Source organism: Balaenoptera physalus (assembly GCF_965194825.1).
Source record: "Balaenoptera physalus genome assembly, chromosome: 15".
Taxonomy (NCBI): Eukaryota; Metazoa; Chordata; class Mammalia; order Artiodactyla; family Balaenopteridae; genus Balaenoptera; species Balaenoptera physalus.
In genome coordinates, this window is record NC_138894.1 from 37,304,336 (window position 1) to 37,437,854 (window position 133,519).

The 133,519-nt window shown below is 50.2% G+C and overlaps 5 protein-coding genes across 5 annotated transcripts in view; 1 reads left to right on the forward strand and 4 right to left on the reverse strand.

Annotated features, from left to right (window-relative positions):
- The window catches only part of NAGK (N-acetylglucosamine kinase), an 8,547-nt gene extending 1,396 nt beyond the window's left edge, over window positions 1-7,151 (reverse strand). Inside the window, exons 1-7 of the mRNA XM_082426131.1 lie at window positions 7,001-7,151; window positions 5,142-5,226; window positions 4,888-4,986; window positions 3,919-4,060; window positions 2,995-3,105; window positions 2,180-2,292; window positions 731-885 (exon numbers count right to left, since the gene is read on the reverse strand). Coding sequence (XP_082282257.1) covers window positions 731-885; window positions 2,180-2,292; window positions 2,995-3,105; window positions 3,919-4,060; window positions 4,888-4,986; window positions 5,142-5,226; window positions 7,001-7,029 — 734 coding nt within the window. The 5' untranslated portion in view covers window positions 7,030-7,151. The remainder of the gene's footprint in view (window positions 1-730; window positions 886-2,179; window positions 2,293-2,994; window positions 3,106-3,918; window positions 4,061-4,887; window positions 4,987-5,141; window positions 5,227-7,000) is intronic.
- A 24,169-nt stretch (window positions 7,152-31,320) lies between these two features.
- TEX261 (testis expressed 261) lies at window positions 31,321-39,401 on the forward strand. Its single transcript, XM_082426111.1, has 6 exons — window positions 31,321-31,504; window positions 32,390-32,469; window positions 33,601-33,754; window positions 35,561-35,628; window positions 36,310-36,412; window positions 36,673-39,401. Exons 1-6 carry the CDS (start codon window positions 31,435-31,437, stop codon window positions 36,786-36,788), a joined length of 591 nt encoding a protein of 196 aa, XP_082282237.1. The 5' UTR covers window positions 31,321-31,434; the 3' UTR covers window positions 36,789-39,401.
- A 100-nt stretch (window positions 39,402-39,501) lies between these two features.
- On the reverse strand, window positions 39,502-49,372 carry ANKRD53 (ankyrin repeat domain 53). Its single transcript, XM_082426130.1, has 5 exons — window positions 44,889-49,372; window positions 44,353-44,552; window positions 42,909-43,130; window positions 42,404-42,524; window positions 39,502-40,784 (listed from the first exon to the last, which is right to left on the reverse strand). Exons 1-5 carry the CDS (start codon window positions 45,567-45,569, stop codon window positions 40,065-40,067), a joined length of 1,944 nt encoding a protein of 647 aa, XP_082282256.1. The 5' UTR covers window positions 45,570-49,372; the 3' UTR covers window positions 39,502-40,064.
- Window positions 49,373-59,048: 9,676 nt separating this feature from the next.
- Window positions 59,049-85,455, reverse strand: ATP6V1B1 (ATPase H+ transporting V1 subunit B1). Its single transcript, XM_082426044.1, has 14 exons — window positions 85,212-85,455; window positions 78,302-78,357; window positions 67,232-67,330; window positions 66,929-67,022; window positions 66,263-66,340; window positions 65,270-65,409; window positions 64,268-64,369; window positions 63,611-63,708; window positions 62,500-62,623; window positions 62,203-62,353; window positions 61,881-61,963; window positions 60,926-61,030; window positions 60,600-60,729; window positions 59,049-60,509 (listed from the first exon to the last, which is right to left on the reverse strand). The coding sequence occupies exons 1-14, from the start codon at window positions 85,327-85,329 to the stop codon at window positions 60,346-60,348; spliced, it is 1,542 nt and encodes a 513-aa protein (XP_082282170.1). The 5' UTR covers window positions 85,330-85,455; the 3' UTR covers window positions 59,049-60,345.
- A 1,949-nt stretch (window positions 85,456-87,404) lies between these two features.
- On the reverse strand, window positions 87,405-112,682 carry VAX2 (ventral anterior homeobox 2). The gene is made up of 3 exons (XM_082426081.1): window positions 112,420-112,682; window positions 94,098-94,285; window positions 87,405-88,063 (listed from the first exon to the last, which is right to left on the reverse strand). Exons 1-3 carry the CDS (start codon window positions 112,655-112,657, stop codon window positions 87,626-87,628), a joined length of 864 nt encoding a protein of 287 aa, XP_082282207.1. The 5' UTR covers window positions 112,658-112,682; the 3' UTR covers window positions 87,405-87,625.
- Window positions 112,683-133,519: the final 20,837 nt, after the last annotated feature.

The following is a 133,519-nucleotide window of genomic DNA, read 5'->3' on the forward strand; positions in this document are numbered from 1 at the left end:
ACCCACCGGCCCCCACCAGCTACTTCCACCCTAGGAAGGGTGTCCTGGACTGAGGTGGCTCACTCCAGGCACTCAGGAAGGGCAGCCCTGCTGGGGAAAACACTGGCACCTGGTCTGTACTCCAACTTACACTGAGTTATTCAGTCTGTCCCCGAAGGTCTCTCTGCTCCGGGGACCCAGGACCCTACTTGAACAGCTGGCTGGTACTCCTCTCGGGGCCGCCCACCCCCCTCCAACACCCTGCTGTTAGTCAGCCCAGCCCCTTCCTAGCTCTGCTCTGAAAGGGCCTCAGACCAGCAGGATCTAAGAGGGCCCTACAATGCCCTGAGGCTTCAGGAATCCAAATTAAGGGAGCATGGACCGTACACTGGGGCAAGAGCAACGTGCAGACAAACAAGCCCTATGGTCCAGCTTCTCCTGATACCCAACCAAATATGCCTAACCTCTCCGTGATTCCCTAGTCCTCTGGGTATCACTCGTTAAAAAAGAAAGTTATAGATCTGCCCAAAGGATAACTGCTTCATAAATTTCTCAGAAACAGACATACAGCCTGCACAAACCGTGACAGCTGTCAAGAGGAGAAACAGGTAATATAAAACGACTGTCAGTACAACCCGCGTGTCCTTCTGTCTCCACCTCAAGGCCCACCAGGACCAAGGCCCACAGTGGCAGAAAACTGACGGCACTTGGTCAAAGGGAAATTGGCTTCCAATCCTCATCTGAACCCTACTCCACCCTCCAATTAGGGAGGTCTTTGCAGAACAAAGTCAGATAAAACCCTACCCCACCTCCAGTACCTTCTGCAACTTTCCGGCAAAACCCAGCAAACCTGCATTTATCAAAGTCCCTATACAGGTGGGTGAGGATTCCTAGCCGATCTGGCACCTGAGAGACAGAGAAAGGGCACAAGATAGTCATCAGAAGCAAAGGAAAATTCCCAGTCTGCCCACCCAGTCGGCCTTCCTGATGTCTCTACTGTTTGAAAAGCTGGAATAATATTTGTTTAAGCTCTAGACTGCAAGGATTTGAGACTTCTCATTTGAGAAAAGTTATCTGTTTTCGCCAGCGTGGCCTCTGCTGCTCTTTAGAGGTCAGCCTGGACGCAGCACAGAGCACAGACCTGCGCTCACCAAAGAGTCCTCTGCAGTTCCTGGAGGTGCTCTTGAAAAGATTTCTTTGGTCGAAGGAATCTAACCACTACTGCTCATTGCCCCTCTCCCCTAAGAGTCACAATGCAGACCACAGGCTCTGAGAAGTCAAAATTGATTTGTTTCTCCCACACTTATTTCACCACATAAAGTGCATCTTCTACCTCAACTACCTTACACACCTGTAACGCCTTTGAAGGTCCCGAGGAACCAGATTCCCTGGAATACGTTACTAAAATGGAAGAGGGGGTGGGGGGCTAAAATCTGAGCATCTGTGGCAACGTATTAAGCATGTCATACATACTTTTAATCTTTAAAGCATGTCATTTAATCTTGCTAATGTCTTAATAATAATGACTAAACAATGAGAGGGAGCAGTAGACATATTAGTGGTGTTCAGAACCAATCTGCTGAGTCAGCTCGCCCAAGTGGCCCTCAGCCAGAGAGATGTCTCTCAAAGAAACTTACTTGCCTTCTCCTCTCTCAGCCTCCACCTCTGGTGCAGCTAAAGGCAGCTGTTTCCTAACCCACTTCAAATGAGCACAGCCCCAGACAAGGAGGGCAGTCAATCCCTGATGCCCTGGGTGGGAAGCTGTACCCTCCCGAGAACTCTCCCTGCCCCTCTTTAACAGGCTCTCCTCCCTGACCCATACCGCCAGAGGCAGCGCACTGTCCAACATACCTGTTCAGACTTCACCTGCTGTCCCTGTGTCCGTGTGCACTGTCTCCTGATCTCACCCTGCACCTCTCACTTCAGCCTAAATGGCATCTGCCTTCACCTCGCCGCAGAGTCTAGCTGCCCAAGGATGAAGTCTAGCCTGTCCCCAACCTACCCTCTCCTCACGCGGGGAATGCATGCCCACCTCATTCTGAATCCGGTCCTCACAGACGACGTCTCCATCCTCCAGCTCTGACAAACAATTCACCCCGACATCCCCGGGCCCACCCAGTCCCTCTCCTGAATTCACTCCTGCTCGGTCTCCCACTGCCCTATCCCAGGTGTGCATGTGTACCAGGGGCAGGGGAAGTACCTGGAAATAGTTGAACATGGCCTGTTTGACATAGCCAATGTCATGAGGAGCCGCCTCTAGGTTGTCGATGGAGTCAAACACTATTTTCACTGCTTGGTGTGCAATCCAGTAGGCTGCAGAGAGCAGAAAGGGCTAAGAAGATGGGGCAATCTCCCCGAGTTCACAGGGAAGGAAACTCAGACCTAGACAGGGTTGAGTATTACAGAGAATTAGGTGCCCCAATTCCCAGCCTGGGGTCCTCTAATTAAACCATATCTGACTGATCCACGTAAGGGCAAGCTGGAGGGGTAAGACTGAACAGGTGAAGCTGTGTCACATCAGCTCCCATCCCCACATAAAGACCAGGTCAGTCAGCTGCCACCCAAACCACCAGAGTCACTGCCAGGAGCTGGACCCTAAGGGCCCTTATGAAAATGTCCACCTGCTACCTATAAAGAGGTGATGGCGGGAGGAGCTTCTATACCCCCTTCCCACTAGTAGACTGGTACGGCATTTCCCGACATCTATGGCCTTAACCTTCACAGTGTCAATTCCCTCCTAAGGACTCCGAAAGTCAACACCGGTAGGCAACGGCTATTATGCTGAGGCATGAATCTGAGTCCCGGGTGCAAATCACTGCTGAAGAGCACAGCCAGCCACTAGTCCAGCATTTGCATCTCTAGATCTCTTAGTCGTTATCTTGGACTCAGATTCAGGCGCTCTCCCCAGAGAGCCCCAGGGGGTCAGCAGGCGGAGGGGAGGGGAGAGGAAGGTGGGGAGCTGCAGGAAGTGAACGGTCCAGGACCCTGAGCCAGGCCCAGTCGGCGTGAGCTCACCTGAGCCCTCGTCTCCCATCATGTGTCCCCAGCCACCGCAGCCACTCTCAGAGCCATCGGGGTTGATAAGCCTGCAGTTGGAACCTGTCCCAGAGATGAGCACGATCCCACCTGGGGAAAGGGCACAGGAGGCTCAGTGCGGCCGAGGCCCTGCACAGAGCACACAGCTTCTGACTGAGGAAAGAAAGGACAGAAACCAGCCCCAAGCAAAGGGATCACCACCCCGTTTTGTAGAGAAAACCGAGCCCAGCTAGTTTCCTGCCTGAAGGTGGAGGGCCTGGGTCTCAGAGAAACTCCAATCACATAGTGCCCTTCTCTAGGGAACAGAGAGGCACACGAGTCTGTGTCTCCTTGCCCAGCCAGCCTTCAAGTGACTACCTGCTCTACTGAGTCCCTACCATGTGCCAGGGATTGTGTCAGACCCTATTCACACAGTGATCCTCATTCAGCACCCTAAACCACCTTATGAATACAATTACCCCCATTGTATAGATAAGGAAATTCAAACTCAGAGCGTTCCATAACTTCTCCAAGATGGTATAGCTGGCAAAACAGGAGCTGAGATTCAAATGCCAATCTCACGATACCATCACTTTTTGTACTCCCGTCACAGAGTTCCTCCCATTGTCTTTTCAGCACTTGCTGCTTTCTCCAGCCAGCTTCATCACTGCACCGCCCAGGGGCTCCCTCCTCTGCAACGGAGTCTTACGTTTGACTCCTTTCTTGCTTCCCATCAAGACACCCTTCCTGCCCTCCCTCCTTCTGTCCAGTCCCTGCTCTGGCAAACTTCAGCTAATGAAGGGAGTAGGGGCCGTGATGAAGGCTGCCTCCCAGGTATTTACTAGTCAAGTTCTGCCAGCTAAATCTAAGGGGCTTCCCCAAGAAAACCGGTTCTCAACCTCACCCCTCCCTCCACCTCCTCACCATCCGGCGTAGCTGTGGCGATGGAGCCGGCGGCGTCAGTGGTGATGAAGTAGCTTTCACTCAGGTGGGGAAATCGGTCCCTCAGCTCCTCCATCAGGATCCTCACCGCGTCCTCCTGATCCCCACCGCTCAGGGATAGGCCCTAGGCCACGCGGGAGGTGAACGAGCAAGCAGGGCCCCAGACCCAGCTCCTTTCTCAACCCCCTCCCCTCCTAACAGCTGCTCCCTGCTTTCTACCGCTGGGCATACCCTGCTCATGCAGCCCCAGTCCGCCTTCCGCCACACACACTGCCTCATCGAAGGCTGCGGCTGCAAGAAGAACCTGGACTGAGCCCTGACAAGACGAGGGATTCAACAATGCCAGGTCAGGAGCTGGGGAGGACAACAGTGCCCTTAACAGAAAAATCAGGCAGAGGAGCAAGTCGAGGAGAGATAAGCTTGGCTCGGAATGCATGGGGTTTGGCTGTGTCTGCAGGACGTCTCACTGAGGATACGTCCGGGAAGTAGCCGGAGCTACGGCAACTTGGGAGAAAGCTCTGAGCCAGGAATAACAGGTAACATTTAATCAGCCCTTATGCGTCAGGCTCTGTGCAAACCACTTTGGGATGTGTCATGCCATTTTACCATCCCAGCAACTCTGAGGTAGCTACTGTTATCCGCATTTTCCAAACGAGGAAACTGAGGCTTTGAGCAGATAAGTAACCTGCTTAGGGTCACACAGCACAGATGCTGAGTGACAAAGCTGGGATTCAAACCGAGGTCCCATGGCTCTCCAAAGCCCTGTGCTCTTCCAATCCTTGTGGCTTGTAGGTGACAGTGCAGCCACAAGAGTGGATGTGATCAGGTGAGTTTCTAGACCAGATACTAAGCCCTCAAGGCCTTTCCCTTTGCAGTCATCGGACTCATCTAGTTCAAACTCGCTGTCTCAGTGTTGCTGTGACCTAATTCCCAAACTCTACCCAGACTCACCAGGCTTCGTAGAGGAACAAGAGGATCCACCCCTGCTTTCCGTTTGGCCCTGTTCACCATCTCGTTGATCCTCTCCACACACTTGTCTGTCCCGATCAGCTGGCCCCAGTCAAGGGAAGGAGGAGTTACAAAGGCCTGCCTGACCTCTGTCGCCCCTACAGGCTGCCAAGTGAGCCCCCAGCCCCCACCTTAACAGGAGTTACACAGAATAAAACCACAGTCAAGCCCACTGGTCCCCTCAGTGTGGCCTTTACCCAGTGGTTTGTGCTGAGTCCATCCGCTTCTGCCAGGATCTGCCCATCCTCTGAGAGTAAAAGGACCTTGGATCGTGTGCCTCCCCTACAGAACACAAGGGGGCACTCAGTCTTGCTCAGAAAAACCTGCAGATACAGCTAAACTTGTGCAGTCCTTGTCATAGGCAGAGCCCAGAGTGAGGGGGACAGCTTCAGCAAGCCCAGTCACCATTCCCAAACCCTCCTCTGTGGCTGGGTGTTTGCTGGGCTCTTGGACTTCCAAAACATAGTTCCTGCTCAGCTTCCCTTGGGGGTATCCTACTGATCCTGCAAGACCCTACTCATATTTCACCTCGTCCTTGAAACCTCCGATGTGTGGCCCACCACTATAGCTCCATTAGTTCAGCCATGTCAGTGCCCCCATGGACTCCTCTGTATTAGACGTGCGTTAAGCTGTTTTCCTGTCTGCCTCTCACTAGACTACAAGTTCCACTGGGTCAAGCTCTGGATCATTTATTTACTCTCATGCCTGGCACAGGTAACACTCAGTAAACGTGACTAAAAAGAATGGCACGTCTCTCTGCTTCTCTCACAATAGCTAAAGGCTGCCTTTAGCAGCTCCAGCTGCCAAGATTTTCAAGACACCCTTGTGAGAAATGCTGGCCAGATGACAGTAAGAGTTAATACCTGCTTAAGCAACTAAATGGTCAAATGCTTATTACTGGGAGAAATGGTAGTTTGGAGGGAGGTCTGTGGTGGTGCGATGTATGTTTCTTTATTGATCAGTACTTTTAGGAATATCAGAAAAGGACACTGAAGACCTGCTGATCAAACTCAAAGATGACAAAAAGTTTCAAGGGGTAGTTAATGCATGAGGTGGCAGATTATCGTCCCAAAGAACCTCTTGACAAACCGGAAAAATGGGTCATATGTTACACGTGAATATAACAGGGATGAACGCAAATTTCTGTAGTTTTTTTTTAAAAAACAGTGCAATAAGTACAGGGCAGGGGAGACCAATCATAACAATGCATGTGAAAAAAAAGACTTTGGGGTCCATTAGTCAGCAGTGAAATGTGACTGCCATTGAAGTAATGCAATCTCAGATTCAAAAGTAAGTGCCCTAGCCCACACCCTCCATTGTGCCCTGATTTGACACATCCAGATTCACAGAATGTTGACTGGCAGGGGACTTGGCGATCATTCAGTTCATCCCTCTTATCACTTCACACACGTTGTAACTGAAGCCCAGACAGGGCAAAACTCTTGCCCATAGTCACACCGAGGGGAAGAGCTATTACAAAAAGACCTGCAGACAAGCTTCCGAACAGGAAATAAGCAAGAATAACAGAGGGTTGGCTCTAGAGTGAGTAGCCTGGAGTGCCGACAAGAATGGAGGGGTTTCAACCTCCCCCAGCTTTAGGTCCCAGATACCTTCCGGCAAAGATCACTGTCCCGGATTCCACCACACTCCCGCTCCCCACCCGCAGTCCAGCAACTTCACACCTGACACCTGTTCTGCAAAACTCTCTCCGGAGTGGGAATGGAAAAAAGAAGCTTCTCCAGCGGAGCACTGCGGAGTGGGTCTTTCGTGGGAGAAAGGGCTGTGGTTCCGCCGCTAAACACAAAGGAACCCCCCCCTGGGGTGTGGCCGTGGCACACAGTGCCTACAAAGCACACGACCGCGCGCGCAAGGGCACCGTCGCGCGGGCACACACTCCTCCACAAGACCCCACAGGCCAAAAAAGTGGCCGGACCCTGACTGAGGTGGGAGGTCACCAGCCTGCCGACCTGGCCACGGCCTTCCTTCCGCCCCGCCCTCGGGCCAGAGAGTGGCCCAGGCCGCCCCTTCCGGACTCCCTCCTCCGGACCGCACTCACCCCTCTACACCCCCATAGAGCGCGGCCATGCTGCTGCTACCGCCACCGCGGATCCCGCCGTTTGCTTCCCTCCTGTCGGCGATCCCTGCCCTCCAGCCCGCTGGGCACCGCCCCGCGTCACGTGAACGTCCGTGCGGGCCAGCCGACTCCCAGTGCGCGTGCGCGGGGCGTGGCACCGTGGCCCGCCCCCAGCCTCAGGGCTGCTGGTCTGGCTATGGCACCGGGCTGGGTGAGTGCGGTCCTCAGCGGCTCCTCCAGATCGCCTCCCCGCCTCCTGAGCCCTGCTTCTGGAGATGGATACGGGATCCCAAGCGGAGGAGCCAGGAAGGGGTGTTTGGGCCGGACCCCCTAGACCCGTTGCCCTGCTCTCCCCTCAGTGCCCGGAAGTTGCTGGCAGCTACGCCTCGCGCGTGCGCAGTGCGTGTGAGCCACGTAGACTGGGGGTGAAATAGGACAGTGAGGTACACCTGGCCAGACCCCCACTGGGGTGTGGGATCAGGGAGCTGCACGAAGCCAGGGGACCACTGGGAGTCTTAAAAAATTGCATTGTTCAACCCAACACCTGCCTGGCAATGGCAGAGTCACACCGTGGGCACACGATTACCCACGCAGACTTTACACTGGACTTGTGTGAATATGTGTAAGCAGGAGTAACCAGAAGCAGGCTGGGAAAGGAGAAAGCTCCCCAGGCTGTCCTTGTAAGCCTAGAGATGAAAGAGTTCAGATTTCACTACTTTCCAAAGAAAGGTGGGTTCTTTGCGGAGGGTATTTGGGGGCTGTAGACTGCCAGGCAAACTAGCAGATACAGTTTGTGAAATAAAATTCATATTTTATGGCAAGACAAAAATTTAAACATAAAAAGTTTTATCTGCCCTTTGGCCTCCTCTCTCCCCCCTAGTGTGCATTGTGTATCTGCATTATGGATCGACCAAGCCTCCCCAAACTATTGCAGGAAGGGGGACCCCTTCCGGGGCCCGAGAGTGGGCTCTTGTCTAACGCTCAGAAATGAATTGTTCAAGGAGACACACGTGCTGACAAAGCAAGAGACTTTATTGGGAAGGGGCACCCAGGTGGAGAGCAGGAGGGTAAGGGAACCCAGGAGGGCTGCTCTGCCACGTGGCTTGTGGTCTCAGGTTTTATGGTGATGGGATTGGCTTCCAGGTTTTCTCTGGCCCATCATTCTGACTCAGGGTCCTTCGTGGTGGTGGACGCGTCGCTCCTCCAAGATGGATTCCAGTGAGGAGGATTCTGGGAGGTTGGTAGGACATATGGACTGGAGTCTCTTTTTGACCTTTACCAAATTCTTTGGTTTGGTGGTGGCTTGTTAGTTCCATGTTCCTTACCAGGACCTCCTGCCATAAAACTACTTGTGCAAATGGTTACTGTGGAGCCTGGCCAGGGTGGGTGGTTTCGGTCAGTGGTTCCCCTAACAAAACCTCCATCGGCAGAATTACCTGCTTAATCATAAAGAGCAACGTTCTCCTAACATCGGTAAGACAACTCCTTAAAGATAACATTCCTTCTTGATAAGGGGTCACATGGCACTTAGATCTGGATTATGTAAACTGTCAATAATACATCATTTAATGTACAGCCATCTTTCTCAAAAAACTTGTATTACTGTGCTTTGACTTCTAACAGGTGGAACAGTGCTGAGAGCTTTCTGAGATGCTCTTCTTGGGTTATAGTCCTCAAATTTGGCTGGAATAAAACTTTCCATTTCTTTCTTAGATCAACTTTTACTTTTTTGTTGACAGGTTTTACAAGCCTTTTGTTGCCCTCCAGCCACCACTGCACTCTCCTTCCTTACACGGGGTCGTGACAGGGAAAGGGAGGACGAAGGGGGAAGATGCCAGGTCTGGGAGTCAAGCTGGGGCTCCTGCGTGCCTCTGTGGGCTCCTCTAGGCGATTCTGGGCCCATAAAGGGCAGCAACTCGTGCTAGAAGGACAGTCAGCTGCCCTTGGTGTCTCTTTGGGAACATCAATCTAGGGAGGGGTCCTTCGAAGGGCCATTCTCAAGCTGGCTTGTCCCCACTCCCCACCCCCATCTCCTTAAAGAGAAACCCTGCACTAGGAGCCTCTTTCCCTGATAGCCAGCTGGGCCTGGTTATGCTTTGGTGTGAACATTTGGTGTATATGTACTTTTTAAACTAGAAGAGAGGAGTCTTTTCATTTCTTACATATTTGGGACACTGAAACACTTCAGTTTAACCCCCAAGAATAATTAAAAAGTAAAGCACTGCATCATAGGGAATATTGGAGAGAGGAGTAGGATTTTTTTTTTTTTAATGCCCATGTATATCATTTACATCCATAGCACATCAGACCTGGAAGGTGCTTAATCCAACAAACACATATTTTTAGAATAATGGAAGTAATAGATTCTGGTGAAATTAAACTGGCAGGATTTTTTAAAAAATATTTATTTATTTATTTATTTATTTTTATTTATTTGGTTGCACCGGGTCTTAGTTGCGGCAGGTGGGCTCCTTAGTTGCAGCTCACCGGCTTGTTAGTTGAGGCACGTGGGCTCCCTAGCTGCGGCTCGCAGGCTCCTTAGTTGTGGCATGTGAACTCTCAGCCGCTGCAGCATGTGGGATCTAGTTCCCTGACCAGGGATCGAACCTGGGGCCCCTGCACTGGGAGCGCAGAGTCCCATCCACTGCGCCACCAGGGAAGTCCCAAAACTGGCAGGATTTTTGAAGGAAAGGAGACGTAGGTGGATTTTGAAAAGACTGTACCTTTCCATGCACTAGTGCAATGAGTCTTGGGATCTATGTGTATGATAATATTAAAGTTTCCCTTTGTATCTCTTGTTAGAAAAGGAAGCAAAAGAGAAAGGTGTGAAGATAAGAATTTTCACCATTTACTAGTGGATGACCTTGGGTGAATTACACATAATTGCTGCTTCTCCTCTACAAAATGGAGAAGATAAGCAGCCACCTACTCAGGCTAACGCAGGATTTAACTATCAAGAGTTTTGAAAACCGTAAAGTACTACATAGATCTTAACTAATTTTTATTGGCATTACTAATCAGTGTCTGCTGTCCAACACAGTAGCCACATGTGACTATCAAGCACTTGAAATGTGGTTGGTCCAAAATGAGATGCACTGAGTGTAAAATACAGGATGGCAAAGATTTTGTACCAAGACAGAATGTAAAATATCTCCAATAACTTTTATACAAGTTACATGTTGAAATGATATTATTTTGGAGATAGTGGGTTAAAATTATGTATTATTAAGATCAACTTTGCCAGTCTGTTTTATCTTTTTTAATATAGTTACTAGAAATTTTAAAATTATACATGTGGCTCACACATTTCTATTGCACAGTGCTATTTTATATCCTGTCTCCTAGACATCTGGGCCAGAATATTTCAGTCATTAAGTGCCTGTTTATGAACTATGATTGATTTAAAGAAGAAAACTGCATTGAATAAATGACTGTACATTTGTGTTGTACATTAAAGTTCTATATAAAGCTCTTTTAGGAACATTTATCTCATTTGATCATTCTAACAACCCCATGAAAATATCAGATTTCTAACCACATATTACAAGTGAGGAAACTCTGAAATCAATGTTATTAGCCTAGGTTCACACAAATAAGAGACGTTGCTTAAAATGGGTGTGGGTAGTTCCCGTAATGGGAAGGAAATAAAGATGTTGCAAGGCAGACAAGTGTTAACCACTGTATAGCTTGTAAAAGTTTAATGCCCCTTTGTACTGGACTTGCAGCATCCTGACGGCTGCTCCTCTGAAGCTCACGAGGTTGGTAAAGTCCTCTAAGTATCTGCAAGCCACAGTTTCATTTTCTGTCTTCTCTAGTTTGTCCCCATGACTCCAGAGAGGCCCTATTTCCTGGGGGGTGGAGGGGTCAGGTAAGAGGGACAGGAGGGAAAAATATCTCCCCTCCTAAATCCACTTAACGATTTTGGGACAGAGGATTTGGTGACCCAAGATCCTCAACAGGTTGTGTTGACTTGGTTCATGAAAGCACAACCACATCTGTTTTTACTCAGCACTGTATTTCCAGGGCTAACCTCACTATCGGGCACAAGATAGGAGGTCCGTGAATGGTTTTGAGAGTACTTATAAACTATAAAGCACTGTACCACAAACATGAGAGCTAGTAAATGCTACTGTGAACTAAAGAAGGAAGCAAGCAGATTCTACGGCAGAGACAATTTGCAGAACAGACTGGGGAAGAGAAAGACGTTTGGAGAAAATAGAAATGAAACTGTGAATTGGGGAAGTGGGAGCTGGACAAGTGGTCAGGGGGCCTCAAAGGGATCTAGCCCTCATCTGTCCTGCATTGGGAGATTGCCAGTACATGTGTGACCTCAGCACTGTACTTTAGGATAATTAATCTGGCAGGATCCTTGTAGCAGGACAAATGGGAGGGAAGAGCCTGGAGCAGGGAGACATTTAGAAGGCCGGGGCAATGGCCCAGGCAAGAGATGAACAAGGAAGTGATAAGGGACAGGGCAGAGGTCATGGGAAGGGATTGAAGTTGGGGTGCGGATCATACGGACCTCGTCCTCTGTTGATCTAGGATGAGGGCAGGGACAGAGGCTGGAGTTGGCTTTCTTACAGTGAAAGAGAGAGGGGTGAGGGGTTGCCTTGCTAAGGGTGGAGGTGGGACTCTGAGGCTGGTTGATGTAAGGCAAGAGCTCTTCCAGACCTGCAGGTCGCCCAGGAACAATCCAGAAGGGGCAGGGTGTACACAGAAGCAGGTGTGGATGACTGGCTATACACAGTCTGCCCTTCAAGTCTCCTCTGCCTTGATCTGAAGTGGTTCTGAAAGGGGGGCTTTGGGCCAAGGCAGCTACCCCAGAAAATCATGTTGGTTTTCTCACTCTTACTGGGCATGTGGGTGTTTATGTATGTGTTTATATGCATGTTTTGGCTTGTGTCATCTATATGTAGATGTGTATACATTTATTTATATATTTGAACTTGTCTTTGTGTACGTTTCTAAGTGACTAAATGTGTCTACAAGTGCATGATTTGAGATAATATCTTTTTTTTTTTTTTGGCCACCCCTAGAGGCATGTGTGATCTTAGTTCCCCAACCAGGGATGGAACCTGTGCCCCTGCAGTGGAAGCGTGGAGTCTTAACAACTGGATCGCCAGGGAGGACCCTGAGATAATATCTTTATGCACTTTTGTACTAGTATATGTACAGAATTAGAATTAGCATTTCAATTCTTTTTTTTATAAATTTATGTATTTATTTTTGGCTGCATTGGGTCTTCGTTGCTGTTCGCGGGTTCTCTCTAGTCGCGGTGAGCGGGGGCCACTTGACTACTCTTCGTTGTGGTGCTCCGACTTCTCACTGCTGTGGTTTCTCTCGTAGCAAAGCACAGGCTCTAGGCGCACTGGCTTCAGTAGTTGTGGTGCACGGGCTTAGTTGCTCTGTGGCAGGTGGGATCCTCCCGGACCGGGGCTCAAACCCGTGTCCCCTGCATTGGGAGGCGGATTCCCAACCACTGAGCCACCAGGGAAGTACCAGCATTTCAATTCTTAAAGGAACCTAAGCAACCTGCATATCTAGGCACCTTTGAGCAGATGCACAGATGTACAAGCGTAACTTTGCAGGTTGTGCTGGAGCTGGCCTGCACTAGCTCACAGAGAGCTAATTGTGCACATCTTTCTAACTTCTGTTCAGTGGTATGGTATTGGTAGCTCTAAATTACCACGGTGTGAGTATTTATACCACAGAAATCAGCAACTGGTACCAATCACATCGTTGTTATTTTTGCTTCCCAGAAAGCTGGCTGTTAAACATTTACAAGCACACACTGGATAGATGTTTGTCATGTGTGAGAATGTCGGTGGTCTGTGTGTATCAGTGCAGAAGTACATATACGAAAGCGTGTCTTGTGTAATGGGTCCAATTTTTTTATAGACCACAGACTCAGGGGTGCAAAAATGCAACTAAGTATTTTCCCACAACTAAAAGCAATTTCTGTCTCAACCCTCCACTCTTAATCTAGTCACTTACAGGGGAACTCGGGCATTTCAGATTCAATTTAGATTGAACACTCGTCCCCCTCTTGGTTCCCCATGTTTGTGTCTGAGGGCCAGGTGTAAAGGGCACTGCAGCAGCAGTGAGGAGGGGCGGCTCCAGGCATCTGCTGAGATGGTGCAGTTTTCCCATCCGGGCCTTTGCTTATTCGCATCCAGGCCCCTGACATCTCCTGAGATTCCCTCGGCCCTGTGAAGCATCCAGTTTCCCAGTGCACACTGCCATTTTTGAAACCTGTAGCCTTGGCAGGTGTCAGGGCAGATTATGTTTCCCTCTTCCTGGATTCCCTCCAGTCTGCCGCCTCCGGGAATCACGAAAGAAGAGAAGCAGTGTCACATCCCCTCACAGCACAGTACCCTATAAGATAAATCTTACAGAGGCTGAAATTCCCAGAGGTCAGGGGCCAAGCTGGGATTTCAACTCTGTTCTCTCTGACTCCAAAGCTTTTTCCACTCTACCAGACTTCCCCAGTTCTCCATGGATTAGGGGCACTTGGTACAAGCTTTTGATCATGATGCGTTAGGCCACTGGTACTTAAATAATCATAGAATTCCCAATTCCATCGTTTGACCCTGTAGCAGCTGGTACCGCTCCCGACACTGCGGTACAACGGGAACGCCAGAAATAAGTGTGTGTGTGGAGGGAGGGCTGTGAGCTGAACCTCCTCTAGGAAGTCTGTCACATGTAAAGCCAGTGGCGTAAGTTTCACCAACTTCTGCTCCCCAGCCTGTCCCGCTCCTTTATCAGGATTTATTTTTGGTGCCTAGCTGGAGCCCTGGACACAGAACTTTCTGAGCTACTAACAGTCTATGTCCTAAGAAAGAGGGGCCAGAGACTCAAGGTGGGGTGGGTTATGTGGACCAGAACGGAGGCCGGATTCTCCCAGAATCCTCCTCTGGAAGAGGTCCCCCTGCAAAGGAGGATGGACAGACATGTAGAAGAGGAGCCTCATCTCTCCCAGGCTCCTGTCTTGCCCCTTAGCAAGTGTGAGGAAACCAGAGCTCCCCTTTTATAAAATTTATTCTTTTTTAAAAAATAAATAATTGTTTTTATTGAGATAATTGTAGATTCACATGAAGTTGTAAGGAATACTGCAGAGAGGTCCCATTTTCCCCCAAAGGTAACATCTGGCACAACTATAGTGCAATATCACAACCCACATGTTGACAGATGCCATCCATCAGTCTTTCCAATTTCTCCTATTTCACCGTTTTCACAAGTATTTGTGTGTGTGTTTAGTTCTGCAGTTTTATCACATGTATAGGTTCGTGTATCTACCACCTCAGTCATGAGACAGAACAGTTCCATCTGCAAAGGATGCCTCAAGTCACCCTTTGATACCTGCCCTCCCTCCCCCAACCCCCGCCCCTGACTCCTGGCAACCAATAATTTGTTCTCCATTTTCAAAAGGTTGTCATTTCAAGAAGGGGATGTAAATGGAACCAGACAGTGTGCAACCTTTTCTCACGCAGCATAATTCCCTGGAGGTTCATCCAAGCTGTGGCATGTCCCAGAGTTCCTTTTCATTGCTGAGTAGTATTCCATGGTGTGGATATTGTATATTTCCTTTTTGTTGTTGTTGTTATATATATATATTTTTTAATTTATTTATTATTTTACTCATTGATTTTTGGCTGCATTGGGTCTTCATTGCTGCACACGGGCTTTCCCTATTTGTGGTGAGCAGGGGCTACTCTTCGTTTCAGCGCGCAGGCTTCTCATTGTGGTGGCTTCTCTTGTTGCGGAGCACAGGCTCTAGGCACGCAGGCTTCAGTAGTTGTGGCATGTGGGCTCAGTGGTTGTGGCTCACAGGCTGTAGAGCGCAGGCTCAGTAGTTGTGGTGCATGGACTTGGTTGCTTCGCATCATGTGGGATCTTCCCGGACCAGGGCTCGAACCCGTGTCCCCTGAATTGCTGGGTGGATTCTTAAGCACTGCACCACCAGGGAAGCCCTGTTATATATTTTTTAATTGAAGTATAGTTGATTTACAATGTCGTGTTGGTTTCAGGTGATTCTACAGCAAAGTGATTCAGTTATATATTTATATATATATATATATACACACACACACACACACACACATATATATATATATTTTCAGATTCTTTTCCATTATAGGTTATTACAAGATATTAAATATAGTTCCTTGTGCTATACAGTAGGTCCTTGCTGTTTATCTATTTTATATATGGTGGTGTGTATCTGTTGATCCCAAACTCCTAATTGATCCCCCCTCCTTTCCCTTTTGGTAACCATAAATTTGTTTTCAAAGTCTGTGAGTCAATTTCTGTTGTGTAAATAAGTGCATTTGTATCATTTTTTAAGATTCCACATATAAGTGATATCATATGATATTTGTCTTTCTCTGTCTGACTTACTTCACTTAGTATGATAGTATCTGTGTCCATTCATGTTGCTGCAAATGGCATTATTTCTTTTTTATGGTTGAGTAATATTCCATTGTATATATATACACCACATCTTCTTTATCCATTCATCTGTTGATGGACACTTAGGTTGCTTCCATGTCTTGGCTATTGTAAATAGTGCTGCTGTATTTCCTTTCAGTTAAATATTTCACTCATACAAAAATCTATGCAATGTACATAAAGGTTATAAAGTCATGGATCCTTATCTGCAAACTCTTGAGCCTCACAGAAGAACCTGGGAAATGAGGAGAAACTCTGTTTTGGTACCAACCCTCGAGCCCTTGCATGTGAGAATCCCTCCTTGGGTCTGGAGGGACTGTCTGCCGGGAGAGGGGGCTGATGAGAGCCTCAGGATGAAAAGAGGAGGCAAACTGGGCCTGGGGCCAGACTAGTGCCTATCTAGAGTAGGGCCTCCCTTTATGCTCAGACCTGTGGTGGGAATAGGCTGGAGCAGACAGCTGCTGGTGGGGGCTGGGCAGAGACTCTTCTCAGTGCAAGTCACCACCTGTTCCAGCACCATCTGTTACCAGGGACAAGATGAGCACAGAGTCAGTGCCAGGATCAGACAGACCTCTGCCAGGAGGGTTCCCTGGAGGAGGTGGGAAATCAGGAGAGACACCTCTGAAGCTTTATCCTCAGCTCCTGGAGCTGATCCTGGCTAGGACTTCCTTAGTAAGCACTAAGTCTCTGCTTTGGGTATATGCAGGCAGCTGGAGTCTTGGACTGGTCAGGGCCCCAGGGAGATCCCAGCTGAGAGAAGGGACCTGGAGCCTGTGGGAGACAAAGTGTGTGAGGAAAGCAGAGGCTGGGAGACTTGCTCAGGGCACCACTGTCCCGACTGGCTTGGCCACTCCCTACCACATGCCCCAAAGACTCTCTTTCCAGGCTGAGTGCCTTCCTCCCAGAATCCTGAGGGCTTGCAAACCACTTCCCAACTTATCCATCCCAGTGGCACAATTCCATCTTTGTGTGCTCCCCTCCAACCTGACTCTCCCTGGACCCTCCTAAGGGTGGACCCTCACTGAAACTCAGGAGTGGGGAGGTGAGAGGGAGGGGCTGGGAGGGGCAACCAGGGCACTGGCTTCTGAGCCTTTCCAGGTGCCTTGTTCAGGGTTTGGCCAGGCCTGGGGGAGGGCAGACATGGGTCTCCCAGACGGGCTGGGGAGGCAAGGAGTCAACCCCTGGAGAGTTCAATAAGCCAGTGATACCGAAAATCGGCCTCTGTACACCAGCATGGAATTGAATCTTGGAGACAGAGCTTGGGTGAAGTAGAAAAGAACAGCTTTATTGCTTTGTCAGGCAAAGGGGGCCACAGTGGGCTAATGCCCACAAAACTGTGTGTCCTGAGACTTCCCTGGTGGTCCAGTGGTTAAGATTCCATGCTCCCAATGCAGGGGGCCCGGATTTGATCCCTGGTCAGGGAACTAAATCCCCCATGCTGCAACTAAGGGCTCGCATGCCTCAACTGAAGATCCTGCATGCCTCAGCGAAGACCTGGTGCAGCCAAATAAATAAATAAATATTAACAAAACAAAACTGTGTCCTGACGGGGGGATGGGGAGGTGTTGTGAGGAGTTTTGTTTTGCTTTTTGGCCATGCTGCGCGGGCATGGGAGATCTTAGTTCCCCCACCAGGGATTGAACCCTCACCCCCTACAGTGGAAGGGCAAAGTCCTAACCACTGGACCACCAGGGAATTCCTGGTGTTGTGAGGAGTTTTATAGTCAAGGCGATGGGTTGCTGATAAGGATCAGGGTACCTGCAGGGCCTGCATTTCTTCAATTCAGAGATCATCCAGAGTCAGGTGGTTTTAAAGATACTGTTATATATATCCCTTGAGGGGGAACCAGGACCCTGCCCCAAGGCTGCACTATTGTTTGTTTACTGCCCCTCCCTTGTCTCTGCATCCCCTCCCTTCCCTGATTAGCAAACATTTAAAATTGCCCTTTGGAACTCAGGGAAGGTCATGGAGGCCGAAGGAAGCCTATTTCCTACAAACAAGAAACGGGGGACACAGAAAGACTTTTGTGCCCTGGAGCCCCACATGGTCCTGCTCGGTTTCACCAGGAAGTCACACAGAGGTGGTCAAGGAGTCCAGTGAGTATCGTGGACTCCGGGTGCAAACAGGAGGCCAGAGAAGACAGGGGTTAGAATGGGCTGGAGCACCCAGGAAGGCTTCCTGGAGGAGGGATGTTAAGTAGGTCTTGAAAGCCTGGGCAGAGAGAAGGGGCAGGAAGAGCACTGTGAGTGGGGGTAGGAGCTTCTGTGCAGGGCAGGGGGCCAGGAGGAGCAGGGTCCTTTAGGGTTCCAGAGCCATGACTCAGGGTGTCACGTGCGGGGGCAAGGGGTAGACCCAGGCAGCTTTCCTTTTCCTCTCCACCTGCCCAGGAGACCCGGCCAGTGTGACCGGCAGGGTGGGAGACTGGATAGATGGAAGAGGAAGGGCCGGCTGGTAGCTTTGAGACAGGAAGAGGGCAGGGGACAACCTTTAAAAGAATGACATAGCTGTTGAGGACACGACATAAACGGGTTAGAACCAACTAGGTCCAAGATGGTGGATAAGTCGACTTCCGCTAGATCTTGAAACTTAGTATACGCTCATTGTAATACATTAGCACGCTAAATGACATATCCACAGGCGCTATGACAGTTCCGAGGCCGACCATAAAAGGCCAAAAAGTGGGCGGTGACCCAATTCCTGGAAATCTCCACCCCTTCCCCAAAATAGCTGGAATAATCCTCCCACTCATTAGCCCATGAAATTACCCAGCCTATAAAAACTAACCACTTCAGATTCCGGGGGCCTCTCTCGCCTTCTGAGATGGCTCACACTCGGTCTGTGGAGTGTGTATCTCCCTGAATAAAACTTCTTGTACTTTATGGCTCACTCTTGAATTCTTTCCTGCAAGAAGCCAAGAACTCACACGTGGCGGCCGTCCCAGGGACACGCCTGAGACCTGGGACACCACCGTCTTCTCTCCCAAGACACTCTTTCCTGCAACAGCTTAATCAGTTAAAACAGTCCCTTTCATGGTGCCCTGCAGGTCTCAAAGGGCTCCTTGGAGCCAATCCCCCCTATTTCAATACCTGCTAAGAAATAGGGAGACCAATGGTCTGGTTTGCTCAGGACTGACGGAGTTCCTGTGACATGGGACTTTCAGCTTTAAAAATGGGATGAATTGGTTGCTCTATCAAAAAATCGCTTCTGGAGAGGAGTCCTAGGGCAACTCTGTCAGTCGCCCCAATGACCCATGACAGGTTATATGGCTCAAGTGTCTTTAGAAGGAGAAGTGTTTGGTTTTCAGTTCTATAAAATTGTCTTCCAATAATTTAGGAGCAGGATTTACCTGTCTCTGCCGATAACAGAATGAGCTATTGTTCCACAGATCAATTCTGCATTGTTTCCCAAATGGTGTTTCCTGGAGAGATGTTAATTGGTGCTTCCAGAACAAAGGGTTCCTGTGGTCCCTGGCCTGAGTCCTCTTCAATCTTCCTGCGCCACCCTTCTTGGAGAGTCCGTCTGCCCATCAGTACATTAAGGCTCAGAAAAGCCCCAAAGGAGAGAAACCCGTTTTGTCCTGTTTAATGGCTCAATAAACAAGGTTGCACCAAGGGAGTCTTGTCTCACAAGAGGTATTAAGCCCCTAATACATCTGCCCCCGCCAACACACACACACACACACACACACACAGATTTTCTCTCTCTTTTTTAAAAAAAATTTATTTATTTAATTTATTTTTGGCTGCATTGGGTCTTCGTTGCTGCGCATGGGCTTTCTCTAGTTACGGCGAGCGGGGGCTACCCTTCCTTGCTGTAGGGGCTCTCACTGCAGTGGCTTCTCTTGTTGCAGAGCACGGGCTCTAGATGTACGGGCTTCAGTAGTTATGGCTCGCGGGTCTAGAGTGCAGGCTCAGTAGTTGTGGCGCTTGGGCTTATTTTCTCTGAGGCATGTGGGGTCTTCCTGGACCAGGGCTCGAACCCGTGTCCCCTGCATTGGCAGGCAGATTCTTAACCACTGAGCCACCAGGGAAGTCCCCAGATTTTCTCTGAATTCCAGCTTGAAAAACTCTGGAAGAGGGACTTCCCTGGAAGTCCTGTAACAGGTCACTGTTAACAGGTCATCCTACATAGATATTTGGGCTCGGGGCCTTCCTCATACCCTTGTCATCACACCTCACCCCTTGGGCAAATGCCCCCCTCCCCAGGGCAGTCCTGTGTGCTGAGCCATCTCTGCTCTCTCCCAAGAGTGAGAGGGGCAGGGGCCACCATCAGAGGGGCTCGCTGGCCCAGCCGGTCCCACGTGGCCAGGCATGTGCGGTTCAGTGACTGTCTGAGGCCTAAGCAGAGGGGACAGCAGCGCCTTTCCTGAGACAAGTGGGAAGAAGGTATCAGCCATGGCTGACCGAGCGGTGACCCAGGGCCCAACACAGAGCCAATTAGCAGCCACCACAGTGGTAGTGGGCTTGCCTCGGCCTCCACGAGAAGCCCCACGTGCAACTGGCATGTCAGGCCGAGTCAGCACCAGGAGGGCTGAGTGGAATCTGGCTGGAGGCTGCCTGCATGGGGGAACGTGGGTGATAACACTTCTCTTGGGCTCGGAGGAGCTGGGCCAAGTGAGATGCATGAGCACGTGTGCCTCTGCCTGAGAGCTCACGTGTGTGTGTGTACACGTGCATGGTGCGTGTGACACATTCGTCATCCAGGACTCGTGTGTCAGTGTGCATGTGTACACCTGCTCATGTTCCTTCAGCATGTTTAGTGCGTGCTTTGTGTGCCTACCTGGCAAAAGCTGGGAATTCTAGGACTGAGCTGGCCAAAGTCCCTGCCCTCACGGGGCTTACATTGTAGTGGGAGAGACAGAAAAGAACCAAGTAAACATCTACTGTATTGATGTGTAGTGGAAAGTGCTACGAGGAAAGGCAAAACAGGAAATGGGATGGGGGTTCCTATTTTACACTGCGATCAGGGAGGGCCCCTCTGTGAAGGCGACCTTGACCTACATGAGGAGGAGGCATCTTGTGACTATCTGGAGGAGTACCTTAGACAGAGGGCAGAGAGCAGGGCCAGAGTGAGGGAGCTGGAATTCCACCACGTGGCCAGTGGGCGTGGTGTGGATGGGAGGAAAAGGCAGACCGCACAGCTGGGATGACATCTGCTGGACCAGGCCTGGGGACCACCCTCAGTGAGAACCTACCTGCCTGACTCGGCTCTGAGGGGCAGCTCTGACCCCCTCCCTAAGCCCGATCCCACTGTCCAGCACAGCGAGGCACCGTCCCCAGGTAGGCCCCTCAGCTCTGCCGATGCGTCTGCATGGTGACCAGCAACAAGAGAAGCCACTGCCCGGGGAAAGAGGACAGGACTCTCACAGCCAGGCTCGAAGCTGGCCTTGAAGCTGCATCCTAGTGACCAGAGGCGAGGCTGCTGGTGGGTGCCCTAATGTGTGGAAGCCACTGGCAGGTGGCGTGATGGGACTGCTAAGAGGCTGCTGGGGACACTGGAGACCCTGGGCCAGGCTCTCTCAGCCCAGACTTTCCCTTGGGAGGCCTGGCAGGGTGCAGCGACCAGGGCTGGGCCTTGGGAAAGCTGGAGGCCTCACTGCCCCTCGCACCGCCTCTCCGTGGGGAGGGCAGGCTCTAAACCCCAGCAAAGGTGCCAGAAGCTGCTTTCAAACCTTGTCCTCCATTTCCCAAACCCCGCAGCCCTGGCCAGAGAGCCTCGCAGGCCTGGGAGAGGAAGCTTAGCGGGCCGCACTGCAGATGGCCTCCGGGAGAGGTTGGGTGGATGAAAGGAAAGGGACGTGCTTGGGTGGGAAAACTGTTGTCACCACATCAAACCAGCCAAAGGCTTCCTTCCAGGGGGGCAGATCAATTGGGGTGTCTCGGGATGACGGCAGGCCTGGGGCCTGTGCCCGTGTGTCTTGCTGGGAAGCTGCGTCTGCGGGTCTGTTTGTATGTGTGTGTACGTGTGCGTATCGGGTGTCTGGGGCAGTCTGGGTCCCTCCTGGTTGTTTGTGTGTCTGTGGGCGAGTCCCCTTGCCTCTGTGCCTGTAAGCACCTCCGTGGCCCCCGCACGTGCCAGCTGCGTGGGGGCCTCTCTGGGTACGTACCTTTCTGGGTGTGAGTGTGTGAGGTGTCTTGCGGCGTGTCGTCTGTCAGCCTCTGAAGCTGTAACACCCTGCTCCCTAGCATATGACCCCGAAGCTCTTGGGGAGAAGCCGCCTCCTCCGTTCTCCTCAAGGCGGTGGCCTGGGCGGTGGGAGACGAGCAGCTCTTGGGGGATGCGGGAGTGCTGGGCCGGTGGGCACAGACCCGCACCTGGCTCTGCCTTTGCTGTCGCTGTCACTGTCACCCGCTGCTGCATGGCTGGCCAGACCGGCAGCCCCCAAACCAGTCCCGCACTGATCGTGGCCTCTTACTGACCTCTGGCTTGTGGTTTCAGACTCTCGTCACTGCCGCTGCCGACCCTGAGGGGGCACGGAGTGTGGCGGCGAGGAGAGGAGGTGGGTTGGTTGGACGACAGCTGGTGGGCGGGGCTCAGAGATTTCAGATTTGGGAGGCAATTCAGAGGGAATCTAACCCCCCGCCCCAGTGTATCCACGCAGCGGCACAGTTCCATCTTTGTGTGCTCCCCTCCAACCTGACTCTCTCTGGACCCTCCTAAGGGTGGACCCTCACTGAAATTCAGGAGAGAGGAGGTGAGAGGGAGGGGCTGGGGGCGGCAACCAGGGCCCTGGCTTCTGAGCCTGTCCACGTGCCTTGCCCGGGGTTTGGCCAGACTGGGGGAGGGCGGGCGTGGGTCTCACACGCTGGCTGGGGAGGCAAAATGTCAGCTCCTGGAAAAGTCACCAGGAGGCAGTAAATGAGCCCGGTGAGGACCGTGGACTCTGGATGCAAACAGGAGGCCAGAGAAGATGGGGGCTAGAATGGGCTGGAGCACTCAGGAAGACTTCCTGGAGGAGGAATATTAAGTGGGTCTTGAAAAACTGGTAGGGACTGGATGGGCAGAGAGAAGGGGCAGGAAGAGCACTGTGAGTGGGGGGAGGAGGGTCTGTGCAGGGCAGGCAGCCAGGAGGAGCAGGGTCCTTTAGGGTTCCAGGGCCATGACTCAGTGTCGTGTAGGGTTGGGGGACAGGGCCGGGAAAGCTTCAGGGATTGCCCTTTGCTGAGTAGGGGCTGGAAGGAAGGGGAGGGAGAAGAAGGGCAGGCTGGGCACGGCTGGCCACACAGGCAGGCCCCTCCACAGCCAACATCACTGCTGTTTTACCTGAGGGGGGTGGATACTCCAGACTCTAGTGCCCTGTGTACTTCTCTCCCCTAGGGCAGTGGTTCCCATCCTGGCTGCCGTGTGGAAGCCCTGAGCAAACAGTGGGGTGGCCGGTGCAAAGGGGGCATTTGAAAAACTGCCGCAGCCGGGGCCCCAGCCCAGAGTCCGATTCCACTTGGTCTGAAGTCATTACGCTGTGCAGCAGGACCAAGAACCCCCTGACCCAGGGTTAAACAACGAGGGAGGAGTTGATGCAGCTGACATCGGAGAAGGCGGGGGCCCAAATTTCGCATCAGCGTCTTTTGAGCCCTGGTAACCTCTTCCCCTGGGGCAGTTAGGACTCTTGAGTTGCAAGAAACAGAAACTTCGATAAGAGGAAGCTGGGATGGGAAGGGCTTGGAACTGGGATCCAGAAAGACTAAGGCACACCCCACTGACCATATATTCTCACACATCAGCCCGGGGCCTTCTCACCACAGCCTAGCTTCCTCTGTTGTCACCCACATGGTGGGCTCTCAGGTTGACATCTTACTGGCTAAGTGCCACGTGCTACACACAGGCTGGCCCAGCTTTCTCTCAGGCCGCCTTTCCACTTCTGGGAAAGAGAATCTGGCTGTCCTTAAGGATCCGCCCCTAGTGTGATCTGTAGTGTGGTCTGGCTAAACATTGCTGCAAGGGCCAGCCCTGTAGGCAGGATGGTTCTTGCGTGCCAGGCCCTGTGCTGGGCACTGGGGACAAGGAAATGAGCCCACGCTCATCGCCGTCTCAGGAAACATTTGAGCTGGGTCTTGAAGAATGAGTAGGAGTTTGCCAGGTGGAAAGGTGGGACAGGGTGTAACGGGTGAGGTTGGGGAGTCTGCGTCTCAGGCAAGAGCACCACAGAAAGAGAAGGAACCTCCAACTCTCTTAACTCTGTGTGAACAGAGAGAGAGAACGGCTGCGCAAGGAGGGACCCTTAATGGGGCACCACGCTAAGGTGCAGTTTGGGTTTGATATTCATCGTATTTCCCCTGCCTACTGCTACCACCAAATCCCCCAATGGTTGGGCTGAAGTTGAGAACAGAGAGCTTTGTTTTGTTTTGTTTGAAAAGCAGGACACATCGCTGCCCTAAGCAAAATAGATGTTCTGTTAGGAAGGAAAAAGGAAAAGAGGGCGACCCGGCAGCAGCCCTTCAGCCTACACATCCTCGTTCCCTTGTATGGTAAGCACCTGACTCTGCCCATCACAGGAGGTGATACGAAAAGCCTGCAGAAGCGGAGGAGGCTGGCATAGGAGGCGAAAGTGTTCCATATGAGAACGACTGTAAGGAGAGGGCTGGGGGGAGTGTGTGTGTGTGTGTGTGTGTTTGTGTGTGTGAAATATCTGAAGAGTGGATATTCGGAGGCAGTGTATCTGTTGGGAAAGGCATTCTCCTGTGTGCAGTCTTTCTACCCTAACTGGGCCTAAGGACAGGCCTTGGGCCTGGAACATTTCCTCCCCAAGAGATAATGAGCCCACACAGCCCGTGCCGGGCTTATCACCTCGTGTGGGAATATCTTTCCCTGTTTCAAGCTCAGCGTGTGCTCCTTTGTCCCGCTTATACCTGTACATCAGTGCCCCTCCGGCACGCCCCCAGCTTTCAGTATTCCAAACTCCAGGAAGGAGGGGTTGGGATGCTTCTGCTTCAGCACAAGAGGGGTGCACAGAGGCCAGCTGCCCTGCGACGGCTGCACCTGCCGTCAGGGCCACCTGCTGGCCATGAGGAACCAAGGCCCATGGCTGAAGCGGCTCTTGCTCTGTCTTCACATGAGTAAAGAAAGCATTGGGCCGTTCAATGCCTGACTGCACTGTGTTTTCCTTGGCGACTCAACACCAAGATGCAGTGAGCAGAAGAGTTTGGACTTCTGTTCCAGTGGCTGACGCTGTGATGATCTTTGCGATGATCCACAAAGTTGGAGTCCCCCTCTGGCACTGGCTACTGGTACAAGATGTTCTGTGGTTAAGCATGTGGGTACCGGTGCCAGGAAGACGGGGGGCTGGGGGTGACCAACTCAGCCCAGTTAGCCCGTGACTTTCCTGGTTGTGGCCCAGAAAGTCCTGTATCCTGGGCAGAGCAGCATGGTTGGCCACCCAATCTGGGGCTCCCTAGCTTTGTGAACTTGATCAAGTTACCTAACCTCTCTGTGCCCCGGGTTCCTCCTCCGTAAAATGGGTATAAAAATAATACCTACTTTAAAGACTTTTTGTGAGAGAGTTTGTATAAAGGACCTAGCTCGATGCCTGGCACGAAGACGTGTTCAACAAATCTTAACCATTAATAGCAGTATCGTATCAGGTGTATAGACTTTTTTGGGGTAGTCCCAAAGGGGAAAACTGGACCACTCTCTCCAGTACAAAGAAATATTTCCTCACAGATCATGGGGTAGTGCATTTTCAAGGTGTTCAAATAAAGGCAGATGTTGGGCCTGCTTTGTGAAGTGGGAGGTAGAACTTCCTCCTGGCCCTGACCCTTCTTAGTCCTTTGATATATTCATCTCAGCCTCCTCTTCTTTCCCCCCAGGAGGGGAGTTAGCTCGTCAGAGAGAGCTGTCCCTTTTCTTCTAAGCAGGATTTCCTGTCACGGGGGACCACTCAGAGCTGCTTGAATGAAGACAGGGAGACACTGCAGCGATCTGTGTCGGTAAAGGCGGAGTGAATGTGAATGGCTGGCTGCTGTCCCGGGTCGTGGGGCCACCTCCTCTCCTTGGAGAGGCTGGGCCTCCATCAGAGGAGGTACCACAACCCTGCTCAGGGGCTCTTCTGTGTGTGTGTATGTGTGTGTGTTTGTATGAGAGAGAGAGGGGGAGAGGGAGAGGGAGACATCTGCAAGGGTCTCAGTTGATATGTGCCGAATCCCAGAGTGCTTGCCTTCCCCTGCCTTGTTCTTTCCTGTCATTCTCCAGCCTCACACCCTCTCTCACACACACACACACACACACACACACACCCTTCCCCACCCCCAACGGGGTCCGCTCAGCTCGCAGACCCGGCAGCTTAGCTGAAGACAATGCTGAGGCAATTAATAGAGCCTTTTGAGGACTTGTCACTAGAAAGCTCTTTAACTCAGCCACCTGAATTGGGGCCCCAGGCATGTGACAGGGATGGGGGAGGGGTGCCAGGAACACCAGAGCAGCTGCCTGGGTGGGGGCAGAGGCATAGCAGAGAAACAGGGTCAGGAGGCCTGTGGATTATGGGCACATAGGAGTGGCCATTGTTTTTCACTGTTTCTGGTTCGTCTCTTCCTAGAATTTTCCTCTGGCTGACCTGCTGCAGAACCAAGGCCTGAGAGGTGAGCTGCCAAACGAGAAACCTGCTGACTACATGGACCGTCACAGGAAAGGTGTTCCGCTACGGTGTGGGCACCTTAGAGAGGGGACATTGTACGTGTTAGGGATAGAGTGGGAGGGGGGCGGCAGGTACCTACCCCAACACTGTGCTTCTGTTGGCGCCGGGGCGCTGGCCAGGAAAGGGGCAAGAGCTACACAGCGGGACAGGAGGAGGCAAGAGGGGCCTGGATCTCCAGGCCTGTCCCTGCCTGTCTCTGACTCCATGATGTCTCTCACACAACCATCCTTGTCTGTAGCCAATCTAGGCAGGGGCAGCAGAGGCCCGGATGCTGACGGAGACCCTGTCTCCAACTGTGTGCAGTGTAAGTGTGCACGTGTGCGCTCGCTCTCTCTTGAACCGGCCCTGGCTTTGGTCCTCTTCAGGTCCTCTGGCCGCCACTAGAGGGCGGCAGCGAACATAGCCAGGTCAGGGGCACTTGAGCTGCAGGGTCCCGCACCGCCCAGCCTCTTCATTCCCCGCTTCCGCGCCCTTCTGAGCACCTAGGGATGCTCAGGCCCCAGCCAGTAACCACTGGGACCACAGAACCAACTAAAGCCAGTCCCCAGCCTTGGGTGCAGTGAAGGTGTAAGTGTGTGAGAATGTGAGAAGGTTAGCTAGTGAAGATGCTGAAGGGGACCGGAGGTGAACAGAGGTGGCCAAAGCCAGAACCCTGATGTCTATTCATTAGCTCCTATAAGGCTAAAGGCAGAGGGATACAAGGAAGAGCCAGGGGACCAGGCAGCCTGCAGGGAGATAAAGCAGGGCCCAGCCCACGACCAGGCAGGCAGAATCACCCTGACAGCAGGTTAGTTAAAGAGACCAGAGAAAACCACGTGGGTCTGGAGCCAGACTGTCCAGATTCAAACCCCAGCTCCTCCAAGTACTAGCTGTGCGACCTTAGATAAGGTGTTGAACCTCTTTGAGCTTTGGTTTCTCATCTGTGAAATGGAGACAATAATAGCATTATGTCCTATGCTAGACATGAGTGTTAAATGGGTTAAGACATACAAATCACTCAGAACAGTGTCTGGCGCAGAGTAAGAACACTATACGTGCACTAGAGTGCACTTATAGAAACTATAAAAAGAAACAAAAGGCAATGATTGTTTTATGAGGAAGCGATCCACATGATGTTGAAAGAGCTAGTTTCCCTAGAACATCGTCATGAGATGTATGGGAACTGATCCCCACACATGCGGAAATCAAATGGTAACATATGAGCTTGTGAATCAGTAAAAGTTAAAGGAGTATGTGTAACATTGGTATAAGTGTATGTAGTTACTGAGGTCTGTCAATATGTAAATCAACAAACCTGTGAACCTACAAATCTTTTCACTCTTGAGTTCCTTGAAATGAGCATGGGAGCCCTTCTGCTTCACCCCATCCCTCCTTCAAGAGAGGTTGTTTTTTTCATCCTGGTGACCTCCTGCCTAAGCACAGGTCCCAAAGAGCCTTCATGAACCCTGCCCCACCTTCTTGGGAAATCATGGTTTCTTCCTGCTGTCCAGAGGAAACATGAATCCTCAGCCTTGGTCCCCGGGGCCAGTTTTGGCTCTGAGACTGTGGGGAAGTAAAAATGCCCAGCTCTGGAATAACAGTCCTGGGTCAGCCATCTGAATGCCCTTAACATTTTCCAGCCTCAAGTTTCCCTTATCTACAATTCTGGGGAGGAGTGGGAGAATACTTTTATATTTTCCTCCCTCCTTGGGAGGATAACGTTTAGGAAAAACGAAGACGAATTGAGATTTTATTGTGCTTCTACTCACTGATGCTTCTGTGTCTCAAATACAAACTCCCCAACAGAAAAGACCTAACCATGAAGCTCCCCTATTGGGCCAATCAGGGGTGGCCAGGTCATGTGATCCAAGGTTAGCTGACTTACCTGTAAGGCTCCACATGCTTTTTTCACAAAGGGACTGATTAACACGACAGACAATTTGAGACATCCTAGCAGGTCCAACATACTACAAACATTTAAATTTTAAACTTAATTCATGAATAGGTAATACATTTACATATATTTACATAGTTCAATGCTTTAAGGATATAAAAAGGAATATGGAGGAAATGCCCTCTCTTACTCTTGAACCCCACTCTTTCTCTTCCTAGGAGGCAAGCAAAGTTACCATTTTTTAATGGACTCTTCCAGAGATATTCCATATAAAGAAATACTTATGCAGATTCTTTTGCTTTTTTCAAAAGAGGATCCTCCTCTATGGGTACATAAAGAGCATCCTTGATTGTTTTTATGGCTCTGCTTTATAATGTACCAAAACGTACTTGTCCAGTTTCCTAATAATGAACATTTAGGTTGTTTTCAGTCTCTCCCGGTGCTGTAATGAAGAGCCTTGTAAATAAGCACACAGTCTTTTTTTTTTTTTTGGCCGCATCACATGGCGGCACAAGGAACTTCCCCTTCTCTGACCAGGGATTGAACCCGCACCCACTGCACCCCCTGCACTGCAAGTGTGGAGTCTTAACCACTGGACCACTAGGGAAGTCCAAGCACACAGTCATTTAAGGTCCCACTTCTCCTTATACACAGCCCTCAGAAATTCTTAACCAGGGGTGTGGGGACCCCTAAGAAGTCAGCAGATATAAAATTCAGGGAGACAAACTGAAGGACTCTAGAAAGTTGGAAGGGAAAAAGTTTCCCTCTTTATTTACACTAAGGTCTAACTGAAATTTAACATTTCCTTCCATTATGAATGCAGGCAACAAACTCACAGTAGCTGGCAGTATCTGTGACTTTCTCTTCTTATATGATTGAAGATATTTTGAAAATATTTACATTCATCCCTCCTTTGTCATTGTGGTAGTAAAGGAAAACTGTTTCTTTACTCACCACACTTCTGACACCAAATGTGTAGGTTTTTTCCCCACATCAATCAATTTTCCGACTCTCAGGGCACCAACTGGGTGTCCTATAATTTTATTCAATTCTGAGACTATCTACCTGGAGTTATCGTCAGACTCCACAGCTTTAAGACCCTAGTCCCACAACACTGCCTTCAATTCAGATTCCAGCCACAGTCATGGGTCCCTGTGGTACCACACTTCTGTCTGACTTGGCTACAAAATTGGGGATTCTCACATACCTCCCCTCAGGTTCGATAATTTGCTACAATGGCTCACCAAACTCGGAAACATTTACTTAGTTTACCAGTTTATCATAAAGGATATTATAAAGGCCTTAGATGAACAGCCAGAGAAGAGGTGAGGTCTGGAAGGGTTGAGCTCAGGAACTTCTGTCCTCGTGGAGTTGGGGTGCACCACCCTCCCAGCATGTGGATGTATTCACCATTCCGAACCCTATGGTTTCGAGATTTTCATGGAGGCTTCCTCATGATTATTAACTCAATCTCCAGTCCCTCTCCCCTACCTGGAGGATGGAGGGTAGGATTGAAAGTTCCAAGTGTCTAGGGCATTCCCTGGCGGTCCAGTGATTAGGACTCCTTGCTCTCACTGCTGATGGCCCGGGTTCAATCCCTGGTCGGGGAACTAAAATCCCACAAGTCACGCAGTGTGGCCAAAAAAGAAACAGTTCCAAGCTTCCAATCTGGTGACCAGCCCCCTTACTGAAGCTAACCAGGAGCCCACCAAGAGTCACCTCATTAGAACAGAAGATGTTCCTATCACCCAGGAAATTCCGAGGAATTTAGGAGTTCTGTGTCAGGAACTGGGGGCAGAGACCAAATATATGTTTCTCATTATGTCACTGGGAGGTAGTTATTAGACTTTCTGTTAGATTGGGTTATGTTATGCATTAATAAAGAAGCATATATATTATTATATTACATAGTTTTCTAAAAAATTTTTTGATATCTGTATTTCAGTGTAATTTCTTTGCTTTGTAATCTTATGTATTTTTTAATCGTGGTAAACTATACATAACATAAAATTTACCATTTGAACCATTTAAAATGTACAGATCAGTGGCATTAGGTACATTCACAATGTCGTGCAATCATCACTACCAGCCATCTCCAGAACTTTTCCATCTTCCCAAACTGAAACTGTGTACCCATCAAACAGTAACTCCCTATTGCCCTCTGTCCCACCCTCCCCCAACCAACCACCATTCTACTTTCTGTCTCTATGCATTTGACTATTCTAGATACCTCAGATGAGTGGACTCGTACAATATTTGTCCTTTTGCGTCTGGCTTCTTTCACTTAGCATAATGTCCTCAAGGTTCACCCACGTTGTAGCATGCGTCAGAATTTCATGTCTTTCAAGGCTGAATAATATTCCATTGCATGCACATACCATTTTGTTTATGCATTCATCTGTTGTTTTGAGTTGTTTCCGCCTTTTGACTATTGTGAATAATGCTGCTATGAACATGCGTGTGCAAATATTTCTTTGAATCCCTCCTTTCAGTACTTTTGGGTATACACCCAGGAGTGGAATTTCTTGATAGCATGGTAATTCTATGTTTAATTTTTTTGAGGAATATGTATTTATTTTTATACATGAAAAATATTCTGAGATAAGAAACATACCAGGGGCCCGTTATATGTTATTTTGGCATGCCTGTCTCAGCCACCAGATGGGGGACTTCTTGACAAGGGCTGCCCTGCTCCTTGGGGCCCCTCAGTTAGCTCTTCCAGAGGTGTAGTAAATGCATTCAGCGCCTAATGGGCGAAGTCAACAGAGAGGGAGAGTTAGGCTTGAGGATGACTAATCAAAGGTGCCCCAATTCCTACCTGTGCCTCTTCCTAGATGTACAATAACCTGAGGCAAAGTAACCTTCCTAGGCCCTGGCTTCCCATCCATAAAATGATCTACATCATCGGATTAATTTCCACCATGAACCTACAGCCTAGCTTTTAGCACAGTGCCTGGCACACGTTAGGCACTCAACAGTTTTGTTCCTGTTACCTGCGGGAGCAAAAGAAAGGCCTGGGCAACCTGCCTGGAGGCTTCTGGCCCGAGGTTGCTGGGGAGGGGTCGGGAGGCCCTCCCCTTCCCTGGACCACCCTCCAGGTTGGCGCAGGAGTGCACAGGGAGGGGCCGGAGGCTACGGTCCAAGCTCCGGTACTAGCGCCGCGAACCCGCGCCTCAGGACCGTCCCGCCTCCCCGGGGGTGCATCGTCTACCGTCCCCTCCTTGCAGCCTCGGGAGCCCAGCGGTCCGCGGGCGCGCGCCGATCTGGGCAGCAGCGGTTGGCCCTCCGCGCCGGCGGGCGGCGCTAGTCCGGACCCGGCTGGGGCGGTGCTCGGGCCGGGCTGCTCTCGGCGGCGGCGCACGACCGTCCGAGGGGCGGGGACGCGGCGGCGGTAGTGGTGGCTCCGTGTTGCCGGAGCCCGAGCGCGCAGGCCCGTCCCGGCGGGCGGGCGGCCGGGGCGGGGGCGCCATGTGGTTCATGTATGTGCTGAGCTGGCTGTCGCTCTTCATCCAGGTGGCCTTCATCACGCTGGCCGTCGGTGAGAGTGCGCGACCCCGGCCCGCGCGGGCTCCAGCTCCGGCATCTGTGCTCGCCGGGGGTCGCATCACGAGGGCGCCGGAGAGAGCCGGGAGACCCCCGCCCGGTCCTTCCGGCCTTCGCATCCCCCTTCCTGCCCCGCCTGGTCCTGCTCCTCCTCCTGACCCCAGTAGCCTAGCCTGACCTCGGGTCCTTCCAGGAGTCACAGAGTCCGCCCCAGCGGTGCCCGGGAGTGGCTGACTCAAGTGCCCCTTGCCCGCGCACGGCCAACCGCTGCCGCGCCCTCCGTCGCGGGGCCGGCCGCACCGAACTTTTCCCAGACACCTACCCCCGCCCTTTCGCCTCGGGCCCTTGGTGCTTCGCACTCTGACTTTGACGGGCTTTCCCTTTTTGGCTAGTTCCTACTCTTGATGTCAGCTGAGACTTCACCTCCTCCGGGAAGCCCTCCTTATGGGGTTTGACTTGTCCTACTGGGATAGTCTGACTCCCCTTCCCACTCAACACCCCCCACTCCCGCAAAGCTGGTCAGGGAAGGCACCTCGTCTGTCTCGTACTGTACTCAGCTCTCAGCCCAGCACCTGGCGCATACTAAATGCCAACGGATATTTATTGAATGAGTGAAAGAAATTCCCTTTTATGGGCCAGAGGTTAGGTTTGTGCTGAGGCATCAAATACAGGTTTCCATTCACTTTTATGAAATCTCTCCTTAGTTGCCCTGACAAAGTTTTACTTCCGACTTGGGAGGGTAACACACGGATTGTTTGGTATGTTCCTTACCTAATGGAGTCATGAAAGGTTGAGTGGAATCCAGCTGCAGAGAGAGGGGTGATCAGGATGGTGGGAGTGACCCTAGCTAATGTTCTCCCTGCTTGCTTCCCCCCGCCAGCGGCCGGACTCTATTACCTGGCAGAATTGATAGAAGAATACACAGTGGCCACCAGCAGGATCATAAAATACATGATCTGGGTAAGTGGCAGTTTTCCCCAGGATCCCCCTCACTCTTGCCCTGCCTCAGAAGGAGGAAGTGGGGAAAGTTTGGCCTGGGTGATGAGACCTCTGTCCTTGCTGTTTCCTGAGGGTACCACCCCCTACCTCCTTGCCCTGTGCCTTGTCCCCTGGGTCTGCTCTCCTGGGCCTAGGTCTTCCCTGCCTCCTTCCCCAAGTGGCATCGCTTCACTGTGGGCCTCGTTCTTGGTTCCTTAAGGCGAGAGCTGAGTGCCCATTCTCTGTTGACAGGACTGTGGCTTTGCCTTTGACCGCCTTCAGTGGTCTTAGCCCCTTGCTCTGCTTACAGCATTTAGAACTGAGAGGAACCTTAAGGACAGTTTTGAGTACTTGTTCGTTGCCCTCTTTCTAACTGGATCAAGTGACTTGTTCTAAGAGGGAGACACCTTCCCTGCCCCAGGCCCTGGCCTGCTCAGGGCTTGTGGAAGGCTTCTCTTCCTGAAGACACAATCCTTGCCATTGATGTCCAAGCCACAGGAGTGACTGATGGTGGATAGATTTCTGCAGCTGCAGGAAAGGCTGGGGAGGGGCTGGGGGCAGCCACTTCCACTTTGGGCATGGCCTGGGGTAGGGAGTTAGTGGTGGAGACAAGACCATAGCTCTCAGCTCTGGGTTCAGAGGCCCAGCTCATGGGTGTTGGTACAGGAATTAGACCTTCATTCAACCGACTGCCTGCCTTTTGTTGAGCACTGACAGCTATAAGTCCTTCAGAACAATGTTTTTCAAACTGCAGGAAGGATTCATTATTGGGTTGTGCAGTCAATTCAGTAGATCATTATCAGCATTAAAAAAAAAAGGAATGGGAAAGACTAGAATTGAAATCTGAACTTTGATCATGTATATGTACATGTGTTGGGGTCACAGTGTAAACTATTTTTCTTACTGTGGGTTGCTGTCAAACAAACTTTGAGATTAAAAAGTGCTGCCCTTTGGGAGCTGAGAGACTAGCTAGGGAGGTCAGAACTGTGGCTGTGAAACAAGGAGAGACTGAAACATGAGCAGAGTGTTGCCCTGAGTAGGCTGGGGGTTAGTGAGTCCAGAAAGGCTGCCTGGAAGAAGCTCCCCGCACTGTGTGCCTCTGGTTGTTTTCAGTTCTCCACAGCTGTGCTGATTGGCCTCTACGTTTTTGAGCGCTTCCCCACCTACATGATTGGTGTGGGCCTCTTCACCAACCTTGTCTACTTTGGCCTCCTCCAGACCTTCCCCTTCATCATGCTGACCTCGCCTAACTTCATCCTGTCGTGCGGTGAGAGGGGACATAGTTGGGGAGGCAGCTGAGGTGGTTGGATGTGCCCAGCTCAGTGTAGGGCACTGAAGGGGATATAAAGAAAAGAGGCAAACCACTGAGGTCCTCCAGGAGGCCAGGCTGATTGGAGGCTGGGGTCCTCACACATGAGCAGCCTAGAGCCCACGTTGGCTCTAGTGACTAGAATTTGGGGGGCTGGGATACTCAGAAAGGGAGGGCTTTCCTAGAGAGGTAAGTTTGACAAAGGGTTTGAGAAGGGAAAAGAGGTGGGTTGGCTGAGCAGTTATAGCCCCTAAGAAACCACTTGGCCAGGAAAAGCCCAAAGCCTTTCCCTGGCCTGCAGGCAGCTCCCCATCCAGTCCTCTGGCCCAAAGTCATGATTAAGACGAGCCTCCTGGGGCTCTGGGGCTCCCTGCAGACAGCTGCCTTGGGGTTGACAGACCCCAGTGTTCGGAGGACCCTGGCCTTCCTGCCTTTGCTCTGCCACCAGTTTCTGACCCCGGGGAGTCATTTCCCCTCTCTGGCCTTAGCTTCTCCATCTGTTCAGTGATGTTTAGGAGACTCATTTGGCACATAGATGCTATAGTTATTCTCGGAAAAGGTTCTAGACAGTATCTGGTTACCGGGATTGCCTTTTCTCCCTTTAATCATTACTGGTCATCATAGCCTTTGGTCAAGATATCAGATTGATTGGGGTTTCTTAGAGCTGCTTTTCTATTTCTGTGAGAGAATCTGGAAAGAGACTGTTATTCACAGGAGGGCACAGTGTTAAAGCCAGGACTGAGTGCCTTGGTGTGATTCCACCAAAGGATTTGTTCTGCGGGGATTGGTGTGAGGAGTCCTTCCCTGGAGACCAGGCTCCTCTTGCATCTTCCCGGGGGGGAAGGCGCTCCCCAATCCCCCCACCCGTTGGGGAGCTCCCTTGGCTTCCCTTTGTCACTCCCCTGACTTGCCCTCTAGATGCCTGGGAGAGTTTTTCTGAAGATCTGTGGGTGTCAGGTACCATCCTATCTTCCAGTATGCCCTCGCCCTAGAGCGTGGCTAGGAACGGCAGAGCTGTGGTTCTCTGCCTTAGAAGGGGAGAGGCAAGAGAGGAGAAAAGAGGAAAGATTCGTGGCAGTGGGCTGTGAGGTGTATGTGAGGGGTGTTGGGTGTGAGGGGATGCCTTGTTCTGGTGCCTGCCCTTCACCTCACCGTGGGAACCGGCAGGAATGCCTGTCTCTGAGCAGCGAGTCCCCAGGATCTCTCTCTGAATTTGGCTGCATGCTAAGGAGGTGGTGGGATCCAGAACATACCAGTTCACACCAGTGAAGCTTATCCTGAGGACGGACCCCTCCCCCAGAATTTTGAGGAACCCTAAGATTGCGCTGCAAACTGTCTAGCAAACACCCCGTCTGGAGTGGACTCCTTGGGAGCGTGTGCTCTGCACGCCCGTGACATCCTCCCACACAGCCCTGCAGAGCTCTCTTCAGGACTCACGGCCGCTAAAGACCAGGTCAATTGGCACCGTGCTTTGGAGTGTGTAGCACTGGAGTCTCATTTTTATAATATTCAAAGAGTGTTTTACCTACTTCTAATTGGATTCATGAGTGCCCTCTGCAGCGGGCAGGTGGGGGCTAGTTCTTCCATTCTAGCAGACGGGAAACTGGCTTCTGGAGAGTAGTGCGCTTGGCACGGAGCCATACTCTGAGCTGGGTGTGAAGTCAGGACTAAGACTCGGCTTCCAACCTCCAGGGCCTTGTGAAGGTTGAAAGTCTGCTTTATGTTATCCGCCCCACAATAAATGACTCTTCATTCCCTCAACAGGGCTAGTGGTGGTGAATCATTACCTAGCGTTCCAGTTTTTTGCAGAGGAATATTATCCCTTCTCAGAGGTAAGAAGTATTCAGTACGTCATCAAACTACTAACCGGGACAGAGCGAGTAAAAGGGACTTGCATGATTTCTTTGTGAACTTGGCTATGATTTGAAACTGAGTTTATTCAGGGATGACACATCTTTTTAAAAAATGGTATAGATGATTTTAGAAAGCAGCGAGGATGAGGAGCAGGACCCCTTTGGCTGAGGTGGGGAGGACACTGCTGTCTCCCAGTGAGTCCTCTGGGGCTCCCAGCATCCCAGCCTAACATCCTAAGGTCAGGAGGGGGTGGTGGGGTGGCCTGGTCTGACGCAGACCTCACAGGGCAGGGGGGTGCTGCAACCCCGAGCCTTGCTACTCCAGCTTGAACCCCTGGGGAAGAACAAGGTCACTTCTCTAGGGAACATGGGTCATTCATGGTTTTGCCCCCCATCTGCCTCCTTCGGTTCAGAGGAGTTGCTTGTCCTAGTGACCACGATTTGGGGATTGTGGCCACGCGGTCATCTTTGGTCTCTACCTTTCCCCACTGAATTTTCTCCATATCTGGGGGTGTCCTGTCTCTGCTTCCCGGGCCCTGGTCCCCTTCAGAGATCAAGTGTGGGGCACGCTTGACCGCCTCTCTAAGATACATGGTGAGCACACCTGGCCCAGCCTTGGCATCTCCAGGGGCACCCTCATCTCAGTGTCTCTGTTGCCAGGTCCTGGCCTATTTCACTTTCTGTCTGTGGATAATCCCGTTTGCGTTCTTTGTGTCACTGTCGGCTGGGGAGAACGTCCTGCCCTCCACCATGCAGCCCGGAGGTGAGAAGGGGTTTGTAAGGTGGGAGGCATGGTGGGAGGACGCCAGCAAGGCCTGAGTTGCTGGGGGAGCTGGAGCCCGCCCTGTGATGGAGACACTTGGACTCTGGGTGGGCAGAGCTGTGTTCTCTCTCTCTCTCTCTCTCTCTCTCACACACACCCACACACACACACCCACACACACACACCCACACACACACCACACACACACACCCACACACACAAACACACACACACTCATCTCCCTGCCTGTGTCTCCACAGATGACGTGGTCTCCAATTACTTCACCAAAGGCAAGCGGGGCAAACGCTTAGGGATCCTGGTTGTCTTCTCCTTCATCAAAGAGGCCATTCTACCCAGTCGGCAGAAGATGTACTGAACTTCTGCGGAGGGGATGCTGGGGTGAGATCAGGAGAGTCAGGCCCCTGGGCCTCTGCACTAGGTGGGGGCCGGGAGCTGGAAGGCACCTTCCCCCAGCCCTGGCCCTCCTTCCCTCGACTCCCCCGGAAGTCCCCATCCCCACCGTCCTCAGGAGGCTCAGCTTGGCTCAGATCTGATGCTGCCAGAGGCTGAGACCTCAGAGGGCGCCAGGGAGGATGCGGTGCCTGCTTAGCCAGGAGGCCGTGGTCCACCTGGGTGTGTAGAAGCGGAGCTCCTGTGGCCCTCCCGCCCCCTCCTGTGATGGGTCCGGAGTTCTGGCTCAGCCAGGGCAGGCAGGGCAGGGGCCGTGAAGCTGGAGAGCAGACAGTGGTAACTGCTGTGAGCAGATGGCCATGGGGAGGGGCCGTGGCTTAGCACTTGCAAGAGAAAGTTTTTGCTGTTGAACTGTGATTTCTGTCCAAGTGCTGATTCCCGTTTGAATAAAGATTCTAGGTGGCCCTGTTTGCCTTAATACCCTGAAAGTTCATCTTCCTTTCTTCTTGCTGACCTTCCGCCTGGACTGGCTTTTCTGCGCCAGGGGCTCCTTTTCTGGGTTTGGGTCTTGCCTTTCCGAAGGGACTGTTCTTGTGGCCCTTAGTGGGAAGGGGACAGAGATGAGGAGCCGAGCCTGGAGTGGGAGGTGGGGGGGGAGGGGAGTGGGGATGGATGTAGCCTTTCTTAATCCCCTTCTCTCTCCTTCCATCTCTTCTTTCCCCAAGGCTCCGTGACTGTCACACTGAGGGCAGAGAGGGGATGGTGTGGGACTGGGTTAGATTTTTCAGGAGAACATGTACAGTATCCTATTTATAAGTCTTCCCCTAGGGAAGAGGAGTGGTTTCTGGCTGAATTCTATCTCAGGCTCGAGGAGAAACATTAAAAATCAGCTTCCTGGCAGCCTGGGCTACAGCCTGTTTTGTAAGAAACAGGGCTGGTGAGAGAAGCTGTTTGTCATCTAAGAGCACACAAGGGCTGGCCCTCTCTTCTGAGTGGTCTTGACTTCTGGGGAGGTGATCAGTCTTCTAAAAAGGCAGGCCAGGTCCTGGGCACAGGCCAGCATTTGTTGACCTTGCATTCCAACTACAGTGCCTTGCAAGTACTCAGCAGTACATATGCGAATGAAGTCCCCACGAGAGCCATTACCGGACGTGTCCTATACCTCAGAGCAAAGCAGACAGGTGCAGAGATGGACTGCACACATGTGGTACCTTTCAGCCACAGGGAAGACCTCTGTGCTTGAAAATCTTACCTCTACATCCAGCCTCAAGTCCCACCACAGCCCTTCATTTCCTTGGGTTTAGCATTCCCCTTTCCTGGGGAGGAGCCGCACACTTTGGCCTTCTCTCAGTGGCACGGAGATTGCCAGGCCCTTTTGTCCTATGCAGACAAGGGAGGACAAGCTGGAGGACACTGGAGGCCAGTGTCCTGACTGCAGGCCAGCAGCTGGCCTTGCTCTCCCTTGCTGTCCATTTCTTTGTTTCTCACCCCAATGGTGTGGCTTTGCCCTCCATTCACTCCACTGCCAGTGTTCTGGGGGTTGCCAGCGTCCTTGTGCGAAGTCCAGCGGACCCTCTTCACATCTCCTCTTTCTGGGTCTGTGCAGCATCAGGCAGGGCCCGTCACCCGCAGCGTCCCGAGCACTTCCGTGGCTGGTTCTCCCTCTCTGGCTGCTCCTTTCCGGGTCCTGTGCAGGCCCCTCCACTCACCCCCTGCGCAGTGGGGTTTCTCAGGGTTCGGTCGTGGGTTCCCTGGAGGAGCCCATCCGTGCTGATGGCTTCAAGGAATTGAGAGCTGACAGCCAGCCGCAGCATCCCTCCCGGTCCTCTGAACCACAGTTCTGCTGCCTTTGGGCACACAGACAACTCTCATGGCCCAGATAGCACTTGGTGCCGTCCTTTGCAACCTGCCTTTTTTGGGTACCTGCCTTGGCCCCAAGATCACTCAGGAGCCCGACCAGAAACCTGCTTTCTCTTTCTGCCCTGACATCCAGTCTCTAACAACTGTCAAGTTTACCTCCTTAACATCTCTTGATTTGAGCCACTCCCGCTGTCAGCAGCTTTCACCTGGATTATTGTGACAGCCTCCTTCTGCTTCTCTATCCCGCAGCCAGAGTTGTCTTCTAATGCATGGTTGATCCGGTCACTCCCTGGCTTACAACCTTCCATGGCTCCCCTCTGTCCTCAGGATAAAGTCCAGACCCCTTAGCATGGCTTGTGAGGCTCGTGGTGTCCCGGTTCTTGCTCGCCTGTCTGGCCTCATCACTTGCCACCTTGCATTCTGATTTTCAGCCTCCTGTATCCAGAGATGCCACTTTAATTCCCTTCTGCTCACCTGAGTACCTTCTCTGTCAGTTCTCAACTTAGATTTCACTTCCTCCAAGGAACTTTGAATGTCCCCTCTCCCTCCAGCACACCACAACAGATGACTCTGGGCTTACTTGCCTGCTTACTGGTTTATCTCCCCATTAGACTGTAAGCTCCTTGAGGGCAAGGATTGTCCTTTAATTTTTGTATCAACCGTGCCTAGCTTGGCACCTGGCACATAGAAAGTACTCAATAAATGTTTGTTTAATGAATGATTTGTAGTGGTGTGTACAGGGGATAGCAGGGGACCCAGGATAGCTTCCTGAAGAAAGTACACGTGCTTTCAGTCTCAAACTGAAGCCATACGTCCTCCCTCCCTTCTCCAGAAAGGCTGCCTGTGCCTCCCTGTACTGCAGAAACCCCAGTGGCAGCTGGGAATGAAGGATGGCAGCCCATGGTGGCAGGGAAGCCAATGGCAGGGTGACACATTAGCTCTCTTCCTCCCTGTTCGGGATCTGCAGATGCAGAGTGAGGCTTAGAACCTGCAGCAGGAAGGACTTAATGTGAACAAGAGGCAGAATTTCCCAGTGGTCCCTCATCCTGGAATCCTTGTCCCTGGTGAGCTGTTGGGTGTGAGGAGGGGAAATGGGGACAGCAAGGTGTCACTTTTACAATGGTAGGGCCCAGGATAGAGAAGGATCCCCACTCTGAGCCTTGGGCTACTGCCCTAACTTGGATCTCCTGGGGGGTCCAAGAGATTCCTTTGTGGAGAGAAGGGAGACCTGGGAGCTGGGTTTTGTCGGGGAAGGGGCTCCGATCCTTGAGCTTGGGGGTGGGCAGCCTGTGGGCACTCCCCCTTCCTCCCCATCCATACAGAATCACCACACCTCAGCCTTCACTGGGCAGCCTCCAGTCGGGAGGCTACCAAAATAAGTTTAAGTGTGGGGTGGTTTGGGGGAGGGCGGAGTGGGGAGCCCTTGATGGGCTCGCACAGCTGCCAGGAAGCCTTCGTCAAATGTCTCTCGCAGGTTCATGCTCAGAGTGTCGGTCCAGAAGGTGCCATCACCCAGGCGCCGCTTCCGGGGCACCTCTCTCATGGTGACAGAACAGAAGCCCTGGGGCACCTTCATCCTGCATGGCTGCACTGACGGGTACAGCTCGCGGATTATCACCTCTAAAGGCAGCCGGGGCACAGGCGCCACCTGGTTGCCGGCCACCGTGCGCAGGAGCGCACCACCGTGCCCGTCGGACCTCACCTCGAGGAAGCAGCGGAAGTCGTGCTCCGGCCTGGGGTCGGGATGCGTGCCCAGGCGGATGCCCTGCGGGTAGCCGATCTGGGCGGTGGGGGACCTGACAGGGTTGTTGCTGAGATTCCACACCTTGGGCCGCCTGACCATGGGCTGCTTGCAGGTGGGTATAGGCATCACGGAGGGCTGACTGGGCTGCAGCGTCTGTCGCAGGCGCGCCTCTCGGGAGGGGTAGACGCTCTTGGGAGGCCACAGTGCCCCGTGCTTGGGGGTCTTGGAGAGCACAGTGGCCTGGGGTGGAGGACGGGGCTCTCCCTGAGTGTTGCGGATCAGGGATTGGCCTTGGGGCAGCAGCTTGCGATGGAGCCACTTCTTGAAGTCAGCTTCTCTCAGAATTTGCTGCTCTTTCTGCAATATCAGAAGGCACAAGATAGTTCTGGAGGGCTACTCCCCCTGTGCTTCTGTGGGAGGAGGCCCTGTGGCTGCAGCCCTGGAAACCTCAGGTTTCTGACTGAGTAGATACCTTCTTGCCTCCGGGGAGCCCGGAGTCTGATGAGAGAAACCCCTGCCTGTGGGAGCCCTTGTTCTGATGGGGAGATAGCCACTGCCTGGAGGGGGCCCCTGGGCTCATGGGACAGACAGAGCCTTTCCCATAGGAGAGACCTCCAATCTGATGGAGATACAGCCTCTGCCCTAGGTGAGGTCTCCAACTTGAGGGGGGAGACACAGTCCCTGCCCTATGGAAAAACTTGAGTCTTAATGGGGGAGACCAGCCTCCACCCCCACTGAAGGAGTTCCCAGTCTGATGGTGGAGACATGTCCTGCCCTAAGAGTCTCTGGGTTGATGGGGAAAAAGGCAAATGAGTGATGCAGACTTATCCTTGACCCTGGAAGGAGAAAGCAGAAAAGTTTGGAAGGCTAGGAACTGGATGGAGCTAATCTGGGCAGGCTTCTTGGAAGTGGTGGGCCTTGAGTGGTCAGTGTAGGGAGAGAGACAGTTTTGGCTGGCTCTCCAGGCTGGGTGGTGATGCTCTCTGTCCTTGCCTCCACTAGAGCTGAACCTTCAACTCGTTGTCACAGAACCGACCCCTTTCCCCCTCCCCGTCTCAGTGTCTCACTTCCCAGACTGTTGCTAAGCAGTCAGGTGGTTTGGAGATTGACCCAGCTTCAGATTTAGGCTCCGATTAGGCTAAGCCAATCATAATAATTCCATCAGCCTCGCCCCAGACCTAAGTCAGTCAACACATGGCTTTCTTTTAGCTCTAGGGATTGGAACAAGAATGGACACATGATCCAGTTGAGGCCAATAAGAGATAAGGGGAGATCTTCAAGGGGCTTCTGGGAAATCTTAGAGCCACAGGAACAGATGGGCTTTGCCTCCTCTGGATACATACATGACTATGAAGGCTGGGTGACACTGACAACAGAGGGTAGGACAGGGAAATTTGGTGAGGAATGCAGCTGGGACAGAGCTGGAGTACCGGATTTTGCCAGCCCTGAAGCCCTCCCAACTCCTGGATCCACTTAGGATTCCCAGCATCTTCTTTTGGGGTTTTCTGGTTCTTACATCCTATGTAGTTATACCTGCTTAAAATCCTTTATTCTCCTTTTCTGTCCCAGCTGAGGTCTGACATTGATCTGGGCCCCTGCCGGGTCTCTAGCTTGTCAGTCTCCAGCTCACATCTGATTCCCTGGCTGTACTGAATTTGCATTTCTTGACAAACTCCATGCTCTCATGTGCCCCTATGACTCTCCACAGGGCTCTCTGTTCCTTCTACCAGGTTAGTCCTTTCCTGATTCTTCATATGGCCAACTGCCGCCCACCTTTAAAGAGTCCCCTTGAGCATTATCCCTTCGGCACCCTCCTGGAGCCCTCCTCCTCAGAGGAGCGGGCGAGGGAGGCTCTTTCTGGGTGGGACCACTTCTAGCCACTCTTCTAACTAACTGCGCCTGTGGGTCCCTGCCTCCTCTGCTCACACGCCTGGACGGCCGGTGCCCCTGCCCGTCCTACTGGCCCTACCCCTTACCTGATACTCAGTCAGGTAGTCCTCCTCCGTGAGCGCCAGCCGCTTCTTGAGCCTCTTCAGTTTCCGCATCTCATGGGCAAAGTCCTTCTTGTCCTGTTGCCACATGGCATCCTTCAAGAACCTGGTGCCGAGGCGGGGGTGGGGGGTGTCATTCCCCAGTGACTGAGCTTCGCCCTGGGCAGGGAGGACTGGCTGCTGCTGAGGGCCTGGGTGGGAGTGGGCAGAGCTGAGCTGCCAGAGGTGAGATGAGCGAGATGACCCATCCGCACTGCCCGAGGCCCCGCTGGCTGAAGCGTCTGCGGGATCACCACCCTCCTGCTGATGAGCTGTGGCCTCACGGCAGAGCTAAGCCCCAGGGGTGAGGCCCTGTGGACAGCCCTGGGAAGAGCATCTTGGGGAGAGGCCCGCTCTGCAGACTCACCCCCAGACCCTCCTCTTACATGCTCAGCTCTGGGTGAGGGCCCTGGGGAAGGGTGACAGGCAGGGGTGGTTCTCACAGCCTCACCGGGCACAGATGCGGTGGTTCCATATTTTGCAGTAGTCGATGGGCTTGCAGCCCATGGCATCTTGGGCATGAACATTGGCACCTTTCTGCACCAGGACCTTCACACAGCTCAGCAGGCCCTCGCGGGCTGCCAGGTGCAGGGGTGTGGAGCCGTTGCATGTCTGACTGTGGAGGGCCCCGCCGTGGGGAGGAGGGCAGAAAGGAAGGACCAAGGGCATCTGCCTGTCAGGTGAGCCAACCAGCTTCCAGGCTGCTCTGCCACCCGTCCACTGGGTGACCCTGGCATGTCCCTTCTCCTCTCTGTACCTCAGTTTCTTCAACTGTAGAAGGAGGGTTTGGACTAAGTGAACAGCAGAAGTCTGATTATGGGGTATGTGACCGTGAGGAAATGCCAGAAGGAGAGCTGGTTGGCTGGAGCTCAGAGACCACTAACCTCATCTCTCCTTAAACCACTCAGCCCTCCTGCCCCTTCCCCACACCTAACCATGGCCCACAAGGCCTGCGTGGCCGGGGCCCTGCTTCCTCCCCAACTTTGTCCTCTGACCTTGCCCCACTCTCTCCCAGCATGGCCTTTACACCTCTGCCTGGAACACTTTTCCTTGGCTTTGCTAGGCTGGCTCACCTCTCCATTCTCTCCTTAGAGGTAACTGCTCTTCCCAAATAGATCTCCTCCCTGCCCGCCTTACTCACCACCCCACCACCCTGTTTATACCCTTCATAACCACTTACCACATTCTGTCATTTTGTTCATTTATTAGTTTGCTAATTGGCTGTCTGCTCCTGCACTAGTATATCAGCTTTACGAGGGCAGGGACCATTGCTGTATGTTCACCATTGTATTCCTCAACTCTGGCCCAGCACTTAGCACATTACATGCTGGATAAGTGTTTTGAATGAATGCAGTCTCCTATACGCCATCCATGCACTTTCCATGCATTCTCAACTATCACAATAGTCTCACGTGATAGGCACTGTCATCCCCCCAAATTTCAGTGGAAGACACTGAGGCAGTAGTTCCCAAACTCTGCTGCAAATGAGAAATAGCTGGGGACCTTTTGAGCCTTCCAGAGTCCAGGCCACACCTCAGACCAATTAAATGACAACCTTTGGATTGGAACACAGGCATTGGTATTTTTGAAGCTCCCCAGGTGATTCCAGTGTACAGACAGGTTTGGGACCCAGAGCACTGAGGCTTAGGGTTGAGTGACTTGCCTGAGGTTTTTCTGTCTGGTAGCAGGCAGCAAAGCTGGGACACGAACTAGGTCTGTCCTCTCCCCAAATCTCTTAACCACGACACCATGTGGGCTCTCTGACTGTTCATGTGGGAACCAATCCTTGTCACCCCACAGCCCCTCTGCCTGTCCTGCTTGGATCTGCCTGCCTGGAAGTGGGGTTCTTATCTGCCCAGCCTCCAAGCCACTCTCCCCTCATAGGCTGGACTCACGTGTTGAGGGCCGCCCCTTGCTTAATCAGATAGTGAATGCAGGGGAGGGCCATGGTCTTGTTGTCACTGTGGATGACAAGGTGTAGAGGTGTCTGGCCATCGTTGGTGGGCAGGTCCGCGGGAAACTTGTACTCCTCTACCAAGACCTGTAGGCATGCAAGCCTGCCGCTCTGGGCTGCAAAGTGGATGGCAGTGAAACCCTGTCGGGGCCAGAGGAGGCAGGAAGAGGCTGAGCAGGACTGGCACCCCAGGGCCCACAGCCTAACCCAGAGAGCAACTTCTTGGGGTTACCCTCCCCCTCTTCTCTGTGCCCCCGGGGAATCGCACGTACCCCTTTCCCACTCCCGTATCGCTCACCCTTCCCCGCTCCCCCAAATGGCCTTCCAGACGGTCGGAAGGTGAATTAGGACCATCTCCCCAGAAAAGGACATTTCCGGATGCTCCACTGTCACTCTTCGCCAGGTAACTACTACGTACGGAGCTCTCTGTGGGGTGGAGACGATTTCTGTCCCCGCCCCTGAGCTCCGAGGCCTTACCTTGTCATCGGCCGGGATTTCCCCACGGTGCCGATTTAGACAGAACCGCAACCATTCCAGGTTGCCCAGCGAGGCCGCGAACAGCTCGTGGTAGTGCCCGATCGCCCTCTGGTCCCACACCTCGGCTAGACTCACGGAGCTAGAGCAGGCGCGGGGAGGAAGGCGGGAGTGAGCCGGGCAGCGGCGGCCTTTGGGGCCCGCGCGGGCCAGGCCCCCACGTGCACGAAGGCCTTTCTGGAGCCCGGGCCAGGGCGCGCTGCGCGGCATGGCAATGGGGACGCGACCGTCGTCGAGGGCCCCGGGCACCTTGCAGGAGGCGAGCCTGACCCGGCCGACCCCCGCCGCCCCACGGCCGGCCGCTCCGGGAGGCCCGAGCGGTTTCCCGCGCCCCGACGCCCGCACACCCGCTCCCAGGCCCACCTGGGCCGCCGGGCCGCCGGGCCGCCGAGTCGCCGCAGCTGGCCGACACCTTCTCCGCCAGCCGCATGGGGACGACCCCTGAGAGGCGCTGCCGCCCGCGGGGTGCCGCCCGCCCGCCGAGGTTCCAGCTCGCGTTCCGGGGGGCGGGCGGGCGCTCTCGGGCGAGGGTCGCGGTGTCGGCCCCGCTCGTCCCCTCGGCCCCGGCGCCGCCCAGTCTGCCCACCCCACCCCCGCGGCCCAGTCGTCCTGGAGACTCGACATCGCACACACCCCACACTGAAAGACACGTAGCTTTTGTTTATGATTATAAAATTGGTTAAGTGCTGATTGTAAAAAACAGAAAGGACAATGAGGATATTAAAAATCAATCCCACCACCCACAGAAATCACGGTCTATTACTCTATGTGTATGCATATTGTATACGTTTTTGTGCCTCTTTTCATTCAGCGCTAAATTATGAGCTAGCTTCCATTGTCAGTCCACTTACTAAACGTGTATTATGACGCAACCAGAGCCCAACATCGTGATGGATGCGCTGTCAATTTCACATGTGCTGCAGAAAACTAAATGGCTCATTTCTGGTTGTCTTCTTAGGATGGATTCCTGGGAGTAGAATTACTAAGTGAAAGGGAATGAACATTTTTTAGCTGTTGATATATGTTTCCAAACTGCCCTCCAGCAAGGTTTTCTATTCCCTTACACTTCCACCTGAAGTAAAACAGGTACACTGTAAATCAGCCACGTGACTTTGGTCAAGTAGCCAAACAATAAATGTTGCTTGAATCAGTGTTGAGTGTTACTGAACCATCCACATTCTCACCCCTTCTCAGGGGAAACAGACCGCAAACTTATCAGAGGGCTACTGAGGCCCCAGGGTCGACTCTAGGCTTATCTGGCCACACCACCTGCTTCTAACGACCTTCTTCCCTCTGCACCGGACTTCCCAGTGTTTCCCCTGGGAAGGTCTATGATGGAGGGAGGAGGGTCTATTATGACCACAGTGACCTGCAAGGAGAGACAAAAATGCAGATTCTCCAACCAGAAGGACCTGTCCCCCTTTCCAGGGAAACCTCCTTTTGTAGCCCAGTTGCCTTCCAATCCCAGTGGTCAGAAGGAGTCAGCACCTCTCCTGAGCACCTTGAAAACCAGCAACTCCTACTGGATATTTGCCCCAGGTGGGGCCTTAGCAACTGGCTTCCAAGTAAGATAAAGTGACAGTGCTTTGCAGGGACGGATTTTGAGGATTTCCTGGAAGCTGAGGGATTCTTTGGGCTGTTGCTCTTGGAATATGAGGGTCCAAACAATGGCAGCAAGACCTTATGGCTGTGTTGGGGTCGGAGGGTGTATCTCAGGACCTCTTCAAGTAAACGCTCTCTATCTTCACCTGGGGTATCTTGCGGTCTCTATAGCGGTGGTTGCAACCCTGGCTGTACATTGGAATCACCTGGTGGGGGCGGGACTATCAGTGCAGGGGACTTGTGCCTAGCGATTCAAATTACAAGTTGACCCTCGAACAACGAGGATTTGAACTGTGCAACGGGGGTTCATTCATACACACATATTTTTCAATAGTAAATGCTACATGGTCCCTGGTTGGTTGAATCTGCGGATAAGGAGGAACCGCGTTTATGCAAGGCCAACTCAACGTTATGTGAGGATTGACCCCCACGTTGTTCAAGGGTCAACTAATTGATCTGGTTTAGAGCCTGAGCAGTTGGTGTTTTGTAAATTTCTCTAGGTGACTGTCACATGCTGCCAGGGTTGAGAAGGACTTTGAGGCATTCCTGCCTCCGTCCTCCTCCTGAGGAGGCCAGAGGCTGCAGGTGATCCTGAGGAAAGAAGGTCACAGAGTGAGGCAGGGGCAGATGGGAGGAGAGGATGGCTTTCACCCTAAAGACCCCTTGGCCAGAGCTAGAGCCATGCAGCTGGGCAGACAGTGCCTGATGGAACAACAGAAGACAGACCACGGGGAGGGCAGATGGCAGAAAATGCCCAGAGGGGGTGGATTTCCTCTCTGGAAAGGGATGGTAAGGGTATATCTCCTGAACAACTGGTTTGACAGCCTCCAGGCAAGGGTGATGGAAGGCGGAGGGAAGAGGCAAACCCGGAGAGAAACCGAGGCAGGACCTCAGAGCCTGCTGTCTCCACATCCTGGTCCCATGCCCAAGGCCCGCTCCTCATTGCTCCCTAAGCCACTCCAAGATCCTTTTGAAGCTTAAGCTATTTTGGATTGTTTCTATCACTTTTAACTGAAGCCTGACTAGTAAAATCTTCCTGAGGTTAAATTCTCCATAGGAACAAATAATTGGGACCAGTGGGGTGGTCCCTGGAAGATGCTATGTGGGCCAGGGCACTGTGGAACCCCAGAGGACATTGGGACCAGTTCCTAAGGGGTGGGTGTGCTTTGAACGCCAGGACTGGTTGGTTTGAGCGGGGGCACACTCACTTGGGCCAGGGCAGGAGGAGGCTGGCACTTTCACTGTGGCCCGGCCGGTGCTAGCACATTGTCTGAGGATGGTAGTAGGACAGGGGATCTTGGCTGCAAGCAGTTGAAGTCCTCGAGTGATGGGTCTGGTTTCTGGCTGTGGTGGTAATGGCATAGAAAACAGGGCTGATTGACTTTGAGGTATCCAGCTGTAGTTGTGGGAGGGAGGAATAATGCTACCTTGATGGGGTAAACACTCCCATCTGCGGTAGAAAGGAAGCTTGAAAGACAGGCCCTAAGAGGTAGGAGAGGGAATGCCTGCCTCTTGAGACCAGATTTGGAGAAAGACAGGAATCTGGGTGCCTATCACACTGTGAGCGTGGAGATCGAGTCTGTTCAGGACAGGAACCCCAGAGAGCAAGTCATATCTCTTAACCAGATTTCCAAGTTGTGTGCCCACTTTCTTATCTGTTCTCCCTAGTACTCTCAATGAAGGTGTCAAATCGGAATGAATCCTTTGCTTCAGCCTCAGAGCAATTCCAAAGGATCCTCAGAACCATAGCTGGGCTGGTGTTTTCACCCCACCACCAAGTGTCTCAGAGATTGGAGGTTATCATGAAGCTTTCAGTAACAGGGAGATGATTTAATCAGGCTAGCACCTGAGTATCATGCTTAATTCTAACCATCCCAGAAGGGATCTAAAATGTAATTCTAATGCCTCTTGAACTGCTGAGAGCTAGAGTGAGTTTGTCTCAAATCCCTATGCCCAGCGTCCACTTCTGGAATGGTAACATGAGGCGCTCTGTTGACCCACTGTCCTACCATAACTGGTAAAGATTATTTTACAGACCAATTGTAAAAGTCTCTGGAAATTTTCCTAAGGGCATACAGCAAATGAAGAAACTTATTCAAGAAAATCTACTAAATCTCAGCAAGAACAGTGAGAGTCTGTGGCACTTAAGCTACAACCTTCTCCCTTCCTTCCTCTCTCCCCATCTCAGAGCAATGACTGAAGCTCTGATCCAGGTGAGTGTGGCCAAGAAAATGGGGCTCCTTTTCCCCTCAGCTCCCAGTCAAGAGATATGGTATCTCACTGAGAGGAGCAGGCCGCCAGCATCTCACCAATGCCTCCTTTCTCTGCTCCAAGTTGTAGAGGCTAAATTCCTGGTGAGTGTAGCCAAAAGATTGGGGCTCTCTTCCTTCACCCAGCCCTCACCAATAGGGCAGAGGCTTCATTTCAGGCATGGCAGTCTGAGAATACTGATCACCCTTTTCCCAGCTTACATGCTCATGGGGCAGGGGTTCTGTGTTGGGAGAGGCTTACTGGCAACCTAAATGTCCATCGACAGGATCAGAGGCTACCACCAGTGCCCAGAACCCTGCTCACAAAGCTGGATGTCATTCTGAGAGATATAAGCCACTGTCCTTGCCCTAAGCTCCTCAACAGAGACTCAGAGATTATGCCCAGTCAATTCATAAAAACTAAGAGCTCTGAAGCTCTTCCCTAAATCACTGACTTTAGGGAATTCCTTGGCAGTCCAGTGGTTAGGGCTCCATGCTTCCACTGCAGAGGGCACATGTTCGATCCCTGCTCTGGGAACTAAGATCCCACAAGCCACAAACCCACACACACACACACACACACACACACACACACACACACACACACACAAATCACTGACTTTATTTGGAACAGAGCATGGGGACATTCAAACTTAAGAGTGCTCTGAAAACAATGGAGATTTTGGTGGTAAGCAATTAAAAACAACAAACTGTAGGCCAGCTAGTTTACCAGAGAGAACCAGGGAAAAAGAAAGCTTAGAAGAGCCCTCCTGGGGTCAGAACAAACCTCAAAGAATGGCTTTAAAAACTACCTTCACAAAGGGACCCAATTTAATTGAATTGGACCCTAGAGCAATTTATGCCCTAGGGCATTGTTGACAATAGAGCAATAAGCTGACAATTAGTGGAGCCTAAAAGTTGGGTATGATACCAGCAGAGACAGCCAGTTTAATAGAGTACTCAGGGAAAGAGACAGTCTGAGAGAGTCCTGCTAAAACTACTGCCATCCCAGAGTTACCTGCATACATCCAGGGCTGCATCCTCTTAGCAGTCATTTCAGAGGCTTCACATTGAGGGGGAAAAATACTTCACTAAAATATTCCATCCAAGTCACTAAATGAATAAACAAGAAAACAACAACAAACAAACCTTGGAGAAGGGGGTGGGAAAATCAGTATCCACAGTTGCTACAATATATTACTTAAAAAGTCCAGTTCTCAACAAAAAATTATGGGACATACAAAGAAACAGAAAAAATATGACCCATAAGCAGGGGAAAAAAAAAAGCATACAACAGAAATTGTCTCTGAAAGGGCACAGATATCAGACTTAACAAACCAAGATTTCAAAGCAGTTATTATAAGTATTTTCAAAGAACTAAAGGAAACCATACTAAAAAGAATTAAAAGAAAGTATGACAGTGTCTCATCAAATAAGGAATATCAATAGAGAAAAATTATTTTTTTTAAAAAGAACCAAATGAAAATTCTGAAATTGAAAAATACAATAACTGAAAAGTTTACTAGGAATTCTCAAGAGTAGATTTGAACTTGCAGAAAAAAGAATCAGCAAACCTGAAGATAAGTGGATAGAGATTATGCAATTCAAAGAAAAGAGCTTTTAAAAAAAGAGTGAAAAAAAATGAGCAGATCCTCAAAAAAAAAAAAAAAAACATATGGGACATCATTAGGCACACCAACATACACATAGTGGGAGTACCAGGATGAGAAGTGAGAGAAAGGAGCAGAAAAAAATACTTGAAGAAGTAATGGTTGAAAAAGAGTAATCTACACATTTAAGAAGCTCAACAAACTTAAAGTACAAAAACACAAAGAGATTCACACCTGGGCAATCATACTAAAAATGCTGAAGACAAGGAGAAAATTTTGAAAACAACAAGAGAAAAGTGATTCACCACATACAAGGGGATCCAAAAAAGATAAGCAATTGACTTCCCATCAGAAACAATAAGGTCATAAGGCAATGAGATGACATATGCAAATGCTGAAAGAGAAAAACTGTCAACCAAGAATCTTATATCCAGCAAAACTATCTTTAAAAAATGAGGATGCGGGCTTCCCTGGTGGTGCAGTGATTGAGAGTCTGCCTGCCAATGCAGGGGACACGGGTTCGAGCCCTGGTCTGGGAAGATCCCACATGCCGCAGAACGGTTGGGCCCGTGAGCCACAATTACTGAGCCTGCGCATCTGGAGCCTGTGCTCCGCAACAAGAGAGGCCACGATAGTGAGAGGCCCGTGCACCATGATGAAGAGTGGCCCCCGCTTGCCACAACTAGAGAAAGCCCTCGCACAGAAACGAAGACCCAACACAGCCATAAATAAATAAATAAATTAATTAATTAATTAATTAAAAAAAATGAGGATGAAATAAAAACATTACCTACACCCCCCAAAAACAGAAAACGAAAACTGAAAATTTTTTGCTAGCAGCCCTGCCTCACAAGAATTACTAACTGAGATTCTTCAGTCTACTAGCAAGTGACCCCATGCCATAATTTGGATCCTTGTAAAACAAAAACAAAGCAAACAAAAAACCCAAAGAGCACTGGTAAAGGTAGTTATGTACTTATAAAAAACAATATAAATGTGTATTTCTTCTCCTTTTTCTCTTAACTGATTTTAAAAGAAATTGTATAAAACAATATACATATAATTGTATTGTTGGGCCTATAACATATAGAAACATATTTCACAATAACAACACAAAGGAGGTAGATGGGAGCAAAGCTGTATGGAGTAAGAAAATAAGTAAGATTTTAAATATTTATTTATTTATTTATTTTATTTTGGCTGCGCCAGGTCTTCGTTGCGGCATGCGGGATCTTTTTTAGTTGCGGCATGCAGACTTCTTAGTTGCAGCATGCGAACTCTTAGTTGCGCATGCATGCGGGGTCTAGTTCCCCAACAAGGGATCAAACCCGGGCCTGCTGCATTGGGAGTGCGAAGTCTTACCCACTGGACCACCAGGGAAGTCCCAGAAAGTACGATTTTAACTTGAATCCACAGGAACAAATGAAGAGAACCAGAAATTGTAAATTAGAAAATTGGTATAACAAAATCTATAAACATATACTGTTCTCAGCTTCTTTAAAGGATGTAAAATTACATAAAGCAATAGTAACAATGCATATGTAATATATACAGATTGTAATATGTATAATAATATTACAAAAAAGTGGAAGAGAAAATAGAGATATACAGGACATATAGGATATTCAGTATCTCCTTGGAATTAAGTTAATGTAAGTCTAAAATAGATTCTGCTAAGGTGAGATTGTATATGGTAAGCCCTAGAGGAAACACTAAGAAAATAAATAAAAAACAAGAGTTTAACTCATCATTAACAGAATTAAAACGTTACACTACAAAAGATTCACTTAATGTAAAAGAAAGCATTAAAGGAAGAATAGGGGAACAATAACAACAAAAAAGACACATATAGAAAATAAAAAGTAAAATGGCAGATGTACATCCTACCGTATCAGAAATAATAGTCAATGTGAATGGATTTAACAATCCAATCAAAAGACAGAAATGGTCAAGCTGAATAAAAATCAAGATCTGACTATATGCTGTCTACAGGAAATACACTTTGGGTTCAAAGATACAAATAGGTTGAAAGTAAAAGGATAAAAGGAAAGAAAAAGTTATATTTTGCAAACAGCAACCATAAGAAAGCTGGAGTGGTTATACTAGTATCAGACAAAATAGACCTTAACACAAAAAACTGTTACTAGAGCTAAAGAGGGACAATTCGTAATGATAACAGGATTAATCCATCAGAAAGATATAGCAATAATACAGATATGCAATTAACAACACAGCCCCCAAAATATGAAGCAACAACTGACAGAATTGAAAGAAGAAATATACAACTTAACAATAATAGTTGGAAACTTCAACACCCCACTTTCAACAATGGATAGAACAGGGAGACAGTACAACAAGGAAATAGGAGACTTGACAAAACTATAAATAAATGACTTAACAGACATCTATAGCACTCTCCACCCAAAAATAGCAGAATACACATTCTTCTCAAGTGTACATGGAACATTCTGCAAAATAGACAACATATTAGACCATAAAAAAAGCCTCAATAAACTTAAATAAATGCAAATTATACAATTGTGTGTTCTCTGACCACACTGGAATGAAATTAGAAATCAATAACAGAAAGAAACTTGGGAAATTCACAAATCTGTGAAAATTAAGAAACACACTTCCAAATAACAAATGAGTCAGAGAGTAAATCACAAGGGAAATTACTTTGAGATGAATAAAAACAAAAGCACAGCATACCAAAACTTATTGGATGAGCTAAAGCAGTGCTAAGCAGACTATTTATAACTGTCAATACCTATGTTAAAAAAGAAGAAAGATCGCAAATGAATAATCTAAAATTCCACCTTAACAATGTAAAAAGAAGAGCGAAGTAACCCAAAGCAAGTAGAAGGAAAGAAAAATTGGAGTAGAAATTAATGAAATAGAGAATAGAAAACAATAGATAAAATCAACAAAACTAAAAGATGATTCTTTGAAAAGATCAACAAGACTGGCAAATCTTTAGCTAGACTGACCAAGAGGAAAAGAAGAAATAAATTACTAAAACAGGAATTAAAGAGGGGACATTACTACAGACCTAACAGAAACAAAAAGGATTACAAGGGAATACTATGATCAATCATTTTCCAACAATTTATATAGCTTAGATGAAATGGACAAATTCTTCTTTTTAAAAAAATTTGTTTTAATTAAAAAAATTTTTTTTGGCCGCACTGTGCAGCTTGTGGGATCTTAGTTCCCCGACCAGGGATTGAATCCAGGCCTTGGCAGTGAGAGCACGGAGTCCTCATCACTGGACCCCCAGGGAATTCCCTGAAGTGGACAAATTCTTAGGACAAAAAGTACCAAAGTGGACTCAGTACGAAATACAAAATATGAATAGAAATATAACAAGTAAAGAGATTGTTAGTAATAATAAACTTTAAAAAACCTACCCACAAAGAAAATCCCAGGTTTAGACATTTGATGAATCTACCAAACACTTAAAGAAGAATTATTACCAATTACTTACAAACTCTTCCAAAAGTAAAAAATAAAAGATCAAACAATTTCAACTCATTCTGTGAGGCTAGTATTATCCTTATACCAAAATCAGACCAAACATCACAAGAAAAAAAAAAAATCCTACAGGCCAATAGCTCTTGTGAATAAAAAATGCAAAAATTCTCAACAAAACACTACCAAACAGAATCTAGTAACATATAAAAAAGATGGGGGCTTCCCTGGTGGCGCAGTGGTTGAGAATCTGCCTGCCAATGCAGGGGACGCGGGTTCGAGCCCTGGTCTGGGAAGATCCCACATGCCGCGGAGCGGCTGGGCCCGTGAGCCACAACTACTGAGCCTGCGTGTCTGGAGTCTGTGCTCCGCAACAAGAGAGGCCGCGATAGTGAGAGGCCCGCGCACCGCGATGAAGAGTGGCCCCCACTTGCCACAACTAGAGAAAGCCCTTGCACAGAAACGAAGACCCAACACAGCCATAAATAAATAAATAAAAACAAATACTTTAAAAAAAAAAAAAAAAAAAAAAGATGGTACACCATGACAAAGTGGAATTTATCCCAGGAATGCAATATTGGCTTAACATCTGAAAATCAATTAATGTAATATACCATATCAATAGAATAAAAGACAAAACCCATGATCATCTCAACAGACACAGAAAGAGTGTTTAAGAAAATTCCACACCTATTCTAGATAAAGCACTCAACAAACTTGGAATAGAAAGAAATTTCTCAACTTGATGAAGAGTATCTGTGTAAAATCCACAGCTAACATCATACTTAATAGTGAAAGATTGATTTCTCTTTAAGATCAGGAACAAAACAATGATGTCCACTCTTGCCACTTCTCTTCAACATTGTATTGAAGGTTATAGCCAGGGAAATGAGGCAAGGAAATGAAATAAAAGGCATCCACATTCAAAAGAAAGAAGTAGAACTATCTCTACAGATGATACGATCTTGTATATTGAAAATCTTAAGGAACCTGGTACTGGCAAAAGGATAGACATACAGATCCATGGGATAGATCTGGAATCCAGGGGAAAAAAAACCCTCACATTAATGGTCAATCGAGTTTTTTTTTAATTAATTAATTTTATTTTTTTATTTTTGGCTGTGTTAGGTCTTCGTTGCTGCGCGCGGGCTTTTCTCTGCGAAAGGGGGCTACTCTTCGTTGCCGTGTGCGGGCTTCTCATTGTGGTGGCTTCTCTTGTTGCAGAGCATGGGCTCTAGGCGCACGGGCTTCAGTAGTTGTGGCACACGGGCTTAGTAGTTGTGGCTCGCGGGCTCTAGAGCGCGGGCTCTAGAGCGCATGCTCAGTAGTTGTGGCGCATGGGCTTAGTTGCTCCGTGGCATGTGGGATCTTCCTGGACCAGGGATCGAACCCGTGTCCCCTGCACTGGCAGGCAGATTCTTTTTTTTTTTTTTTAAACATCTTTATTGAAGTATAATTGCTTTACAATGGTGTGTTAGTTTCTGCTTTATAACAGAGTGAATCAGTTATACATATACATATGTTCCCATATCTCTTCCCTCTTGCATCTCCCTCCCTCCCACCCTCTCCATCCCACCCCTCTAGGTGCTCACAAAACACTGAGCTGATCTCCCTGTGCTATGCGGCTGCTTCCCACTAGCTATCTATTTTACATTTGGTAGTGTATATATGTCCATGACACTCTCTCACCCTGTCACATCTCACCCCTCCCCCTCCCCATATCCTCAAGTCCATTCTCTAGTAGGTCTGTGTCTTTATTCCCGTCTTGCCACTAGGTTCTTCATGGCCTTTTTTTTTTTTTTTCCTTAGATTCCATATATATGTGTTAGCATACTGTATTTGTTTTTCTCTTTCTGACTTACTTCACTCTGTATGACAGACTCTAACTCCATCCACCTCATTACAAATACCTCCATTTCATTTCTTTTTATGGCTAATATTCCATTGTATATATGTGCCACATCTTCTTTATCCATTCATCTGTCGATGGACACTTAGGTTGCTTCCATGTCCTGGCTATTGTAAATAGAGCTGCAATGAACATTTTGGTACATGACTCTTTTTGAACTATGGTTTTCTCAGGGTATATGCCCAGTAGTGGGATTGCTGGGTCGTATGGTAGTTCTATTTGTAGTTTTTTAAGGAACCTCCATACTGTTCTCCATAGTGGCTGTATCAATTTACATTCCCACCAACAGTGCAAGAGTGTTCCCTTTCCTCCACACCCTCTCCAGCATTTATTGTTTCTAGATTTTTTGATGATGGCCATTCTGACCGGTGTGAGATGATACCTCATTGTAGTTTTGATTTGCATTTCTCTAATGATTAATGATGTTGAGCATTCTTTCATGTGTCTGTTGGCAATCTGTATATCTTCTTTGGAGAAATGTCTATTTAGGTCTTCTGCCCATTTTTGGATTGGGTTGTTCGTTTTTTTGTTATTGAGCTGCATGAGCTGCTTGTAAATCTTGGAGATTAATCCTTTGTCAGTTGCTTCATTTGCAAATATTTTCTCCCATTCTGATGGTTGTCTTTTGGTCTTGTTTATGGTTTCCTTTGCTGTGACAGGCAGATTCTTAACCACTGTGCCACCAGGGAAGCCCCTGGTCAATTGAGTTTTTATGAAAGTGCCAAGATAATTCAATGGGGGCAAGAATAGTCTTTTCAACAAATGGTGCTGGGACAACTGAATATCCACACGCAAAAGAGTGAAGCTCACTTCATATCATAACAAAAATTAACTCAAAATGAAGGAAGATCTAAATGTAAGAGCTAAAACCATAGAACTCTTAGAAAAAAAATCATAAGTGTAAAGCTTTGTGACCTTGGATTAGGCAATGGGTTCTTAGATACGACATCGAAAGAAGCAAACAGACTGGACATTATTGAAATTAAAATCCTTTGTGCTTCAAAAGATACCGTCAAAAAAGTGAAAGGACAACCTACAGAATGAGAGAAAATATTTACAAATTACTGATTAAGGACTTGTGTCTAGAAAATATAAAAAACTCTTACATTCAACAATAAAAAGGACAACCTAATTTTAAAATGGGCAAAGGATCTGAACAGACATTTCTCCAAAGAAAATATACAAATGGCCAATAAGCACATGAAAAGATAATATGCTCAATATCATTTGTCATCAGGGAAATGCAAATCAAAACCAAAAATGAGATATCATTTCACACCCCCTAGGATGGCTATTAATCAAAAAGACACAATAACTGTACAGCTACATGCAAAAGAATCAAACTGGACTCATACCATATAAAAAAATAAACTCAAAATGGGTTAAAGACTTAAATGTAAGACCTGAAACCATGAAACTCCTAGAGAAAACAGGCAGCATGCTCTCTGCCGTCGGTTTTAGCAATATTCTACTCAGGCAAGGGACACAAAAGCAAAAATAAACAAATTGGGTCTACATCAAACTAAAAAGATTAACACAGCGAAGGAAACTATTAACAAAATGAAAAGACTGCCTTGAATGGGAGAAGATATTTGCAAATGATAAATCTAAGGAGTTAATATCCAAAATACACAAAGAGGGACTTCCCTGGTGGTCCAGTGGTTAAGAATCCGCCTTCCAATGCAGGGGACGCGGGTTCGATCCCTGGTCGGGGAACTAAGATCCCACATGACACAACTAGAGGGCCTGCGTGGCACAATGAAGACCCAGTGCAGCCAAAAAAAACCAAAAACCAAAACAAAATACACAAAGAACTCATACAACTCAACATCAGAAAAACAAACAACCCAATTGAAAAATGGGCAGAATAGCTGAACAGACATTTTCCCCTGATTAAAAAATGGTAGAGGACCTGAACAGATATTTTTCCAAAGAGTACAGATGGCCAAGAGACACATGAAAAGATGTTCACATCACTAATTATCAGGGAAATGCAAATCAAAACCACAATGAGATATCACCTCACACCTGCCAGAATGGCTAATTTCAAAAAGACAACAAATAACAAGAATTGGCAAGGATGAGGAGAAAAAGGAACCCTCGTGTGCTGTTGGTGGGAATGTAAATTGGTGCAGTCATTATGGAAAACAGTACAGAGATTCCTCAGGACATTAAAAATAGAACTACCATACGATCCAACAATTCCGCATCTGGGTATTTCTCTGAAGAAAACAATAACACTAATTCAAAAAGATACATGCACCCTTATGGTCACTGCAGGATTATTTACAGTTGCCAAGGTATGGAAGCAAACTAAGTGTCCACTGATGGATGAATGGATCAAGATGATGTGGTATATACATATATACACACAATGGAATATTACTCAGCTATAAAAAGAAAGAAATCTTGCCATTTGCAACAACATGGCTCGATCTAGAAGGTATTATGCTAAGTGAAATATCAGACAGAGAAAGACAAACACTGTATGATCTCACTTATATATGAAATCTAAAAAAAAAAACCCACAAGAAAACAGAAACAGACTCATAGATACAGAACGCAAACTGGTGGTTGCCGGAGGGGAGTAGGGGAAGATGAGTGAAATAGGTGAGGGAGATAAAAAGGTACAAACTTCCAGATAAAATAAGTAAGTCACGGGAATGTAATGTACAGCATAGGAAATATAGTCAATAATATTGTAACAACTTTGTATGGTGACAGACAGTAATCAGACTTTTGTGATGATCATTTTGTAATGTATAAAAATATCGAGTCACTAGGTTGTACACTTGAAACTAATATAATATTGGAAGTTAATCATACTTCAATTTTAAAAAGGGGGAAAAAAGATAAGTGTGCTTGAGGATGTAGAGAAATTGGAACCCTCTTGCATTGTTGGGGAACGTAACATGGTGCAGCCACTTTTGGAAGTAGCTTTGCAGTCTGGCAGTTCCACAAATGGTTAAACAGGGAGTCACCATCTGACACCCAGTTATTTCACTCCTAGGTATGTACGCAATAGAAATAAAAACATACATCCACACAAAAACTTGTACATGATTGTTCATAGCAGCATTATTTATGACTGAAAAGTTGCTTCAACCACATGTCCCTATACTGATGAATAGATAAAAGGTGTATCCACACTGTGAAATATTATTTAGCAATAAAAAGGAATGAAGTACTGACACAGGCTACAACATGGATGAACCTTTAAAATATTACACTAAGTGAAAGAAGCCAGACACAAAAGACCACATATTGTATGATTCCATTTATATGAGTTGACCAGCATAGGCAAAGTTACAGAGATAGAAAGATTAATGATTGTCTTGGGCTGGGGAGGGGGCAGAAGAGTGGTTTGAGAAGTGATAACTTGGGGTACAGGGTTTCTTTTTAAGGTAATGAAAATGTTCTAAAATTGATTGTGGTGATGATTGCACAACTCTGTGAATATACTAAAAGTTGTTGAATTGTACAATTATAAATAGGTAAACTGTATGGTACGTGAATCACATCTCAATAAAGCTGTTATTAAGTAAAAACAACCCTATGTCCTGTGGACACCCAAAAGCTTTCCCTAAAATGGCTGTAAATTGTCTTGGGGATGGGAATTTTATTCTCAAGGCCTCCTTTGGTGTCAGCTCTTGATCCAAGAATTCTGGCCTGGTCCCATAACACATTGACCCAGAAATGGAACTCAGCCTTTTGCTGAAGTTCTATCTTCCCAACCTGCCCTACCTCTTAGGAAGCATTCATGACTTCATCGTAGGTGGGGCAGAGGAGACAGGAAGGGATGGCATTACAGAAGAGCAGGCAGCTTTCAAAGGAACATCAGGTATCCTGGTTTTTAGGATGCTCTTTGCCCATTTCTTAACTGGGGGGCCTTTCCTCAGCCTTTGCACACTGCCCCCACTGTTCCTCAGGCCATCTCCCCAGCAACTCCCCTCCCCGTCTGGAGCAAACCAAAATCCTTCCTAGCATCTCTTAGGCAGAGCTGTTTAGAATCAGACACATCTTTTGTGGGCTTGAGATGGTCCTTTCTATGGCCCATGAGCTCACATTCCACCCAAGAAATTTATCAAGATATTTTTTAACAAAGATAAATACCTCCCTAAGAAGAATTCTGTTGTCACCTGTTAAGACACTAATGTAGCCTTTTCTTTTTTTTCTTTCTTTTTTTTTTTTTTAGGTGGAGAGAATAGTTTAATGAACCTCATGTACCCCCCGCAGCTCCAACAATTATCAGTGTTTTGCCAATCTTGTATTTACATGAGATAAATTCTTGGGAGAGGACGGTGGTACTTTTAAAATACAAATGCTCCTATCAGAACAAGACAGAGAATATAGGCTTGACCACCTTCTGTTTCCCATGTCGGGGAATCCAGGGAGAGGACTGGAGCGTAGGAGCCCCCCATAACCTGTGGGGGGCTGAGGGTGGGCACGGAGCGATGGGTTAAGGTGTGAGGACCAAGACGATGGGGCGGGGCGTGTAGATCGGGCGCCCGGCGAGGGCGGTGCCAGGACCTGGCTCCGGGGCCAGGCTTCCCTCGGGGCTAAAGCGCCGTGTCGGGCTCGGGGTCCGGCGGCGCCCCCTCGCGGGAGTAGAACTCATCGATAATGTTCTGCGGGATGCGCTTCAGCATCTCCTTGGGGAAGATGCGCAACAGCTTCCACCCCAGGTCCAAAGACTCGAACACCGAGCGTTTCTCGTAGGGACCTAGGGACAGAGCAGGAGTGTTAAGGGTGTGTGCGCGTGTGGGTGTCGGACTAAGGGGGTTGCTGCCTGAGCGCCCCCAACGCGCCTCACCCTGGTTGATGAAGTTCTTCTCAAATTTCTGCAGGAATTCCAGGTAGAGCAGGTCCTCGGAAGCGAGCGCCTCCTCCCCCACCACTGCCTTCATGGCCTGCACGTCCTTCCCGACGGCGTAGCAGGCATACTGGTGAAGGGGTGAGGGGGTCAGCGGTCACGGCAGGCTTACCGCAGGAGTCCCATGTTCCCCCATGTGACTGTGCGGCGACCCCGAAAGGGGAGGAAGTTTTTTCTTCCAGGAGAAAAGTTCGTGGTCCAGCTAGGGCTCCAAGCTCCAGCTTCTGAAACTAGCTTCCCCACCAGCCCTTGGGCTCTCTCCTTACCAGCTGGTTGGAGACATCTCCATGGTCCTTTCTCGTCATGCCCTCCCCAATGGCGGACTTCATCAGCCGCGACAGGGAAGGGAGGACATTGATGGGGGGGTAGATCTGGGCGGGGAGAAGAAGGCGTGTCAGAAGGCAGGGTCCAAACTTTCTCTTCTTTCCCACCTCTACTTGTCTTCCCTCCCCCTGTGGTTCTCAGGAGACTGGTCCTTATTCATCCCACAGAGAGGTCGGCTGGTCACACCCCGCCCTCCTCTATCGCCCACAAATTCTAGGGCTTGGGTATACAGGTGTCTACATGTGCGCACCTAGACAGGAGAGTGGAGGGGGGAGATGACATGACATTAGTTCATGAAAGTCTCGCTATTTCAAAACTTCTGATTATTTGGACAAAAGCCAGGTAGAAACTTAACAGTTCATAGTTGCAAAGAAAAGCTGCCAAACAAAGAGGAAAGAGTAAGGGGGTGGCCTAAGATGGGACAGACACATTTACTAACCCTTTGGTACATTATTCACCACCTACTTGTGTCAGTTACCTATTGTTTTTGTTCACCAAAGCAAATTACTAGAAAGGAAAGAGAAATGATATTTATTTTGTATCTATGAGCTGCTAGATGCTTTCTGTGGGCCAACTTATTTTATTTTATTCTCCACAATGCAACTGTGTGATATATATTATCATTCCCATTTTATAGATGAGGAAACCTAGGATCAGAGAGATGCAATGATTTTCTCAAGGTCCCACATCCAGGTAGGCTGGATTCCACCCAGACTTGTCTTCTGTCTGGGAACCAAACAGTCTTCCTGGGGATTATCTCCTGTTAGGGGTTAGCCTTGTCTGGCCCCTCCTCATTCACTGGGAGATGAAGTACAGGGGGCGGTGGGACACTGGTTATTAGTCAGTGTCCTTGGAGACGGTGGAGAGAGCAGGAAGTGGGTAAGGAGGGGACAGTACCTGTCTGTTATGAAGCTGTCTGTCCACGTAGATCTGTCCCTCTGTGATGAAGCCCGTCAGGTCTGGAATCGGGTGGGTGATGTCTGCAAGGAAAGGCACTGGTGTCAGTGTAGATCCTGGTCTCCACCCACTCAGGGCCATGTAGGTTCTATTCCCTCACGGGAGTGGGTGATCGGGGGAGGCAAGGAAGGGACAGTGTCTACCCTGATGGAGGAACAGAGCTACTGCACATCTGTATAAAGAAGCATGGGTCCTTTAAGTGTCTGGGTAGGATGGGAGGGCAGGAGGGCTGCAGAGGGTAGTGGGCAGGGAGGCGGCTCACCGTCATTGGGCATGGTGAGGATGGGGATCTGAGTGATGGATCCGCCCCGGCCCTCCACGCGGCCTGCCCGCTCGTAGATGGTGGCCAGGTCTGTGTACATGTACCCGGGGAAGCCTCGGCGCCCGGGCACCTCCTCTCTGGCAGCTGAGACCTGCAATATTCGTGGGCCTCGGGGTAAGAAAGGGGGCAAGAGGCTGACACAAGGAAGGGGAGTGGGGGGCTCATTGACCATGAGGAAAGGGGTGGGGACAGGCCTGTGTGGGCCAGCTCTGGGCGCAGTGACTACAGCCCCCTCACCTCCCGCAAAGCCTCTGCGTAGGAACTCATGTCCGTCAGTATGACCAGCACGTGCTTCTCACACTGGTAGGCAAGGAATTCAGCCGTGGTCAGTGCCAGGCGCGGGGTGATGATCCTCTCGATCCTGCAGGTACGGCCAATGTTTAGAGAGCCTGGAGGCCCAGGCCTGTGCTCCATTTGGCCCCAGTGCTGAGTGGGTGGTGAACTGGGAAGCTGGTACAGTGCACAGCAGCAGAGGACTGGGTAAGATGAGCCCCAGGCCCCAGCCCCCAGATCCAGGCCATGGTTCCTGGGAGTGGGCCCTCAATCACGTCCTGCTATTCAAGGTAGGAATGAGCACAGAGGCTGGGACGGGCAGGGAGCCGGGTGAGAGAGGGACAGGCAGGGCCAGGAGTGACTGATGAGGAGGACAGTGTCCCTCGCCCCCCAGGGCACCCGAGCTTGGGTCAGCTGGAGCGCTCACACACTCGGTGTTCTCGGGGTTCTTTCCTTACTGTTCCCCTCACTATTCCTTGCTGGGCATGGGTCAGAGGCTGGCCTGCCCTGGCAGCCCCTTCCACTGGGGGCACTCCAGGCACCCTCAGTCCCCGGGCTCTGTGCCTGTGGCACTTTTCTCTGGTGACGTTATCTGGGCCCCCTGAACTCTGCTACCTGCTTTGAGTTCCTTCTGAGTACCTTCAGTTCCCAGGACAGTTTATTAGATTTTTTTTTTTCATCACCTAACCTACAGATTTAAACTCACATTTTCTCAACTTTTAAAATAGCAGTTTTTCTAAGCGCATGCTTTAGGGAAATATCTCTTTAGTGGTGACCTTGTGGAAGTGAGCCTCGGAGGAGGAGCCCTGACTTGGGATGGCGGCTGGATGCAGGTTGTGGGCAGGGCGGAGGGGCGGCAGGTGGCAGGCGGGCTGTGGCCCAGCTCCCTGTCTCTCCGTGTGCTGTCCCTACCTCTTCCCCAGCCTCGGTGGCCCCATCTCCACAATGAGGGGTTGTTCTCCCAGCTCTGGCCCATGGCTGTAGTTCTGGGATGCCTGAGACCTGGTACTCTGGGTCTTGGAAGGGGACAGGGCCTGCTGCCTAAGGGCAGTATGGGTGCCAGGGGACGGCTCACGTGGGGTCGTTGGCCAAGTTCAGGAAGAGGCAGACATTGCCCATGGTACCATTCTGCTCGAAGTCGGACTTGAAGAACCTGGCTGTCTCCATGTTCACCTGGACACACAGCAAGGAGGGCTGGAGGCGGGGCCCAGGCTCCTCCCATCTCTTCTCAGTAAAGCCTATTGACTGACCTGCTAACGGTCACTGGGGTGAACCTGGGGCTTGAGAGGGCAGGGGCTGGGTTTGCTGCCCAGTCCGGGATAGGGTCTCATCAGATCCCCAGAGAGAGGTTCAGACTTCAGACTCAGCTCTGCTCAGTGCCACCCCTGCCCCTCACCCTACCCGCTGCTTCCCTGCTAAACTCCCCGTCCCTGCCTTGGGCCCTCTAAGGGCTCCCGGGATCCCCTTTCTGAAGCTGTCTTGTCTCCCTAATTTCCCTCCTCCCCCAGCTGTCCTGGGCTCATCTCATAGCTGCCGTGGCCTCTGGGCTTCTGTGGGGCACACACTGCCCGCTCCTCCAGTCGTGCTCTTGCCTCTCTCACCAGAGAGGCTCCGACTTTGACGGCTTCTCAAGAAGAAGGATAATGCCTCCCCCATAAGACTGGGTGTGCCAGGGGCCAAGGCTGCCTGCCCGTAGCTTCCAGAACTTGCCAATCGGCCCAGCCCGTCTTACCCCCATGGCTGCAAAGACGATGGCAAAGTTGTCATCGTGATAGTCCAGCACGGCCTTGGACTTCTTCACCAGCCCAGCCTGGCGGCAGATCTGGGCAGCGATCTGGGGATGGGAGGAAGGACATCAGAACCAGAGCTCGAGCCAGCCCACTGAGGAGCATGGACAGGGTAATTCCCAGCCCATCCTCCCGCCAAGGCCTTCGGTGGGAGGGACCCAAGGTCAGCAAGGTGGAAGGGCTGCCCCGGGTCCTACAGCTGCTCTCAGGGGAGGGCTGCCTAATTCTGTGGCACCTGAGGACCCAGGGTGCCTGTCATGAGGAGGAGGGCGGAAAAACAGTTCCAGAGAGCAACTGCCTACCACGGGTTAGGGGGAACTTGGCCCTTCAGAGTCCCCTCTGCCCCCCAGCCTCCTAGGGGTATCTCTGGGGTTTGCCCCAGCCCTGCAGCGTGTGAAGATCCAGGATAAGCATGTGTGTATGGGGAAGGCAGGGACACTAATCGCTCTGAGCGTTTCGAGGGTGAGCCAGGGCGCATCTGGGAGTAGAGGAGTGGGGGTGGTCGGGGGGGGAGCATCTAGAAACCTTGTCACACCAGCTGCTCTGGGAAGAAATGGGCTGTCCACTCTGGGTAGAGGGGGTAGGGCAGGAAACCTGCACAGGGAGGCTTCAGATGGCAGTGGGGCTGGCCCGAGGTGGGGTTCGCTCAGTGCAGGCAAGTAAAGACCATTGCAAGGACCAGTGGTAGAGCCGTGGGCTCAGCTGCTCAGGACATTCAACACTGAGGCTACCCGTGGGCTCTCTCGTGAGCCAGTGAGAGCCCCACTCACTCAGGATGGAGGCTTGGAGATCTGTCTGGGGGCCCTAAGTCCCTGAGCTGCCAGGAGACAGCTGCTGGTGACCCCAGCCTGCTCGGCCCAGGAGGCCTTCCTTGCTGGCCCACCAGCCCCTGCCTCTGCTCCGTCCCTTCCCCTTGGTCGTGCCCACAGGCCCCTCGACGTCCTCACCTCATTGTGGGGGAGCCCAGCTGCTGAGAAGATGGGGATCTTCTGGCCACGGGCAATGCTGTTCATGACGTCGATGGGCGAGATGCCCGTCTGAATCATCTCCTCCGGGTAGATGCGGTCGTGGGGGTTGATGGGCTGGCCTGGGAGACGGTGACCATGGACCCTGCTCAAGGGTCCAGGCCTTGCCCGCCCTCCCCCACCCCTGCCCCAGACTCCGGAGCACCACTGTTTAACAGAATTTTCTTCCGTGATGGAAATGTGCTCCAACTGCGCTGCCCAAAACGTAGCCCTGGCCACGTGTGGCTATTGAGCATGCACAATGTGGGATTTTTTTAAAAATTAATTTATTTTATTTTTGGCTGTGTTGGGTCTTCCTTGCTGCGAGCGGGCTTCTCCTTGCGGTGGCTTCTCTTGTCGCAGAGCACTGGCTCTAGGCGTGCGGGCTCAGTAGTTGTGGCTCGCGGGCTTAGTTGCTCCGCGGCATGTGGGATCTTCCCGGACCAGGGCTCGAACCTGTGTCCCCTGCATTGGCAGGCTGGTTCTTAACCACTGCGCCACGAGGGAAGCCCCACGATGTGGTTTTGAAATGAGCTTTTATTTCATTTGAATTAGTTTGTATTTAAATAGCCACAGTCCAGTGCTCCCTTGGACGGTGCCACCCAGGCACATTAGAAGTGGCAGGCAGGTGGATGCCAGAAGGCAGGAGAGTGAGGGTCTTGGGCACCTGGGGAACTTTGCACAATGATGATAGCATTTTATAGGAATGGGACATGAAATGCAGCTGGCCCCAGACAGAGCGGCCTTTGCTGCTCTCGTATCTCACCTGATCTGCCTGTTAGTATGACCAGTCCTGGGGGTGAGCCCTGGGCAATGGCCCTGGCCTTTATCTGGGGCAGAATTTCCAAGGGGCGAGGTGACAGAGGCAGTGACTGGGGTGGGGAAGGTAGTTGGGGGCTGGGTCCCGAGAGCCGTCCCGAGCCTTCGGTCACTTACCATTGATATCCAGGAAGTCCTCTGCCATGACCACTGGCCCCTTGTCGATGGGTTTGCCAGAGCCATTGAAAACCCGACCTGGGAGTGGGTGAGAGGGGATGGGTGATGATCAGGAACGGCTCTGGGTCTCACGGCTGCTCACCCTCCACACCACAAGCTCTCACCCAGCCCTCGCGTCCCAATTGCCCCATGTCCCCCTCCCCTCAGCCCTTGGTTACCCCCAGGGAGCTGGCTACAGTGACTGCCTCCTTGGCGGTCTTCCCTCCTCTCCTGGAAACCTTTACAGGCAAGGCCTTGGCCCAGGAAAATGACTCTAATGGGGAGTTTTAGGGCTGGAAGGAGGAGGGCCAGGTATGGCAGACCTTGGGAGAAAATTAGGGGATGTGCAGTTCGTTTCAGCTTGACCCCAAATAGATGGTTACCTCCTCTGCCTCTAATTTATTGAAGCTGCCTGCCTCATGTATTGAACACCTGCTCTATGTCAGGCCCTGAGCTGGGGTTGGGGGTCAAAGACAAGGCACAACCTCTGACCTTAAAGGGCTCCCAGGGGAGGCAGACTAGGTAAAGAGGCAATGACAGTGCGGTGTGCTAGGTAAGCACTTGGTCAGGGAAGCTGGGCTGGCTGGACAGAGGGACGCCCTCACCCTGCCCATCCCTACCCCTCACCCAGCATGTCCTCCGACACTGGAGTCCGTAGGATGTCCCCTGTGAATTCGCAGGTGGTCTTCTGGGCATCGATTCCAGAGGTCCCTTCAAACACCTACAGAGTAAGAGGTTAGTCAGTCTAATAAGCAGTTTGCTGGAGAGAACGGGGCCTTCCATTCTAGGCTCCCTTTGTGTCCAGCTCCGGGCAAAGCTCTCTCAGGGGAAATAGAACATTTTCTGTCTTTGGAGTTTATAAGATAGTGTGGAAACTTTGTGGATTCATTCATTTATTCAACCAGCCAACATCTTATTGACACCACTTACCTGAACAATTGCCTTGGTCCCAGCCACCTCAAGCACTTGCCCGCTCCTCTGAGTCCCATTGGGGAGGGTGAAGTTGACGATCTCAGCATACTGGGCAAACTGGCAGGAGGGGAGAGCAGCCCAGAGTGTCAGTGAGACCAGAGGTGAAGTCCCTGTCTCCTCCCCAGACTTCCTTGACCCAGTCTCAAGCTCCTTTCTCCCATCTTGTGCCCAGATACTCTTGGAAATGAACTTCAGGGACTGGTAAGTGGAAAGTTTGAATTCTGTTTGGGAGGCAGTATACCTGGGTGGGTAGGAGCACCGACTTTAGAGTTGGAAGACCAGGGTTAGAATTGAAGCTCTGACACTTAGAAGCTGTGTGACCTTGTGGAAGTTACTTAATGTCTCTGAGCCTTACTTTCCTCATCTTTAAAATGAGAATAATACTAACACCTATTTCATAAGGCTGCTGTGGGGAGGAAATATATGGAAAGTCATTAGCTGGTGCCGGGACCTTACAACAGCTCAATAAAATGTAGTAGCTATTATGGCTGTTTAGGTCTCCTGACAGCAGCGTTGCTTCTGCCCCTGTGGACTAATGGTGAACACACTGGCAAAGTTCTCTCCTCGGCTCCCAGGTGTCCCCATCTACCAGTGGCAATCTTTCCCTAGCCGTGGGGCTGGGATCAATTCACATGTAGTCCTCACAGGCTTCAGGAATAAAAAGAATCAGGCAATCGCTTTGCTTTTGGCTAAGATCAAGTGAAGTATTCATTCTGATCAGTGTAGAAAGCATCAGGCTGCCATGTGGAATATATAAAGAAATCTTACAACTCAACAATAAAAAGACAAATACCCTATTTTAAAAATGGCAAAGGATCTAAATGAAGATAGACACGTGCGCAATAAGCACATAGATGCTCAACTAATTAGTCACTAAAGAAACGCAAAATCACACAATGAGACAGCACTTCACACTCATTAATATGGCTGTAATAAAAAAGACAGATAATAACAAGTGTTAAGGTTGTGGAGAAACTGGAACGTTCAGACACTGATGGTGTGAATGTAAAATTGTGTGGTCACTTTGGAAAATAGTCTGGTGGTTTCTCAAAAGGTTAAATATAGAGTTACAATATGACCCAGCAATTCCACTCCCAGGTGTATACCCAAGAGAAATGGAAACACATGTCCACATAAAAACTTGCATATGAAGGCTGATAGCAGCATTATTCATTATAGGCAAAAAGTGAAAATAACCCAAATGTCCACAAACTGACAAATGGATAAACAAAAGGTGGGATATCCAGGCAGTGGAATATGTCAGCTTTAAAAAGGGATGAAGGGGACTTCCCTGGTGGCGCAGTGGTTAAGAATCCGCCTGCCAATGCAGGGGACACGGGTTTGAGCCCTGGTCCAGGAAGATCCCACATGCCGCAGAGCAACTAAGCCTGAGCACCACAACTACTGAGCCTGTGTGCTGCAACTACTGAAGCCTGCGCGCCTAGAGCCCATGCTCCGTGACAAGAGAAGCCACCGCAATGAGAAATGAGAAGCCCGAGCACCGCAAGGAAGAGTAGCCCCCACTTGCCATGACTAGAGAAAGCCCGCGTGCAACGCAGCCAAAAATAAACAAATTAAAAAAAAAAAAAGGGACGAAGTACTGATCCATAATACAACATGGATGAACCTTGAAAACATCATGCTAAGTGAAAGAAGCCAGACACAACAGGCCACAAAGTATATAATTCCACTGATATGAAATGTCCAGACTGGTCAAATCCACAAAACAAAATGATTAGTGGTTGCTGGGGACGGGAGGAGGGAGGATTGGGGGTGACAACTAACGGGTTCAGGGTTTCTTTCTGAGGTGATGAAAATGTTCTGGAATCAAGTAGTGGTGATGGTTGCACAACTCTGTGTATAGACGAAAACCCACTGAACTATACACTTGAAAAGAGTGAAGTTTATGGTATACACATTATAACTCAATTTTAAAAACCAATCAGGGGCTTCCCTGGTGGCGCAGTGGTTGAGAATCTGCCTGCCAATGCAGGGGACACGGGTTTGAGCCCTGGTCTGGGAGGATCCCACATGCCGCGGAGCAACTGGGCCTGTGAGCCGCAATTACTGAGCCTGCGCTTCTGGAGCCTGTGCTCCACAACGAGAGAGGCCGCGATAGTGAGAGGCCCACGCACCGCGATGAAGAGTGGCCCCCGCTTGCCACAACTAAAGAAAGCCCTCGCACAGAAACGAAGACCCAACACAGCCATAAATAAATAAAAAATAAATTAAAAAAAAAAACCAATCAGGCTGTCCCTCCAGGACCACAGGCAGCAAGTGGGTAGGTGGATGTCTGCCTCAAGGGAATCCCCGAGCTCCGCTGTCTGTGTGTGCTTCAGGAACCAAGGTCTAGATGAGGCTATGAGCCAAGCCAAAGAAGCTGGGCTGGGAGAGCAGACGCTCCCAGCTGACACTGGTCCTCAGCTCTGGTCAGCACCAGGAGAGCTAAGTCCTCTACCTGCACCTCCTTCCCAGGGGAGGTCCTGGAGAGAAAGCATAGCATCGCCCAGGCTCCCTCACCTTGCTGCCCATCCACCTGGCTTCCTTGATTCACTTCAGGGGTAAGTCATAATCTTAATCCAATAAGAATAAATGGTAAAAAAGACTGCACCTCTCCCTGCAATGTTTCTAATATTCTGGGAAATTAAAGTACTCCTCTAAGTTACTCCTTGGACATTAGAGGAAATCAAAACTAAAATCACAGAAGAAATAGAAAATAATGAAAAGGATATCACTTCGAACACATCAAGCTGTACCATGTTTTCTGATCTTAATCAAAGTCAGTCAGAAATCAATAACAAAAGGATAGTTAGAAAAACTTCATACATTTGGAAATTTTGAAACGTTCTAAATATAGAAAAACTGGGACTTCCCTAGTGGTGCAGTGGTTAAGAATCCGCCTGCCAATGCAGGGGACATGGGTTCGAGCCCTGGTCTGGAAAGATCCCACATGCCGTGGAGCAACTAAGCCAGTGTGCCACAACTTCTGAGCCTGCGCTCTAGAGCCCATGGGCCACAACTACTGAGCCTGCGCTCTAGAGCCAGTGAGCCACAGCTAGTGAGCCTGCGTGCCTAGAGCCTGTGCTCCACAACAAGAGGAGCCACTGCAATGAGAAGCCCGTGCACCGCAACGAAGAGTAGCCCCTGCTCACCACAATGAAGACCAAAGCAGCCAAAAATAAAATAAATAAATTTATCAAAAAAAAAAAAATGGTTTCCCTGGTGGCGCAGTGGTTGAGAATCTGCCTGCCAATGCAGGGGACACGGGTTCGAGCCCTGGTCCAGGAAGATCCCAAATGCTGCGGAGCAACTTGGCCCGTGAGCCACAATTACTGAGCCTGCGCGTCTGGAGCCTGTGCTCCGCAACAAGAGAGGCCACGATAGTGAGAGGCCCGTGCACCGCGATGAAGAGTGGTCCCCGCTTGCCGCAACTAGAGAAAGCCCTTGCACAGAAATGAAGACCCAACACAGCCATAAAAATAAATTAAAAAAAAAAAAACTTAAAAAAAAAAGAAAGGCTGTGGAAATATTCCAGGCTAAACAGACATGATGATTAAATGTGATACCAGGCCCTAGACTGGATCCTATACTGGAGGGAGAAACATGCTATAAAAGACTTTATTAGGTCAGCTTACAAATTGGAATATAGATTGTAGATTAAAGTATCAGTGTAAATTTCTAAAGTTGATAACTACTGTGGTTGTGTAAGAGAATATCCTTATTCTTCGGAAATACACACTAGAGTTTTGGGCATAACTTACCCTCAAAATATCTAAAAAAAAAAAAAAAAAATTAAGCACACACACACACACACACACACACACACATGCATATACACTCAGAGCAATGATAGAACAAATGGGTAGATGGATATTCCTTGTACTATTTTTATTTTTGCAACTTTTTATAAATTTGAAATTGTTTCAATAAAAAGTCAAATTAAAGTATGCCAGTGGAAAAAGAGACATGATTCCCTTTATTTGCAGATGATATTGTATATCTAAAAAACCCTAAGAGGATCTAGTTAAAAACAAAAACAACCCCACCCAGGATTAATAAGAGAATTTGGCTGTATACAAGATAAATATATAAAAATCAATCTCAGATTATTTTCCATTATGTTATTTTATGATATTGAGTATAGTTTCCTGTGTTATAGAGTAAATCTTTGTTGCTTATCTATTTTATTTAAGTAGCTTGTACCTGTTAATCCCACACTCCTAATTTATCTCATAATCTGAAAATATATATATATATAGGGCTTCCCTGGTGGTGCAGCAGTTAAGAATCCCCCTGCCAGTGCAGGGGACACTGGTTCAAACCCTGGTCCAGGAAGATCCCACGTGCCGCGGAGCAACTAAGCCCGTGCGCCACAACTACTGAGCCTGCACTCTAGAGCCCATGCGCCACAACTACTAAGCCCACGAGCCACAACTACTGAAGCCCGCGCTCCTAGAGCCCGTGCTCCGCAACAAGAGAAGCCACCACAATGAGAAGACCGCGCACCACCACAAAGAGTAGCCCCCGCTTACCGCAACTAAAGAAAGCCCGCGTGCAGCAATGAAGACCCAATGCAGCCAAAAATAAATAAATTTATTTTTAAAAAAAGCTTCTCATTAAAAAAAAAAATATATATATATATAAAACTGAATCACTTTGCTGTATACCTGAAACTAACAATATTGTAAATCAACTATACTTCAATTAAGAAGAGTGTTCCCCCCAAAAGAATCACAGAATATTAAAACGTATCATTAAACAAAATTTATGCAAAAAGTGAAAAAGAAACAATCTCTTTTTTTTTTTCTATTCCAGCAGTAAACGGAAGAGGAAATGGAGAAAAATATTTCATCCACAATAGGGCCAAAACCCATAAAATATCTGGAAATAAATTTAACAAGAAAGGTACAAGAAAATAATAAAATCTTACTAATGGAAAGAAAACAAGCCCTGAACAAATGGAGAGCAATAGTGTTTTCCAAGACAGAATGACTTACTATCATAAAAATATAAATCCTTTTCAAAAGTATATAAATTCAATGCTTTCCCAATGGATTGTTTCTCCTGGAACTTGATAAAATGATCTTAAAATTCATGTAAATGTCTGAGAATATCCAAAAACAGTTATGGAAAAGATCAGGGGTGGAGGGCTTGCCTTGTCAGATATTAAAACGTGCTCTAAAGCTGCTGAGGTCAAATGGTCAGTGTTGGCGTGAGGCAGATGAATGGAGATGTTGAAAGGCTAGAGTCCAGAAACAGATCCCAGATTTTAGGAGACTATTAGAGAACAAATGTGGCATATAAGTTCATAGGGAAAAAGAATTTATTGTACAAATGGTGCTAATGCACTGGGTATCTATCCCTATCATAAACACAAACGCATTCCAGGCATATAAAAATTTAAATATAAAACTAAAACAAACAAAATACCAGAAGAGCTTTTCTTCTTTCCTTTTTTATGGAATAATCCAGTTAAAAGCTGGATAAGAGAGACATCTTTAAGCAAGATAAGAAATCCAGAAGCCATAAACAAAGAAATAGAAATCTTTGATAATATAAATATTTGAAATTTCTGTATGGCATACCATAAACAAAGGTGAACAATAAACAAAGCAAAACGTACAACTCAATGTGTAGGAAACGGTCACAGAGGAGGAAGTGAGATCTCAACAGATAAAAAGATACTCAACTCCACTAGTCATCAGGGAAATGCAAATAAAAGCAAGATAGGACTAATCTTAACCATTAGGCAAAATTACTGGAGAGCACATATTCAGTGCTGGCAAGGATGCTGGGAAGTGGGTCCTCTCATGCATGGCTGGTTGGAATATGAATTACCACAACCTTGCTGGGCAAGCAATTTTGCTCCAAATTGTCAGTATCTATTAAAAAATAAATATACACTTTGAACCAGCAATTTCATTTTGGGGGAATCTATCCTATAGCAATAAGGGCACCAGTATAAAAGGGATATATATTGCTATACTATTTGTAATAGCAAAACCTGGAAACATGCTGATTGTCTATCAAAAATGGAATACATCACGGTACATCCACACCACGGTTATGTGCAAACCATAGTCGCTATCAAAAAGAATGAGTAAAATGTGGATCTACTGACATGGAAGAAATACTCGATACATTTTAAGAGACTAACACCAACGTAAACATCTAACTTGCTTATATTTGCCCATATACAGCAGGATATTTACATTGGTTATCACAAGAGGTTGGGAATAAAGAGGTTAGGGGCAAATAGTTAACTTTGTGTCTTTTATTTCACTAGTTACAAAAAGCGTGTTTTGTATGTGCGTGTAATTAAAATGTTAAAAAAAAAAAAATGGTGGGGGGTAATTCCCTGGCGGTCCAGGGGCTAAGACTCCGCGCTTTCTCTGCAGGGGGCCGGGGTTCCATGCCTGGCGGGGAACTAAGATCCGGCAAGCAGCGCAGTGCGGCCAAAAAACAAAGGCGGGGTAGGGGAACATGTTCAAGTACAGTGACGTCGTTGTCACCATCATTATATCCCCTGCTGTCCACAAACCAGTAACCTTCAGGGCCAGGGAAGAGGGGTGGATGGCTCAATTCCCCAAAGGGGTGTGAGCAAGGTGGGGTCCTCCCCCCAGGGCTCCCTGAGACCGGAGGTTGAACCTGAGACAGGAGGATTCCCAGCTCTGATAGTCACTGAGAGAAGCTCTGGCTTGGGCCCCTCCTTGTCCTGTGAAGAGGATGCCAGGAAGGCCATCTTGTTCCCTCCTAAACCACTGTCAGGCCCCGCTGAATGGGGTCACTGGGGGAAGGGGCTCGCCCCAAGAGGAGTGCTGAGGTCTGCGGAGGGACTGATGCCGGACAGCCTTTGGTTTTACAACCACAAGAGGGAGCCCAAGAGCAAGGGCTGCGAGGCCCCGGGAAACAAGTTAAATACAAGTCCTGGCTCCAACCCCTCTTCCGCTCTCTGTGGGCCTGTGTCTCTCTCTCTCTGAAATGGCCACTGGCCTCATTGTCTGGGACGCAGATGGGGGGCTGCTAACCTCAGGAGGAAAAATGCTGGACGGAACACCGGCCTGAGCGGGCCCCAAAGCAATTAGGCAGTGGGCCCAATGAAAAACAGGCAGCAGGCTGATAAAAATCTATCCTTTGGGAACTTCCCTGGTGGTCCAGTGGGTAAGACTCCACGCTCTGGGAACTAGATCCCACATGCGTGCCGCAACTAAAGATCCCGCATGCCGTAACTAAGACCCGGCACAGTCAAAATAAATATATTTTTAAAATTCTCTATTACCTTAAAAAAAAAAAGCGATCGTTGGTATGTGGGTTTGTGTGGGTGATGGAGAGGGGAGAAGAGGTGGCACACTGTGTGTCCCTGAAAGATGAAACATCACAGAAAATCAACTTTAAACAGCAGAGAGGTTACAGCCAGATAGGAGGAAGAACTCTCAGAACCATGGCGCCCAAGCATGGAGGGTGTTGTCTGGAATCCTTTAGGAAGAGAAAGCCAGTTATTTTTCTGGTGGAAAGGGTGGGTTTAGCCACTTAGAGCAGTGTGAGCAGCGGGAGAATTCCAATGTGCAGCAGTGAGCTTTTATTTATACCCCGTTTCCCAGCCGCAGACCTGATTCTCTCAGCTCTCATTGTTGGTTACTAAGAGAATTGCAGGGAGTGTGGATTGTTCAGTGTAGCCCACCTCCTCTGCTGGAGAGTCAACCGAGTTCCCAACGAGCCAGGGGTCAGGCACAGGGGTGCTGTCGCATCCACTCAGGAGCCTGGGAAGTCCTTAGCAAGCCTGGCAGGACTGGGACAGGGTGTGCTGCTTCCAAGGCTTCTCCCCCTGACAATGTCCAGGGCAGTTTGGGAACTCCTCTTTGGAAATTGTTTTTGGAGCTGATGCACACAATTTTGAAAGCTTTTTCCCTGAAGAGTTTGGGAGCAGCCACAGACATTTGGAACCAAGACTGGTGGGTAATGTGAATCTCCAACAAGGGCCGGTTTGAATCACAGAATATAGCAGGCGGAAGATCCTCTAGAACAGCGGTACCAAGGGTGATCCAACCCTCCTGGCCGCACTGGCCACCGGGAGCTTGTCAGGAATGCACATTATTGGGCCTCAACCCAGGCTGCTACCTTAAGAGGTTTTCATACAATTTCAAGGCCCTGATTACCTGTCTAAGAACTTTGGATCTACGCAAAATTCTTCCCCCCAATATTTTTCCATTTGAGAAGGATGGAAGCAGAAAGCGTTGTTGCCTGTGTGATTCAATTTGGGCAGAAGGTGGCGCTATAGGGACAGAATTGTGGCATTTTTGCCCAAGCAACTCTGGAACAAGGAGTGTGGGAGAGTGGAGAAGGGTGCATAAAGGTGCCTTCGTCTCCTGCACTTATGAGACTGTCAACTTCTGATTCCTTTCCTTCCCTCTGCAAGCCCAGGATTTTCTGGGTGTCTCCATCACCCAGTTACTCTGTTCTACACGAGTTACCGATGTGTCCAATAATCACAGAACCATAGCCTGGGAATCTATCTCCAGTTTCGTAGTCCAGCCCCACCTTACAGCTGGAAAATGGATGTCTGCATAGGTACTGACTCTCTATACAGAGTCCTATATAGACTGACAGGGAGTGTGGCAGAGGTGGGCAAAGGGGCATGAGATTCACCAGCTGTTTATTTAATCAGGCATATTAGCGTTTCCGCATTCCAGGCAGGGCTCTCGCTAGCTGTTCTCAAGGAGGAATAATAACAACACATTTGGGCTTCCCTGGTGGCACAGTGGTTGAGAATCTGCCTGCCAATGCAAGGGACACGGGTTCGAGCCCTGGTCTGGGAAGATCCCACATGCCGTGGAGCAACTGGGCCCGTGAGCCCCAACTACTGAGCCTGCGCGTCTGGAGCCTGTGCTCCTCAACAAGAGAGGCCGCGATAGTGAGAGGCCCGCGCACCGCGATGAGGAGTGGCCCCCGCTTGCCGCAACTAGAGAAAGCCCTCGCACAGAAACGAAGACCCAACACAGCCAAAAAATATAAATAAATAAATTCCCTCCGAAATACCTGGTGGTTTCTGTTTAAAAAACAAAAAACAAAAAAACAATACATTTGTCTGATTTGATCCTCACAACAATCCTATTGTCATTTTTTTTTTTTTTTTGGCCTTGCTGCAGGGCATACGGGATCTTAGTTCCCCAACCAGGGATCAAACCCATGCCCCCTGCAGTGGACATGCAGAGTCTTAACCACTGGACCACCAAGGAAGTCCCCTATTGTCATTTCATGGATGAGGAAACCGGGATTTACAGTCCTAGACAGATGGTTCTCAGACTTCAGGGAGCATCAGATCACCCGGAGGGCTGTGAAAACAAACTTCTGGGCCCTCAGAGTTTCTGATTCTGTCAGCCTGGTGTAGAGCCCAAGAATCTGTATTTCTAACAAGTTCCCAGGTGGTGCTGATGCTGCTGATCTAGAATTGACGGGTAGTTAATAGAAAGGGTGGGATGGATCTGGGATTAAAGTTCAAGAAGCCTGAATCACACGGTCTGGTTCCGGTGCGCACGTGCAGACCAGCTCCGCCACACTTCTTCCCAGGGCGTCCCTGACACTAATGGGCCCAACTGTGAGGTCTCCATGAACTTGGAATCTGTTTTCCAGAAATGAGTGGGTCTGATCTCTTTAATATAGTTGGCTCAGATTTTGACAGGCCCATACTTATTCATGCTCTCATTCATTCATTCATTCACTCACCCTTCCTTTGAACAAACTGAGCCCCCATGATGGGCTAGGTGTTCAGTAAAACTGCAACGTGGGGCTCTGGGAGCTTGGGATTTATAGACACCATCCAAGTCCAATAGGAGGGCACATTGTGGTGGGCGGGGAGGGGCAGGGAGAAGACATGCGGCCAGGTGATGACCAAATGCCTCGATGGATGTTGCCAGCAAGACAGTACACAAAGCCGAGAGCAGGGTCAGGCTCACTGCTTCCAGGAGAAGGTGAGTCAGAGGAAGAGACGGGGGTGGGGGGGTGGGGGTGGGGGGAGAGGTAGTGGAGAAGGCAGAGTACGCGCAAAGGCCCAGAGACATCAAATGGCAGCTTCACACAGAGACAGTGTGGGTTTCTAAGTGCGGAAGGGAGAGTGATGAGATGTGGAGAGGTATGCAGGACCCTTATAGGACAGAGGGCCTGTAAGGTGAAGCCATGGGGAGACCTAGTGAGTTTGGAGCAGCAGAGGGAAGGGGTCAGGGCTGCATGGCTGCAGGGTAGAGGATGGGAGGGCGCCAGGCTGGGGCCCTAGAGGCCATGGCCATGATAAGGGTGTGGTGGGTGGGAGACTGCCGACAGAACATGGGCCAGGAAGGGAGGAATCAATGTGGCACCCAGATTTCCAGTTTGGGGTTGGGTGGCGTGGGGCGGGAGACAGGGGCGGAACTGGTTGGGGGGGAAGCAGAGTGATCGGGTAGCTCTGCAGAGCTCTTTACGCCTCGAGAATCCCCAACCCGGGACTCAGAATACTGCCAGTGTCTGCCATGGTCCTACGGTACCCCGAGGACACCAAGTCGCCCGCACTCCACCTCCTCCGTGAGACCCGCCTCACTTCCCGCTCAAGCTGCCGGCTCCCAGGCTGAGACAGTCCAAAGACCTTTGAAAACCTCAAGCTCTGGAGAGTTAGCTGGTATCCATCTGCCTGCCGCCTCCTCCTCTTCCTTTTAAAAGAAGACCCGTGAAAGGCAGGTGGGAGAGTCCTGCCTTCCGGGGAAGTTAGACACAGCCATTCTACTGATGAAGAAAGAGGCACAATAGCTGCAGTGCCCCTGTTCATTGCTGGTAGCAGCAGGTCTCTTAAGGCCCACAGCAGGACCCACAGAAAAGGCGGGAAAAGAAAACCTCGGGTGGCCAGGGAGGGAGAATGTGGAGGTGGGTGTCTGGGGGTCAGGAAGAAGGGGGTGGGAGCATGGGGGCCACCGAGGGGCAGGGCAATTTAGAAGAGATCAGTATAGGGGCTGGGAGCTCTGGGATTTGGCCGTGGTGCCTGGGAAGAGACAGAGGTCTTACCTTGACCTGGTCCAGCACCACCAGGGGCCCATTGACGCTGCACACGGTCCTGTAGGCTGGGGGAGGGGTGGGGGTGGGTGAGGGTCTCACACCGACACCCGGACAGACAGAGAGACACACACACACACACACACACACACACACACACACAAGCATCCTCCACCTTCCCTCCCTCTAAGCACCACCCCCTCCCCTCTCTGGAGCCCGGGCCGTCAGGGTCATTAGCTGTGACAGGGCCAGTCACCATTGCTGTAAGGGTCATGCCCCTGCCGGCAGGGCCCCCGCTGCCTCGGACACCTGCAGGAGGCTGGGGGAGGGCCAGGGCAAGGGCAGAGGCCCCTTGAATCCTCCCCTCCCACCCCCCAGCCATCAGAGGCCTTTCTCATCTCTGAGGCTACTTCCCGTCTGGCCTCAGCCCCCACTTACCCACTACACCCTCCTCTCTGACCCACAGCATTTTCCAAAAGCTAGAGATGTGATGAGAGCTGCCCTCCCTGCCCCTCAGCAGGACCACACTTCTCTCCATCACCCCACACTGACTGGGCACTCTGTGTGTGTGTGTGTGTGTGTGTGTGTGTGTTGGGGGGGCAGGCATCAGTGAGAAAAGTCAGCCAGGGCCCTGCTCTGCCACGAGGCCGGCCTCACTGGGCGCCTGTGGGAGCGGGGAGAGAGCAGAGCCACAAAGGAGGGTGAAGCAGATTGCCCCCGTCCTGATGGCTGGAGTGAGCCACAGATGGGGATGTGAGCTCAGCTTACAGGGAGGGACTGGGTTAGACGTCAGGAAATACTTCCCAGCTCCAGTGCCAGGGACCCCAGTAGGAGAAGCACAGACTGGCAGACAGGAAGCTTACTTTGGTTCTGTGAGGCGCTAGCTGAGGGACCCTGGGTCCTTCCATCACCCATGACCCCGGGACATGGTAGCCCTTCCCCAGGGTCCTCTTGAAGTGCCAAAGGGACAACTGGGGTGAAGGAACCTGGCAGGGCAGGATGGTCAGGGGTGTCTGTGAGGTCCCTGGGTCACTCCCAGGCTGGAAGGGCCTCCGACAGGAGAGCGGTCCAGCCCTCCTCTCAACAGGCCAGGAGAATGGGGCTCAGAGGGCTGGAAAGCCCGCCCAGGGACACAGACCCTTGTGGCAGAGCAGGGGCGGGGCCCCCCTCGTGCTTCCTATCAGACCACATGGGCTCCCACCCGCTCTCATGGTTTCAGCAGGCCTGCCGCCCAGCTGCTCCCGCCAGGTGAAGCTAAGCGAGGCTCAGTGGTCAACCCCTTATTTTTGTCAGATCGAAGTTCCTTTCCTGGGGACTTAGTCTAGGAAGACCGACTGGGCAAGGTGATCCTTGCACAGATGTTTTCTATGTTCTCCGGAGCTTAAGGACTATTAGGAAAACTCAAGAAAGCTGAGTTCTTCTCGGACTTGGGCCCAGAGCTGGGGCACTTCCCCCGCCTTCCTGCCCTCATACTACCAGCCCCCATGTGCACCTGAGCCACTCTCTTGTCCTTTTCCCACGGAGGTGGTGTCCCACCTTCCATCTAAGCCAGCCCCTCCCCGGCACTGGGAACCAGGCCCTAGAGAAGGCTGAGCACTGGGGTGACGGGCCAGCACTCCTTCTCTCTGTGGCCGTCTCATCAAGCAAGTTCTGGTATTTTCCATCTTAAAATCACGCCCTCCACCCCAATCCTTGTCCAGCGACGATCACAGCCTGGCTCCACTGCCCTCTCCCTCCACCTGCCACCCACACCTCACCTTCCAGTCTGGCTTTGCCCCTGGAAGGGACCAGGGCCTGGATGCACTCTCTCCTGCAGGTCCCTGGAAGCCCTGCCCTGCCCCTCCCCCCCACCTCTCTGGCTACTCCTCAGCCTATTTTCATACCTTTGGATGCTGAGACCTCCAGGCTGGGACCTGGCTCTTGACATCTCACTCCTGCCCTCCAAGCTCTGTTTCCCTCCTCCCTCCTCCCGTCCTATCTTCAAGCCTGCCTCTCAGATGCCTTCGCAATACTGGGCTAGGCAAATAAAGGAGGCAAATAAAACATGGAGCCTACAATTTAAAAGGGGATAAAGATGAAATAATTGCCAACTGCTCTGAAGGGAAAGAGCAGGATGGGCGGGAATGGGCTTGAACACCAGGCTTGGAGCTCATGGAGGAGGCGCCTTGCAGGAAGGGCCGTCTGAGCTGAGGCTCCAAGGTCAAGTGGAGTCATCCAGGTCGCCCCCAGACAGCTGGACAAAGGGCACATCTGGCAGAGATAAGGAGGCCCAGGGGCCCAGAGAAAGAACTCGGGGCCTTTGGGGAACAGAAAGAAGGGCAGCGTGTCTGGCGTGCACAGGCTCACTTCCCTTGTGCAAGAGGACACATCAGTTCCAAGACACGTGAGGGCGGGAGTGTCTGTAGTGTTCACTGCTGGATTCCACCTCTTAGAAGAGTGTGGGCCTATGATAGACAGTAAATATTTGTTGGATGAATTATGGAAGGCGTCACCTTGTCCCACCAGCCCATTCCCGTATTTCCCACATCAGGAACTATGTGTTCCCCCTACATATACACACACACCTTCCCATCCCCAAACCAAATAAGGATGCTGTCACCTCCTCTGGCTCCTGCCACCCCTGTGAAGGTAGAATGGAAGGGATGAGAAAGCGAATACACAGGCTAAAGGGGTTGTAGGCACAGGAAGACCCCAGCCTCCGGAGGGTGAGGGCAGAGGCCAGGGCATCAACCTGCCCACCGAGAAAATCACCAAACAGCCCTTCCTGCCCAGGGGGCATTTTGATCAAACCCTCTGGGTTACTAGGACTGTGTGAAGTAGAGAGGAGCCAGGGAGCCCGGCAGAGGGAGGGTGGAGGGTTGTGAGAACAGGGGAAGGAGCACGGGGCAGGGAGACCCGCGTTTTCAATAGCCCTGGGGAAGAGCTGGCATCTTCCTGGCCCCGTGGAGAAAATACCAAGACCAGCCAGAGGAAAGACGCAGAGTGGGTGGGCCGGGTAAGGAAATGGGGGTGCTGGAGGGGAAGGGCTCTTCACAGCTGGCTCCCCCCATTTCACAGCTTCTGCCAAGTGAAATGCATTAACCTTGACACCCAACAACTCTACCTGCCAAGGGGAGGAGCGGTGAAGGTCACGGGCACGAAGAGGGGAGCGATCTGGATGTGGGGGGCCCCTCCAGCTCCCAAGGAGGGGCTGGTCTGCGTGCGGGGAGCCCAGGCAAAGTGCTTGCCTGCAGCAGAGCTGGGTGCTCTGGCACTTCTCAGTTCTACGCAGCACGAGGTCTCTAAGTCCCCATCTCATCACACCAGCCTCATCCATAAGCTGCCTTCCCAGGATTCCCGCGGACACGGTTCTTGGCTCTAGTTGCTGGGTGAATACATCGCTCCATAGCCTGGACCTTTCATCGCAGATAATCCACTTACGTGGCCATTTCGGTTCAGTCTCTGGCTATTGCCATCCTTTGTCCGAGGCCTTGCCCTTGACTAACTACGGCAGCTCGCTGGGTCCTTTCCCCTCCGAAGTCCCACAGCGGGCACCCAAGTGGGTGCCCTGCTCTCCAGCTTGTCCGTTACTGGAGACAGATTGTGTCTCTCCCTTCAGACCAGGGTGTCTCCTCTGCAGGACTAGACAATATCTTTTCTGAGAGGCTGTCTGGTTTGGACACAGCCAAGACGGTGGCTGAGCAACAAAGGTGCCCTTGACTGGAAGCCAGGCCTTTTGTCTGCACCCACCCCCAACTCTGATGGTGTCCATCGCACGGAGTGGCAAACTGAGGCCCAGGACGTTGGCGGATTTCTCCTAGGGCCCACCGCAAGTCAGGACAGTAGCCTGTGGCACTCGAGGCTATGGCCCTACCCCAGCCAGGGGCACGTCCCTGACCCCGGAGGTGGTGCTGGAGGCAAGGGCTGGACGAGAAGACCCCTGAGGGGCACGGACACGTTGCAGACACTCCCTCCAGCTGCTCTGCCCACCCCCTCTCCATTGTCCTAGCTGACACTTCGGGTTGCTCTTCGGGCTGCGGGCCCCTCCTGCTCCCACCTCCCCACCGCCTTCCCCGGCAAAAGCTCAGCGGGGCTCCGCTAATTAGGGCCGGCCCAGCCACACCTGCAGCGTCCTGGGAGCCGGCTGAGGCGGGCGTCCATGCGTGAGGCCGGGGGGTGGGCAGGCCCGGGGCAGCAGGCTCTGCACCTCCTCCCAGATCCCCGCTGGAGGGATTAGGGGAGGGAGGGCAGGGGCGGAGGGTTCTTAGAATCGGCCGGAGACCCTGACGGTGGAACGCTCTCCGTGTAACCTCCCTTGCCTTTCGGTTGAGGAAACCAAGGCAGCCAGCGGTTTGGCACTCAGGGCCCTGGGCCATCGGACCGGGCTCCGGCCCTCCAGCCAGAATGCCAGCCCGTCCGTCCTAACCTCTGCTCCTGCGGGGCGCCCCGACCCCTCACCCCACCCCTTCTGCCCCACACAACCAGATAGAGCTCCTGCCGCCTCCTCTCCGTGGAGATCAACTCCAGCTCTGAGGAAGGCAGAGGGGGCCCTTCCTTCCCAGGGGGGATACTGCTGGGGTCCCTCCCCATCCTGATTCTACCCGGCCCCCCTTCTGCCTTAGTCCCTCCTTCAGCCACTGCAGAGAAATCACCTTTAATGCCTCAGGCCTGTTTAGTCCACCTCCTCCTCCAGGAAGTCTTCCCCTGGACCCATGCCCATGGCCAAGCGAGCTCTGGGGCTGGGAGTCAGCTGCCCCGTCCCCTGTCCCTCTGGTCCCCCAGCTCTCCTCCTAGGCTCCTTCTGCCTCTACACAAAGGTCTCCTGCCTGGAAGTAGTTAGAGTCCCCTGGTGGGGGAGGAGGGCAGAGCGGGCCACAGGAGTCCACCTGCCCAGGCCCCCGAGGAGGAAGGGGGGTGTTGGAGAAAGCCGCAGGTGCAGAAGCACGCTGAGGAATCCAGCCTCCCTCGGGCGGGGGGTGCCGGCCGGCCCCGCCCCTGGTGGACCTGTGAGGACACTGGGTGCAGCGAAAGCACAGGAGTGGCCTCTGTCTTCACAATAACATCTTTAACGCGGGCACTGGGCGAGGGGCTCACCTCGCGCTGACCCGTGACTCTGGGTGGGCTGTTGGGTGTGAACACAGTTGCCTGGCTAGGGGCCGCATGGTGCCAACGGGGGGACACTGCTGTTGCTGCTTCCAGCCGGGATCAAACCTCCTGGGCATTGGCCCCGGTGCCAGGGCTTGTGGACTATAAATAAGAGGCCGGCTGGGAGGGGATCCCGGGTAAGGTTGCACCCTGGGAGGGCACATTCCAGGGAGGAGGAAAGCCGAGCCGTAGGTCCGGACCTCAGACCCCACCCCCCACTCAGCACCCAGGCGGCTCTCCCTTTCTCACAGGGGGCGGGGAAGATGGGGGAGGAGCCTGCGGGGGTGGCCGTCACCGGGCCTGGACAAAGGTCAGCCGACTCTACTCAGGTCTCCGGGCCCGGGATCTGGACCCTGGGGGGGGCACGGTCACTGTATATTTCTGGGCCTTGGTGACCCCGGCTTTGCAGTCGGGGAGGATCTGGACCTTCGTCCTCCCCGGGCCCGCGGGGCCTTCTTGATAAATCCGACCCCACTCGCTCTCAGTTCCTCCTTAGCTGGAGTGTTCCACACCCCTCGGTGCCTGCCTCAGGCCTCAGGTGGTGGCCCGCCCAGCCGGGGCGCTGCTCCCCCGAGCCCTGGGCCTGGCTGTTCTGCTCCCGCTCTGCTCTCCGTGGTGTGGGCCCCGCCGCACACCCAGCTCTCAGCTGCCTCTCCGGACACTCCCCCTGCCCCGGTGGCGCTGGCTGGTTGCAGAGGGAGGGGCGGCCGTACTAGGCCAGCTTCTCCCCATACACACCCTCTTAGGAGCCTCTGGCTCTGCTTAGCTGGTGCCGGCCAGGCCGGTTTACTCCAGTGAACGGGGCTGTCTGAGAATTCAAGAATTCGCCACACCAGGGAATGTGACCTTGGACAAGGAAAGATGGCCGAAGCAGGGTGCTTGGTCCTGGGGACTTTGGTCCTGGGGACTTCCCGGGTTTTCTGCCCCAGACACCCAGACTCGGCCCACCCCTGCAGGACGGGCACTCGAGCCACACCCACAGACGCCCCCGATGCCCCCTCAGAAGCCCACAAGGGTCCACTCCAGCGCCCGTGGTCCCCACACCCCTACCCCTGGATGCCAGGCATAAGCCCTTCTCCTAGCTGCTCACACGGACATGTGACATCATCTGACCACATACTCATCCATGTTCTCCCCGTGAGCACACATGCTTGCACACACACACCCCCACCCTGAGTGTACAAGCATGCACACACAGTCTCACACATTTCCTTTCTGATCACACACACGCTCAAGCTGTCACATACATATTCACACACATATGTCATCACCCAAGTGAAGGTGGGAGCACACGCCCACCCAGGCACACGCCTTCCCCTGGTTCCACACCCAGGCACCCTCCCCCAGAATGCACACATGACATGACACACACGGTGTCACGTGTTCCCCATCCTGAGAATGCACACGCACTCTGCGTTGCCACATACATCCCCCAGGGAAACTTGATTATACTGACACTGAGTATTCTGGTGTACACATGCACACACCCCAAACACACATATTCACACAAGAGTGCACACACACACACACTCTTGGGGGCAGTTGGGAGCTCTCTGTGGACTTGGGGTCTCAGTGCAAGATCACTGTTGACAGGAAGGTTCCTGCAGCTACTCCCCTGCCCTTTCTTCTGGGGTACCCTGGGCTGGGGACCCCCATCCCCCCACCCGCATCACTCCGCAGGACCGAAAGCCCCTTAGGTCTCGCCAGGTCTCGGGTCCTCCGCTTTCCCTGAGGCTAAGAAGGAGGACCTGGAGACCCAGCAGCCCACCCGACCTCACCCACTGGGGGTCATACTCACTGACGCGGGGATGGGTGACGTAGTTTCGGGTGACCGCCTGCATGTGCTCTCGGGTGGCGCCCAGGTTGGAGCCACTGCTGGGGACCCCCCCGGGGCTACTGTCTACCTTTGCGGCCATGGTGAGGTGGAGGGCTGGGAGCTGAGTGCCTGAGCCTCCAATACTTCTGGCCCAGCTGGAGCTGGAGAGAGCCGGCTGGCCTCCCCATGCGGCCACCCCTCCCTTCCACCCTCGTCTCCTCCCCCGGGGTTGACTGTAAACACGGAAACCTGGCGCTTTGGCTCTGAGCTCTTCCAGATCTGGGAGGTGTCCTAGGCCACCTGGGAGTGGGAGGCTGGGGGAGGGGCAGAGGGGTAAGACAGGCTTTTCCCACCTCTGTCTGTTCCTCCATTCCCGCCCCGGCCCTGCAGCCGGTGTGAACTCAGCACTTCCCCCGGAACCTCAGGTGCTCCGACAGCCCCATGCCCCTCACATCTCCTCCTGGGCTCCCCCCCACACCCTGCTTCCGGCAGGCTGCCATCTCCTCAGGTCTTCTCACTGTCCTCCCAACCTGCCCTCACCCTGCCCTCCTTGCCCTGACCACACCTGGGTACCTCTTCCCCTGCAAAATTCCATCATCATCTTTTTTCGCACATCTATAGAGGATCATTCTTGGGCCAGCTTCAGTGCCACCTCCTACAGGAAGCCTTCCCTGGATCCTCCAGCACCCTGGATTCACCACACATCTGATCTCTTTCCTATGTCCTGCCTTTTGGGGAGTTCTCTCATTGCCACCACTTGGCTCTGAGCCCCCATGAGCTCAGCTTGTGTTGTTCCATCAGACTTGGGTCTCCTTAAGCCTTTCTGTCTCATAATATTGAGGACTCCCTGAGAACCAGGGCACGTCTCTCTCCATCTGATGGCAGGACCCTGTCTCACCTTATACTTCACCTCCAGGGTCCCAGACAGCAGGTCTGCCCTGACATTTTCAACCCAAGGTAGAAAGTACAAATGGAGCATCCCTCTTCATGCCTGGTGGCTAAAGAAGTTGTCCCCTGGGCCGTGGAGCATGCACAGGTCTGTTGGGCAAGGCATCGTGGGCACCGGTGTTTGGCTGCTCCGGTGACCTGCGTGTCTCCTTGCAGACTCAGGATCTCCCAGCATCTCTAAGGACCTCCCCAAACTACACTGCCCCACCGAGGCAAAGGGGAAGCACAGCTGTCTGGGGCTCCCTGTCTCCCAGCACCCCCCTCTGGGTGACTCAGGGCAGCCAGCTTGAAACCAAATACGCTTCCCCCGAGCAGACTGGAGCTGATGGTGCTTGCCTTTTCTTCCTTCAGAGTCAAAATCTCACCCTGCATCCTCCGACCTGAGAACCCATTTCAGGCTTCTCCCTCTCCCACTTCAGGTTCAACCCCCTCACGATTCCTAGTCTTCCAAAGAACTCTCTTGGGCTGGGGTGGGGGATGGGTGTGACTTTGAAGGGCAGCACGGGGGAGATCTTTGTGGTGATCAACAGTTCTGTATCTTGTTTGTGATGGTGGGTCCACGAATCTTACACAGGTGATAAAGTGACATGGAACTACACACACACACACACACACACACAGCACCAATGCCAATTTCCCAGTTTTGATACTATACTGTAGTTATGGAAGATGCAACCATTGGGGGGAACTGGGTGAAGGATACTCAGATTTCTCTGGTCTATCTTTGCAACTCCCTATAAGTCTACAGTTATTGCAAAATAAAAAGTTAAATAAAAGTGTCTTCTTTGAGCAAGAAAAAAATTTTTAAAGTGCTTCAAATTGGGGTGTTTGTAATGGGTGGGTCCTCTAAAGTATTGTGCAGTCTTGCCTGGGTTTACCTGTGATGCCCTCTCTCCAGCTCTCTGGATCCTGGTCTCACCTTTCATTGGTCACCCTCTCCAAGGCCTTGACATCCCCCCTGTCGAGTACACGTTTGAAAGAGAAGCTTGCAAAGGGCAATGCTTGCCAACGAAAGCATCGATGGTGGTACCATGGGACGTGTAACGCCCGGGTGGGAGCTCTAACTGGCAGCGGGCGTCAGGTGGGTACCCCGATCCCCCCAGTTGCGAACGTGGCCCCAGCTTCCGCCTCTCCCATCAGAGGTCCCCCTGACTGTAGCCCCTTTGCCTTCCCAGTGAGGAGAGGGAGAGGGGATGGAGGGACAGTGGCAGTGCTGTGGGGACTCCGTTTCCCTTCTTGTCATTGTTTTCCTTTTATTTCAGTTAGAGGCACACGCACACACACTGCACTCACACACACAAGCTGCGGTACCAACGTCATCCACTGGAGAGTCTCTGAGCTGCAGGGTGGGCGGGGCAGGGTGTGTGGCCGCCCCTTCTCGTCTCTGGGCCCAGGAGGCAGGGGTGGTGCTGTGCTTGGGGATTCAGTGTCGCACGGGGGGTGGAGACTTAAGCGCTGGCCTTCTTGCCGCCACCGGGGCTGCCTACTCTCCCGTCCAGCCGGCTGTAGGGCTCGAAGGCCGAGGAGCCCAGTTCGTAGGCGGCAGGCAGGTCCGGGAGCGGGGCGGTGCAGAAGCAGAGAGAGGGCGGAGGGGGCGGCAGCGGGGGCGACGCTGAGGCTGAGGTCAGCGGGGTGAGGTGCGGGGACGAGGTCCTGGGGTCACCCAAGGAGGCGCCCCTGTGGCTGGCAGGCAGGCGCGGCGGCCCGGGGGTCAGCGTCAGAAGGCTGGGGGCGCTGGGCGGGGACAGCAGCCGGCCCTGCTCCAGCAGCCGCAGGATGTCGGGGGTGGCGAAGGCCTTGGAGGCGGAGGAGGACGCCCGCTTCTCCAGGTCTCTGCTCTGGTCTTTCTTCTGCTTGGTGCGGCGGTTCTGGAACCAGACCTTCACCTTGGGGTGGAGCAAGGGGAGGGGTGTCAGCGAGGGAGAGGGGAAAAGCAGAGCAAAGTGGCGGCAGGGGTGGGGGCGAGGAAAGGAAGGGGCAGGGGAGTGGGGAGGGGGGAGCAGGGGTGCAGTGAGAGAGGAAAGAAGAGCAATCAGACTGTCATTAAGATCTTCCCATAATCAGGCTGACTGGGGGAACTGATAAGAGACACTTGCCCCCCAAATCATGGGCACCCCTCCACTGCTACGCTGACCCTAGGATGGAGGGGTGGATTGGCAGCTGGAGGGTGGAGGTGGGAGGGCACAGATGAGTTCCCCTCTTGGCCCACACTCCTTCCACTCCTAGCCACCCGCCTCCTCCTGTCTCGGCCCCCATGCTGCCTCTGAAGGGAGCTCCTTAGCCCATCTGGCCATCCCCCTGTTTGAAACTCTCAGCAGTTCCCTCCCGCCCCATCACCTATAAGGGCTTCTCAACGTGATACCAAGTGTAAGAAGACGTGTCAGGATGGTGAGGGACACTTCCAACGGCCACACACCCAAAGCTGGGGACATCCTAAATGGAGCCACCAACCAAAGGGCAGAGACCTTTTTCAAGGCCTTTGAGAGGAGGAGAACTTGCCTTCTGCCAGCACCCGGCACCTGGCACCCAGCACTCCAACCCCGTCCTAGTCTGTAGAAGGAAAGGAAGGCTGGGGGTCGGGGAGGAGCTCAGTGGTCAGTTCTGCGAGCCCCCTAACAGTGATGGGATTTTCTCCCCTCTCTGGGAAGGACAGAGTGCTCCCCCCAGGAGGCAGCTTGGGGGTCCTGAATCACTTGCAGGGCCTGCAAATGCCTGAGAGAAGGAGACACTGACAGTTGCTCCCCAGCTGGAAAACCTGTCAATCACTGCAGCACCCAGACCCGTGTCCCCAGGAGCACAGAGGCTGGCCCTGCTTCTGGCCCGGAGGTTTCCGGAGGCTGGCAGCTGGCTGGGTAGTCTGTGCCAGCAGGACGAGGAGGGACCACGGAGTGGAGGGCCCAGAAAGAAAAGCATGGGGAGACCCGCTGTTTCCCTCCAAACTCAGAGGACGTAAGGGAAGCTGCAACTCATGTGGCCCCGGGTGAAGGAGAGGTGGAGAGAAGGAGCACGGGTGGAGGCTGGCCTGGGCAGGACGAGGGCAGAGCTAAGGCTGCCTGGGGCCATGCCTACCATGCCACCTGTGGGAGCAACTGGCCCTCTCGCAAAGGCCTCCAGCCATGAGGCTCCTCAGGCCAGAAGGTGCCACTCTGCTTGCCCTCCTACCTTGGGGGAGGTCGCTGGGGGGCGAGGGTGAGCAGGGGGCTCAGACAGAGCACGCTCCCTTCTAGTGGCCGTGATGGGAGGGGCTCTTCCCCTGCAGGTCCCTCCAGCAGTGAGTCAGACCTGTTCTGAGTGGGCGAAGGGGGAGGGAAGAAAAGATTTGAAACAGATGTGAGTTGGGTGTTTTCAACGGGATTGGATTGAGTTCCAATAACTGGAAGTAACCAGGGAGTTACGGGATCTGCTTGAGGTTGATTGCTGCATTCACTCACTCACTCATCATTCAGCAGATAGGTATTGAGTGCCCACTCTGTGCCAGGCGCTGTTCTAGGCGGGCGGAATCAGCAGTGCACAAAGCAGAGCAAATCCTTGCCGTGTGGAATGGACGGGGAGAGGGGGAGATAGAAGATAAACAACCAATAAAAACAAACAGGCGTGGCTGTCGGGTGGCAATAAGTGCTTTGAGCAGTGTCTCTCAAATTATTCGTGGTGAGGAACCACTTTTTATTTAAGTTTCCAATCTGTTGTGGACCGATACTTTTGTAAAATACAATTAAAATGAGTTACTAGAAAAATTGCTATGTGTATTTCTAAACACTTATTCTCCATTTCTGTACTTAACTTGGCATGCACAGATAACAGTTTGTGGGCTGGCACTTTGGGGACACAATAAGGAGGGGAGAGGCAGGGAGGTGACTATCTTATCAGTGGGGTGGCAAACACAGCACCTCTGAAGAGGTGACATTTGAAGGTGATATCGGTAAGGGATGGTCGAGGAAGATTCAACCAAGTCTGGCTGAAGGAAGTGACTATTAGTCACTCTGGAATTTGATTGATCCAAGAAGTGGTCCCACCAGATCCGTGGGGACCGTGGCTCTGTGTGTCACTGCAATCCTTTCCCCTGCTGGGAAGCCTCCTGGGTTCTCGGCCAGGCTCGTGCCTACCTCAGGCCAGGCACCACCCCCAAGAACCCCTGAGTCTCAGTTTCTCATCTCTATAATGAGGATAAAAATACCTGGGCTGGACTTCCCTGGTGGCGCAGTGGTTAAGAATCCGCCTGCCAGTGCAGGGGATATGGGTTCGAGCCCTGGTCTGGGAAGATCCCACATGCCGCGGAGCAACTAAGCCCGTGCGCCACAACTACTGAGCCTGCGCTCTGGAGCCTGCGAGCCACAAATACTGAGCCCGTGTGCCACAACTACTGAAGACTGTGCGCTTAGAGCCCGTGTTCCACAACAAGAGAAGCCACCACAATGAGAAGCCCGTGCACCGCAACGAAGAGTTGCGCAGCAATGAAGACCCAACACAGCCAAAAACAAAACAAAACAAAAAACCTGGGCTGTGGCAGGGATCAAATAGGAAATCCCTGTAGAGGGCTTAGCCTGGCCCACATTCAGTGTGAGGTATTGTTTATTGCTCACTTTCTCTGTTCCTACTTCTGAACTAGAGGGAGAGGACAGACTCAGAAGTCATGGTTCCTTGCCTCAGGAAACTGAGGATGTAGTGGAGAGTGGCACTGATCGCTCCCAGCAAACGGAGGGCAAATAGGTACAAAGGGAGTGGCAGTAACAGGGGTGCCACCAATGATGAGGGAAGATTTCACCGGTGATCTCCTACCCGTGCAGTCCTGCTGCAGCTCTGGGTGTAACAGAGAGGGGAGGGCATGCCTAGAACAGCACCTGGTACATAGCAGGCGTTCAATAATATATTAACCCCAAAGTATGGGTGAATATACTGAGAATTCCACAAAATTCTAGCCACATAAACTTGGGCAAGTTAATTAGCCTCTCTGAGGCTCAGTTTTCTGAAATGGGGATAATATTACCCATAAAGTCATCTTTTTTTTTTTTTTTTAATTTTTTGGCCATGCCACACGGCATGTGGGATCTTAGTTCCCTGCACCCCCTGCGTTGGAAGCGCAGAGTCTTAATCACTGGACCACCAGGGAAGTCCTGAAAGTCATCTCTTTATAAAGATTAGAAGAGCTAATGAATGTGCCTGCTTTACATTTTGAGCATGTTATTTAATTTCTGCGTGCCTCAGTTTCCTTCTCTTTAACGTAAAAATAATAAAGAGCCATCATTCTGGTGTACTGAAAAAATACACCTGGTCTTTGTACCTGGTTCTTGGCCCAGAGCTTTTTGTCATCCATAACCAGCTCCTTCTGAGCACACCTGAGTTTATGCTAATGAGGTGACTCAGGGTGGACCCCTAGTTTCAGAATGGGGGTTGGTCGCAGAAAGACCAGACCTGTGACTAGAGGGTTGGAACTTTCAGCCCCACCCCTCCAGGGAGCGGAGGGGGCTGGAGACCGGGTTATAAAGTCTCTTGAACAATGAGGTTCGCTCCATGAACTCTCCCCACTATACCTGGCTCTATGCATCTCTTCCATCTGCCTATTTCTGAGTTGTAGTCTTTACAATAAATCCGTAAAAGTAAATACAGTGTAAAGTGTTTTCCTGAGTTCTGTGAGTCATTCTAGGAAATTATCAAGCCTAAGGAGGGGGGTGTGGGAACCCCCCCCATTTATAGCTGGTCAGAAGTATGGGTGGCCCTGGGACTTGCTACTGGCATCTGATGTGGGACTGTCCCATGAGGCTGTAGTGTCTGTGTTAACTCCAGGAGTTAGGGTCAGAACTGAATGGAGTTGCATTGCTGGAAACCCAGCTGGTATTGGAGAATTGGTTGCTGTTGGTGTGGGAAAGCACCACATATTTGATGTGAGAAGTGGTGTCAGAAGAAAAACTGCACACCTATCCCACGAGGCTGTGGTGAAGACTAAACCAGTTAGAACACATCTAGCACTTAGAACAGTGCTGGGTGCACAGAAGCTCTCAGTAAGTGTTAGTTACATTGTAAATTATCTGCAAAACCCCAGGACTGGGGAAAGAAGAAGGAGGGTGGTAAGCAATAATCAGTTAGTCGAGGATCCACTGAGGGCCCACTGTGTGCCCGGCTGTGTGCTGAAGAGCAGATGTGGCTTTCAAATACATTCTTGCTTTTGGGAAGTGCATACTGGTTGGTGCCCACCACATCACACACACACACACACACACACACACACACACACACACCACACTTTACAGGTCAAGCCATGTGGAATAGGTCTTGCAGCAAAGTCAAGAAGCCTTAGGGAAGGCTTCCTGGGGGAGGAGGGGCTTGGCCTTGACCTTCAAGGGCAGATAAATGTAGCCTGTACTGCAGGCAGGGCAGGGGAAGGATGAGCACTGAGAAGGAGCTTCTGGCCTGGGCATCTGAGGTGTCCTTGGAAAGAAAGTTTCAGGGGAGACTTTGGGGGTAAAGCTAGGCAAGGCAGAGGGAAATTAGGGCAAAGAGGAAGGGTGACTCTGTGCCTAGACCTCAGGGTCTGAGGGGGTCTCCCTGACTCCCCACCCGGAGCTCTGGCCCCGCCTGGCCACTGCAGGCCCCCTGAACACAGCCTGGTTTCCAGCCCCAGTGACTCAGCTGGACCGAGGGCCCAGCTGCCCCAGGCCATCTGCCGGGTTGTCTGGGGCTCTACAGGGGCAGCTGGAGGAAAGCAGTCCAGGCGGAGATGCCCTGGCCTGCAGGATAGCAGCTGCTCCCAGCAGCCCATGATCCTGACCTCACTGCCGCGGTACGGCGGTACCAAGGCCAGGGCCAGGGCCGCGGCGGGCGGTGCTCGGAGAGCCTCACAGATCCTCTGGCAGCTTTCCCCAGACTGTCTGCTTCCTTCTCCTCTCCTTCCTCTCCCCTTCCCTTCATGTGTCCTGGTTTGGCCCTTTCCATGCATTTATTGACTGACCTCCCTCAGCCATTTACCTGTAGCTGGACTTAGAGTGTCTAAGTCTTTTTTGACAAGCTCCAGGGTGGTTACCCAGTTTACAGGCAGCATAAAGAGGCCGGACTGCTTGTCTAAATCCTACTTCTGGAACTTAGTCGTTGTACGACCTTGGGCATAACCTCTCCTGATCTGTAAAATGGGATAATATTGGTAGCTACATCATAGGGTTGTTGGGAGGGATTAGTAAACTAACAACTAACTTAGAACAGTGCCTTAGCACAGTAAGTACTGGGGAAGTATTTTTGGATTGGCCAAAAATTTCGTTCAGGTTTTTCCCTAAGATGTTATGGAAAAACCCAAACGAACTTATTGGCCAACCCAATATTATTATTATTACTATTACTATTATTATTATTTAGCTCTATTACCAGCTTGAAATACCTCCATTCACACAGAGTAGGTGCTCAGTGCTATGTGCTAAGCCCTTCCTGGGTGAAGGGGGCATTCAGACCCCTTCTCTCCAACAGGAGGTTCAGAGGCACACTGGGATGAAGGGAGGATGGGAAAAGGCCCAGAATGGGGAAATGAGAGGTCCCCAACCCAATTTTGTAATGCCTCATCTCGCCGCTGAATCTTTGCTCCCAGCAAGCCCACCCCTCACCATGCCTTCCTGCAGGCTCCCTCCTGCACCAACAAACACCCCCCTGCAACTTGAATGACCCTTCCTCCTATTCCCATACTCCACCAGAAGTAGCACCTGATACATCCAGAAGCCCCCCCACCCCGACTCCCTCACCCCCACCCTGTTGGCATATACCAACTTTCTCTTGTCAGAACTATATTTATTTGCTCTGGTTTATCTGTAACTTTAAGCCTTTCCCTAGTACATGTCTGAACTCCAAATCTGGGTCTCTGAGCAGCAGCCCACAGGCCTCACACCCCAAGGACTTTCCCGGCTGCCAGGGCAGGGATGGAGTGGCCTGGCCCTGCCCTTTTACCTGGGTCTCCGAGAGGTTCAGCTGACGGGCCAGCTCAGTGCGCTCACGGCCCACCACATACTGGCAGCGCTGGAACTCCATCTCCAGGCGGTACAGCTGCTCAGCTGTGAAGGATGTGCGGCTCCGCTTGGGCCGGTCCAGGTCCAGGCCCTTGGGCAGGACAATTTCCCGGATGGTTCCTTTGGCGTCTGCAGGGGTCATGAAAAGAGGCAAGTTAGTTCACTAGTTAAGGATTTAAGCCACCAATGAGCATCTTAATGAGAGGCAGCATGATCTGATGCGGAGCTCCTCATGTCTGGGCCTGGCTGTGTGACCTCTGACAAGTTGCTTACCCTCTCTGGGCCTTACCTCCTTAATCACCCAATGCAGTATGTTGTATCTAATGTATGTATGCGAATGGGCCTCAGCACAAATGTCAGGTCTATCATCATAGCCTGGTCAGAAAGGACTCAGTCTGACCCAGTCAGGATTGTCTTCCCTCAGCAGAATAAGAAACAAATGGAAAGAGAAATACCAAGTCCTCAAGTGCAGAGGAAAAGATGGGTTAGAATTGGATATGATCAATCAGGTAAGGCTTACCGGAGGAAATGTCCAGAGCCAGGTCTTAAGCCCTATGTGTGTGTGTGTGTGTGTGTGTGTGTGTGTGTGTGTGTGTCTAGTGTGTATGGGTGCAGTCTCTGTCCACAGACCCTCCTGGGGTCCATGAAGAGGCTTGCTGGTGTGGGGTAGAGCTGGGATCCCCAGGAGGAGCCCGAGGACCATTGCCACTGTATCAAGCTTCTGGGGTGCCTTTGAGAGGGGAACTTCTGCCACTCCTCGTGTGCCTAGTCCTGAACAGCAGGGCCACCCTCCTGGGCCCTGGTCTGATGCCCTCCATGCATGGGGTCTCTAATATTTTGGAGCCTACTTAGGAAAGGTTGAAAAATCTGTAGCCCACATTCACCAGATAGTCCCACTGAAAGAACTCAGCAAAAGCAAAATTTCTTGGAGTGGGGGGTTTTATATATATATATACATATATATATATATATATATACACATCAGCTTTAAGTATAGGGGCAAAGATGATCCACGTTTGAACCACATACACTGATGGCTTGAAATCTAGTTATTAGAAAAGTTTTATTTCAAAAATTAAAGTGTGGGGGCTTCCCTGGTGGCGCAGTGGTTGGGAATCTGCCTGCCAATGCAGGGGACACGGGTTCGAGCCCTGGTCTGGGAAGATCCCACGTGCCGCGGAGCAACTAGGCCCGTGAGCCACAACTACTGAGCCTGCGCGTCTGGAGCCTGTGCTCCGCAACAAGAGAGGCCGCGATAGTGAGAGGCCCGCGCACCGCGATGAAGAGTGGCTCCCGCTTGCCGCAACTAGAGAAAGCCCTCGCACAGAAACGAAGACCCAACACAGCCAAAATTAAATTAATTAATTAATTAATTAAAAATAAATAAATTAATTAAAGGGTCAATTTTATTTAAAAAAAAAATAGTGGCGTAATATTTGTGACCCCATTGTGACTGGGTCGCCTTTGCACAGGTTCTACTGTCTACAACTGTGAAACCAGTCTCAGAACTTTCCTCACAACACTCAAGTGAGCCCAGCTCCAAAGGCACTGATTTTATTAAAAGTGTCTTGGGGGGTGTGAACAGGAGACAGGGTGAGGGGCCATACGTGGTGCTGGAAGCTTCATATCCTCTTCCGGGTAAGCCTCCTGGAGCCCACCTGAAGCTCTGAGCCTGTGCTCCTGACCACTGAGGTCAAACCATATAGGCCCCCCAACCTTTCCTCTTTGTAGAGGAGCTAAGAGGAGCATTCCTGCTTGGAGCAGCCAAGGGCAGCCCTCCTCCTCAGGGCCAGGAGAGGCAGGAGCATGGAACAAAGGCACCTCAGACTTGTCCCCAGATAGCCAAACAGGCCCTACAAATCAGCACATGAAAAGATGTTCAACATCACGAGCCATTAAGGGAAAACAAATGAAAACCAGGAGAAATACGTATCAGAGTAGCAAAAATTAAAAGACTGAGGGACTTCCCTGATGGCGCAGTGGTTAAGAATCTGCCTGCCAATGCAGGAGACAGGGGTTCGAGCCCTGCTCCAGGAAGATCCCACATGCTGCAGAGCAACTAAGCCCGTGCGCCACAACCACTGAAGCCCGTGAGCCACAACTACTGAAGCCCACGCGCCTAGAGCCCGTGCTCTGCAACAAGAGAAGCCACTGTAATGAGAAACCCACACACCGCAACGAAGAGTAGCCCCCGCTCACCGCAATGGGAGAAAGCCTGCATGCAGCAACGAAGACCCAACGCAGCAAAAAAAAAAAAAAAAAAAAAGTCAAGTTTTATGTTACGTGAATTGCATCTCAATTTTAAAAAAAAGGGTGCCAAAAGGCTGGTGAGGATGCCAAGAAACTAGATCTCTCATTCATTGCTGGTGGGAATGTAAAACGGTGCAGCCACTCTGGAAACTGACCTGGCAGTTAAACCTGTATTAGCCACCCCGTGACCTCATTCCTGGGCATTTATCCCAGAGAAATGAAATATTAGGTTCACATCAAAACCTACACGGGGATGTTCATAGTAGCATTATTTGTGGTAGCTCCCAAATGGAAACAATCCAGATGTCCCTCAACAGGTGAATGGATAAACAAATCGTGGTACAACAATGACTATTGATTGATAGACACAACAAATTGGATACATCTCCAGGGAAATTATACTGAGTGAAAAAAACCAAGGCAGTCCTTCAGATTATGTACTGTATGATTCCGTTTATATTACATTATCAAAATGACAAAGTTACAGAGGTGGAGAACAGATCTGTGCTTGCCAGGGGTTAGGGAAGGGAGGCTGTGACTATATAGGGGTTTCTTGGTGGTGACAGAACAGTTCTGTATCTTGACTGGGGTGGTGGTTATATGGATCTATAACTGTGATAAAATGTCATAGTACTATATACAAAGAAAAAAGTGCATGCAAAAAATGGGTGAAATCTGAGGAAGGGCAGTGGTCTAGTTAATTACATTGTACTAATGTCAATTTCCAGATTTTGATCGTTATTATAGTTACATAGGATGTCACCATTGTGAGAAGCTGGGTTGTAGATACATGGGATTTCCCTACCATTTTTGCAACTTCTTGTGATTCTCCAGCTATTTCAAAATAAAACATTAACAACAACAATAACAACAAAACATGCCATGGAGCTAGAATGATGTTTTGTCACAGAAACTGACAAATCCATTAGTGGAAAGAATACAATAGTGTTTCCCCAAATGCCTTTGCATTTCACTTGTGGTTTGTAAGATGATTTAAAATGGTACATAAATAAACCTTTGCCATTTCAAAAGATATGCACTTCTTTTAGGGCTTACTAGAAAAAATTTAAATCTATGATTTTATATGCTTAGCATGAAGCTAAAGTAGGTATTTCATTTTAAAATATATTATGCTAAAATATTAAGTAAATAAATGAAACATGGATATAATAGAAATGGTAAAGTTGGTATTCAAATAACTGAATATTGGGAAACAAAATGGAATAAGGAGTACACAATAGAGCCATGTACATATAGTGACAGAGTTTATGATAAAGGGAACATTCTATATGGGGATGGGTTGGTCTAGTCTATCAGTGGAGTTAAGTAGATTGATGACCATAAATTATCTGTTTGGAATAAAATCAAGTTAAATTCACATCTTATGCCATAAAGAACAATGTTTCAAATGGATTAGAGAGCAAATCATAGACTATAATATGATAAAGGGATTAAAAGAAAATATAGGAGGCTATTTTTAGAATCCTAAGCTTGGGAAGAGCTTTCCAAGCAAAATGCAAACCTGGACTGTAAAGGAAAAATAAAGGATGTATTTGACTACATTAAAGCTGAAAACTTTTGTATGGCAAAGGCACCAAAACCAAGATAAAATACGAAAGACAGGATTGAAGAAAGTCTTTTTTAAAAGGCAAAGAAATAATATCCAGAATATATAAAATGCAATTATGAATACACAAATTTTTTAAAAAGGGCAATAGTCTAACAGAAAAAATGGTCAAGTAATTTATGTGAGCCATTCACAGAAAAGATATCCAAATGGACAATAAATATATGAAAAGATGAGCACAGCTTCACAGTAATCAGGATAATGCAAGTTCAAGCAACAATGGATAATCATTTATCTCCCTTAAGATTGGAAAGACATTAGTAGATGATGAATAAAGCAATGATGCACTGTTGGGGAATCCACACTCCCATTCACTGCTGGTAGAACCATAAATTGTCACAACGTTTAAGGCTGCATTTGTCAAGTTTAAAGATGCACACAACTACTGCCCCAGCAATTTTATTTTAGTAGGTATTTATCCAGAAAAGCACACACTCATGTGCTCCAAGGTATATATAAGGATGTTTGCTGCAGCATTGTTCAAAATGTTGAAAATTTGAAAGCATCCTGAGTGTTCCCTGTAAGGGAAATGGCTGAACAAACTGTGGTACATTCATACCATTCATATTTTATAAAATACCATGTAGCAATTTAAAAGAATGAGGCAATATCTATATGAACTGACATTAAGTGAAAGTAAGTAGTACTACCCCATTTATGTAAATAAAACAACTGTGTCTATTCAACCATTCAACATAAATTTAATAAGCGCCTACTATGTGCCAAATAGTATTCTCAGGTCTGAGGATATAGAAATGAGCAAAATTGACAAGGTCCCTGTTCCCATAGACCTTGTGTTAGGGAGAAAGACATAATAAATTTAAAAACTAATATGAAAGGTACTGATAAATGCTGTGAAGAAAATAAAACAAGATAAGGGGATATTACTGACCCTCTCCAAATAGCTAACATACAAGAGTCATAGTGTGTGGGACTTCCCTGGTGGCGCAGTGGTTAAGAATCCGCCTGCCAATGCAGGGGACGTGGGTTCGATCCCTGGTTGGGGAAGATCCCAAATGCCACAGAGCAACTAAGCCCGTGCGCCACAACTACTGAGCCTGCGAGCCACAACTACTGAGCCTGCGTGCTGCAACTACTGAAGCCCGTGCACCTAGAGCCTGAGCACCGCAACGAAGAGTAGCCCCCACTCACCACAACTAGAGAAAGCCCGAGCCCAGCAACGAAGACCCAAGGCAGCTATTAAAAAAAAAAAAAAAAGTCATAGTGTGTGTTTTTGTATTTGCTATTTTAGCCAGGAGTGGCAGAGAAGGCCACTCATCAAAGTCAAGTTAATGTATAAGCCATGAATGCTGTTCGCCAGCGTTTCCAACTCCTTCCAGGCACATGGTAGGGTTGCACTAATTTTCTGCCCTTTGCAATCAGATGTGGCCATATGATTTGTTTTAGTCAAGAGGAAAGGATGCGGGCACTTTCAGGAGAACATGTCAAAAGCTGGTTCGTGATTTGCCACACCGCCTTCCCCCTACTGTGATGGTCATAGAGGCAGGAGTCAAGCTGGAGCGTGGGTTTCTGAGTACCAAGACCAGCCCCTGCCCACTTGTGATGGACTTATCAAGTGAGTTAGAAATATACTTGTGTTTTGCTAAACCGCTGAAGTTTAGGGTTGTCTCTGCAGCAAAATCTAATCCATCCTACTGACAGAGCCCCCTTCCCGGAATTGTTCCTTTTCTAGGTGGGGTTGCGGGGGAAGCACCGGGAAGGAGGGGCAGCTTAACTGCAGAGCCTCTGTGGGTAGGGTTTTGTTAGGGTGAAATGCATGAGTCTAACTGGAATGAAGGCTGAGTTTTGCTGTCCCTCAGATCTCCTCAAAGAGGGGTGAGCCCTAGGGGTACAGGGGAGAGTGAGCTCCATTCAAAGAGCCTTTGCCATGGGAGAGGTGACGACCCCTGCTTGATAATAGATAGCTAATGCTCTTGACCTCCAGGACCAAAAATTACCCTCTCCACCTACCTCTCCCAATAGACCCCCTCATAGTCCTACCCGACTTCATCCAGGTAGCACCCAGGTAGTTTCTTTACATGATAAGCTGTTAACATGCTGATTTTTTTTTTTTTTTTGGCTGCATTGGGTCTTCGTTGATGTGCACGGACTTTCTCTATTTGCAAGGAGCGGGGCTACTCTTTGTTGAGGTGAGCGGGCTTCTCATTGCAGTGGCTTCTCTTGTTGCAGAGCACGGGCTCTAGGTGCATGGGTTCCAGTAGTTGTGGCACACGGGCTCAGTAGTTGTGGCTCACGGGCTCTAGAGCGCAGGCTCAGTAGTTGTGGCACACGGGCTTAGTTGCTCCGTGGCATGCGGGACCTTCCCAGACAAGGGATCAAACCCGTGTCCCCAGCATTGGCAGGCAGATTCTTAACCACTGTGCCACCAGGGAAGTCCTGTGCTGATTTTTAAGTGTGACAAGGTCCTTCTTGCCTTAACAAATATAATGTGATCACTATAAAAATTCCTTATAAAAAATTCATTCTCAAGTTTATTGGGACAATTTAAAATGGAAGGATAGTTGAGAAAAAATGTAAAGAATGAGGAGAGAATACTTGTATTACCATTACAGCAAAATATATTACATATCTACAGCAACTAAAATGGTATGATGATGACACAAGAGTTATGAAGCAAATCCATGCCTATATGAGGAATTGGTATATTATAAAGATATTTCAAATTAGTTGGAGGAAAGACAAGATTATTAAAGACCTGGCTTTTGGACGATTAGCTCATTATCTGGAATAAAGTAATTTATCTCACACTGCATGCAAAAATATACACAAGATGGATTAAAACTTTAGATGTAAAAAACAAAGCTCTAAAAATGGAATAAAAACTCTGAAGAATTAAAAAAAATAAATGGCAGATTTGAGTACCTAGAAATCAAATCTTCTGCAGGATGAGAGACAGTTAAAAGACAAGTGACAGATTGGGAGAAAATGTTAATAATACATGCATAACAGGCTTAATGTCCAGTACACACACAGCCTCTATAGTCTAATAAATAAAGTCAAGCAGTCCAGTGGGAAACTTAACAAATTAAATGAAAGGGTTATTCAGAGGAGAAGAAATACTAATGGCTAAAATATATGAAAAAATACTCAAGCTCAGAGGGACTTAGAGAAAATGAAAGTTAGGACAGCAATGAGATAGATTTTTTTTCAGTTATCATATTTTATCTATCAGGCTGGGAAAGTTGTGCTGGCAAAGGTGAGGGAAAATAGGTTTTCTCAAGCTCTATTGGTGAGAATACAAATTAATACAAAATAAGCTTTTCTTGGAGGGTAATTTCACAATGCCTAGCTAAATTAAAAAATGCATAGTTCCTTTGTTTCAGAAATTTTATAGAGGTTTCTACCCCAGAGAAATATTGGTATACTTTCATAAAGATAGACTCACTGTTTGTAGCAGTTTGTGAGAGGAAAAAAAAAAAAAGGAAAAAGCTGAATGTTTATCAACAGGAATACTGTTGATGAAGTCACAGTATAGTCATGCCTTTGGCTGTTCTGTAGACATTAACAAGAATGAGGTACATCTTCATATACTGACCTGAACGGACGTCCATTAAATCCTGTTATGTGAAAACAAGTACATGTGTACAAACCCAGTTTTATAAAGAACAAAAGGTAAAACTAAACTTTGTGTGTGTGTGTGCTTGTACCTACATAGAATTAAGTCTGGCAGGTTGAACACCCCTCTTTTCTGTTTGCTCTGTGGAGTGGGAGTTGGTCAGGGAGAGAAGATTTCTCCCATCTTACTTTATGCATTTCTTTATTATTTGGTTTGTTGCAAAGACTATCACAGTCTGTAAACAGACTATTTTAGCAGTGTGCAAAAATATCCCACTTTTGTAATATATAACTTACATATTTATGTTTTTCAATTACTAGGGAAAGTTTGGGAGGTTACGTCTTGGGAGTGGAAGTGTGTCATGTGAGGGAAATGAAAAATTTTCAACTTTCACATGATTTCAGCATGGATTGGTTTTGTAATTAAAAGGTTATTTCACACAATATTGAGCAGAGTTCCCTGTGCTATACAGTAGGTCCTTGTTGGTTATCCATTTTAAATATAGCAGCGTGTACATGTCAATCCCAAACTCCCTAATATCTGCTCAATATTATGTAACAAGCTAAAGGGGAAAATAATTTGAAGAAGAATAGATACATGTATGTGTATAACTGAATCACTTTGCTGAACACCTGAAACTAACACATTGTTAATCAACTATACTCCAATATAAAATAAAAAATTTAAAAAATGGATATTTTATACTTCAAAAATGAAGAGACATTAGAAAGAAAAATAAGATAAATTATAAACTCAAAAAATTGTAATGCATACTGAATTTTTTGTAACAAAATTTGAGTATTGTATTATAAGTATATATAACATATACATTATATATAATATATATAATATTGTTACCTTTTGTTGGAGAAGAACTTTCTAGTTGAGAACTAAAATGTAGAAGCCCAAAAGGAAATGACCATTAGATGTGATTAAAGTTTAAATTTGAGTTCAGAAAACCCCCCAACTCACAGCAAAGTCAAAAAAGAGAAAAAAGAAAAAGAGAAAGACCTGGGGATGTTTGCAACACGTCACAGAAAAAGGGATCATTTCCCTTCTATAAAATATTTTAAAATATGTATATGTTTGTATGTTTACATATGTTACATATATGTTATATGTTTACATAAGTATATTTATATAACATATATTGATATATAAATATGTATAAATAATGTTTACTACTATAAGAAAACAATGAGCAAACCAATAGAGAAATGGCTAAGTATATGAATGAAAAGTTCACAGAAGAGGAAATAAAAATGAAAAATAAGTATATGAAAATATGTTTAACCTCACTAGTAATTAAAAACGCCAAATAAAATAATATTTTTTTTTCACTTGAAAAGATTTTACTCTAAAAGACTGAGTATATCCTGGATTGGGAGGATGTGGAGAAATGGCACATTTATACACAATTTCTGGGAGTATAAATTCGTACATTTTTGGCATTTAGAAATAACAATCACAGTTTTAAGCATATATACTTGTATTTTAAAATTTCACTTCTAGGACTTTATCCTGTAATTATATGCATACCAGACATATGTGAAATGATGTTTATTATTTTAAAATTTTTATAATGAGAAATTTCAAACATACAAAATAAGAAAGAATAGTATAATGAATTCTGATATACCTATCCCTCAGCTTCAACAATTATAAACTCAGGAACAATCCTATTTCTTCTATATCCCTGTAATTTTAAGCAAATCCCAGACATCATATCATTTCATCCAGAAACATTTTTATACGTATCTCTAAAGACTCCTTTAAAAAGGCAATCACAATATTATTGTCACAATTAGAAACATTAACAACCATTCCTTAATATAATAAAATGTCTCACTTGTTTACATATTTTTCACATTGTCTCATAAATGAGACTTTTAAAAAAATCTGTTCAAATTAGGATACAAAGATGTTCACTGAAGCATTGTGTGTAAGTGTGAAAAAATAGAACCAACGTAAATATCCATCAACAAGGGACTGGTTAAATAAAAGTTTATTATATCTGCATAATGTAGTACTACGCAGCTGTTAAAAATAATGAGGCAGTTCTAGATAGAAAGATATTTATTAAATGAATGTTTATTAAATGAAGAAAAGCAGTTTGCCAAAACTCTCACTTTTATAATATATAACTTACATATTTATGTTTTCCAATTACTAGGGAAAGTTTGGGAGATTGCATATTGGGAATAGAAGTGTATTATGTGGAGGAAATGAAGAACTTTCCATTTTTACATGATACAGCAAAACAGCACAGATTGGTTTTGTAATTAGAAAGATATTTTGTATTTCAGAAAACAAAAGACATCAGAAACAAAATTAGAGAACAATTTATAAACTAAAAAAAAATTGCAACATATATTGAAAGCACTGAGCTACTGTCCATAATACGTAATTTCTACATATCAGTAAGGAAAGGAATATTTGAAAATTAAAATGGTCAAATGAAATGAATTAATAGATAGCAGAAGAAATACAACTGGCCAATAAAAATGCAAAAATGCTCAACTTCACTAATAATCAAAGAAATAAAAATTAAAATGTCAGTGAGGTACTTCTTAGCAAAGGTATGTAAGATATACAATGTCCAATATGGGGAAAGGGCAAAAGGCGGGGGTATAAATTGCTAAACATTTTTTTCCCCTGGAAGAACAATTTAACATCCATCGAGATATAAAGTGTGAACTGTGATAGCAAGATTTGGGGATACAAGCACTTTCAGGCATTGCTGGGCAGTGGGTGGGTACCATCTTATGGAGGGCTCCTGGGCACTGTCTTTCAAATTACAAACACAGATACTCTTTGACCCAGTAACCTACTTTCAGGAACTTCTCTGACAGATATACCCACACATGTGGAAATGACCAAGGAACAAGTTTATTTATTGCAGCATTGTATATAATAACAGAAGATAAGAAAAGAGCTAAATGTCTGCCATTAGGGCATGGGTTATATAATATACATTATGGTCCATCCAGTCTCTATAAATGGAATACTATGCATCTATAAAAAAACTAACAAGAAGTTCTTAACATCCCAAGATACACTGGTAAGTGAAAATAACAAGGTGCAGAAAAATATACAGAGATGTCACCATATGAGTAAAAAACAAAAGGAAAAAAAAGCAATATAGCTGCACTGACTTGCATAAGCACAGAAATTATTCCGAAGAACATTTTGGAAAGCAGTAAATAATGGCTGCCTTTGAGCTGGGTGGGAACTGAAGGATGGGGGACACGGATGGGAGAGAGATTTTTCACTGTGTGCTTAAAACAACTTTTTGATGTTTGTATCAAATGAAATAATTACTATTTTAAAATTAAAGGAAACACATTTAAAATTTTTTTAGTGTGTGTAAACCTTTTGAAGCAGCAATTCCACTGCTAGGAATTTATCCTTTGGAAACACTCAAGGGCGCAAAGACCCGGGCGTTGGGAGCTCATTTCGCAATCTCCCAGACCTTCCCTAGTAATTGAAAAACATAAATATGTAAGTTATATATTACAAAAGTAAGATTTTTTGTAAACTACTTTTTTTATTTGGTAAAATTTATTTAATAAATATCTTTGTATCTAGAAGTGCTCTAACCACTGCACAGTACTGCATTAAGCAGATATAATAAAATTTAATTTAACCAGTCCCTTGTTGATGGATATTTAGGTTGGTTCTACTTTTTCACAATTACAAACAAGGCTTCACTGTACCAGGGAAAAATAACAGGAATATCCTCCCAGAGGATAGGAGAATCCGGCATTCCCCCACCAGAGGAGTACTTACTGTACAGTCACGGAACTGTGTGAAATGGTTGGGCCAAAGAGATGACCCCTGCGGACTGAATTTTTTTAAAATGGTAAGTCGCAAGACAGCTTATGTAATATGATTCCGCTTTCGCTATTGTCTGTATAGGAGAGCGAGGAAATCTCCTGAAACACACCTGAAACTGGGAATGCTGGCTTCTACCACTTCGGTTTGTTTGTTTGTTTTTACCTTGAGCACGTATTGCTTTTTGAATTTAATTTCTCTATCTTCCTGTCTACATTGTGAGCGTGGCCTTAACATTCCTCCGGGGGGGGGGGTGGTCCTCCACCCGCCGCGCCCTGGCTCCCCGCAGCTCCGCCGTGGGCGGCGGGACAAGCAAAACACAGAACAAACCGTGACTGTAAATACCCGGTTATTTCAAGTTCCAAGAGAGGACCGGAGACGTGTGAATTGGCCGGGGAGGAGGAGCGCGGATTTATCTAGTTAGTTACCTGGTTGGCTTTGCGGGTGAAACCTCACCCTAAGCAGCTGCAGAGAGCCGGGAGACTCACTACCGCCCTTCCGGCCCTGTGCTTTCCTCGGCCTCCTGCTCCTCTGGGGGGCCTCCCCGGCCTTGGGGATCCAAGGAACCAGTAAAAGAAACCATATTTGAGCTTTTTCACGTTTTGTATTTCAGTGGTTCCCAAGTTGAGGATTGCACAAAATTCCAGAAATATGGCGTCGTCAACTTTATATTTTAACAATTATTCTGTGCTCTGGCATCATCACCATTTCATGTGAGGAACGACTCTGTAACGTCAAAAAATAAGAACTTCACAACAGACGTTCTTCCCAGGGAGGGGCGCTGCGGCCTCCTACCTAGTGAAACACGAGATGTGGATGGTTTCGCCTCCTCTCATTCTTTCGGCAAATATTTACTGAGTGCCTACTGTATGCGTACGGAACGCGTCTGGGGAGATCGCGTGGGTTTGGCGAGTGCGGTGACTACCTCCTACGTGGTCCCCGCGGGGCATCAAGGGAACCGGGCTCCGGCGCCCGCTTCCCTTGCGTTTAGAGCCGACATCGCTCCCTCGCCACCCGGGCCGCGCCGCCGGGGCGGGTCAGGACCCCGGCAAGTCCCCGCTTGCGAGGCGGTCTCTCGGTTGGTAAGCTGAGCACCAGCAGCCCCACCGGGTCGGTCTGGCACGTAGTAGGTAAGTACTCATTAATGTTTGTGGAATGAATCAACTAGCAAGCGAAGGGCAAGATCATGGGAGAACGTGGGAGAGTTGGTTCGGGGGACTTTACTGGGCCTGGGGGGAGGGGTGGCAAGCAGCATCCCACGGTCGCCCCCACCCCCCGGCCGCGCTCGCCGCCCTGGCTTTTCCGGGCCCTCCCAATCCTCGGCTTTGTAGGCCAGATTCGGTCCTGGCACTGCCACCTCTTTCCGTAGTGTCCACTGCCACCCCGGCACCCTAGCCGAGACCCTCCAACCTCCCTCCTGGATGGGCGCGGGGTGGGGGGCATTGACCACCCCTGGTCCCGGGGATCCCTGGGCAGGCCTACTCTGCCTCGGCGTCCTCTCTCAGACATGTTCAAACTGGGGTACGCAACTCCGCGGATGCACTGAGAGCAATCCGCTTCCCGCTTTCCGAGGAGAGTCAGGCCGATCTTTAGTTTATATTAAGCAAACAGGAAATAAAAGGCAAAATTCACATTCTTTTCCCTATACCGACCCCGCCGGCCCCACGCCCATTTAAAATACAAATCAAAGAAACTGCGAACTGAGAGGAAGCTTGGGTTGTTTACTACGGCCCCAGACTTGAGTCCGGCGTAATTGAGGAAAGAGCGTAGGGCCAACAGGAGCCTTACAAGCCCTCTGTCGCCACAGCGGGTGCACAGTGCGCAGAGACCCAATCTGTTTGGTGTCACCGTACAAAGGCCCAGGGACACATGCTGCTGCAGTCCATTCCCTCCCCTCCAGTTCCGAGTACCCACGTGCAGTCCCAGCCTCCCTGCCCGGCTGGGTCACCTGTGGGCCACCTGGAAGCTCAGACCTTTCAGGTGTGCACGCGCGAGCGGGATGCGGCAGCAGGTCCCCCATCACCCGAGTTCAAGAGACCACTCAGGGCGGCAGCAAGAGCTGAGAACATAAGGAGCCACCAAACGCCCTGCACAGTTCCCTGAAAATGAAACGGTGCACGCAAGTCACATCAACAAGACTATGTATGCATTTGGCTGCAGGTCTGCTTCTGCTTGTGTGTGTTGGGTGTGGGGTGGGGGCATGGATATAAAGGAGAAAAATAAAGAGCAAAAATGAAAGGGCCCAGCACAGACCCACCCGAGAATGTGGGTCCTTCTGCCAAAAACAAAGCATAAACATAAAACAAAAACAATCCCAGAAATATCTAAAAGAAACCTAATACCCACCACAAGCCCCAAAACTAAAACTAAAACCAAAAACCCCAAAGTGCAATCCCCTGCATGAATCATTTAAACCTTTCAACCACTGCCTGGCGGGCTGGTCCTGGGTTATCTCCTCTCTTAACAGACTTATATCGAGGCTATAGCCCCAAGGTCCGGTGTCTGGAGGGCCCAGGCGCTGCGACTCGCAATCCAGTGCTCCTTCCAATACAACACTCTGCCTCACCGACTCCACTGCCAAAACACCCCATCAGGAAGATGGCAGGTGTGCCCTTGTGGAGCTGCCACAACCTGCCAGAGGGAGGACTGCTAGGTCTGGGCGGAGTCCTCCTAGGTCCAGGGGCTGCTGTAAATCCAAGTAGAAAGGGAGGCGACGCTGGTCAACGCTGAGCCCAGACCTGGCTGCAGAAGGGGGCTGTCTGTTCCCATGGGTCGCTACTAGCTCAAGCCCCGGAAGGCTTGGCCCCTTGCCCAGCGTGCTCAGACATGTCTGCAGCATCCATCCAGCGCCCTGCCTGGTGTACACCATTGTGCTGTCTGTGTTTCGACCAATGCATTTCTGCAGCGCGGGTCCAGCACTGCACTCAGATTCTCAGGGGGCTGCACCCCACTGAATTCAATGACCCCCTGCCCCAAACCCACATCCACAGAGGGAATTGTTCAGCCACAGCCAGAGGCCCTGGCCTTCCTGTGTCCCCCCACATCCCCAGCCACTGGTCACGTACATCAGGCTCCCAGATGAAAGCATTTCCGCTAGTGGGTGTTGGTGCTACGGGGTGAGGGGGGTAGCCATTCACTCAGTCAAAGGATTCCACAGTTTTCCTGTCCCCCTGCTCCCGGACAGAGGGGTGCTGAGCCAGGCCCGGAGTGCCGCAGGCCTCAAGGTGCCGGACTGCCCAGCCGGCAGCCTCTAAATCCTGCTCCACTCAGGCCAAGGTGGCAGCACAGAGTTGGTGAGGCCCAATTGGGGTTTTGAGATTGGCAGGTCAGAGGCACGCTTTGGGTGAGCTGGGACCAGCGCTAGGCATTGTTCATGACATCTGCTGGGTGGGGTGACGCTGGCAGACAGCGATTCCCGGCTCTATCCAGAGGGGTTGTTGAATTCGACTCTGGATTAATTTGAGAATCACGTAGGTGCATCTGAGTGTGCGTAGACTGTGAGGTTTGGGAGTTTTGGGGTGAGAGTTGTCCCACCTCTTCTGATTGCAGGGATCCCGGCTCCACCGAAAAAGCCATAGCACCCAAGGCTGCAGCTAACTTACACCCATGGCTCTCCTTCCAGCTGCTTCCTGCCCGCGGCTTGTCCTTTCCAAACATAAAACAAAAGGATCTCCCACCCCTTCCCCTCATCAGTCAACGGGCTGTGCAAGCAGAGGTGTGGGGCAGCCTAGGCGGCTTTAAAGTCCCTGTGGAAGCCTAGCTGTGTCCCTGGTGGGGTGTGTGGGGTGCCTGTTGCGTGTACATCCGTCATCCCAGTGGCCTTGTTTGTGCCCACGTGTGGCACGAAGCAGCCTCCATTTTGAGGCAGGGGATGCAGCAAGGTCGGCCTCCCTGGCTCCCTGACCCACATTTTGCAGAGGCAGGGAAACTTGAGTGATTGGTTGAGCGAGGGTTCCTCAAAGGGGATTGGGGAAGGCCGCACTCTGTGGTCTGCAAGGTGGCACTGGGCCTCCTTTCATCAGCCGGTCCTTGACCCCTTGGCCGTTCACCTCCCAACACTGAACACAGCCTCTGGGCCCAGGGGGTGCAGTTGGGGAGGCCTCTGAGGAGGGAGGCCCACCGCCTGAAGCAGTTTGAGTCTCCTCAGAGTTCTCCCCCCTTTCATTCAATGGAATATTTATGGAGATCCTGTTGGTTGTTTGCAGTTTTAGAGACACCATCTCTGACCCTTAGCATAGCCCTTCAAGGGAAGCACTATGCTTTCTTTGTACAGATGAGGAAACTGGGGCACGGAGAGGCAAAGAAACTAGTTCAAGTTCAAAGGGCTGTAGTAAGGCCTGTATTCCAAACCAACTTCGCTTAATTCCAGCACCAGGCTTTCCTCTTCTTCCCCTGCACCTTGGGACTCCCCCAGCAGATCTGCTATCCTGGGGTAGAGCCCTCAAGGGAGCAAGTGCTCAGTGGAAAAGAGACAGAAAGAAAGACCCAGAGAGAGTGGGGTTCTTTCCCAGAATCTTCACCCCACCAGCAACCTGACAGCTGAGATGCTAACCGCCTACCTTCCCCCTTTTTATGGTTTCCTCCAAGGGTACTTTGGGAGGATGTGTCCTTGGAGGTCAAGGGTAAAATGTACTCTTCGCTTAGAGCATACTGGAGGGACATTCAGCCAGGGGCCAAGATGCTGCATACTTCCCTTCACCAGTGCAGGGCCTTTCATCTGTCAGAGCCTCTGCCCTGGGCCCAGTGGGGCCGGAGTGACACAGGTGACCCTGGCTAGGAGGGATTAGCGGTAAATGATGTCCCTGGTATCTCAGGCCTGTAATAATCTCCTTGTCATTAAATGGAAAGGACAGAGGGATTTATGAGGGCCCTGTTTACCTTTTATTTCTTTTAGGTGCGTAAATACCTCCTCTGTGCTCTATTTCCTTTATACTGTATAAGTGTAATGGCACTGCTGTATTTCCTACACACATTTGTAAAAGTACACCTGACAGTGCACACAAGCTGCCCCACATACAGTGGGGGGGGGTCCATCTCTTCCTGGCTGTGGATTGCTCCTAGAGTGGGTGGTCTCTTGGAGGGTAATTTTTTACTCCTGCCTTTTGTGAGTCTACAACTGGGAGTTATTTGACTGACATCTATACACAAAATCTATTCCATCTACATGTGGAGTTAGTAGAGCAGAAGGGGTGGTAGGTAGACACAGAACTCACAATTGTCCAGGCAGAAGGAAATGACTACCCATAGATGGATTGTGAGGTGGTGAGTGTCCTGCAGGGACTTGAGGTCCTAAATTTGGGAGTGTGGGCTTAGTGGGCTGATTTCTCTGTTTCTGGAAGCCCTGCAGATTTCCTTAATGGAACTCCAAGCTGGCTGCTAACGCCTTGTACCCAGGACATCCCACAGTCTATGGAATGAGATCTAATTTAATCCCAGGTGCCCAACAGGTTCACATACCAGTTGGAATCCCTGTTGGGTGGGGACCACCTCCCCATGACCTGTCCTTTGACCCAAGCCTGACCCAGAACAGCGCTGGGTGACCATACCTGGCCTGGAGTTTCCTGTGTTTTCTGAAGACCAGGGTCCCTGAGTCTGTGTCCAAGATGGTCATCAGTCAACTTCACATTGGGCCGCCTCCATACTCTACCTTAGCCCCTTTTCCCAGAGCCACCCAAACCCAGCGGCTGTGAGGAGGCTGTGCCCGACCAGGCCAAGGTGTCCCAGTCTGTGCGTGGGTAGCTCACACACAGCCCAGCCCAGATCAGACAAACTCAGGGTCCTGGCGCTGGAGCGAGCTCGAGCCAGTGTCAGTCAGGCTGGTTTCCCTTTCCTAGGCGGTGGCCGAGGAAATCAGCTCTGGCTGATTTCTTTCTAGGCCCTTAGGCTTGCAGGAGAGGTGCTCAAAAAGAAGGGGCAAGAAAAAGGCAGCGGGAGGAAGCCGGGAGCGAGTTGGAGGAGGAGGCCGGGGCAGCCGTTACTCTCGAGTGGCCTCTTCTAGGCGCTGGGTCTCCCGGTCCTGGGACTCGGGGATGATGGGGGAAACAGACCTCAGGTTCCGACCACAGCCTAGGGACGGGCTGAAGGCAAGACTCCGGGATTCCCTTTCTTCTCCCATCTCGCTAGGCCAGGCCCGGGTCCGGCGAAAGGCGAGCCTAGAGCTTCGCGTGAGGCTGGCTTTGGGGGCCGGGGTAGCCTCAGCCTCGCGGCGAGGAAGCCATGCAGAGCTGGGCACTCGGACGCTTGCAGGAACGGAATGCGAGCTCGGCGGAGAGAAATAGCCAGGAAAGAAGAGAGGAGGGCGAAGGGTGAGGGAGAACGGGAGAGACGCAAAAAGCCCGACCGGGAGAAGGCCGCGCCGAGAGCCGGCTGGGCCCAGGCGCCGCGAGGAAGTGGGAACCGAGAAAGCGAAGCCCAGGCGGGCGAGCGGGGCGCACGCCGCCCTCCGCGTCCCTGTACCCTCTCCCGGGAGCAGCCCGGTGCGTCTGCGTGGCTAGGAACGGGAGACAGGGCTGGGCAGGGGACGGGGGAGCGCCCCGGCTGCTGTGCGGAGCCTGGCCTCTTCCTCCCACGGCTCCGGACGCTGGTGCCTCCTCGTCCTGACCCCGCGGAGCGCTCGTGACGCTTTTCTCCACACCTGCCGCGAGGGCCGCGGGGCGGGGACTCGGCTCTCCGCATCCCGCACTCGCAACTCCGCCCCCACCACAGTAACCCGCCCGCATGGGCCTGGGAAGCTGAGAATCGTAAGGCAGTGAAATGGGAATTTCTTCGGTACCGGGCGCCGCTTTGTCCCCTGCACTCAGCTCAATGTCCAGCACACAATAGACGCTCAAAACAATGTTTGCTGAATGAATGACTGAATGATGACTGAATGAATGAATATATGAATCGGGAGGTGGAGGCTGCAGGAAGGTCGGAGGCGCCAGTAGGGGATGGGAGGGGCGTCCGGTGGGCCAGGGCTTCGAGCTGTCCTCTTACCTCGCACCAGGATGCGGCGGCAGTGGTCTGCCTCTCCGAGCCCCGGCTGCCCGTCGCTGTCGGCGCCGCTCTCCCTGGAGCCCGCGGGGCTGGAGGCGGAGGTCCCGGCAGTCTCCTTTGGGCTGCGGCCGCCGGCATCAGCACTCGAGTCCTGCGCTCCGCCGCGGTCCCCGCCGCGCCCGCTCCGCGACTCCGGGCGTGAGGTGCCGCGGTCGCACTCGGCGCCCCCATCGCCCATGCCGGCCGCCACCTTCGCCTTAGCCACCGCCTGGCCAGCCTGGGCCGGCCAAGCCCGCGCCTCCCCGCCCTTCGCGCCCCCCGCCCCCCGCCCCCCTCACCCCCCCTCACCCCCCGCGCCCCCCGCCCGCCTCCTCTTCCTCCGGCCCCGCCCCCGCCCGGCCACTCCACCCCTCCCTGCTGATTGGTCTCGAGTCGGGGTTCTCCGACTCCCAGCGGTGCGCGAGGGAGCTGCGCCTGGGGATGGGGGTTCTTCGGCCCTGCTCCCCCACCCCTAGTCTAGCCCCACACTCAGCCCGGCAGAGGGAGGCCAGGGAGGCCCTACATCCTCTCCTAAATTTTATCAACTCCCTCCCCCAACCACCAGCCTACTCTCCTCCCCACTCCCTTCATCCCCAGGGAAGCGCTGTCTCCGCACTCCGGCTCTTTCAGCGGGATCAATAACCCAAGTGTTCCAGGAAGGCGACACCTACGAGACCGAGCAGAAAACCGGAAGTTGGCCTTGCTCGGGCGCTTGGCGGGGTGGGGGGCTGGGGCTGGGGCTCAGGCCTGGGGTTCAGTGGCCGCCCTCGCCTCCAGACTCATACCTCTGCCCACACTCAGGAACACAGAAGGCAGGCCCCTCCCGGCGCTCCTTGCAGGGCAAGGCCAAGACTGTGGTAAAAATACCCCGAGACAGTGAGGCATGGGTACTGAAGGAATGACCCGCACTCGCCGGGGTGAGAAGACAGATTTGCAGACGGATAGCCGGGTCCGGGAGCCGAGAGGGTCGAGTGAGGCCGAGACTGTGGTAGGCTGCAAACGCACAGGTCCCCTGCGGCTCTGAGGCCTTCACACGGGGGATCTCAGACTGAGATAGAAGGTGAAAATCTCCCTGTCTCCCCCACCCCACTCCCGGCCCCGAGGAGGTTTTCCCGGGTCCCAGTTCCGCTTCGCCGGGCTGGGGAGAGGGGAAGGGCGGAGGTGAGCGCGGCTGGAAGCCGAGCTGGGTTTTGAAGCTGAGCAGTGGGGTCCCTGGGCCCTCCGAGTCCCAAGCACTTTATGAGGATCCCAGCGTTCTCCTGAGTCGAGCTTCTCCTTGGACAGCGCCTGGAGAGGCCAGGCCCGGATTTCCCTTCCTTTGACTCAGAAAGGGGCTTGGAAGAAAGATTGAGAGACCCCAGCGAAGACGTGTGTGCAAACCTGTGTGTGCGCGCGGGAGGGCCCGTGACGCCCTTCCCTAAAACGCTATAGCTTCAGACTTGGCTTCCCTTTTCTGCGCCGAATGCTAGCGAGCGAGGGTGCTTCGGTGTGTCCGAGGGTCCGATCGAGAGTGTCTGGGGGAAGGGCCCATGGCTGTGCCGGGTGCCAGTGGCTGTGGGGTGGCAAAGTGCGTTGCTGGTGCAGCCTCCATGACTCCCTGAGCCGGAGGAGCGGGTAAATGAGTGAGCGTGTGAGTCAGTGCCTTAGTGGGTGTCCAGTGTGCATGTGCGCGGTTGAGCGTGTGTATGTGTCCAATCTCAAATGTCCCCAACTGAAGGCGAAGTGGGGGGGACGCACCAATTATTTAATTGGGTGACTAATGGCGCCTCCCCACAGGGTTGCGGACGGGAAAAAGGGAGGGTAAAGGGGGCAGGGGAGGAGGCCTGCTGGTCCGTACTAATGGAAAGGAGGGAAGGAAGGAAGGAAGGGAGGGAGGGAGGGAGGGAGAGAGGGAGAAAGGAAGGAAACGGCCGCAGGGTAGTTTGGGTGGGGGAGGGGAGCGGCGGGATCGCGCCCAGGGTGTAGGGCAGGGTGTGCAGAGTGCGAGCAGCGCGGACCAGCTGCGGGGCCTGAGAATTTGTGGCGCCCTAACTCTCAGAGGGAAAAAAGGAGGGCTATAGTTACAGAAGGGCTCTAGGGAGTGTAACCCAGAGGGACCCAGCTCGGCTGGAAGGACCCATGCCGCGTGGCACCGTGAGCCCTGCACTTGCTTTTGGTCTCTCGGAGCCTGGTGCCTGGAGGGGATGCCGAACTCCTCTGTGAACCTCCCCCCGCCTCAATGGGCCAGGGCGCCCGCCCTCCACCCCAGCCCCATAGGACGCTGGTCGCTTGATCCAGCCCGTCATTTTCACTCTGCACTTCAGTGTTTCCTCTCTGGCTCTCTCAAGTTTATTTTTATTATTCAAGTAAGACGTGTGTGGTGTAGAAAAATTCTAAGCAGAAAGCAAACATTCGGCTGGAAACTCCCCGGCCCCCAAGTCCTCGCTGTTCCGTCGACCACATGGGAGGCCCGGGTTTCTGTTCGAAGAAAAATAGAGCAGCACCTGCTGAACCCTACCAGGTTTTGTTTGTTTTCACCCCTCTAAATTTTCATTTTATGAATGATGGCTTACGTGCCAGGAACTCAGGTCTACGTCCAGGCGTCCTCTTCCAAAGTCAGTCGATGGGCTTCCGGGCATGCGCACACTTCCGGGGGAGCCCGTTCCCCTAGAGACGCCGGTGGCCTCCCGCAGGGTCCCGTGGAACCGTGACCTGGGATGTTGGGGCCGCCTTCCCTTTCCTGTCTGGGGATAGCCCGGCAGGGAGCACGGGAGGGGGCTACAGGCCAGCCCCAGTTGACTCTTGGGAGTTCCCAGTCTTCCTCCCGCGCCCTTTCTTCTTTCCTCTCCTTCTCTCTTGGCAGTAAGGGATTTGGCGTCCCGCAGAAGTCCCGGCTCTCTCTACTCTGCAGGCCTGGGAAATGGGATCACGGCCTCCGTGATTGTGCGAGCGGGGATCCAGTGAGGAACGCAGGGCTTCTGCTCCCTGAGGCGGAGTTTGTGGTGTGCGTGTGTATAAGGCTGGGGATGGTGGTGGGCTGGAGCTCCTCGTCAATATCCCACTCTGGCCCAGCAGAGACCTTAACCAAGCCGATCCAGGAGCCTGGGCGACACTTAAACCCAGGCTCTTGAACCCTCCTGGGGCACACTGCCTAGGCTGCCCAGTTCCCCATCCAGGAAGCGAGTCCACTGGGCTCCCACCCGTGCCCTGCCGGACTACATCCTCTGAGTCCCGGCTGAGGAAGGCTGGGAGCGCCAGTGCTCTGTATGGCCACGTGGCAGGGATGTGTAGGATCGGTCTTGTTGAGTGTGCGTGTGTGTGTGTGTGTGCGTGTGTGTGTGCGCGCGTGCGTGCGCGCCTGCGGACAGGTTGGAACGCTGTTTGGCTCTGCCGGGACCCTCCCGCCCAGGAGGGTAAGTGGGACGCAGAGCTCCAGATGTCCTGAGTCTGCCTGGAGCGAATTTTCGAGGATCCGGGTGGATCCGGGATTCCTCACCCGGCAGCGGGGACCAGAGGGCCCTTGGCCTATGCCTGCTGCCCTCACCCTCACCGCCAGTCTCCAACCGCCGTCTGACACATCTGGACCCGGCCAAGGCGCTAGGAACCCCGAGAATTTCCTCTGCTTCTCTGCCCCCACCCACACCCTTACCCTTTTTGTAAAGCGATTGAAGAACCTTAGCTTGGGAGATGTGGGGCGATCTCAGCCGATAGGGGGCGGGGCGATAACCTAAACTGCTTTTTCAGTGGCTCTGGTCCCGAGGTGGCTGAGTGTAGACAAACCCTAGGTACTGATCCATCCCTTCCGGGGTTCCGGAGGACCCTGTCAGCTCGAGGCCCAGCTCGATCTGCGCTATCAATCTCCCTTCTGGCCTCAGCAGGTCCCCGGGAATTAGTGGCCTTGGGCATTAGGGGATGAGCGGGTCTGGGCACAGAGAGCTGGTGAGTCCTGGGCTGGAGTCGGGTGACACTTTGCCACTAGGAGTTCCTCGGACATGTGGTGGTCCAGGTTCTCCATTCACAGCAGATGAAGTGGGGAGAGGGTCATCAGGAAGGGGCCACCAACCCCAGCTCCCCTCAGATGCCCCTTAGGACTAGGTTTCCAGAGAGTTTCTTCAAGGAACCCCCTGAGTTAGGGAAAGAACCCCCTTGCCTCGCTCAGTACCATAAGTCTCCAATTCCTTCCAACTCCTGCCACTTTGCCAGGGAGTAAGCCTATTCCACTCTTTCTCCAAGAACCTTTCAGTCCCTCCCCACCCACCTTCTCCATGCCTTTTGGCGCCTCAGTGGGTGAGATTGACTTCTGAGAGCTGGGTCCCAGCCACCTGCGGGTAAATAGCAGCCCCCTCTCACACCCAGCATCAGGGCTTTCTAGGATCAGAAGTGGGGTTCTAGGGGAGCCAAGGTGTGTATGTGGGTGGATGGGAGTCAGAGCCTGGGTTCCCCCAGGAGCTACCTATACCTGCCTGCCCAGCCCTCAAGTCCTCCACTGCCAGTTGGCCTGCAGCTCTGGCCTCTGGCAGGAGCCTTCAGCATCCTCTTCTGGTGCTCAGAACCTGGAACCTCAAAGGTCTGGTCCTGTGTCTGGTTATTCTTCCATCTTTCAAATCCCTTGGGTGCTCTGGCAGGCGTACCAGACCAGGTCTCCAGACCTGGACCTCTGGTCCCAGCTCATCCCACTCCTTATGCCTCTTGTCCTTGCTGAGGCTGGGGCCAGGCCACTCCCCCACAGCTGCTGGTGAGCCTGGGTTGAGCTTACAGCCAGTTCAGATGCCTTCCCCAGATGGCTTCCTTTTCTTTCCTGTCCTCCCTCTTGGCCTCTCTGTCTCTACCGTGCCACTTCCCTCTCTCAACCTGTGCATCTCTCCAGCCCATTCCCAGTGCCTACAGGCTCAGGGGGTCTGTCTTCCTCTGCCCTGATTCACCCCCTCTCTGTATCTCCTGTCCACCTTTCTTCCCGCTGGTTTTGGGGCCCTACCCAAATGTCCGTGGGAGATCCTGGGTAGCATTTGCTCTGCCCCCAGGGAATCTAGTTCCCCCAGGTGATTGAATCTGCTCAGCCATCACTGCTGGGATGGGGGTTTCTCTGTAGCTGAAGGGCACTGGGAATTTGGGGTGAACAGGGAAGGACACTCCTCACACACTCAGCTGGGGGGCACAAGACCCAGCTTGTAGAAATAGCTCATTCATCACTTCCTTCCCTCAACCCACCTGTGCCCCACCCCACATGCCTGGGAGCTGGATCCCTGCCCTGGCACATTAGGGAGGGAGCCACTGTCCCACCCCCAGGTAGGGAGGGGTTGGCATTTTAAAAGGAGGTGGGATGTTGTTGTTGTTGTTTATAATGAGCATTATTATTTTTGTAAAACACAATCTAATGTATCTGTTTCTGAGAACATCAGCAGTGCTGAAACCCAAGGAGGGCAGTTCTAATGATGGGATGTTGGGAGAGGTGTTAGGGCCAGAGTGAGGCTCTTAAAATTCCAGTGTTTAGGCCACTCCTAGATCGGTAGCTGCCCACAGGCTCAGTCACTGCAGTGTCATTGTCTTATTTCAGGCAACGCAAGATGACTGAGGCTTGTCTGTGCTGGATGCCAGTGTTGCACTCTGAGAATTCTGCAGGGAGCAGGATGCTTGGGGTGCTAGAGGTGCCCACCATGGGGGTGGAGGTCACCCCTGTCGGGAGAGCAGGGAACCCGGTGGGCTAGGCCAGGGCCGTGGTACCGGTAAGATGGGGGACCACCTCCTGCTGCACCACCTGCTGCTGCACCACCTCCTGGGGCTGCCTGGCCAGCTGCCTGGCATTTCCTCTCCGGCACCTGGTTGCTCCCCATTCTAGGTAGCTTGGGTGGTTGCTGAATCCTTTTTCCCACCCCACCTTGTCCAGTTCTGAGTCCTGGGGTATGGTCTGGACTCCCAAAGCCACCTCCTAGGCACAGCCTGGACCCTCCCCAAGGCAGCGCTCTCCTGCTTGGCTCTGTCCCCTCCTCTGCTTGGGCAGGGATCCCAGCTGGGCTGTCTTGAGCTCCAGGGCCATCAAGTTCTGCCGCCCACCCTGGTCCTGGTAGAACTTGCTGATGCCTTTCCTGAGCCTGTGAGTCCAGGGTTCTGTCTGGGAGGGCTGCTCGGGAGAAGCTGTGGGTTTGGCCAGAATGTAAGGAGGAGCCCCTTGGAGTGACCCTCCTCAGGTCTGATGAGATTCTCCAGATACCTACCACACAGCGGGTGGCTTGTGCCTTGACTCTGGCCTTGGCCCAGGGCCAAGAAGGCTTAAGGGAGGACACAAAGGAGTTCTCAACTCCTGCCATGTATTAAACTACCTGGAGAATTCAGAGAATAAAATTTCTGCTTGGCCACAGACCAAGTGGCTTAAAATCTGGTTGTGAGAGGTCTCCCCATATTTGAAAGGCTTCCAGGTGAAGCCTGGTTGGAAACCACTGAACTGGGCCAAGAGTGGGGGAAGCAGGCATTGCTGGCTGAGAGAAAGGCGGGCGTAAAGGTCTGGAGGTGGCAGGTCAGGGAATGAGAAATGGTTGTTTCAGCCAAGACCTTGGGTGGAGTGGGGGAGGGGAAGCCAGCATGCTTGGGGCTGGAGGGTGGGGGCAATTTCATGGAGGAGCATCAGAGAGGGTGAATAGGCCTGGGCAGGACACAACTGGACCCAACTCGAAGTGTCCAACTTGATCTGAAAACTCCCCCCGATAGGACTCAGGATTCTCTTGGGTAGAGGCCACCCAAGGGTGAGGGAAAAGGCCGGGTAAGGCTAGGTGGGTGTCCCTAGGTTCTAGGACAGGAGCTTGGTGACTCAGGATTTGGCGATCTTCTCTTCCCATTTGCTTTCCTCCAGGCAGATTCCACGAGAAAAGTTTCTTGGCTTCCTGCTTCTCTTCCCCACATAGTTCTCTGTGAATCTTCCTTGCTCCCCCTCCTCTGATGATTTTGCCGCCTCTTCCTTCTCCATTTGCTTCTTTTCTCCTTCAGGTTCTTCAGCTTTCCTCCCTTCTCTGGACCATCAGTTCCCTGCACTGTTGTCCTCCCCACCAGGCCAGCCTCTGGACCATGGCAGTCTCCCTCCATCCTCCTCCCCATCCTCTCTCCCACCCCCTCTGCCTCTCACAAGCCCTTATTTTCCCTCTTCTCTTCAGCCCTCTCCCTGCTGCAGCAGGAGTGCCCTCTTCTACTTGTCTGTCTTTGGAAATTACGATCCTGACATGCACGCGGAGTTAAAATCAATGAAAAGACACCAGTGACATGAGAGAATCTTCTAAAACATTTTCCTTCTTTCTTAACGAAACCCCTTCACTCCTACCACATTCTGATTTTATTTGGATCATCCCCTAAAACGATTGCACCTTCATTTTTTTTTCTACCAGGGGATATGTGGCTAACTGTCTGAAGCTGTGCTAGGCTCATAATTTCATGAAATAGTCACAAGTCTTAGGGTGGTGACTCAGTTGCTCCATTTTGCAGAGAAGGAAACCTAGACCAAGGTCAAACAGTGGATTCAAAGCTGGGCGCCAGATCTTGGGGCTCAGCCAAGGCAAAAATCTCTTGCCCTCACTCTTCCTTCACTCTGAGAACCCGGCTCCCTCCCAAACACAGGAAAGTACACCTGGGCCAGAGCTTTGGGGAGGCGCTTTTGGACTGAGGGGCAAAGCACCCTCGCAGGGAGCTGTAGCCTCTGGGGTGACTGAAGGAAATCTGGACTTGGAGGATGTAGACTCTGGCAGAGCAGAGCCTGGGTTGATGTGGACAGTGAACTGACCTCCTAGAACTGTGTATTTTTTTTTTAAATTTCTTTATTATTTTTGGCTGCGTTGGGTCTTCATTGCTGGGCGCCGGCTTTCTCTAGTTGTGGCAAGCGGGGGCTACTCTTCATTGCAGTGCGCGGGCTTATTGCAGTGGCTTCTCTTGTTGCGGAGCAGGGGCCCTAGGCGCACAGGCTTCAGTAGTTGTGGCACGTGGGCTCAGTACTGTGGCTCACGGGCTCTAGAGCGCAGGCTCAGTAGTTGTGGTGCACGGGCTTGGTTGCTCCGCGGCATGTGGGATCTTCCTAGACCAGGGCTTGAACCCGTATTCCCTGCATTGGCAGGCGGATTCTTAACCACTGTGCCACCAGGGAAGTCCTGTGTATGTGTTTTGTTTTTGCTGTTTTGGTGATAGCTTTATCGAGATATAATTAATGTATCATACAATTCACACCTTTACAGTGTACAATTCAATAGTTTTTGTATATTCACAGGTATACTAAAATATATAGTATAGGCACAGATATACAGTGCAGACATTACCACAGTCAATTTTAGAACATTTTTACTACCTCAAAAAGAAAGTTGTTGGTGACTATAGTTAATGATACTGTATTGTATATTTGAAAGTTGCTAAGAGAGTCAACCTTAAAAGTTTTCATCACAAGAAAAATAAATTGTAATCGTGTGTGATGATGGATGTTAACTACACTTATTGTGGTGATCATTTTGCAATATATACAAATATGGAATCATATCTTGAACACCTGAAACAAATATGTTAGATGTCAATTATATCTCAATTTAAAAATGGAAAAAAAAGAAACCTGTACCTTTATCCATCACCCATAACTTCCCATCCCCCCTCAGCCCTAAGCAACCACAAGTCTACTTTTTGTTTCTATGGAATTGGCTAGTATGGAAATTTCATATAAATGGAATCATAATATAATATGTGACCTTTGTGTCTGGCTTCTTTCACTTAACGTTTTGAGTTTCATTCATGTTGTAGCATGTATCAGTACTTCATTTTTTTATGGTCAAAACACATTCCATTGTACGTTTATACCACATTTGTTTATGCGTTCATTACTGACAGACATCTGGATTGTTTCCATCTTACCTGGGTGAGAATGTGGTTGCTCCCCTGGCCTAGGGTGCCCTGCTTGGCCAGAAGAGGGAGGAAGTTTTCTGGGAGCAGATGGAGGAGACTGGTGAGGCTCAGGGAAGAGCCATCCACTGGCTGTGTGTCCCCAGCTAATCGATCACCTTCCAGAAGCGTCCTTTCCACTTCTGTCTAAAGAGGAGGGCCAGGCAGGACTGGGAGACTTGTAGGAATTATAGACTCTGGAGTAAAGAGTCAGAGCCTTGGCTCTCTGCTAGGCAGGGTTGGAATCCTGGATCTACTGAGAACTCATTCTTTTTTTTTTTTTTTTCACACACACACACACACACACTGTATTTTATTTTTACATGAGATAAATAGACTGACACCCAGCATTGTACATGGATGACCACAACAAAAGCAACAATGATTGCAATTACCAAACATGAAACACACTCATACTATGTCGTAATATTGACATTCAGTCCAGTAATCCTCCACTGTAACAGCTCCTTTACTTTGCAGTGAAAATTGATTTGTATATTCTTTGCCTCTGAGTCCTTGTGGGATTTTTTTTTTTAATTCAGGCAGAAAGTCACAAAAATTATACTCATCCTCATCAGGAGAACTCATTCTTAATGGGTTGTTTAACCTCTCTCTGCCTCAGTGTCCTCATCCCTTAAATGGGGATAATATTAGTACCAACCACCTGAAGCTGTTATGAGGAGTAAGTTAGTCTGTGTAGAGCACTTTATCCAGGATCTGGCACCCCGTGGGTGCCGGAGGAAAGAATATTGACACTTTCTTTTATCGTTTAAGGCTTAAAGCCGAGAGCGCTAGTTGGTAGTTGTCCTTCTCCTCGCGCTGCCCAGGGGGACGGGGGGAGGTGGTCTGCTCTGTGGGTTGTGAGCCCAGATTCCAGGCCCTCAACCCCAGCTTCCACGGTTGGAGTCGGCGTCGGGGTGCCGACGAGAAACCAGACTCGCTGCCAGAGCCGCGGGACAGAAATCTTGCTGCTGTAGCCCAACCTTCCTTCAAAAGCGGCCATTGAGAGAAGACAGTGAGCGGTGAGACCCGGACTCAACCCTGCCTTCAGTCCTCCAGCTCGGAGCCCTGGCGCCAACACTGCCGAGCTTTGCGTGTTTATAGTGCCACTCGTGCCACTATAAACTCGTGTGGCTCCCAAGCCAGATTCTCCCGATCGCCAGCCTCCCGGCGGCTTTTCCCGACGCCCAGGGAAGAACGACTCAGGGATGCGTCGAGGAACAGCAGCACGAGCCCGGAAGGTTCCCAGTCCTGCCTAGAGGCAGGGGGCTTCGCGGTGGGCAGGGTCCAGGCCTTGCACCCTTTCCCGGGCACTTCCCACGAGGCACGCCCAGGAGAGAGCGCCAGCGGCCCAGGGACTGCCTTTTATACCGTTTGATTTCTTTTGAATTTGTGGGATGACTCAATTCAAACAAACCTAGAAAAACAACTTCTTAAATGATGTTAGAATAGGTTTGAAGAAGCGTTTCGTTTCCATGCTTCCATCAAGGGCAGCTAGCTGCTCGTCTTCCCTCCCCGACTTTGTGGCTCGGGTAGCTGGCCGGCAGCGACGTATCGTGTAGACAGGTGCCTTTTTATCTTGGCCGCACCCTCCGGAACGCTGCACATTCAAGGTCACCAGCTACCCCGATCCCCAGTTCCCAGCGCAGGGGAACCCGCGAGCCTTGGGCCCTGTTGTCCCAAAAAGTGATCATTTGCGATCAGCGTCACCTGTAGGTGGGGTTCCAGACTGAGCTTGGCAGGGAAGGGAGGAAGAGCGGTGTCACTGGCACCCCTTCCGTGGCCACCTTGGCTCTGGAGTCTCCCCTACCTCGCGGGCCCAAGGCTTCCTTGCTCTCTGGGTGGGTTGGGTCCAGTTAGGAGTGCGGTGAAAGATGGGATTACCTAGGGACAGGGGTAGGGTGAGGCTGGAGGAATTCTCCATCAACTGACCCAGGGAAAGGACTTCCGAAGGGAAAGGGGAGGAGCCGCCTGGCAGTGGGTGTTGGGTGGCTAACTGTTGGCCTCCGTGGGAATGATGAGAATGCCCTGACCAGTAGCCGAGACCCCCTCGTGATCCCGTGATCGTCCCTTAGGTAGCCTGGCCCCTTACTCCGGAGATGTCGCCAGTAATTTATATCTACTGGGAGCAATTCTCCAGGAGCTGCTGCCACACTCTTTGGAATATTTTTCATTCAACAAATATTTATTGAGCTACTACTATATGCCGGGCACGGTGCAAGGCACTGGGAGACAGTTGTGAAACGAACAGACACAAATCTCCGCGGTCAGGACGGGGGACCTTGGAGTTTGATCTTGCGAGGCCACTCCACCTGGTGGTTCAGAGATACGCATGCCAGCTGATTTGTTTTCCTGGCTAGAGAACCGCCTCTGAAAATAACTCTCCTTAAAGAGACGCCTTAGAGCAGCCTCAGCCGCCCTATCCTAAACTAAGGGCCAAGAAAGGGAACACATGGTCTCATTTCTGGTTCAGTTGGCTGACAAAACAAACGAAACAGAACAAAACAAACAAGCATACGAACAACCCCCCTCCCCCCAAACAAACATGCGGACCCACGCCTTGGGTGTGCATGTGGGCTTGTGTTTGTAAGTGCATACGGTGTGCACTAATTTCATTAACTCTTTAAACAATCAGTTTGATCTTCAGAAAGGAAAACATGCATCTGAGGGAAAAAATTCTAAACAGCACAAAGGATTATAAAGTGACAAGTGAGTGTCTTCCAGACCCTCAGCCCCATCGCTGGAAGTCCCAAGTTGTTGTCCCGTATCGGACAAATATCTACCCCCCCTTAAAAAAGGAATTAAGTCACACGGTCCTCTGTTCTTGGTCCTGCCTTTTCCGCCTTCGCCCGCGCCCCGGCGCTTGCTCCTGGCAGCCCGCCTCCGCCTTACCCTTTCTGCGCCCTCACTGCTTGCCAGCCTCTTGTGGCTTCCCCACAACGTCGCCAGTTTAGGGTGTTACCTAAAATTTTGATCTTTGTGGGTCTGATAGATTTCTAAGAGAAACGAATTAATCTAAGGGGAAACAAGGGAAAGCAAGAGAAGGAAAGAATGCCAACACCCGGCTGTTGCGTTCGGAGGGCGCGTAAGCGTGGGTCAGGGCGAGGCCGGGCGGTGGTAACCAGCGCATCAAAGCGCCCGGCTTTCGGAGACCCGCAACCCTCGGCGCGCTTCAAAGGCGGGAGAGCGGAGATTGGCGGCGGGGCGGCGGGGCGGCGGGGCGGCGGGGTCAGCGGGAATTAGCGCGCCGGGGCCGGGGCGAGGGATCGCCACGGGGCGAGAGTTCGGGACAGGATTAGCGGGTTCAAAAGCAGGTCAGGGAGAGCTAAACGAGGCGACGAGGTCCGTGCGAGGTCAAGGTCCTCCGTAGAGGCGGGCTCCGGGCCGGGCGCGGGAACGGCAGCGGGGGGACTGCGATCGCGGGGAGGCTGGACCGGGAAGCCCGAGGTCCGAGGGCGCGGAGGGGCTGGGCGGGCTCCCGGGGGCAGGCCTCGCCTTCGGGCGGCCGCGGGACTAGCACCCCGCCGAGCTTGCGGCTCGGCCTCGGGGAATGAGCCGGCAGGGAGGTGAGCCCGGAGACCCGCCCGAGACAATTTCAATGAATAAAGAGCAAATGTATCTGATCTCTCGATGCGCGCACGTGTATCTGCGGAACAGGGTTAGCCTACTTTTCTTTTAGATGTTTTCTTTTCTTTTAGATTTTAACCCCATTTTTAATAAACATTTTTTCTTTTTCTTTCTGGCAAGGTAAGAACATCTCTTATGCAAATAGTTCAACAAACTCCTCGGAACTGTGCTAAGGAATTTCTTGCGGGGCTCTCTCTCTTCCCGCGGCAGATTTCTGCGGCCTCTGCTAAGGAACAATTGCGGAGTGTCACACCTATGTGTAAAGATAAACACCACCCACAGCCCACACTTCTGTGAATCCTGAAAGTGTATGAAGGGAGAGCTGGAGGGACAGCGGAGAGAGACATCTCTTCCCCGAAAGAAGTGAGTGTTGGAGGTGTGTGTGTCATTCAGGGAGCCCCTGACTTGAAGCTCTTTTTTTTTTTTTTTTTTTAAGAAGAATGAGAATGTATTTACATATTACTTGAGTTCGCTCTCCTGAAAGAGCTCCTGGATGCTGGTGAAGAATAAACTTGGGGATATTGCGTCATGCGAAGTGACGAAATTCTGGCGGTGGTAGATAGACGACGGATGGCTCTCAGAGTCACTTGGTGGAAGTGGCCCCGCCCCGGTCGCCATGTCCAGTGTCCCCACATTCGGTCACTCCTTCCCCAGGGACCTGCTTCTCCCTTCCCCAGCCTCGGCCTTTCGCCTTCCCTTCCCCAAGGGCGAGGCCGGCGCCGTCGGGAGAGAGGGAGCCGGGAGGCTCAGGCATATGTCTTGATCTCCACGAAAACCGGCCTCTCTGGATTGGGTTCTGCTGATTTTCCGCGGAGAACTCTCCAGAAGAGTCCGCTCCTCAGGGGCAAAGTCTGCCAGTCCTGGGGCAACGGTGATGGTGAAGGCGGTGCTGGACTTCGTGGAGATGGAGGGCGGAGGGTGGGTGTGTGAAGATGGCAGAAAGGGAAAGAGAGCGGGGACGAAGCCGGCAGGTAGGGGAGAGAAGCCAAGAAAACTGGGTCCCAGGAGCCCGGGAGCGAGAGCCGGGGTCGCGGAGAGGGGGAAGGGGCGGGGCCGGAAAGCCGGAGGCCGCGCGCGACCCAAACAAAGCGCCGCCGGGTCTCCGCCGACGGTGATCTGCCTTTTCCCCAATTTCTCTTGAATCTTTCGATTTGGTCGGCAGATCGGCTGGTCTGGGTGGGGACAAGCAGGCTGGGAGCCGGTCTAAAGGGACCGATCGCCGGAGAAATCCCACTCACTCAACCAACAGACATTCAGCTCCGCCCAACCCGACTCTGGTCGCGGGTGCGGGGTCGGTGGGTAGTGGGCAAGGGGTCCCTTTCCTACCGCTGCGTCCAGGTGCACTCTGGCTCTGTTCTGAAAGACCCTGGGAATCTCATTCCCGCTCCCTGGCCCCCACTGGCCGGTCAAAGTGCAAAATGCGTTCTTCCAAGTGAAGATACCTCTTTCGGTTATTAAATCGCATAAACAATGTTGAGACTCTTCTTAATGCCGCTTCCAGCCTCTGCACACTGTTCAAAAGGTTACAGCAACGGTAATATAATTTAAAGAAGAAAAAAAAATCCCTATGCCCAAACCTAAAATCATCCTCCTCATTCCTTAAAAAAGGAGGGAAGACAGGCAGTGTTTTTTCACTGCACATTTAATTTACATCATTTTAGTCGTGGAACATGTAGTTTTGTATTCAGCCTTTGCTACTTCAGGTCTCGCCTACATATTTGTCAGGTGCTATGGTCCCTATAAGTATACTTTTCAATGGCCGAGTAATATTATGTTACTGTGTAAAAGAGCCATTCAATTGTTAGATATCCCAGTGTGTCCAGTTTTTCAGCATTAAAATAATGCTCAAACCAAAATGATCAAATATATAGCTTTCTCTTTCGGGGAGGTTTATTTCTTCAGGATCCTTACTGGGACAACAGGATAGGGACATTTTCACTGCTCTTAATGTATTGCCAAACCACTTTCCAAAGCAATTTGTACAGGCATTTATTTTCGGGTCATTATGGGCTGGGCGTGGTGCTGGCGGTCAGGCCTTAAAGCCTTTTCCCTGCGCCCCAAGGCTCTGCTGAGACAGGCTCCCGAAGCAGGAATTGCTGCGCAAAGTGGTAAGCTCTCCAGGAGAGGGAAGACGAGGCTTGGGAGCTCCGGGGTAGGGAGAAGGCCGGGGTTCCTCCCCTGCCTGGAAAAAGCCTGGTCAGGCTTCAAAGTGGAGGTGACAGCAGACAGTCTCAGGCAGGGCTTGTCAGGTAGAAACTGAGGGAAGGACAAAGTGACCTTCGCGTGCACCGGCTGGGCACTGGGAGAGCTTTGTGGGTTTGGAGAGGGTGTAGTGGCTTATATTTTGCGGGAGTGTAGAACGTGGGTGGGAGAGTCTGGAAAGATGAGACTCACCACCCCCTCCAATGGAATTGGAAACCTTCCTCATCATTGAGCATTTGCACTATTTTAAACGAATGCTATATTAAGAGAGGCATACTTAGTCATTATTTGTAAAAATTGCGTTTTGTTGAAAGGAGCTCACATTTCCTTATTTAAAAATACCAATTGTCCTTTAAGAAACAATTCCTTCCCTTAGCTACAGTAATATGTATCTTTTTTTTAAATTTATTTAATTTTAGTTCACTTTAATTTTTTTTTATTTTTAATTTTATTTATTTATTTATGTCTGTGTTGGCTCTTCGTTTCTGTGCGAGGGCTTTCTCTAATTGCGGCAAGCGGGGGCCACTCTTCATCGCGGTGCGCGGGTCTCTCACTGTCGCGGCCTCTCTTGTTGCGGAGCACAGGCTCCAGACGCGCAGGCGCAGTAGTTGTGGCTCACGGGCCTAGTTGCTCCGCGGCATGTGGGATCTTCCCAGACCAGGGCTCGAACCCGTGTCCCCTGCATTGGCAGGCAGACTCTCAACCGCTGCGCCACCACGGAAGCCCCAGTAATATCTATCTTAAAAGCAACACATATATTACTTGATTTTTTGCCACAATAAGAATATATTCATGTATTATGTGGTTAATTAAAAATCATAAGTTAAAACAAAATTACTATAAAATAATCAGACTGAAGTGTATACAAGTTCCGAGCCTTAATCCTCCCTTCAGAAATAGCATGGCTGATAGTTACAATGTTGCTTATGCCAACTATTTATATATTTTTTGCAACAATGATTCATATTATCCCTGCTACTCTACAAACTGCCCTTAAAAAGAGAAAACCAGCAAAAGGCCATGGCATTCTTACATGTCAATGAATGGAACTCGGTCTCATTTTTAATAGTTGTTTAGATATCATTATATGGACGTTTCACTATATTTTCCTCTGTTGAAAAATTTACATAAATAATACATGAATGTCCTTTATATCATAAAACAATTCAAACAATTCCAGAATATAAAGATAAAACATGAAACAGTGTGGTTTTTTTCTGTTGTTTCCCCTCTTCATGCTTGCCTCCACTCCTATCCCACCCCATTCCTCAAAAGTGTGAGGTGAGAAATTTGGCTGTTGTTCCTTTAGCCCTCCTTCCAACCTTAAAAAAAAAAAAAATTGTTGGGACTTTCCTGGTGGCGCAGTGGTTAAGAATCCGCTTGCCAATGCAGGGGACACCGGTTGGAGCCCTGCTCTGGTAAGATCCCACATGCCGCGGAGCAACTAAGCCTGCTACTGAGCCCACGCTCTAGAGCCCGCGAGCCACAACTACTGAGCCTGCGCGCCACAACTACTGAAGCCCACGTGCCTAGAACCCGTGCTCTGCAACAAGAGAAGCCACTGCAATGAGAAGCCCGGGTGCAGCAACGAAGAGTAGCCCCCGCTCCCCGCAACTAGAGAAAGCCCGAACGCAGCAACGCAGACCCAACAGATCCAAAAATAAATGAATAAAATAAATTTTTAAAAATTGTTTTATTTATTCTCTTTAGCCTGCAAACTTTCATCCTCCTCCCTGGCCCAGTAAGGAACCATTGGGTTCTGTTTACTGTGTATATCTTTGTCATTTTATGTTCTCACAAAATATGCATTGTGTCTTTTTCTTGTGTGTGTTTCACTTGTGTACATTGTGTTTTATATTTCATTTTTTACATTATTTTTTAAAGTTTATTTTTAAATAATTTCAAATTTATGGAAAAGTTGCAAGAATAGTACAAAGAACTCCAGTATACTCGTTCCTTAGCTGCATTTGCTTTATCTTTCTCTTTCCCTATGTATTTATAAAATTATTGTTGTTGAAGCATTTGAGAATAAGTGACACTATGCCTCCTTATTCCTAAATACTTCAGTATTTCCTAAGAAAGGAGACCTTCACCTATATGACCTCAGTGCAATGATCAAAATCAAGACATTTAACACTGATACAATGTTATTATATAATCTTCAGATCTTATTCAAAATCTGCCAGTTATTCCAATATTGTTCTTTATATTATTATTTTTTTATGGTCCAGGATCTAATCCTGTATCACTCATTGCATTTTGTTTTCAAGTTCTTGCTAGTCTCCTTTAGCTGGAAACAATTTATCAACTTTTCTTTGCCTTTTGTAACATAGACCTTTTTGAAGAATAGGGACCAGTTGTTTTATACACGTTATGGTTTCTTGTTTTCTTTTAAACAATGTGAAACTTACACAGAAGTTGTCAAGTATAAAGATCTTCCAGCACCCCAGACCCACTTGAGCATGAATTGCTGACACATGCTTTATTTTGTATTTACAACAAACAAGGGCATTCTCCCCAATAATCACGATACAATTATCAAAATCATAAACTCAACATTATTGCCATCAACTGTTCAGACCTATTAAGCTTTACCAATCGTCCTGACAATGTGTCCATGGCAAAAGGATCCCCTCGAGATTGTGTGTTGCCTTGAGTTGTCATTGTTCCTTCAGTTTCCTTCAGTCTGTAACAGTGCAGTCTTGTCTTGACTTCCATGGCCAGTTACCATGTTGTAGAATGGCTGTCAGTGTGGGTTTGTCTGATGTTTCCTCACGATTCAATTCAGATTATCCATTTTTTGGCAGGAATATCAGTGAAGTGATGTTGAACTCTTCTCATTGTATCTTAACCAGGTGGGGTATAATTTTGATTAATCCCATTACTGGTGATGTTAACTTTGATCATATAAGGTGGTGTCTGCTACGTTTCTCCCTGTAAAATTATTTTTTCCATTGTAATTAATGCGTATTGTTCAGGGAAGAACTTTGAGACTATGTATATCTCCTGCTACTTATCAAATTCTCTATTCATTGTTTATATCAAAAAATCCAGTGGATTCCTATTGTATTCACTAGGGCTATAACTTGTTACTATCATTATTTACTTCATTATTTACTTTCAAGGTGTCCCAAGTGTAGTCAGTGGGAGTCCCTTCAAGCTGGCCTCTGTGCCTTTTTACAACACAGCTTTATGAAGATATAATTCATACACCATACAAATCACCTACTTAAACTGTACAATTCAATGGTTTTTAGTATAGTCACAGAGTTGTGCAACCATCCCTACAATCAATTTTAGAACATTTTTGTCACTCCCTAAAGAAACCTCATACCCTTTAGCCATCTACTCCTAAGCCTCTCATGTCGCCAGGACTCAGGCAACTGCATATTAATCTACTTTCTATCTCTATAGCTTTGCCTATTCTGGAAATTTCATATAAATGGAATTGTACAATATATACAGTCTTTTGTGACTGGCTTCTTTCATTTAGCATAGTGTTTCCACAGTTTATCCACATTGTAGCATGTAGCACTACTTCACTCATTTAAAAAATTTTTTTAATTTAAATTTAAATTTTAGGAAGCCGCTCCCAGGTGGGAGTCCCATAGCTTTTATTTTATTTTATTTTGAAGTATAGTTGACTTACAATATTGTGTTAGTTTCAGGTGTACAGCATAGTGATTCTTTTTTCTTTTTTTCAGATTATATTCCATTATAGGCTATTACAAGATATTGGGTAAAAACTTCATTCATTTTTTAAATTTACTTATTTATTTATTTATTTTTGGCTGTGTTGGGTCTTCGTTTCTGTGCGAGGGCTCTCTCTAGTTGTGGCGAGCGGGGGCCACTCTTCATCGCGGTGCGCGGGCCTCTCACTATCGTGGCCTCTCCTGTTGGGAGCACAGGCTCCAGACGCGCAGGCTCAGCAGTTGTGGCTCACGGGCCCAGCTGCTCCGCGGCATGTGGGATCCTCCCAGACCAGGGCTCGAACCCGTGTCCGCTGCATTGGCAGGCAGACTCTCAACCACTGCACCACCAGGGAAGCCCAAAAACTTCATTCATTTTTAATGCTGATTCATATTCCATTGTGTACACATACCACAATTTGTTTATTCATTCATCAGTTGATGGACATTTGGATTGTTTCCACTTTTTGGCTATTATGAATAACGCTGTTGTGAATATTTTTGTAAAAGTTTTTTATTTTCAATATCTTCTAATAAACTATAATGGAAAAGAATCTGAAAAAGTATGTATATATATATACACACAACTGAATCACTTTGCTGTACACCAGAAACTAACACAACATTGTAAATCAACTATACTTCAATTAAAAAAATGTTTTTGTGTGAGTATATGCTTTCATTTCTTTTGCGTATATACTTAGGGGTGGAATTGCTGTGTCAAACAGTTAACTCTGTGTTTAACTTTCTGAGGACGTGCCACACTGTTTTCCAATGTGGCTGCACCATTTTACATTCCCACCAGCAGTGTATGAGGGTCCCAGTTTTTCCACATCCTGGCTAATACTGGTAATTACCTGTCTTTTTTATTATAGACATCCTAGTGGGTGTGTAATGGTACCTCATTGAGGTTTTGATTTTCATTTCCCTAATAACTAATGATGCTATCTTTTCATGTGCTTATTGGCCATTCATGTATCTTTGGAGAAATGTCCATTCAGATCTTTTGCTCATTTTTAAATTGGGTTACTTATCTTTGTATTATTGAATTGTAAATGTTGTTTGTATAGTCTAGATACAAGTCCCTTATCAGATACATGATTTGCAAATATTTTCTCCAGTTCTGTGGGTTGTCTTTCACTTTTCTGATAGTGTTCTTGTGAAGCACAAAAGTGTTTACTTTTGTTGAAGTCCAATTTATCTATTTTTTCTTTTGTTGCTTATACTTTTGGTATTATATCTAAGAAACCCTTGCCAAATCAAAAGTCGAAGATTTAGGCCTATGTGTTCTTCTGAGGTTTATAATTTTAGGCCTTACATTTAGATCTCTGATTCATTTTGAGTTAATTCTTGTATATGGTGTGAGGGAAGAGTCCAACTTCATTATTTTGCTTGTGGATATCCAGTTGCTCCAGCACTATTTTTGGAAAAGATTATTCTTTCTCCATTGAATTCTCTTGGCACCCTTGTCAAAAAATTCCTGTTTCTTTCTGACATGTGCTTATCATTCTTTGAGCACTTCCTTACTTTCTGGCACAAGATGCTTCAATTTCACCTTGTACCTTTCCATGCTCTAGCTCTTGAATCAGCCATTTTCCCCAAGGAGTTCTGGTTCTCTTAGTGGAAAATGTTATTTTAGAAGCGAAGATCTGGGTCCTAGCCATGGCCATTGCTGTTGGGGGTTGTAACTACAAGACCCTCTCAGTGAACAGAGCCAGGGAATATGTGAATGCATCTATAACACATTTACACTTACATTTATTGAGACCCATAAGTTCACACCAATAGCTCCAATTCCAATCCAACATCACAGAGCTCTTCTCTTCTGTATTTGTAGCTCCCTTCTCTGAAGTGAGAAACCTGGCTCCTAGTATCCTCAATCTGTTTATCTGATCATTTCTCTGACGTGTAACCAGTTTCCTGTTGCTGCCTTGCCTCCCCCCACCCCCTGGTCCACATGCAGGGGCCCTTCTCACCCTCTTGGGGCTCAGACACTCAGGACTGAACCACTGGGTCTCCCTACTCGGATCCCAACCCCCCTGCTGGATCACTGTGGCACACACGCTCCCTTGTGTGGACATTCGCCTTTCTGGGCCCCACGTAATGGCTTTTGGGAAGAATTTTCAGGAAGGAAGAGCAACATTACGGTTTTATAGATCCATCCCTGTTTTTCTGTGCACACCTAACCTGTTGCTTTGCACTGCTGTGTAACACTCCATAGTGTGTGACCATTGCGTTTTACTTACCGGCTCTTCTGGGGAAAGATACCCAGGTGGCTCCAACTCCCCTGCCACCTCAAATAATGCCACAATGAACATCCTTGTACAGGTTTCCTTAAGCACCTATGGGAAATACCTTTAGGTTCTATACCCATGAATAGAATTTCTGGGTCACACGATATGAATATGTCTAGCTTGCCTAAACACTGGCAGCTTGCTGTCCAGATAGCTGCTCCGGTCCACACTCACCAGCAGGGCACACAGGTTTCTGTATCTGCGTATCCCCTCCGCCCCCAACCTGGCATGTCTGACTCTCTGGTTGCCGGTCTATGAGGCATAAGGGGATATTTTGTTTTAATCTTCATATGTCTGATTATTAATAATCTTGAGCATTTCTCCAAGTGCTTGGTGGTCTTTTGGCTTTCCCAGGTCTGTCCCTAAGCATTTAGC

Excerpts from the sequence above, each read along its gene's own strand:
- ANKRD53 (XM_082426130.1), bottom strand. The coding sequence starts at position 45,569 with ATGTCGAGTCTCCAGGACGACTGGGCCGCGGGGGTGGGGTGGGCAGAC. Across the intron at positions 43,131-44,352 it reads CAAGGGGCGGCCCTCAACAC|GCAGATGCCCTTGGTCCTTC; the intron begins GTGAGTCCAGCC and ends CTCACCTGACAG. Across the intron at positions 40,785-42,403 it reads ACTACCTGACTGAGTATCAG|AAAGAGCAGCAAATTCTGAG; the intron begins GTAAGGGGTAGG and ends CTGATATTGCAG.
- ATP6V1B1 (XM_082426044.1), bottom strand. The coding sequence starts at position 85,329 with ATGGCCGCAAAGGTAGACAGTAGCCCCGGGGGGGTCCCCAGCAGTGGC. Across the intron at positions 67,331-78,301 it reads TGGTGCTGGACCAGGTCAAG|TTTGCCCAGTATGCTGAGAT; the intron begins GTAAGACCTCTG and ends CCCTCCTGCCAG. Across the intron at positions 64,370-65,269 it reads CTGGGCTCCCCCACAATGAG|ATCGCTGCCCAGATCTGCCG; the intron begins GTGAGGACGTCG and ends TCCCATCCCCAG.
- VAX2 (XM_082426081.1), bottom strand. The coding sequence starts at position 112,657 with ATGGGCGATGGGGGCGCCGAGTGCGACCGCGGCACCTCACGCCCGGAG. Across the intron at positions 94,286-112,419 it reads CCGCCGCATCCTGGTGCGAG|ACGCCAAAGGAACCATCCGG; the intron begins GTAAGAGGACAG and ends TGACCCCTGCAG. Across the intron at positions 88,064-94,097 it reads TGAACCTCTCGGAGACCCAG|GTGAAGGTCTGGTTCCAGAA; the intron begins GTAAAAGGGCAG and ends CTCCACCCCAAG.
- TEX261 (XM_082426111.1), top strand. The coding sequence starts at position 31,435 with ATGTGGTTCATGTATGTGCTGAGCTGGCTGTCGCTCTTCATCCAGGTG. Across the intron at positions 33,755-35,560 it reads TAACTTCATCCTGTCGTGCG|GGCTAGTGGTGGTGAATCAT; the intron begins GTGAGAGGGGAC and ends TTCCCTCAACAG. Across the intron at positions 36,413-36,672 it reads CTCCACCATGCAGCCCGGAG|ATGACGTGGTCTCCAATTAC; the intron begins GTGAGAAGGGGT and ends GTGTCTCCACAG.